This window comes from Hemicordylus capensis, chromosome 6 (assembly GCF_027244095.1).
Source record: "Hemicordylus capensis ecotype Gifberg chromosome 6, rHemCap1.1.pri, whole genome shotgun sequence".
NCBI lineage: Eukaryota > Metazoa > Chordata > Lepidosauria > Squamata > Cordylidae > Hemicordylus > Hemicordylus capensis.
In genome coordinates, this window is record NC_069662.1 from 102,642,341 (window position 1) to 102,756,154 (window position 113,814).

Genomic DNA, 113,814 nt, shown 5'->3' on the forward strand with positions numbered 1-113,814 from the left:
TGGGTGATCTCTGTAGGTCAGCAGCCTGTCAGTCAAGACAAGGGTTCACTTCCAGTTAACTCTTTAGAAGGAGGGGAGCCTGTTCACTACAGTCTCCAAAGGGCTCGCGATCTAAAAATAGTTTCCTGTTGTTTCTGTTTAGTCCTCTTTAAAAGGTTAAATAATTAAAATAGTTTTTGTCTTTTGTTGTAACTTTTTGTTTTGGTTTAATGTGTTTGAATTGCATGCTTTATTCAATGGCTTTATTTTACTTTATGAGCCACCCAGAGAAGAATTGTTTTGGGGTGGCCAATAATTGTTAAGGTGGACACCAGCAACAGCCACTGGGGAGATGTTGTGCTGGAGCTGGCCAGTTGCTCTCCCCCCTGCTAAATATAAGAGAATCATCACTTTACCTCTTCATTCAGTTAGAATCCATCCCATTAGCCCTTCAAAGAAAAAAACTGCACAATCCACACCCCAGTGTACCCTGAGTACTGTTGTGTCTCATTGCATTTTACAGCAACATGAAGCATTCTTCCTTTATGTCAGAATGCTTCGTGCTAGCAATCCTGAGATCAAGCAGTATTATTAAAGTTCTGCAGCACTTTTGATTCAGTTCAGGACTGGCATTAGGTGCTGACATCACTGGGCAGCTGCCCAGGAACCTGAGAAGGACCCATTGCTGATTTCTGTGGCTGTCTCTGTGCCCATAGCTATAGTCAGTGGTAGTGGAGCAGCTCTCTTACAACCCACTTACTGTAGGTAGGAAGGAGCTTGTGGAAGGCATTTTGCCAAAGCCGATTGTGGCGTTTATCTCAAGGTCACTGGAAGAGTGAGGCCTAAAGGACAAGCTGAGATAAGGTGTGTATTTATTTTGGTTTGGTGAATTGCACCAGTCTACATTTTGCTTGGGAATTTCCAGGCAGTATAAGCCGTCAATAGTTGCTAGTTCAGCCCTGGAGTGGCTCGGTTTGTTTCTGCTGTTTTCATGACACAGAGTAGGACTGTGAGGTGTTTTATGGGTTTGAACTTCTAGAGGACAAAAAAAGTTGGCAAACACTTGCCCATTAGACAGCACATTCCTTTGTCCAGTGTTCCATGAATTTTGGATCTGGCTATTTGTCATCTGAGAGAAGCAGATGCTGTAAAGCACTCTAGCAAAGGAGGGAGGGGTGTCCTGGGAGGACTTTTGGGCAAGCCGTGCTAAGGATGCCTTCCTTTTTCTAGCACTGCTGTTGCAACTCAGTCTAGGTATGTGTAGCAGTACTACAGTCTTGCCCTTGCACATACTGAATTGGACTATCATTGAATTCAGATGTCTCAAGAAACTGGAGGTCCCTTCACCTCCGGTTTCCTAACCCGCACATCCAAATTCGGGGGAATGGAGTTTGTGAGGGGTAGTGACCTGCTGTTTCTCCTCCCTGAACTCCATTCGGAACCTTTGGTTCAGAGTGGAGTTTGGGTGCCACACACTCCATTTCTGTGGTGCCAGCATTGCATCTCAATGCTGGTGCCACAGTTTTGACCCCATGGAGCCAGAGTTGAGGAAGGAAGCTCCTCCCTCACTCCCACCCGATTGGCTGTGCTGGCTGTCCTTCTGTCAAGAAGGAAGCCTGCACAGCCAGCTCCTGGGCCTCTCTGGATTCTCACTGACTGCAGAGAGGCAACTCTCCCCAATGTCCAAACACAGGTGGGGAGAATGGAACCATGGGTCCATTGGACCTGTGGTTCCACATTACGTCTGAATGGGGCCTATCTCTTAAAGATGCACGTCACTGGTTTCCATTGCCATTTTTGCACAGAAGAATGTCCTATTGGAGCTCTCACCAGAAAGGAGATGCATCTTCAAAAGGTGTCAGCTGAGGAAAACAGCTCCAGGTGTCTTAAGTGTTTACAAAGGGAGAAATGGTTCATTACAGTCACCTCAGGGCATGTTTATATATGCAAAGTGGCTGCATGTGAGATGTACAGTCTCCTCATTGGATTCCCCTGTGGCATGTCCACCTAGTGAATCTCAGATTGCAAACATGCCACGCCTGGGGAATCTACATACCTAGGAGCAATCTTCAGTGTGTGGTGTGACTGATACCAGTTCTTTCGTTTAAGGAGATTTAGCACTGCTTGCCATCATTCTCTGCTGTTGCCCAGTTGGGAGTGGCAGATGGAGAATCTGCAGGCTCTGTACCTTTGCTTTCAGTGACCAAGAGACCAATTTGCTCCTAATCCTTAGGCCATCTCCTACATCTCTGCTGTCTTTTGTGCATTGTGCTGTTTTTTAACTTCTGACTCAGCAATCAGGTGATGCATGCTGGCTAGCCAAGTAACTTCATCAAAATAGCCATTAGGAGCTCTTTGTTAAGATACAGGGAAACGGCAACTCTCATTGGGCAAAGTGTGTAAGTGTGAAGGATCAGCAAACAAGCCACTGTGTCCTGATAAGCTGCCACAGTATGTAATTAAGCAACTTCTCCCTTGCAAATAGACTTCTGGAGGGTGTGATGTAGCATCAGGAGGACACAAGGGGAAAGGATTATATAGCCCTTCCAGCTGCTTTTGCTTGAAACTCCCCCTCTCCTCCCCCCACTTCCTTTATCCTTGTAGGGTTCCAGACCCATCTGTTAAGTAAAGATTATTATTATTAATAATAATATTAATTAATTAATTAATTGATTAATTAATTAATTTGATTTCTATACTGCCCTTCCAAAAATGGCTCAAGGCGGTTTACACAGAGAAATAATATATAAATAAGATGTAATACCAGTAGAGGGTAAAAAATCTGCTGTCGGGAGAGTTTTGGAGGGAAGGGTGATGATTGGTAAGAAAGGATTAAGTGTTCTCTTTCCTCTGATATAAATTGCCCCTTCTTGAGAGTGCAATGCAAGAGGGAAGGATCATTAGTTCAGGGTTTCTTAACCTTGGGCCCCCAGATATTGTTGGACTACAACTCCCATCATCCCCAGACATGGACTTTGTGGCCAAGGATGATGGGAGTTGTAGTCCAACGTCATCTGGGGCCCCAAGGTTAAGAAACTCTGCATTAGTTGATTTTGTTAGTGGTGTAACCTGTAGTTTATTAATCCTGAGTTGCACAGTTTCCAGCAAACGCACTGGCTGACATCCAGATTAAGGCTGAACTAGTGCAGCCAGGGTGTTTCTTGGAAAGCACTAGCTGGTGCCACTAATTTGGGTGTTTACATGCCAGATGTCGTATTGGTGCAACAGGGTGTGCTTGTACCAACTGTTGCAAGCATCCTGCTGTGAAACCTCTTTCTCAGTCCACATATGTTGTCGGGAATTGTGCAAAGTGATCTGTTCTCCTTGTTGCAAATGGGGGCCAGGCTAGGGTTGCCAACTGTATCTCATTACACAGGATGTCCCTCATTTCAGGGATGAAATGTTGGTCCCTAGAGGAACAGCATTTGCCCCTCATTTATTCAATAGCATATAATTCAGTTACATATATGTCAATGATACTCAGGCTCCTGATTACCACTGCATACACCTCCCAGCCCCCCCCCCAGCCAGCCCCCACAAACTTGTGTCCCTCATTCTGGCAATGAAATGTTGGCAACCCTAGGGCTGGCGCTGCAAGAAACTGTCGAACTTGGAGCACTCGCTCAGCTGTGCAGCTGCCTTGCGTGTGTGCATCTTTGTGGGTTACACTTCTGTCATGTTAGTCTGGATGCACTCAATGGGAGTCACTGTTTTCGAACGAGAAAGTGGCTCCACATTCCAGGGTTGGATTTATTGAGTGTGTGGGAGACCACAGTCAAGTTTAGATGCTAACTGATCATGAAAAATGGCGTCACCAATTTCCTTCCTTATGGATCAGTTGCCTGATAAACAGGGCTGTGTTTTTCTCTTAGCCATTTTCTAAATTATGATTTAGCCATATACTTTTGGTGAGTAGACAGTATTTGCATCTGGTTATTATTATTACTACATTTATATCCCGCTCTTCCTCCAAGGAGCCCAGAGTGGTGTACTACATAAGTTTCTCCTCACAACAACCCTGTGAAGTAGGTGAGGCTGAGAGAGAAGTGACTGGCCCAGAGTCACCCAGCTAGTTTCATGGCTGAATGGGGATTTGAACTCAGGTCTCCCCAGTCCTAGTCCAGCACTCTAACCACTACACCACACTGGCTCTGCCAGGTTCTGCCAGTACCACTCAGAAATGGCTGTGCTCCAGCCCCAAGGTCCACTTGTGTACCCAAACCTTTATTTAAAGAGTTAGCAACTCTTGTATGAAACACTGAACAAGAGTGGACCCCCCCCCCGCTCTCTGCAGTAGTTGAGCCAACACAAGGTTTGAGCCTGCCTGCCACTGTGAGTGTGTGTGTGTGTGTGTGCGCCTGCGCACACACACTCTCTACACAAGTAAAAATTATTTGCACAAAGAAAGTTTTCTAAGGAATGCCATCATCTTTAGCAGTACCTCTACCAGGAGAGTTTATTACATCAGGGGAAAAAATCACCTGTATGTCCACCTATTTCATTTATATCACAGAATACAAATGTCTAGATTGCCACATGCAATATGTAGGCAAAACATCCACAGACCCGAAGACACGTTTCAGGAACTACAAACCTGCCAAAGAAACAAATAACCTGTGGCCAGACATTTCAACTCGGGTAACGATACATGAGATGCTGGCCATTGAGAAGCTTTTGGGATATATAAACTCGAGATCCTCACACTCCATGGATTGAACTTGAAGAATAATACATCATCTGCAATATCTGTCCACCATTCTTGTCAGCTGCCCTGGAGCTCTGCGAACACAGCATTCTGCTACCTTGTGAACCGTTTGTGCTCACACAACCTTAAAAAAACACACCATCTGTTGCCAATGAAGGTGTAAGCCAAAACATTCAACTAAAATTTCATCGTGTGTATGCTGGTTGCACATGCACAGACACACACAAATGACATTGACAAGCTAGAGATGCAAGGCAGGGGACCCAGATATTTCAACCCAGATCACCCAGCAGCCATCATAGTGGGCTTTCCTTTCCAGAAAAGAGCTCAAACCTCTGAAGGTTTCTGTAGACATTCCCATTTTTGTCCAGTGTCCCACAAATAGCTGATCTGGCTACTAGTCAGTCAACAGCAGGAGACACTTTAAGAGCAGCAGTAATACAGTGGTGGTTTCCTGGTAGACCTTGAAGAAACATGATGCAAATGTTCTGGTGGTGGTTGGAGTCTGTACATGTGGTTGACACAGAAGGCATCTACTCACTCTTCATAGAACTGTGAGCAATAGTACCTAGAAATGTGGCTAGTTACTGCTAATTACAGTTGCATGCATGCTGCCCTGTTTACACTAAAGAGACAAGCAGTCTGTTCCAGGTAACTGTGAGTGTGGTCAGCCTATGTTTTTGTAGAGAGAGTGAGTCTCCCATGCACACCCTTCTTTGCACTGGGTTGTATACCTTAAGGTTTATATTTTTTGGTTTTTAATTGCCATGTTTGTGGTAGCACACCATAGTTTCACTTCAGGCTTCTCTCTGATCTTCCCTTTCGTCCGGCAATGGTGGAGCTGTAATTTCCTAGAATATGAGTATGTTGTCATTTGAATTGGCCCAGGTGTTGGAAATACACCAAACTAAGTGAAGCGTTCTATGTAAAAAGGCAAGCCCTTGTCTAATGATGTTTGGGGTGAGTGAATGTGCAGGGAAGGGAGCTCTACATGCATTCACTTGAATGTCTGCATGGAATCCACACATGTATAAATGTATGTGCAAGTTGGAGCCCTATTTTTCCATGGTTTATTTTAAAAATTTGTATGCTGCCTTTCCGCCTCAAAGTGGTTTACAACAGCCATCAAGTAACACAAATATATTACAACCAGGGGTCCCCATTTGTGGAGAGAGCCCTAATGGGATATGGTTGTACACATATGGATTCCATGTAGGGTTACCAACAGTCCCTTATTGGGAACACTAACAAAAACATTAACATAAACAGCCATCAACGACTGGTTAACTTCACATTGTCCAGATACCAGGATTGTGAAAACCATGCAAGTGGTAACTACTAGGCAGTGCTCATGTGTGAAAATTTACTGGCTAACAACGCTTGTCTTTCTAAAAAACAAGATCACATCACACCCAGTTTGGCTACCATGGTTCTATCAATAAGCAGAGGAGAAGCAATCTATGTTGTAACTTATACCATAGTTTAAGCTGGAAGTGGTAAACACACAGACAGCACTCAGGCTCCCAATGACTTACAAGGAACATAGGAAGCTGCCATATACTGAATCAGACCATTGGCCTCTCTAGCTCAGTATGGTCTTCACAGACTGGCAGCAGCTTCTCCAAGGTTGCAGGCAGGAGTCTTTCTCAGCCCTATCTTGAAGAAGCCAGAGAGGGAACTTGGAACCTAGATGCTCTTCCCAGAGCGGCTCCATCCCTTTAGGGGAATATATGACTGCGCTCACACATCAAGTCTCCCATTCAGATACAACCAGGGCAGACCCTGCTTAGCTAAGGGGACAAGTCTTGCTTGCTACCACAAGACCAGCTCGCCTTCTGCATACTCCCCCACCTCGTGTCCCTTATTCTGGTGGTGGAATGTTGGTAACCCTATTCTGTACCGATGTTCAAGTGAGTGCATATAGATTAGAGGGTGGCACCTGCTCCCCCTCCTCTACATGTGTTTTTCCTTGTCTCTAAATCACATGTGGACAGAGCTGGCTTGGACATCATCATCCAATTATGAGAACAGGGCTCTAGTTACCCTCTGTTTCCTCTCCCGTAAACTTTTAAAACTTGGCTAGATGCGAACATCTCATGTGTTTGGTTTGTTGGAGTCCTGAAAGTACAGTAGATAAAGTGAACTTTCCTGGTTCCTCATTTCTTAGTTCTTCGTTCCATGAGCGCCTGTAAAACTTTGCTTTGGGCAACGCAAATGAGGTCCTTGTGCTGGCATAAATTCTCCCCGAGGAAGTCTCGCGTTTTTGCCAGCAGTGCTATGCAGCTTTGACAAAGTGGCCCAAGAGCATTTTGTGTGCGTTTACTGGCACTTCAGTCCACAGCTGGCATTTTCTGGAGGGCTACAGGTTTCCTTGATGAAAGGCAACAGCTTTCAACAACAGTGAGTTGTTTGAATTATGCTGGCTAACACAGGTCTGATTTGATACCCTCGCTGGTACTGCAATGAACCTAAGCAAATCAGTCACTTTAATAAAGGTCTTTCAGATGGGACTTATTAACAGAGGGGTGGACAAAAGCCTCAAGGAAAGCACTCTGCCTCTGTGGAAAGTGTTCTTAGCAAGCTACTGGACTCTGCAATGTACTGATCTGTTTTAACTTGGAACTTCAACCTATTTTTAATTCCAGGGACCTCAATTCTGGTGAACAAGGCCCCATTGTAGGCTGCCAAGCTTAGTTCACTGGAAAGAGCCTGTTCCTCAATGTTGTTTTGCCAAGATGCCAGGCAGTTCAGAATTATTCAAGAGGGCCAGTCGTATTTTCCAAGAAGCAGAGACAGAGTTGCTGAAGCAACCTGGGTTTTCTAAATAGATCATTCTAGCTGCACTTGCCATCACAATGACTCTCTGGCTTAGGGATTCCAAGTGGTGGTCTCTATACAAATAAAAATTATATAACTCCTCATGGAATGTATGTATGTCTGTAATATAACAGGCCCATAATCGGCATCACTTGCCACATAGAACATGCTGGCATATAAAGCTAGACCTGTGAGTGGGAGAAAAAGTGAGATCAAGTCACGTGATTGGAACAGACAAAAACCTCTCTCTCTCTCATATCCCCTGCAATGTTCTCCACACTAACACAAGTACAGAGGACAGAGCTGAGTAGGAATAAGCTGCAGGGAGAGCTGGAGTTTCAGGCAGCAGTCTTTCCCAGCCCTACCTGGAGATGCCAGAGATTGAACCTGGGACCCTCTACATGCCAAGCAGATGCTCTACCACTGAGCTGTGGCCCCAGTAGAAGCTCAGGAGCAGGAGAAGCTCCATTTGTCCGGCTTCTCCTGCTAGAAGGCTGCAATACCTCCAGAGGCGTATCTAGGGAAAACAGCGCTGAAATTGCGCCCCCTGTCCAAACATCTGACACCCATCTTTCAGATAACTTTACCATAATATCAGCTCAAAAATACAAGTCAAGCTCGTTAATCTTTTAATATTTCAAAAACTATTTAGCAGTTGACATAGGCAGACCCAAAAATGCTGGAAAACTACAAATTTCAGGATGCTGGGGCTCATTAAATACCCAAATACTATGTGGAGGTGTACTTGGAAAACTAAAGAGAAGTGACTGTCTAATTCTCTACTATGCATTGTAGCATCACTATTACATAAGTTTTAAAAATAAATGGAGAATTTGACTTTTCCCAGATACTCTGAAAATAATTGCTTGGAATATATTCTAGTCTTTCAGAAAGACAGTTAAAATGAGCAAAAGAGAGCAAGAAACTCCCAGTGGGCCTTAATACTAAGGATTTCACACTGATTCAAAGACAAACTCACCATTAATAGCCATATTATTAAGATTTCACATTTAACTCGCTTATCACAAGAAGCAAAGAAAGAGCAAATGAATACAATCCTAGCTCATAAGCTTCAGCTCAGTATTCACAAGCCCTGATACTCTGTACATAGTGCCAAACTGAATAAGTGTACAGTGACTTATATTAATTTTTAAAAAAAAAAATCACCTGAAGCCTCTTTGGGGAGCTTCCTAAAGGCCATGGGGGGTCTGCAAATGTTCCCCTCCCCCCGCTGGCTTCTAGGGCTTTGCAGGGACAATTTGAGCATGCACAGTGGCCATTTTGTTTTTGGCTGCCATTTTTTCAAAATATTTAATTTTTTAAAATGGTGCCCCACTTCAAGCGGTGCCTGGGGCACATGCCCTGCCTGCCCCACCCTAGATACACCCCTGAATACCTAAGGTGATGGTCCTTGTGTCTGACCTGTGGGCACTGAGGGGGCATTCATCATGAAATGTGCACCCTGCCTTTTTCTGCAAAGCAGGTAGGTACAAGGAGAAGCTGGATGGCTCATCTGCCACAGGGTGGCAAAACCACAGAGGAGAGCTGGTCTGGTGGTAGCAAGCATGACTTGTCCCCTTAGCTAAGCAGGATCTGCCATGGTTGCATATGAATGGGAGACGAAGTGTGAGCACTGTAAGATATTTCTCTCAGGGGATGGCGCTGCTCTGGGAAGAGTAGAAGATTCCAAGTTCCCTCCCTGGCATCTCCAAGATAGGGCTGAGAGAGATTCCTGCCTGCAACCTTGGAGAAGCTGCTGCCAGTCTGTTTAGACAATACTGAGCTAGCTGGACCTATGGTCTGACTCGGTACATGGCAGCTTCCTATGAACCAGACTTGTGGGATTTCTTCCTCTTGCCATAGAACACAGAGACTTATTCTGGGAAAGAGCCAACCATTCCTGGCACAGCAGCAATACTATTATTGTCAATGGAGGCTCTAATTGCCTCGTAAGGCTCTACTCAGAGCAACCTTCCTCTTGCATTTTATTCATTTTGGTTTTGTTCTTCATTGGCACAGAACAAAACTGTCTTTCTTGCCCACCTGTGTGTTCCCAGAGTTGTAGCCTGAGGGCTTTTTGCTCAATAAACGCTCTCATAAATGTGAACAAATAGTTGGGAGGCATCGAGTAAGGGAAGGAAAATGGCCCTGAAGAGAAACAGCATGACATTCATACTCAAGTGTGTTCACTGCTATTGGATTTCTGTATGCCCGCTTCCTGAAATGGAGCACAATGACATAATTTGGGATGCAAAACTTCCTTATGTTGTAATAAACCAAGGAATCCCAGTCCCTGTGCAAAACAGAGAGCCCTAATTTTCCGTTTCCAACTGAATGTGACACTTAGATGGTCACCAGTACCAGGCATATGGAACTTTCCCATAGAGCAGGGCTGAGCAAATTCCTCAGCAACAATTTATTGTGGCTGAGGGAGATGGGAGTTGTAGTTCAACAACAGCTGGAGGGCCACGTTTGCCCACCCCTGGCATAGAGAGGTGGGGGTAGAGTGACTCCCCAGTCTGGGGGGTAGAGTGACTCCCCAGTCTGTGGCATAGAAGTGCTGTGTTACTTCTGTCTTCCCTACCACCCCACTCTACCCCCACCTATCCTTTAGACTTTCCCCCTGCTGCAAATATTGGCCACAAATCACACAAAAACCTATCCCTATCTCTCAGTGAAAGTCAAGAGAGACCATCATTGCTGATGGCAAGAACAAAAAGTACTGAAAACCGTGTGCTCTGGATGAATGATATTCAAATGCTTAATTGGCAGCTAGTATTGCTATTAGCTGTAGAGTTCCCACATACAACTGAAACCTCATACGTTTATAAATAAGTTATGAGAGACTTATTTACACCTATGTACATAAGCTGAGATACACACAAAGAACTGTGTGCAGGGAGAGGGGTGATTTGCTACATTTCCCTCCCTCTTCAGCTACACGTGCCACCTAAAAATAATAATAATGCCCTAAGGATTTCCCCACCCTCAAGGAGATATTTTTAGGAGGCACAGGTTGCTGCAGAATGGAGGGAGGATTACCCAGAATAATTCCTCCTGTGTGCAAGCACTACCAACAAGCAGTTCTTAGTCTGAGTGTTGGTCATAATGAACAAAAGAACATAGAGATGGTGTGTTGCTTGATGCAAGTTTGCCCCACTTTAGCGTACAGTACAATTACTAAGGCAACGTCTGAGTCTTCTTCCATTCAAGCCTCTGCCACAAGATGTAGCAGCAGCAGCAGCAGCAGCAGCTGCAGCAGCAAGGGGCTCTTCAAATATACCCTGGTGTTGCGTGTAAGAGTTGGACTTCAGAAGTTCTGGCTTCAGCCATGCTGTAAGAGCCTCGGCGCGCTGACTGCTGTCCAAAGTGGAAAGAAATTTCTCAAAAGCAAATGATCCTCTTTTCATTTTCAAAGGCTTTTGCTTCCTCTTGGCTTATTCGGTTTCCGTTCAAACTGTTGGAGGTGGAAAGAGGGGGGAAAGACATTAAAATGAAGCTAGCTGTTTCTGCAGAGTGGTGTGGTGTGTTTTTTTAGTACTTCCTGTTGTCTTTTTTTTTTTGGTGGGGTGGGGAGGAAAGCACAAAGTGCAGTTGCTCTGTGAAAACTGTACCTAAAGAAAACAAAGGACTGTTCCCATATGGGAATGTTTATCCCAAACCTGGCCAGCACTACTAAAAACATTGACATTGATTTACATTATGCAGTGCATTTAAGGCAGATTAAGGCTTAATCAGGGTGTCCTTTGTGCTGCAATAAAGAGAGCCAGCGTGGTGTAGTGGTTAGAGTGCTGGACTAGGACCGGGGAGACCCGAGTTCAAATCCCCATTCAGCCATGAAACTAGCTGGGTGACTCTGGGCCAGTCACTTCTCTCTCAGCCCAACCTACTTCACAGGGTGGTTGTGAAAGAGAAACTCAAGTATGTAGTACACCGCTCTGGGCTCCTTGGAGGGAGAGCGGGATATAAATGTAAAATAATAATAAATAATTTTGTTGCTATGTGCTGGGTGCAATACAACGGGTTTCTTTCTTTCAGTACAATGGGTTTGAAATCCAATCTCTCTTTCTTTCATGACTGAGGGTATAATCCACTTCACTGGACAGACTAAACTGAAATGAGTGGCACAAGAGGTCTTTCACATGAGTTCATAAACGGAGAGGCAAATTCATCAACATTGACCCCGATCTAGTTAAAGTTAATTGGGACTGTCCTATAGCAAGCAATGGGGCTTAGGGTCAAGCTGTACGTTATGCTGATAGGCTTTGCCCCACTGCAGTCCTGAGATGGGGCTGTACCTCAGGGGTAGATCACCTGCTCTGTATGCCGAAGGCCCCAAGTTCAATCCTTGGAATCTCCAGGGAGAGCTGGGAGAGATTCCTGCTTGAAACCTGGGAGAGCCACTGTTGCCAGTCAGCACAGGGAAGACTGAGCTAGATGGATCAAAGGTCTCACTTGGTAGAAGGCAGCTGCCTATGTCCTATTTTGCCCTACTGCGGCGCCTATTTCCTCTGGGAGGGAAGTGTCTCTGCTGCCAATGGCCTCTTCGCTCCTGTGGCAAACAGCAGCCACAGAAGGCCTGATCTGAATCAGGATCATGGCGAAGGTGAAGGGTTGAAGCTGCCTCACCCTACGCCACAGTCTCAACTGCATCCCCCATGGCTGCTGTTTACTGATTACAAACATACATGTTACAGCCAAACACACTGTTAACGTAACACGGAGTTTTGCCCTTAAATTGGAAGCCATCCTCAGGTTTGTCTGGCTTGAGCTGAGGGACAGCCAGGAGGGGAATCATAGCTGCATGTGGCCATGATCCTGATTTGTTTTTCTGGGCCCCACACGGATCACCGGTGCATTGCCTGGCAGGCACCCCTCCCATTTCCTAAAGGACTATGGCATTCTGAATTCAGCTTAAATTAAATTTAAAGCTTTGAGAGCCCTGTGGAGGCCTCAAAAGCAGGCTGCACCTGTTCAAAATAGAGAAACCTCAAAAAACAAAGCAGCCCGCACACTCCTCATTTGACTAGGGAAGGCATCACAGGGCCCAGAGGTGTGGGCCATGGCTCCCTGTCAGTGTATGTGAAAGTCTGCCACTATATAAGGTGTGAAACAGCCTAAGAATGCCCACAAGCAGGTTTTAATGTACACATTTGAGGGGAAGGATTTAACTTGGTGAAACGCTCTCTGCCGGGAAGCAGCTGAAAGCTCAACGGGCATTCAGAATGTGACTTGCACACTTTGGGAAACCGCAGAGCTGTCCTTACCAGATTTCTTTAATAGCTGTATTGTCCTGGAGAGCGTCAGCTAGGCACTGGGCTCCTCTGGCAGTGATCTGATTCTGGATAAGCCTTTAAAAAAAAGAGAAAGCAAGCACTCTGCATTGGACAAACTCTTATGTTTGCGCCTGGTTCACAGCATCCTGTCTGTCACGCACTTGGCTTGGATACGGTGTGTCTGAGGCAGAAAATCAACACTCCTTTTGCTGAACAAGGCTGGTGGTTTGCCAGCAACTGGTGGTTTCTGATTTCCATCTGCATGGCTGGCCTGTTTGGCACCAGACAATCCCCCCATAGAAGCGCAGCCAAGAGGCTCCAAGCCTCTTCAGTCTAAAGTGCATGGGCGTCTTTCAGGGTTACTGAGCTTAATTGTACAATTGACCACACAGCTGCTCTCTGATCAGAGAAGAGCAGCTGTCTGGGGATTATTCATGCTGCATCCAACTACAGCTGTAGAAGGCAATTGACGGGCCTCTCTAGACAGGCATGTAGAAGACGCACGGCTGTAGAAAGCAATTCACGGGCCTCTCTAGACAGGCAGGCCACCCTTCGAGAGAAGACGTGAAGAGACCTAGTTGTGGTGGGGCCAACCAATGCAAAGAGAAAGTCAGTCACCTCCAAGTTTTATCTCTCACACCTTTCATCTCCTTAAATCTAAATAATTTTGTATATATTTGAGGGAGAACTGTGATTCTCCTAAACAGAGAACTCATGCAGATTATTGTTTTCCCACACATTTCACTACCCATATACTGGTTTTTCAGAAGTACATGGCCCACTTCTGTCCTAAAAGCTGTGATATTTGCATCTCCTTAGTCTATACAGTGATGTTCTTGCCCCCTGGTAAGAGGTACAGCTGGAGGTGTGTGGTGTATGTGTGTGTGTGGGGGGGGCACGGCAGTGGTCCCCCTTGGATTGAGCCAATATTGCCACACTACTACTTTATTTCTATTTACGTATGTTGTACGTGTACATTCCCGCCCAGAAAAAACCCTGTGGATACCCATGTCCCTGGGATAATCTGATCATCTGAGTCTACCCTCAAAAGACGCCCTTTGTACATTATAATGTATAGTATGTAATGTATGTATAGTAATGTATAGACTTGGGACTGTAGTATCTGTTCGACTGCATTTGCCCATATGAACCTGCCAGGGCTCTCTGTTCAGCAGCCTAGGCCCTGGCTCATCTGCCACTAACAGAGATATGACTGGCGGGGTCTAGAGACAGAGCCTTTTCAGTTGCAGCCCCTCGACTTTGGAATGCCCTCCCACAAGAGTTCCGCCATGCTCCTTCCCTTAGTGCCTAAGAAATTGTTGAAGACTCATCTTTTTAGAGGCATTTTCACATTTTAGCTGTAACTATATCTGGGGGGGGGGTTTAAAAAATCTTTTCACCTCTTTCTTTAAACATTTTTAAATAAAACAAAAAGTAAAATAAAATAGTACCTGTATGTTTCCCCCTATGGAGCTAATAACAGCTTGGGATGGGAGATTTATATCAGAGAAGCCGTGTAGGAGGAACTCCTCTTGTTCCAGCTCCCCAATTTTCAGAGCAGCTGTGTGGAACTGCTGGCTAGCTCTAAAGGAGGGTCAGGGGGTTCTGATAATGGATCTCCCATGATACCTGCTAGAAATTCAGAGCAACATCTGTGCCCAAATTTACATAGCAATGATATGTGCCACAAGAAAAATTTATTGCATTTCTATACTGCCTAGAAAATGCAAAATAAAATTATTCTGAACAGATCCGCCAAGGAAGAAAGATCCTTGAGTTTAACCAAACCAGATGATGAACTCGTGTAAGCAAATGTATCCTCTAGTTATGAGAATTACAAAAGTTTACATCACTGTTGAAAACAGGCCCAATCTGCTTATCAGTGTGATGTGTAAATGTATGTTCTCCCTTCAGTTAATCTTGTTTTATTTCTGTACGCTCTTTTATTTGGGGGACAAGGAAATATATCTGCAATAGGGCTTATGGTTTGCTGGACATGGCTCCACCTCTGAATGAGAGCCTGGCAAATACAAATTATGCACAAACTAACCAGTGCAGGTTCAAGTGCTGGCTGGCAGGGTTCCCCTCAGAGACAGAGAGATAGGAGAAGCAACACTGAGGGGTTTCAGGAGAGCAGAAGGTTTGTGGGTGCTTTGTGGGCCTTTTAATAGTGTATTTTCTTACCAAGAGTAGTAGATCCCTAACTTGATCCTGGATACCCCCGACACTTGATTGATTGTGAATCCCCTTGTCTGCTTCACTCCACAAAATGAAGCCCTGCCTCAAATTCCCATCTGAGGTCAGACAGATAAGGACAAGGAACAGGCTTTTCTCAGTGGAAGAGGCCTCCTTAGGAAACTCTCTCCTCCCACCCACCAGGTCATTTAGAAGGCTGGTTAAAATCTTTACACTTCATATGGCATTGGAACTGAATGGCTAAATTGCACCTAGCTATACCAGCAAGATCTCCCCCCCTATTTGATGCAACTCTTTCATGATGCAACCATTAATGCAACTCCAAGTTATCATTTTGAGTCAATGCAGATAGGAACATAGGAAGCTGCCATTTACTGAGTCAGACCATAGGTCCATCTAGCTTAGTATTGTCGACACAGACAAGTCTCTCTCAGTCCCATCTTGGAGATGCTGCCAGGGAGGGTACATACCTTCTGCTCTTCCCAGAGTGGCTCCATCCCCTGAGGGGAATATCTTACAGTGCTCACACATCAAGTCTCCCATTCAGATGCAACCAGGGTGGACCCTGCTTAGCTAAGAGGACAAGTCATTCTTGCTACCACAAGACCAGCTCTCCTCTCCAGATGAAGAGGCACAATGACATATACAGGTAAGAACAGTGGCTGACATGATGTGCTGCTTTCCATCTCCCTAATGCTCTTCCCCAGGATTGCAATGGAGCCCTAAGGCAACGTGAGACTGCACTGAATGAGAGGCTGCACTAGCAGCACGCTTGCAGCAAATGAGGAAAATAGCAGAAGCACTGCTACCAGGGGCGTAACTATAATAGGGCAAGGGGAGACAGTTGTCTGGGGGCCCGCTGCCTTGGGGGGGGGCCAGAGGCAAGTCACGTGACTGACTCCCCCAGCTGCGCACCCGCCCGGGCTTCCTTCAGTTGTATTCATCCTCTGAAATTTATGTGAGTGTTAAGACCTGGAGCTACCAGAACAGCATGTCTTTCAGAGGCCCATTTTAAAATCTTGGCTCTGGGCCCACTCCAATCTTGCTACGCCCCTGACTGCTACTGTAACCGCTTGTTCTCAGCAGCCCTGACACTGCCTTAGGACTCCACAGCTGCCCCAAGGCCGAGCATTAGGGAGACAGAAGACTGTGCATCACGTCAGCCACTAACTTCAAAAGGGATTTCCGGTGGTCATGTGATCATCTGGCTACAAATCCAGATATAGACAACAGAACTAATTCATCTCTGGCTCCTCCTGCTGTGATGTGTCAAGCCCACTTGCATGAGTGGTCACCACGTCAGCTGCCTTGCCAAATTCTTATGGGGACTGACTGAAAACAATGAGGTGCTCAGATGTTGTGTCAATGCGACTCTGATGCCTCAGTGCAAGTTGAAGGTTTCAGAAAGTCTTTTGTATGTCCGTGATAATGGCCAAATGTCTGGCTTTGTGGCCTTGATAAGAAAATTTACAGTGACGGAAATACAATGTAGTCTAAGGCAATGACTAAGAGCTCCTTCCCCGGCCAATGTTGCTCACCACAGATGGCCCAGTCTCTTGTTGACCTTTACCATTTCGGCAAAGCACTCAGCTGCTTCGTCATCCAAGTCGTTCTTTGTTAGCCTGGTTAGAGAAGGAAGAATGAATTTTCCTTTGTGAGAATGCATGACAATTCTGTGTCTCAAAAACTGTTGACACTCATCTTTTGCATAACTTAATTTTTGATTTGCCAACAATGTGCAACTCTTGTCAAAAATCCTAGCTAACTAGAAATGAAATGAAATCTCTTCAGCTAGATTCATCTCAGGCCTCCCAATTGCTTGTGCTTGGTGCAGTTTTCTATTGTATATAATAGCTTGGCAGTACGGTTTTTTAGGAGTCCAGCCTTTGTAAGCATTGCAGTAAAAAGAAACATTGGGCTTACCGTGAAGGGTTCTTTCTCCTCTGAAGTAGGAGGTCACAGCTTACAATGGGTAGTCTTCCGCTCCTTGCTCCAGATAGACAGGAAGTCTCCGGTGTTTTGAATAGGTAGGATCCGTCCCCCTTCTCCCAGCATGCCCAGGTGTAGCTCCCCAATTCCGACTGTCATCCCTCGTGGTTGGACTGGCCCCGTCCCGTCCACGGTACCATTATATGGCTTTGCTGCTCTCTTAAGAACGTTGAGGAGTCATATATTAGCATGCAAGGGGTGAAGACTAGACAACAGAATTCCTGAGACTTTAGGGAAGTTAGCAAAAGAGATTGAAATACGTTAGAACTGTGTTTTATCGAGGGCTAATGCCCCAGATCCAATCCCCCAGATCCACGGGTGGGCCGCGTGACCTCCTACTTCAGAGGAGAAAGAACCCTTCACGGTAAGTCCAATGCTTCTTTCTCCCTCGAAGTAGGAGGTCACAGCTTACAATGGGACCTACCAAAGCAGTACAGGTACCCAGGGAGAGAAAGTGGATCCCTCTCAGTTATGCGCCACCTGTTGCAATACGGTCCTCCCGAAGGCCGCCTGCTCAGAGACCAGGGAGTCAATTTTGTAATGTTTAAGGAATGGAGATGTGGATGACCATGTGGCCGTGCGACAGATCTCTGCCAAAGATGCCTGCGCTGTAAATGCTGCCGAGGCAGCTGCACTTCGGGTAGAGCGTGCTGTGATGCCTCGAGGTACTTGGATCGACAGAGCCTGATAGGCCGTGGCGATGCATGCCCTCAGCCAGCGAGCCAAGGTCATCTTAGAGGCCTTGGCCCCCAGGGACCTGGCATGGAACGACACGAAGAGGGCCTCAGATCTTTGGTCCTCCTGATGTATGAGCGCAGCGGCCTGCGAACATCCAGGGTGTGCCACTTCTGTTCTAGTGGGTGCTTGGGACTGGGACAGAAGGACGGTAGGACCAGGGCTTGGGAGCGATGGAACACTGAATCAATTTTTGGAATGAATGTAGGGTCCGTCTTAAGGACCACTGCATCGGGTTGGGAGGTGCAGATTTCCTTACGGGCTGATAGCGCCCCCAGCTCTGACACCCTGCGCACCGAGGTGATCGCTGTTAGAAAGAGAGCCTTGTATGATAGGTACTTAAGAGGCACAGATGAAAGAGGTTCAAAGGGTGCACGCGTGAGCACGTTGAGGACCTTATTGAGGTTCCATGAGGGAAAGCGATGAACTGGTGGTGGGGAGATATTGGTAGCTCCCCGTAGAAAACATGACAGGTGGGGGTGAAGAGTCGTACCCCCAGCCCTCTTCAGCTTGAGGACCGTGGCCAGGGCAGAAGCTTGCCGTTTCAAGGTATTGGGCTTCAAGCCCTGATCCAGTCCCGCCTGGAGGAAGGCCAGGACTTGTGGGACCCTGGCTGAACCTGGGTCGATGCCCTTGCGCCTAGCCCATCTGAGGAAGGCCACCCAGGTTGTTTGATAAATTCTATTAGTGCTCTGGCACCTGACGGCCAGAACAGTATCTTGCACCGACCTGGAATATCCCTTTTTGGCTAGCTGTGCGCGCTCAAACTCCAAGCGTGTAGCTGGAGCCACGCTGGGTCTGGGTGCAGTAACGGCCCCTGTGACAAGTCCCGCCGTGCTGGAAGTGGCCAAGGATCTGCAGTCGAGAGGAGCACCAGATCGGCGAACCATGGATGCCTTGGCCACAGGGGGGCCACTAGAATGATCTGTGCCCCCCTCTGACGGAGCTTTGCCACCACCCGGAGAATGAGGCCTATTGGGGGAAAGGCATACATGAGACCTGATGGCCAAGGTGCGTACAGGGCGTCGGTGTTTTCCGCAAGGTGGTGGTGGAACCTTGTGAAGAAGCGGGGAAGTTTCGTGTTCTCCGGTGATGCAAACAGATCCACCTGGGGATTCCCCAGTCTGTTCTGGATCTGCCTGAACACCTCGGGATGGAGGGCCCACTCCGACTGGTCCACTGTCTGGCAACTGAGCCAGTCTGCCTGAACATTGGAGATGCCGCTCAGGTGTTCCGCCCTGATCGACTGCACATGGGTCTCTGCCCACTGAAAAAGAGCCTTGGATTCCTCCATCAGTGATCTGGATCTGGTTCCACCCTGCCTGTTCACATGGGCCTTGGCTGTCGTATTGTCGGTCCGGACCAATACGTGCCAATCCCGGAGGGTCCCTGCGAGGTGGCATAGAGCCAGCCTGATGGCTCTGAGCTCTAGCCAGTTGATACTGTGTTGGGCCTCCTCCGAGGTCCAGATGCCCTGTGCCATCTGCCCTTCGCAATGCGCCCTCCACCCCGAGAGGCTGGCATCGGTAGGGACCGACAGTCTCTCGGGTTCCCTCAAGGGGTTCCCCTTCTACAGGTTTGGGGAGAGCCACCAGAGAAGGGACCGTCACACCTGCTGTGAAAGAGGTTACAACAGCCTGGTGCGGTTGGAGATCTCGTCCTGGAAGAGAAGCAAAGCCCACTGTAAAGGCCGTGCGTGCCACCTTGCCCATGGTAGGCATTCTATGCACACAATCATGGACCCCAGGAGCTGCGCTAATGTCATGACCTCCACCCGTGAACGGTGAAGGAGTGGTTGTATCTGGTCGCGTATCTTCTCCCTCCTGTCTACAGGAAGGGAGATGGTTGCTGCCTTGGTGACGAACCAGGCCCCCAGATGCTGAAGGGCCTGAGATGGTTGGAGCTGGCTCTTGGCCTTGTTCACCAGGAACCCGTGGGCTAGTAGTAGCTGGTGAATCCTCTGGACATTCACGCATGCCCGCTGTTGTGACTGCGCTCGAATTAAAATATCGTCGAGATACGCATGGACCCTGAGACCCTCCAACCTCATGTGGGCCACCAGGGCGGCCAGCACCTTGGTGAAGACACGTGGGGCCGAGGATAGACCGAAGGGAAGGGCCTTGTACTGAAAGTGTTTTTGGTTGTAGCAGAACCTTAGAAACTTCCTGTGGGAAGGGGAAATGGGTATGTGAAGATACACCTCTTTCAGATCTATGGAGGCCAGGAAGTCGCCAGGGGCAATCGCCTCCCTGATAGAGTGAAGGGACTCCATCCGGAAGCGCCGCTTCTGAATGTAGCGGTTCAAATGCCTGAGGTTCAGGACCACCCGCCAGGAGCCATCTCTCTTGGGTACCAAGAACAAAATGGAGTAAGCGCCACGACGTATCTCGGTCGGTGGCACTGGCTCTATAGCCTGAATCCCTAGCAGGTGGTCTATAGCCTGCCTCATCCGAAGGTGTTTGCCCTTGTTCCTGGACCTTGGGGAGACTATGAACTGTTCCCTCGGCTGAGAGGTGATCTCCAGGCAGTAGCCCAGCTCCACTATGTTCAACACCCACATGTCCTGTGTGGATGTTGCCCATCTGGTGGTGAAGAGCTGCAGCCTGCCCCCAACCTGAAGATAGTCAATTCTGTTTTCGGTTCTGCTGGCCTCCTGTCTGAGGGGTGGAGAAACGCTGTTGACGTAGCCCCGATCGGCCCTTCTGGTTCCAGTGATTGTTGGTTCCCCACTGTGGTTGGGCCTGGGACCGAAATGGTCGATGGTCCCGGGTGCTAGAACTCTGCTTGTAGGAACGAAAGGAGTGTCTGTTATTGCGAAAGGACCTACGTGTATCCCTGCGCCTCGTGGGGATGGCTTTCTTTTTGTCCTGTGTCTCCACCAAAACCTCGTCTAGGGACTCCCCAAAGAGGTTGCCCCCTTTGAAGGGGGTGGAAGCCAGATTGGACTTTGATCTGGCGTCCACCTGCCAGTTCTTGAGCCAGAGCAATCTGCGTAGCACTACGTTAGCTGCTATTGCCCGGGAAGATGCCTGAATCGAGTCCAGGCTTGCGTCTGCCATGAAGGCAGCTGCTTTAGCGAGCTTATTGAGGCCCTGCCTGAGCACCGTCTGACCAGGCTCAAGCTTGTTAAGGAGATCCTTAACCCACAATACCGAGGCTTGGGCCATGATGGAAGTGGACGCTGAAGCTCGAATGGAGTTGGCCGATGCCTCGTGCGCCTTGCGCAGAAGGGCGTCCGCTTTTCTATCCTCTGGGCCATTAAGTTGTTCATCCCCTTCCCTATTCAATATTGCCCCTAACACCAGGGCCACTACCGGTGGATCTATTTTGGGCACCGCGATCTCCGCCATAGCCTCATCAGGGAGGATATAGTAGCTCTTGGGAAAGGAGCTCGTGTGCCTGATGGCCGCTGGGTTAGCCCATTCGGCCCGCATTGTGTTTCGGAAGAGAGCCGGAAAGGGAACCATAGGAGACTGGTGTCTGGGTATGGGGAAAACGTCCTGTGCAAGCTGACTCAAGGTGTCCTGTGCTTCTGGCTGCAGAACTGCCGCATTTATGGCTCTTTTGGCCTTGGACAGCATCACCCCATAGGTATCCTGGGAGCACAACCTCAGGATGGGGCTCGGGTTCTGTGGGGCCTCCTCCCCTGAGAGCTCCCTATCTTCCTTGTCTGAGGCTTCGCCCTCACTGTGATTGCCCGTGCCAGTCTCCCCGGGCACAGCTGGGGAGGGAGGTGCAGCTGGGGGTGGAGGTGTCACCCTTCTGCTAGGGCCAGGCTGATCCCTGCTGGACCTATGTCCGCTGATGGAGGTGCCCCTCGAAGTGTGCCTGCGCCTTACCGTGTGGGTGCGGGGCCATGCCCTCTCTGGACTGTCCTCAGAGGATGATGAATGGGACCTGGTCCCTGACCTCCCGGGCGTGGATTGGGGCGAGTAGCCCTGGGGAAGCCTCGTGGCTCTCCTCATCTCCCTGGCCACCGCCTCCTTCACTGAGAGTGAGAGTGCTTTGGTATTCACCCTCATTTCTCTGGCCATCATGTCCCGGACCCATTGAGCTCTCTCCTGCAGTTGCTCTGAATCCCCAAATGCAACACTCACCTGTTGCCGCGTGGGGAGCAAAGTAGCCGCATACCTGGGCTCGTGGTGGCCCACCTGGTGTTGTGGGCTGAGCTGTGGGTAGGGCGCCCTTGGTGGCCCGTCATCATCCTGGTATGGGCTCCGTGTCCTGGCACATGAGGCATGGGTGAGTGGTCTATGGACTTCGCCCAGCGTCCAGTCATCGTTTAGGGCATGGGTGAGTGGTCTATGGACTTCGCCCAGCCATCCACTTTCACCGGTTGCGAGGTGAACGGTCTATGGACTTCGCCCCTATCCCTGATATCCCTGACTGGGAAAGATACTGCCAGACCCCTCGTGTACTCCTGCCTCGGTTGGGCCTCCAGGGAGTGTCCACAGGGTGCCCCCTGGTTCAAGTCAGGCAGGTCCGCTGGTTGGAGGCTGGGTGGGTTGCCCTGGTGCTGCAGCGCCAAATAGTTAAAAGGTATGGGGCCTACATCACCACTTTCTATGGCTGTGGTATACGGCAGGCCAGTAGGTGGTGCTGCTGCGTTAGCCATTGCTCGTATAGAGCCAGCAGCCACAACGGAGTTCCCTTCTGAGGGAAGCACGGAGGGAGCAGCCTGGAGGACCCCTATGGGGCTGGGTCCGGCCGGAGAGAGGAGGGCAGTTGCAGCCGGCATGGCGGTGGCCCGCTGCGCAGTAACGGGTCCAACCCTGGTCACAGTGAGCCCAGCAGAGGTTGGGGACCAGCCCTGGGACGAACCCCGCGGCAGCGTCTTGGCGGGCTGTGATCTCCGCTGGGCAATGCCCGTTGGGAGAGCGCACTGGGGGAGGCTGTAACGGCAGCGGCCCCTGCAGGGCCAAGGACTATGGTGGTTGTGCTGGGGGCGGCCGTAATGGCGGCGGCCTCTGTGGTGGTGTCCTTCTCTGCGGTGGGGGGGCGCAATGGTGGCGGCGGCCGTAATGGCAGCAGCCTCTGCGGGGGCGAGGGCTATGCCGATTGCGCTGGGTGGCGATCGGCATAGCAATGGCAGCGGCTTCTGTGGGGGCGGGGATCATGTCGGTCGTGCTAGGGGCGGCTGTGATGTCGGCGCTCGGGTTTGTCCCGCCCACCCACGGGGAGCCTGGTAATGGTAGTCCTGGATGGGAGGGGAGGTCCGCTTCCCCCCGGCTGCCCGCTGGTCACGTGCATCCTTAGGTCTCCCGGCTGCTGCAGCGACTCGCTGCAGGCAGCCTGAATCAAGATTCTCTCGCTCTGCCTCGAAGCTGGCAGAGCCGAGTGCAGCTTCCCCCCAATTTTTTTCACGTGGGAATGTTTTTTCTTCTTTCCCTGACCACATGGTTCAGGAGAAGAGGAAAGGTGCCGCTTTTTGTGGGTCTTTTTCTTGTAAACCCTCTGTTCCTCCCCCCCCCCACCGGTGCTCTCTGAGAGGGATCCCAGAAGGGAATCCCCTGCCTGAGCTAGATCCATGCGGTCAGTAAGGGAAGGGAAGGGAAGGCTCACCAAAGTTGAGAAAGGTGGAAATTTGGTTTGGGCAGGAGCCTGCCCAGAAGCGTCTAATCCAGAGCGAAGACAGGAAGGAACTGGGGAGCTACACCTGGGCATGCTGGGAGAAGGGGGACGGATCCTACCTATTCAAAACACCTGAGACTTCCTGTCTATCTGGAGCAAGGAACGGAAGACTACCCATTGTAAGCTGTGACCTCCTACTTCGAGGGAGAATTGGGGGGGGATCATCTTAAATCCAGAGCGCTCCAAAGCCTCTTTTCTCGGTTTTTTCCAGAGAGCTAGGAATCATGGCTACTTCTAGATCTCTAAGTAACACTAAGCTCCACAATATTTTTCCTTGTGGCCTTGACAATTCTGAACTCCAGGTGCTCTTGGAACAACCCCACTTTCCACCCTCCTAGTTTTCTTTTGTGTATAATTACTACAGTATGTTTAGTATTTGTCCCTTATCTGTTCAACAGTAGAGAGTGCTGATGTACTTAAAGGGCAACGCAGCCTGGAACAAATACATGCTGGCACTGTTTGTTCTCTTCAGTTCCTTATTGTTCAAGTCATAGGTGGCAGCACTGTGGTCACTGTTTCCAAGCATCTTGCACCAGGTGCTGGGCACCACCTGGGATTAAATCAAATGTCACCTCCCCTTCTGTCACTCCCAGGACTGCTTGTTCCAGAGCCCAATAATTTATTTCATCTGAGAAATGTTGTCACGAACAGCCATGTGTCATTAGAACTGGGATGAAATAAAAGATGGGAGGGTTTGGCTTTACAGTATGTCAGATGGATTGTTTCATGTTCTCACTTCCAAACAGATTCACAGGCCCAAAAGGTAGGCTCTCCATAGCAAAAATAAGTAGCAAATGATTTCTGACAAGATCCATGGGATCTCTTACAGCACCATAACAAAGATGGTGAGAGAACATAGGTGGCTGCTTCTGGAAACATCCTCAGCAAAACTCCGCAAGCCTTTGGTTTACACATTAACTCGATGGAGGGGGGGGGGAACCAATCTGTTTGGAAATCTGCATTGCTTAGTATGGGCTTGTGTGTGCTTTGCTACTTTTGCGCAACTGGAGGAGAACAGCAAACCCCCTCTGGTGCAACTAAGACATCTCATATCATCTGCTTAGATCTAAGATGGGGCGGTTGCTTCTGTTTGGCTTCAGCTTCTTGGGCTGGGAGGAGAATAAGCAAGAAATTTCCTTTGTTCCCCCACTGAAAGCTTGCAAGCTACTTCTCTTCCTTGCCTATATGCTTGTCTCAACAAGACTGGGTAGCAACCACTTCTTTTCCAACTGCTAGCCTCGCCTGCTTTTCTGAGGTAGGGCAGGGTCTCTGTTTCCCACTGAAGTGTGGAAACAGAAAATTTCTCTTTCAATTTAAATGTCTCTTTCAATCAGCGATTGAAGGCACACTTGAGCTCTCCCACAACAGACCCAGGGGTGCAGGCAGAAGGAAAACATGAGGAGGGGCTCCTCACATAAATCTGGTGGTGGGGAGGGAGGGGATAAAAATACATTTGTGGGGAGTTCAGTAAAATGAGCAGGGAACTCTTAAAACCTTAGTGGGAGTGACCTGCACCCCTGTGTAGACATCCCAGCTGACAAGCATTAGCATGGATTCTGCAGTCTACATGGGTAACTTGCCATACTCACTGAAGAGTGTCCCAAGGAAGAAGATACATGCCTTCCACGAGGACATTTCTTGTGGTTATGTTTGTGAGCTACAAAGCCAAACCCAAAGCATGGGAAGACAACTCTGGATGAAGAGCTCTAAAAGGTAAAGCCCACAGGGATCTCCTGCTGCAGTTTGGAACTGTAAATGTTTTTTCCCCTTTCTCTGTCTACCTCCTTAAGAAGTACAAATATACATTCTAAATTTTAAGTCTCAGGAACTCACAAATTAATACGTGATATTTTCAGGAAGTCTCCTGAAGCCTCAATGGGAGTTGCCCCACCTGATGCCTTCTAGGCCTCATGTAATCTTTTTATCTTCTCTATAGACTGCCAAAGCCATGCTGTCTGCACAAAACTAATACATCATCCATCTTTCCAGTCTAGGTCCACTTGGCTCACACGCCTTCCGGGTTGCTCTAGAATCTGCTTTGTCAGACATGCACCAGCCACATGCTTTCCTCCCAGTGCTGGACAGCTGACCTGCTTCAGTAGGTATCTTCCCAGTCTTCTGCTAGTCAAGCAGAAGCAACCCTGAATCTAGCAGGGCTGCACCTCCCCACCCTGAACTGCAGAAAAGGTGTATGGAAATTGGTTTCTTACCAAAATATATTCACAGTGTTGTTGTGTTTCATAGCTTCTGCAATATATTTCCCCCCTTCTGTAGTGATGTCATTAAATGCAAGACTGAAGCAAATAGATAGGGAAAATGTTTAGTTAAAACAAACAAACAAAAAACCCCAACAGCAATAAACGTTTTCCCTTTATAACTAGTAATACTACTTTGTATTTGGACAAGACTTTACATTATCAGACATTATATAAACATTTACTAACACAGTGTATCATAAGTACTGTGCTGCTGACAGGAAGCCTCTCCCTTCAGCTCCACAGATCACTTTGCTTTGATTTTTAGAACCGTAGCCGAGAGCAAAACTGTTGTTTCGGCATTCTGACATCTGAAACACACCTAATAACTCAAAGGCATGGGATCTGTTTCTTTGTGGCTCGTCCACACTGCTCCACGAAGGTGTGTATACCAGAATCACACAGACAGCTCAAATTATGCAGTTCCTTCCCACATGAGAAGATACATTTACATGGGAAAGAATTCCACCAACTATCCTGACCATGTGGTTCCAACACACCACCCATGTTTAGGACTGACGGGACATGAAGTCACAGACAAGCAGTACCCTTACAGTTGAGGTAAAATATAAGACAGAAGTGACAGCCAGGTTTTGAACCAATATGCTTAAAAGATAAATACATATGTTTTTGTCCAGTCTTGTGTCTGTCTGGAAACAGCTCATTAACAGTTATCCTTTTACACCACACTTTTTAATGAGGATTACAATTTTATCTAGAGATGATCAACCACCTCCCCAAAGGCAAGATCCATCCTCATCTGGCAGATCCCCCCAGATCAACTATGGAATGTAGGCTGCAATGCCTGCAAAGATCAAGTGCATCGCTAGAAACATAACAAAGTTCATGCACTAATAAAATAATATTTCAGTGGAAAAACTTGCATACACAAATAGGCCATACAAATTCAACCTGTTAACTGCCCTGGAAAGGAACCCTGGAAAGCTTCTCCAATTTCCTATGCCACATCCACTGGAAATATTCCCCCCCCCCCATATATAAATAGCAGTTGGCAGTGAAGACAGGAAGTGAGGAAAGAAATCCTTGATTCCACAATGCCTACTTGACCTTTCGTCTTATTTCCACGGCACAAACACTCAAACTATTTAGATGCTGAGATGCAGGAGTGCAGGCCAAGAATTGGCATTGAAGCAAAAGGCTGAGCTGTTCAGAAACAAAGAATGGGAAGTATTGCTTCCATGGCATAAACCAGTCTCATCCAAAGCCCACAGCAATCCATGTGAGCCTTTCTGTTAGTTTCTATGCATTTTGATTTGGGTTCACAATAGACGGGCCTGCTTCCAGGGCTGCTCAACTTCGGCCCTCCTGCAGATGTTGGCCAACAGTCCCCATAATCCCTGGCTATAGACTGCTCTGTCTGGGGATGATGGGAGTTGTAGTCCAAAAACAGCTGGAGGCCTGAAGTTGAGCAGCCCTGCCTCAGAGGCAGCAATGACCAATTCATTTGCTCTTCTCTAAGAAAACATCATTTCAAGGCTCTTTGCAAAAGCCTTGGTCAATGGGCTTATCTACATTATCTCTTAAGCTTGGTGTGGAATGATATGACTGATTACAGCAGCAGGTCATATGCTACTGCCACAAGGTGCAGAGTTGCACAACTGACTAGAAACACTGGGTCTTCCTCTCAACAATCAATGCAGTCAGAAGCTGGGCTAAAGAGCTGATGTGGTGGTGGTGGTGATGATTTATTAATTTATTCAGTTTCTATACTGCCCTTCCAAAAATGGCTCAGGGTGGTTTACACAGAGAAATAATAAATAAAAAATAAGATGGATCCCTGTCCCCAAAGGGCTCACAATCCAAAAAGAAACATAAGATAGACACCAGCAACAGTCACTGGAGGTACTGTGCTGGGGGTGGATAGGGCCAGTTACTCTCCCCCTGCTAAGTAAAGAGAAACACCATGTTAAAAGGTGCCTCTTTGCCAAGTTAGCAGGAGACTCCCTACTAGCCACTATCAAGCCAACATGCATTTGGAAGGCTTACATTTTAGTTATCACAATACTGTTGCCCTTAAGACATACAACGAAGCCCAACTGAACATTTACAAAACAAAACAAAACAAAAAACCACCAACCTCCCAGAAAGATGCAATATTAGAACTATCTAATGGTGTTGCCTCTGATCCAAAGCCCTCTCTACACGAGCAAGGCACCCATTGACACCCATGACAGATGAAGCTCTGCAAGTCCTTAGAGCTCTTTCCACTGCCACTGACAATATTGTGAGCATCTCACTTGCCCATGTGGGGCTGAATCACAGCCATTACAATGAAAGATGCTAAGCATCCCCACTGACAGTCGTTATTGTCTGGGGAATTGGTAAGCATTCAAACTGTTCTAATGAAATTCATCTCCAAATTTTCTGTATAATCAATTTTATTGCTACTTTAAACCACGCTAGAGCCTTGCAGAAACTTCCCATTGCTTTCTAGTGGCTGGTTTTTATTTGCAAGAAGAAAGAAAGAGAATAAACCAGAAGATTAGCAATGAGGCAAACACAGAGATGGCTGGAAAAAGTTCAAAGTGTATCTACATTTTACATTGCCTAGATATCTACTCAAAAGATCTCCTTTTTCGTACTTTGAATGAAGTACATTTGAGCAAATGTTCCAGGCAAGGAGAACCAGGCCTAGTAATTGGTCTGCAAGTTCTTCAGGTAAAATATGAATTGCTTAGATTAACATCCCAAGGTAGCCATGGGTAGCTTTTATAACTAATCCATTTACAAAAGTCTATTCTTATGGCTGGGAGCCAATGAACTGAAACTTTAAAGACAGCTTTTGAATCTTGGGCTTCCCAAACAGCGCTGCCTCATGCCGCATTTTTGAAACTGACCAAATATATCACTCCTATCTCAAGTGTGTGTGAATTTATTTATTTACTAGTTATTTTAGGCCCGTTAAATTAACGGGCGCTAGGAGAGTTGTGCGCTCCGGGCCCCCCGCCACCATTCCCCCTCCCGCCGCCGCCAGCCTCCATGCCGCGGCCGGTCTCCCCGGCCGGGCAAGGGCCTCCCGCCACCGCCGGCCTCTCCTTTCCGGCTTCCCCCGCCGCCTCCTCACCCGTGCGGCGGCCGCGGCTCTGCTGCCGCCTTGCCTGGCTTCTTCCTCTGCCTCTGCGGAGGTTTCGGGTGGGGGGGTCCTCTTCCCCCCCACCCGGCTTCGGTGGCGCAGCCAGGCCTCGGCTCCGCCGCAGCCTCGGCTGGCTTCCTCCACCGGCTTCCTCCACCACCTCTTCCCCCCGCCCGGCTTCGCGACGGCCACTTCTCCTCGGCCGCCGCTTCTCCTCCTCCCGCCCATCATGGCCGCCTGGTGCCTGCGGCCGTATCTCCCTCGGACGTTCTGGGCATGCGCTCTGCGCATGCCCAGAACAGCCGAGGGAGACATGGGCGCACACCCAGGGCTTTTATTATAGAGGATTTATAAACAGATTTTTGAGCCTTACTTGCAGGGGGTATCAAGATTGTTAAGACACCTCCACAACAGGCAAAAAGCTGAAACATGGTATGTATGTAACCTGGTTATTTCATAGAATGCTTTTCTCTTTCTCACACAATGTTAACAATGTGGAAGCTATCTTATAACAACAGCCACCACGCAACAGAGAATAAACCAATCCACACATGCAGTCACAAGTAAGGAAGTCAGTGTTCTTTCTTCACCTACTTGAGCCTGGAAGGAAGGAAGCTGAAGATGTCGCAGTGGCAATAAGACCACTGCAATAAGTCTGAAAACAGGACCAGCCCCCGCATGCCACAGAACAGTGGTCTAATGGAGGTCTCTGGGGGTTCTCCCTTCAAAGTCTGTAGAAATCCTCACATTGGGAGAGGGGAATTTCCAGGGGAAGCCAAGAATTCTCTGTGCTTGCTGAATTTATGCTGTATCTGACAGTGAGATTTGTAACCTTTTCCCACTTCAAACAGGAAACCCCACCCAAGTGACCCCATGTCACATATCAAACTGTTTTTGAAGCTACTCGGTTTCAAAAGTGGCCTACTACATGGCATGAGCATAGCTTTTGTCTCCCCTTCAAATCCATGGTGTGCCCCAAATTGCTCTAACACAGCAGTTTCTGTCTGGGATAACAGAAAGGCAGATGGAGAAAGGTAAATAAGCCCCAGGTATCAGTATTCCCTCTAATTTTTTCCCCATATCTGGGTAGAATGAGTTTTGTTCTGGGTGGCAGAATCAAGGCACTGTGTATGCACATGCAGTCAGAATGGGACCTTCCTCATTCAACCTGAGCGGGATCTAAAATTAACTGAGCGGACATCAGAAAACCTGTGAGCACGTGCACATGGCTTAGAGGGAACAGTTAGTCAGTTGAGATTGGTGCTTAATTATAGTGGCTCTTAATCCACAAAGTTCAAAGAAACATTTTAGTCGTACAGTAACACTGTGAAGAAGGAAAACCTTGGTAGCTTTTCCTCCTACCTTGCTTCCACACAATCACTTCTACACAGGTTTTCCTCTCACCTTGCTTCCACACAACCGAAAATTGGGAGCGCACACAGCTACCAAACCTGGGCAGAACATAGTGTTTGATTGTGTGAATGACCTCTATATCTCTTTCTTTCTCAGCCATTTTACAGATTACACAGAGGTAGACTTCCATTTGCCATCGCATGTACACTCAAAAGGAGCTACAACCAGCCAATCACAGCTCCCTCGTGACTCTCTTTTGCAGATATTTTGTCTTATTTTTCAGTGTGCGTTTAAAATATCTTAACTATACAACTTTTCAAAAATGGTTTTCTTCCTACAGTCTGACAAGCTTAAACAGAAGGTAATAGTTTCATTTGAAGGGGGGAGAAATCCAGTATCGTGCGCCATCTTGTGGGGGAACTAAGAAAGGCTATTTGTTTTCCTTAAATTAGGAAACTGGCAGTGTTCAGGGTTTGATTTTGAGATGAAAGAAAAGTGATTGACAAGCTTGAAAACAAACTGTATCTTTAAAGTATCTCTCCATTTTGAGCAGCTGCCAGTGCCAATTTTATTTTTTAGTGCTTTTTACAGCTAAATATGGACTGACCATGTAGTTTTCTCACTGTAGTGCCACATTTTAAAACATCAATCATGTTCAATTTTTAAAAGGTCTTTGCTCTATATTAGGCACTGAGCTTCTCTGCCAACTGGTGGATTAGAGTTGACTGAAGCAAAATCACATAGTCCTTGTCAACAGCAGCTTGTAGTCTTTGGCTGATGTGATGAGGAAAATTGCTCAAAGTTAGGTGCTGCCTAATTTGTCTTTTTAATTTCCATGGGTCTGCTCTGAGTAATTTAAAGAACAACCTCCTCCATTCTGCTATACCAAGGCCCATTTAACAGTCCTAACATGGTCTTGGGATACCATGGTTCTGAAGTCTTCCAACAAGGACCATCCTAGAAAAACTTACAGAGAAGTTCTTACCTGACATTTGTTATCGTGGGATGGTCCCACAGTGCTTCTGCAAAGGCCTTGGCCCCTTCATCCCCAACTTTATTACCCCACATTCTGTCAAGGAGAAAAAGACAAGGCATACAAATGAATATCGGCATCACCTTTCTGCCCACATTATTATATGCTACAAAGGACAAATTCTGAAGTAAAGTTTAATACTTGTGGAATGACTTTTTGAAAGGACCTTGTGAGCACATCCATGTGGAAACAGCTATATCAAAACGAGTTGTCTAGGTAAATTTATAAATAGAACTGGCCAGAAATTCCAGTCCTCTCTTTCAGGAACTAGTGAGAAATATTTTCACTTTGGCCAAGAAGGAAACTGCATCAAGAGACTAGAAATTGCAATTACAATTGAAACTAGCTGACCGGATGCATAGCGTCTGCGCCCCTAGTTTGACTCTCCCCTCCCCCTTCAGCCCCTTCTCCCTGTATTCCAGTGGGCGTCTCTGACGCCCACCCAGCCTGCTTCTCCCCACCACCTGCTTGCGGTTTCTTCTGCCTCCTGCCACTGCCTCCTGACCCCGGTGGGTGCTCAATGACCTCCTGCCATGCGTGAGCTCCCGCTGCCTCAGCCTATCTGGCACCTCCGCTGCCCAGCCAATCAGCTGGGCACCGGGACACACATTCAAAAGGCGCACCCAGGAGAATTATATATACAGATACTGTGGTAAATATTGAATGTATGCGATTATTATAAATCTAGTGAGAATTAGAAATTGTAGAATGAAAAGTAGCAAATATGGATCAAAATTAGGGATGTGCATGAAATGGATTTTGTGTTTTGTTTTGAGCTTGAAACAGAACACAGCTGACTAAAACGTTTCATCGAAACAACAGCTGACCCGGTTATTTCAGTGAAACAAATCCAAAATGTTTTGAGTGTTTCAGCCATAGGGAACAATGGGAAAACTCAAAACATCCCAATGTTCCCCATGGGTAGCTCCTAGAGACACCAAAGCGGGTTGAGTGATAGGGCATGATGAGTACTACCTACACCCAACCCTCAAAGGAAATGGGCAAGTGGACAATTTTAAACAATTTTTTAACCTTTCCCCATAAACCCCATAGGATCCTATAGACCAATCCTATGAGGTGGGCTGATGTGCTAAGTCTGGAATGGAGGGCCAGTCTACCCGCTGACAGGGGAGAGCTGGTCTACCAATTGGGATCGGCGGGTAGACCAGCCCTCCTCTACGGACCTGATGCATCTGCCCACTTTGGAGGACTGGTCTACCTGGGTAGACCAGTCCTCCAAGGCAGGCTGATGTGCTAATTTCGGAGCGGAGGGCTAATCTACCCGTCGATCCTAATTGTTAGAACAGTTCTCCGCGGAAAAACAGGCCTCAAAATGGCGGTCAAGTCACTAAAATCAATTTGAGTGATTCGAGGTTGGTTTGCTGAGGCAGCCAACCAAGCTGGCTGTTTTGACTACTCAATTCGAGTTTTTGCTATTCGATTTGAGCAGAATCGAATCACAAATTTATTTGTGCACACCCCTAGTGCTGAGCTCGAAACACTCAAAAACAGTCCTTTTTGAGTCAAAACGTTTCAATGTCAAAATGTTCTGAACATCTCTAATCTAAATTGTTATGGTGCGTGTTTTAATAGAAATGTTGATGTATGGACTTGCCCATGGATCAAACAAGTTAAATGTGTATAAGAATGCAACTTTTATGTTGTTGCTATATTTGAGGCGTAAGATCATTAGCAGCCTTTAAAAGACCCCAAAGACACATTTTTAACTTGACCTCAGAGATTCTCCAATGGTTTTAAATTGTTACTACAATGGGTTATTTATTTTGGTTTTATTCATGTGCACCACCTAGAACCATTTGGGTTAGGTGGTATAAAAATTTAATAAGTAAACAAACAAACAAACAAACAATTGGCAGCAGAAACCCTTGCTGATCTATTGAAAATCACTCAGCGAGCTATTAGTAGATCCCGATCTATCTTCTGCCCATTTTCACAAAACTTCAAATCAATCTTGTTTACCTCCACTGTGATTTGTAAAAAAATGAAGCACTATTTTGTGCTCCTGAGAGGATTGTCAACATTGTAGATTATTTACATTCTTTTTGAGCCTGTGGGTCCAGTAAATTTAATCAAATTTAAAAGGCTACTGTTTCCAATTAAAAACCTCCAACAACATGTAGTGTTACGATAAAGGCGAGTTATTAAAGGTCTCCACAGGAATTCAGCTTGTTATAATAACAGAAAAGGCTTCTCTCCATTGCTTTGAAGATTCACTTTGAAATTATCCATGGTGTGGATAGAGTGGATAAAGAGAAGTTTCTCTCCATCTCTTTACTACATTAGAACCATTGGTCATCCAATGAAACTAATTGGCAGGAAATATAGGACAAAAGGAAATTCTTCTTCACACAGTTCATAGTCTATGGAAGTGGCTTTAAAAGCTGGGGAGAGGTTAGGCAAATTCACAGTCTATCAATGACTACAAGACTTGATAGCTATATGCTACGTTTAGGTTCAGAGACAGCAACAGATGAAGATGAACACTTTTTCAATGAGCTGTAAGGGTACCAACAAATTTGTCCACGTGTGTATATGATACTATGGCTGCCTATCTCCCATTTGAGTTGTTGGTATTCGGTGAGACCTTCTGTTAGGACACAATATTAATTGCAGTTTGTCTGGATGTGGTTGTTTCAACTTATATTTGTTTCTTATGCTCTTTTGGGAACTACTTTTCATATCTAAGGTTTCACCAAAAGACTGTTATTTAAATTAGAATATTTTTGTTTTAGTAAAATTTTCACGGTTTTGATCCAGCACTTGTGTCTCTGTCTGTATTCACCAACTCACACTTAGGTGACTCACCTCTTAAGTCTGGAGAAAGAGGTCTGAAGGGCTGTTTGGTAGAAACAGCCAGTAAAATAAAGAAATCTACCTGGCGGCAGCGGTAAAGTTTGTTAGATCACGAGGCTGGTTGAGAACAGACTGTGACACAGCAGTACATATTTTGAGTCAAGTCCAATTTGGACCAAGCAGGAAGTAGTTGCTAGACAGCTAGACCTGGGAGGCAGAGTTCAAATCCTAGAGTAATTATAGGGCAGAGGGCTTGGGGGCGGGGGGGGGGGCACAATAAATGCAAATGGGGAAAGGAAACTGCTGAGGGATCAGCATCCTGGCAGGACAAGAAAGGGAGCAACCCCAAGGACGAAATTGGAAAGTAAGGAAGTGAGTTCAAGACCCTCACAAAAAAGGAGGGGAAGTCAATGGTGGGATCAAGAGAAAGGCTTAACACAAATGTTGTCCAAGATGATATTAAACTCCCATGATTCGCAGCCACAGTGGCCAAAAGCCATTGTGACTAGGGATGATGGGCATTGTAGTTCAACATAAACTGGGGACTCAAGGTTGAGAACTCCTGGGCTAGAGTTATCAGGCATCATGAATGAGCAGAATTAAAAAGGCGACCATTTACTGCTGTCTAAACATTTCCTCACTTACCCAATCTCGTACATTGTTGTACTCCTCTTGATGGCATATGCAAGGCTTTTTCCTCCCTCGGTTGTTATTTTGTTTGCTCCTATTCTGCACAGAAACGCATTTTGCCAGAAAACAAGTCAACAAAACTTTCAATGCCATTTGTTACAGCAGGCCCATTCTAGACACTGCTGGAGTAGATGGCTGAATAAAATCTTGCATATGGTTCAAATGCACATGAAGTACAAGGCACACAGTAGGCAACATCCAGACTCAGTTAGCCATGACTAAGCACCACAGAAATCAATGGGACAAGTTATCATGAGTAACATACGCCCCATTAATTTCAAAGGGACTTAGTTATGACTTAGTCTGGATGCCATCCACTTTTACTTCAAGAAAGCAAATAAAGATGCTAAAAGTCATTTACTCGCACAAAGGCCCAGTTTAGATGGTCAGGAAATGCTTCCTCTTCTCCCCAACCCTTCTTTCCTTGCACACCTGACTGAATGGAAATCTTCCTGGTTTGTAAAACCACAGCTTCTCATGTCATTCAAACCAGGAAATTGTGGTTTGAGTGATGGTCTATAAACCAGGTATCAATGAATAATAATATTGCAGAAGAACAATTAAGGGAGTGATACTTTACAACCAAAACAATAAAACCCTTTCCCCATCTCTGAATAGTCTGCAGGAATTCTGAATCTGAACCCTTTTTATTGCTTTGAAATTCAAATGTAGATTAATTAATAAATGCTAGGAAAGGAAATTATTTTGATTTTGCCTGTCTCAAATGCCTCTAAAATATTTTAAATATTTTAAAATATGGCTTTAAAAAGTATGCAATACATTTTAAGAAAACCCCTTCAGAATGGAACCTGATGTATATGTTTGGGAATTGGGAAAGCTCTTGGATTCATTCATCAGTGTTGATAACTTCCACACTCAATGGATGATAGTACAAATTATACAAAGGAATAGTTGTGCACTGCTTTGTAAAGCCACATAGTAAGTGACGTTGTCTAATCACCTGTCTTTTAACTGATTACATTTAAATAAGGATGTATATTATAAAAACCCTAACGTAGCTAGCTCTTTTAGATATTTGAAGGAACTGTAAGATAATTTACTAAGGCTTGGTTCAGACAATCATCTAAACCATGATTTATAGTATTATACTTTACAGTATCATGAAGTAGTCATTATAAGCCTCAAGCTTGTGTGTTTCTTCTCCCCTCTTCCTTCACATGTGAAGAGGGAAATTAAAAGCTTCCACTTTTGGTTTCAAATAAACCAGTTTCCTGTTGCATCAAACTACAGTTCACATTTTCACATGAGCATATCAGGCCATGCTCATGGCCCCGCCACTAACAGAGATCCAGTTGGCGGGAAATAGGGACAGGGCCTTTTCAGTAGTGACCCCTGAGCTTTGGAACACCCTCCCAAGAAGAGGGAGGGTGTTGCTCCCTCCCTCCCTCAGTGTTTTAAAAAAACAATTAAAGACGTATCTTTTATAAAGGCTTTTAAATGTCTTGTCTGCTGCAGCGTGGTGTAGTGGTTAGAGTGCTGGACTAGGACCGGGGAGACCTGGTTCAAATCCCCATTCAGCCATGAAACTAGCTGAGTGACTCTGGGCCAGTCACTTCTCTCTCAGCCTAACCTACTTCACAGGGTTGTTGTGAAAGAGAAACTCAAGTATGTAGTACACCGCTCTGGGCTCCTTGGAGGAAGAGCGGGATATAAATGTAAAAATAACAACAACAATAAATCTGGTAGGGGTTTTTTTTGCTTTTTAGTTTTTAGCATATTACTAAAATGTGCTTTTAAAAACTGTAATTTATAAAAATAAAACTTTTAAAAATTGTAATTTAAAATGTGGTTTTAGCTTGGGTTTTTTTTTAAAAAACTTATTTAATTTTTATTGCTCTTCTATTTTATATTGTATCTAGTTTATTTATAGTGTGAGCCACCCCGAGCACTAGTGTCCTGGAGGAGCAGGATATATTTATTTTAAATAATAAAAATAATAATTTATGGATTAACCAAGGAAATAATGATCATTTCCCATATTTTTCAAGCTTCTGTTGCTGCTGCACCAAGAAACATAATAATGAGGGAGGGGAAAAAAATACATACTTAACATATATGAGGCTTGGACATTCTTCAATGAGTCTTGCAACATATTTGGCTCCAACATCAGTAATTTGGTTGTTATACAAGCTTTTTGGGAGGGAAAAACCACAGGGGACACATTTATATTTGCCACTTTTTGAACAAATAAAACTGATCAGGCTACTATCAAATATACAGGATCTAATAGATTCTATACTGCTTGGAACAAAGTCAGTTCATCTTTTTTTTTTTTTTTTAAGCTAGTAAGCATACTTTTAAGGTGCTATATAAGTAGATCTGCTCAACTATTTTCAGAACACATCTGCCCCAATCCAGCTAAGAATTTCTACACACATAAGCAGTTTTTCTGAGTGCTAATTACCTTCTGGATTGGAAATCTCAGCATAAACTGAATGTGCATTCACATGTGCATCCAGATGAAGATGCAGTCTGTCTGAATTGCATTACTGGGAATGAGATTCAAATGCTAAGGCATGTGCCAAAACACAACTCCACTCATATTGTTGTGCAACTAGTTGCATATTTATGTTTATGTGTAATGCCACCTAAGGGTGCAGCGAGGAAATGACTTGACTAGCAAGCCAGAGGTTGCCGGTTTGAATCCCCACTGGTATGTTTCCCAGCCTATGGGAACCACCTATATTGGGCAGCAGCAATATAGGAAGATGCTGAAAGGCTTCATCTCATACTGTGCAGGAGATGGCAATGGTAAACACCTCCTGTATTCTACCAAAGACAACCACAGGGCTCTGTGGTCGCCAGGAGTCGACACCGATTTGACGGCACAACTTTACCTTACAGCTAGATCAGGGCGAGTGTGTGATAGGATAAAAACCAATCATAATAAAGTTGTGAAGCTGGTTGGAGACCAAAATGATGATAAAGAATAAAGTAACTCTTTTTTGAAGACAAAAATAATAATAATGGAGGGGAACCATTATTCCATTGCTGAAGGGGCACAAATGGTGAGAAAAAGCTTCAGTGGCAGTTGCAACCTGAGGAGTGTTTTTTGTGAGACATTGTAACTAGGTACCAATAAAAGCGTATAATACAGATGAGCACTGTGTCAAGTACGAAGGGGTGTGTGTGTCTGTGTGACCGTGTGTGTGCATGTGTTGTGTTTCCCCCTTCAGAATACTTGCAAATGGGCCCAGTCATTTCTTTGCTGCTGCTCAAGAGTATTTATATGTATTCATTTTGTAATTTTTAAGTCTCCCTTCAGCACAAGACTCATAGGGCAGTATACATTTCAAAACCGTAAAAGCCAGCTACAGTAAAACTCAATATAACACCGATGCAAAGTGGCAGAAGCAGCAGCCACAAACAAAACAACAAAATCTAGCAGAAACTGTAAACCAAACTAAAACAAAATGTGCTAGAATGCCTGGGCAAATAAAAAGTTCTTTGCCTGATCCTGAAAGTGCAGCTATGTGGGTGTCAGAAAACCTTCTCTGAGGAGAGCATTCAATGTATGAGGTGTCATGACCAAAAAAGCCATTTGCCCAGTCACATAACTTTAGGGGGAGGAACTTCAGAAGATATTACTGAAGAACATACAGTTTGGGTAGGTCCATATGATAGAAGATTGTTCTTCAGGTCTTCCAAAGTTTATAGGGCTTTATAGGTAATCATCAGCATATTTTGAAGGGTAAAGCTGGGATTTCTACTATATCTTACCTGCATTAAGTATCATGTACAAAATCACTTGGAGCAGTTACTGGGAATGTAGATAATAAATTGTATACATAAAAATATTTATGTACATTTATTTTACACACACACACACACACTTCTGAACTACATTATGAATAATCACAGACTCTGAATAATCACAGACAGAAATTGCAAATTGCCTCTCAAACGCTTTTTGGTGACTTCAGCTTGCTGAAGGTGTCACAGGACTGCTTTTCCACATACCAAAGTCTACACCCAAACCCCATTCACAATATTGCCTTTGGTCATGAGAATTAGCCCTTCATACAATGGCTATTGTCAACTATTGATACATACCCCAAGTAAGTCACAATTTTGTACTTGGACAGCTCTTCATAAAGCACTCTTACAGCTTGGTCTGTGATCTGGTTCACGCTTACCCTAAAATAAAACAAAGACATGGGTAAAAACAGATGGCTTGCTAACACATATCTGAAAGAGCCCAATCATTCTTATCTTCCTGAGCTTTATATCCCACCAGCATGGCTTGCGAAGGCAGGAAGGCTCTGTGCCTACAAGGCGAGTACTTTCTCTCCAGCTGCTACTCCCATTGGGAATAAAGGGGGTAGCAGCACGAGTATGAGGACATACTCCTCAGGAAGCACAGATCCCCCCCTCCGCCTTCACAAGCCGCAATGGCAGAGTTTAAAGTGCTGCGGAAGGAGCAAGCACACCTGTCACCTAGGTGGCTCACTGCTAGGGATGTGCACGAAATGGCAGACGGCTGGTTCGGTGATGGTGGGTAACCTTTAAGGAGCAGGGAGGGTGCTTGTACCTCCCCCCCCCGCCATGTTTCCCTGCCGGCGCTGTGCTCAAAATCACTGGTGCAGTGAGGCAGCGTACCCTCTTGCCGCCCTGGTCAGTGTCAGACCGGAAGTGGCCGGTGCACGTGCAAAAAGGACCTCTAAACCAGTTCGTGCACATCCCTATTCAGTGAATGGTATGGGAGCCATTTTCTTTAGATTTCCTTGCAGCATCATTGCTTAGGGTTCTTCCAAAGAGCTGCTTTTGTTTTCTTCTTTTTCAAAGCCTTTCCGAAGATAATCCACACAATCTACATAATTAAATCTAGGATAACTCAAAAGTTCACAATTCCACAAGCACACTAACATCCTCACCTTCCAACAATTTTTCTGAATGAACACACCCGGATCCCAAAACAAAAATCCTGTGTGGGCATGCCCTTGGAAAGCTTCTGAAAAAGCAGCCCTCATGTATTCTGTGATTCTATGCTAGCACCACGCAAGTATGAAATTTGGCTCTGGATTCAGAATTCAGCAGCTGCATGGGAACTTCAGTTTTGATTATTTTTTAAAAGGCAATTTTCTAGTGATTAAGATTGCTAGGAGAAGCTTAAACATGTGGAATTGCCTGGTGAACTCTCAAAAGTTACAGAGGGCTCAGAAAGATTGTCAAATGATCAGAGGGTAGGCCTTTAGTGACCTGCCTAACTCACCCTCTCTAAAATAAGTAAAGGAATAAATGGTGCAAAAGAAAAGATCTATAGCTGCAAATCCCAGCTTTTCTTGGCACAGAACTTCAGGTTATCTTGGTGTAGGTTGGTTTTTTTATTTTTAAAGTGTAATCTTGTTTAGAAGCCTGATACTTACTCTATGCAATGATGGTTAGAGAAACAGGTACCTAGGTACTAGAGTTCTAGAAACCCAGGTACTAGAGCCAGTTCTAGAGCCCCAGGTACTAGAGTTCTAGAAACAGGTACTAGAGTTCTAATACCCAAAACTCACCTGAGTACAGCCAGCTTGCTAAAACAAGGTAACAGTTGTTTTATTCCGTAATCATTGATATTGTTGTTGTCCAGGTCAAGAGCCAGGCGCTTCTGGAAGTGATGCATGACAAAGGAAATAGCACTGCAGTCAGCAGAATAGGCATTGCAATAGGTCAGTTTGATATAGTTTGCCCGCATGCCCTTGGCAACTCCCTTGCCTACTTTCTCACTCTGTGTCTCGTAGATGCACCGCAGCATCCAAACAAAATTGGGCATGACCTGAATCTGCTTGTATTCCTTAAGCCTTGCCCGACTGAGGCCCTTTAGGTGGGACTTCATGCTTTCAAAGAAATAGGTAAGGAGCACCTTCCTTTTCTTCTTAATGGATGCTGGCGACACCAAATGCCTCAGAAGTTTCTGCCTTGCCTTGGAAAGCAAGCCGCAAAGGAAGAGGTTGGTGAAATGAAAGTGCTCATTATTCCGGAAAGGATCGTCTCCTGTCGGATGGTGATTTTTCAACCAGGTGATTGGTAAGCAACTAGACAGAGTGGTGTCTGGGGTAGAACATTCAGCAAAAAACTTTAGCAACTCCTTTGCTCCCACTTTCTCTTCAGTAACCAGGAAAAAAGCTGTGAAAAAAGATTGCAAGGTCATGTGCAGAAATTCGTAGGAAGACTGGTCTCCACAGCCTCCATAGTTAGGAACTGCCCTGAGGAAACCTAAGAGCAAATCCTGCTCAGAGAGGCTGGCAGTGATTTCATCTTGCTCAAAGACAAAGAGAGACTTCTCCATCCCCATATGTGCTATTTTACTCAGTGCAAACAAAGTCTCCTTTTTGGACCTGTATGTCTCCACTTGACTCCTGTTGTTCTTCTTCAGCAAGTTTGTCTTTTGAGTTCGGTTCAAGTGGACCTCAGTCATGAGCAAGAAAATATCTGTTAAGGTAACAGTGTAGTCTGGGAACTCATGGCTGTCAAGTGCAGTGTGAAAATGGTCATAGCATTTGAAGATAATCCAGCAAAATAAAGGCACTGAGCATAAACTGGACAGATTTGGGTTGGCTTCCAGCTGGTTTAGAACCAAGGTTCGACACACAGTATCTTTGAAGAACATTTTGGTATACTCTTGCAGGTTAGTACTGGAAAAGCCACGGAGATAAACCTTCTTTCTGACAATGTTTCTATGGACTTCTGTCCCTGTCCTTGCCGTCAGGACTTTCCGAGATCCCTTCAGAAGTTTCCCGCTGAGAAGGCCTACTAGTAGAGCAAGTGGATGCATGGATTCATTGGGCAAGCAGATCTCTGGAACACTGTTGAGATCAAAGTCAGAGTGTATCTCATCAAAGCCATCAAATGTAAATAGGACAGTGTGAGGGAACTTCAGGATGAAATCAAAGATCTCCTCTGGGTCCTGGTCTGGGAAACAGTTGTATTTGAACAGGAGGTCTTTCAAACATATGGTATCATTCTGGTTAAAACAACTGAACATTCGGCATCGGAAATGGAAAAAAAATTTGGCCCCTACATTGAATTCATCCTTGGACCACAGATTTTGCATCTTTTGCAACAACATGGATTTTCCAATTCCTGCATCACCGACAACGTAGACTGTCTCTCCATCTTCATTAATTAGACCAACATTGTCATCAAAGAGGTCTTCCAAGCCATTCACGTTACCGAGTTTCTCATTGGTGTGATTAATCAACTCCATTATGTTGGCAGAATAAGTTTCTTCAAGCAACATGTCCTCCTTTTGGGCATATGACATGATGAACTTTGTATCTCGGCCCAATTCATCTTTAAGCTTCTGATGATATCTACTAACTGAAGATGAAATTGGGTATTATTACGATAAATTCTTAATACATAATACCTCTCACGTACATCTCATTCATACAATTCAAACATGAATTCTTAATTCAAACATATCAAGACAATAATCTTTTGGACTCTATGATAGCCAATCATGAATTTTGAGATAGTGGTGGGTGCTTTCAATTTGATCATATCTTATTATTTTCATGTGTATATCATATATTTGGTGAGTTTTTATCATTTAATAGAATTACACTTTGGGTTTGCAAATTATCTTTTCCATACTTCAGCTCTCGAAACCTTTCTTTCTTTTTTATTTATTAGTGAACCTGTTTTGGATAATTACTGGGTGTTATTTTTCATCCACTATTCTTCCTTTCAGTTTTGTTTAATTGGGACTTCACACACTGGGAATTTGCAAATAGGCTTCATAACACTTTTTTTTCCTCTTGATGAACATCACTATAGTACAAGTACTCACACAAGACAGGACGGAGTAAATTTTCCATGTGAATATATATAGGAGCGTGCAAAGTTGGGTCGGGGAGGTCGGACCTAGTCCAACTTGGATCGGACAGGTCGGAGGGAGCTGGGGATACTCCGGCCCCAACCTAGGGAAACCTTGTTCAGATAGGAATTCTCTGACCACGTTTGGATAACTTTGGAACTTTCTAGAGCTTCAAATGGCAGCGGGAGAACTGCTATTTATTTAATGTGATTACGGCGGGGGGGAGGGGGGGAGATGATCTGCTCTCTATCTCCCCGCCTGCCTTTTTATTACTGTTTTCTGCAAAGTTTTAAAGCCTGTTTTTAAACCTGATTTCCGGGTTTCCCCTGCGATTCTTGGATGTTATATCACTTTTCTTCTGGGTTTCACAATGAGTACACTTTCCAGTTACTTAAAAATAATAATCTAAAAACAACAGATGGTCAGATTCACTTTTAATTAAATACACAGAGTTCGACCATCCTTAGCTATTTGTGTGCCAGCTTTCAGAGCTCCTGGGCAAGTCCTTTTTTTTTTTTTTTTTTGGCCATTCCAAAAAATCCAATTTCTTTCCCTATAGACTTCTATGGGGACTTTCGACTGACCCTGACCTTCTAAAGGATCCAAAAGGACCTGAACCAAAATCTAGGGATCTGGATCCAACCTGATCTGATCCTTGTAGTCATGCACACCCCTAAATACTTATGTGGCCTGACTACTAGCCACTACACTGGCGGAGTTTCCAGAATATTAAGTATGTCGCTCATACACATACACACGTAACAGCTTCTGCAAACAGACACAGAATGCTGCCTTATACCAAATCAGACATTGGTCCATCTAGTTCTGTATTGTCTACACTGACAGGAAGTGGCTCTCCAAGGTTTCAGGCAGGAGTCTTCCCCAGTCCAACCTGCAGATGCCAGGGATTGAACCTGGGACCTTCTGCATGCAAAACAGATGCTCTCCTACAGGATTACAGTCACATCCCCATCCATGCATACACACAGTAGAAGTTTCCTATTCCTTTGTCATAGTAAAAACAAACTTCAAAATGACCTCTTGACTGCATAAAATATATTAAAATAATTTACAGATTCTACACAAAACATGTAAGCAAAAACAAAATCAAACGTTTTGGTATAATACACCACCCTCGGTGCTCCATTTAGCATGCCAGCTGAAGGCACTTACACTGAGGGAAATAAGTATTTGATCCCCTGCTGATTTTGTCCGTTTGCCCTCTGACACAGAAATGACCAGGCTATAATTGGAATGGTAGGTTTATTGTAGCTGTGAGAGACAGAACAACAACAAACAAACCCTCAAAAGCCCAGTGCCCAAAGGTCAGCGATGGATTTGCATTGTAGTGAGGGAAATAAGTATTCGATCCCCTATCAACCAGCAAGATTTCAGGCTCCCAGGTGTCTTTTCACTATATGCAGGTAACGAGCTGAGATGAGGAACACCCTCTGTAAGGGAGTGCTTCTAATCCCAGCTTGTTACAGTACCTGTATAAAAGACACCTGTCCATAGAAGCAAGCAATCACTCAGCTTCCAAACTCACCACCATGCCCAAGACCAAAGAGCTGTCGAAGGATGTCAGGGACAAGGTTGTAGACCTGCACAAGGCTGGACTGGGCTACAAGACTATCGCCAAGCAGCTTGGTGAGAAGGTGACTACAGTTGGCACGATAACTCGCAAATGGAAGAAACACAAAATAACTGTCAATCTCCCTCGGTCTGGGGCTCCATGCAAGCTCTCACCTCGTGGAGTTGCAATGATCATGAGAACGGTGACAAAGCAGCCCAGAACTACACGGGGGGAACTTGTCAATGATCTCAGGGCAGCTGGAACCATAGTCACCAAGAAAACAATTGGTAACACACTATGCCGTGAAGGACTGAAATCTTGCAGTGCCCGCAAGGTCCCCCTGCTCAAGGCAGCACATGTACAGGCCCGTCTGCAGTTTGCCAATGCACATCTGAATGATCCAGAGGAGAACTGGGCGAAAGTGTTGTGGTCAGATGAGACCAAAATCGAGCTCTTTGGCATCAACTCAACTCGCCGTGTGTGGAGGAGGAGGAATGCTGCCTATGAGCCCAAGAACACCATCCCCACCGTCAAACATGGAGGTGGACACATTATGCTTTGGGGGTGTTTTTCTGCTAAGGGGACAGGACACCTTCACCGCATCGAAGGGACGATGGACGGGACCATGTACCGTCAGATCTTGGGTGAGCACCTCCTTCCCTCAGCCAGGGCATTGAGAATGGGTCGTGGATGGGTATTCCAGCATGACAATGACCCAAAACACACAGCCAAGGCAACAAAGGAGTGGCTCAAGAAGAAGCACATGAAGGTCCTGGAGTGGCCCAGCCAGTCTCCAGACCTTAATCCCATAGAAAATCTGTGGAGGGAGCTGAAGGTTCGGGTTGCCAAACATCAGCCTCGAAACCTTTCTGACTTGGAGAGGATCTGCAAAGAGGAGTGGGACAACATCCCTCCTGGGTTGTGTGCAAACCTGGTGGTCAACTACAAGAAACGTCTGACCTCTGTGATTGCCAACAAGGGTTTTGCCACCAAGTACTAAGACATCTTTTGTGAAGGGATCGAATACTTATTTCCCTCACTACAATGCAAATCCATCGCTGACTTTTGGGCACTGGGCTTTTGAGGGTTTGTTTGTTGTTATTCTGTCTCTCACAGCTACAATAAACCTACCATTCCAATTATAGCCTGGTCATTTCTGTGTCAGAGGGCAAACGGACAAAATCAGCAGGGGATCAAATACTTATTTCCCTCACTGTAAATACAGAAAGTGAAAATCGAAAGCAGCAGGTAGATAGCCTGTCCCTTCCGATTCAACTCACAGTTCAGCGAGTTGTATCGTAAAGCGTGTACTTCTAATATCTTTTACGCATTAAAGAGGTCATTTTGAAGTTTGTCTTTGAAGCAGTGCAATGCGTATTTCATTGCTGGTATGTCATTTTATCATAGTAGCTAATGGCTGCATCAAAGTCCCCATATTTGCTGTCCAAAACAGCAAACAAACCAAAATCCACTATATACACAACATAAATGAGCAAGAAGAAAGAAATGTGGATGCAGGACGTCTGATCCAGCTTGCTTACAGGTACACTTTTGGCAATTCTCCTAGGAAATGTCTTTCACTAACCCTAAAGCAACAAACAATGATCTTGTATTCAATAAACATTTCCCACAGAAAATAAACAGACTTTCAAAACAGGACTTCCTACCTGGGTCGGTATTTTCCACAGGTTTATTGCAAATGTCCTCTGAAGGGTGAAACCCAATCTCTTCCAGCCACGGGTGCAGCTCATAATAAGCATCAGCGACTTGCTGCAGGACATAAATGCAGTACTCTGCAACTTCTTCTCCTTTGCTCTGGACTAGATCCAAAATTTTACGGACCTGTGAAGATATCACACAAAATGTCACAGAAATATTGAGGTCGTATAAAAGCTAAATCCCTATTACACTCTCAAATTTTACTCTCAGATCACTGCTGTAGAGCAGGGGTTCCCAACTGGTGATACTCCAGTTGTTGCTGAACTACAATCCCCATCTTCCCCAGCCACAATAAATTGTAGCTGGGGATGACGGGAGACATAGTTTAGCAACATCAGGGCGTTTTCCAGATTGACTCAAGACACTGAGCTCTTCAGTGGTAAAATGCTTTGGCTTAGCAGGATTGTATTGAAAACTTAAATAAAGAGTGGCAGCCATTTGTAGCACAAAGCCACCGGCAGGGGAAGCAATCTTTTCTAGCTTGCATGAACTTCCTAAACCCTCCTACAACAGGAACATAGGAAGCTGCCATATATGGAGTCAGACCATTGGTCTATCTAGCTCAGTATTGTCTTCACAGACTGGCAGCGGCTTCTCTCAACCCTATCTTGGAGAAGCCAGGGAGGGAACTTGAATACTTCTGCTCTTCCCAGAGCAGCTCCATCCCCTGAGGGGAATATATTACAGTGCTCACACTTCTAGTCTCCCATTCATATGCAACCAGGTAAGCTAAGCTTAGCTAAGGGGACAAGTCATGCTTGCTACCACAAGACCAGCTCTCCTCTCCTAGACCAGCTCTCCAGCTATTTTCCTGCAATGTGTATGCAACATTGTAGCACTGAAACATAAAGATAAAACCTGAAAGGAGGCATAGGAAATGTGAATGGCAGCTTGCTGAAAGTGCAGGGACTGTGATGCAGAAGCACAGGCATTATGGGAGAACACTTAGCGGACACATAGTGACACTGTTGTAGCGTGCAATCTGGAAAACACCCTGGAATACCACCTGTTGGGGACCTCTGCTGTCGAGCAATGACAGCAATTTCCCCCTTGGTGCTACCATAGCACTAATCCTACTAGTCTCGATCCCGTTGTATGACACCATGTGTGTGCCTCTCAATCTCTCTCTCGCACGCTCTCTTGCTCTGTATCCAGGGCCTCCTGCAACCAGACCTAAGTCATTGACTCCCTGTGCCATGAGGGCACATCTCAGACAGAGGGAGTTATTGCTTTTATCTTTGTTGTGCTGCAGCAACACTCAGACGATGGCAAGAGAATTTTGATCAATTAAATCAAGCCATGTGATTTGGAGAGCCATAAGGGGCCTGGCTGACCCTATATAAATGCTGCTTCAGGCTTGATTCCTTAGTCTGAGTAGTAGTCCTTTGATTTAAGGATACACAAGCCTGCCTTTCTCTTTCCACCCCCACCCCCCGCAACTCCTGTATACCACAGAAACATAGAACTAAGGAACAGCACCAATCATGGCATGCTGCAGTGTGTTTTCATGGCATATATAATATTTAAGCATTACTTTAGAGTCAGAGGTGCAGTTAGGTCATTTTGGACCTAATGAGCTTATGGGGCTCCCCTGCAAAATAAGCATTATCTCTGTATATATACATTTCACCACAAACCCACAGGTCTGGGCAAGAGTGCATTTGAAGGGGGGTGGGGAAGGACTACACAATCCCCAAAGGATTCATACATCTTCTTGATCATTCACCACAAACCCACAGATATGGGCCAGAGTTCATTTGCCAAAAAGAAGAAGAGAGCAGAGCTAGGTCTAGCTTGAGGGTATTGCTGGACCCGTCTCTGCTTTTGGAAGCTCAGGTGGAGACAGTGGCTAGGGGTCCCTTTACGCGGCTTCGACTAGTGCACCAGCTGCATGCATCCCTTTCTCGAGAAGGCAGATTTGGCCACAATTACCCATGCCTTAGTCATGTAATGGCTGGATTACTGTAACACACTCTACGTGGGGCTGCCATTGAAGAATATTCGGAAACTCTAACTAGTGCAGAATGGAGCAGCTAGGATTTTATCTGGAGCTGCCTGCTGGGATCACATCACAACCATTTTGAAAGAGCTGCACTGGCTGCCAATTTGTTTCAGAGTCAAATTCAAGGTGCTTGTTTTGACCTTTAAAGCCCTTAACGGTTTGGGCCCTGGATACCCGAGGGACTGCCTGCTCCCAAGGGTTGCTGCCCGCTTGATGAGGTCATCCGGGAGGGCTCTGCTCTGGGTGCCAACAATGAGGGAGGCTAAATTGTCATGCACGTGGGACAGGGCCTTCTCTGTTGTTGCCCCCAGACTCTGGAATGCTCTCCCAGTGGCCATTTGCTCCTCAGTCTCCATCACACTTTTTAGAAAGCGTGTAAAATCTTGGCTTTTTACCCAGGTTTTTAGATGACTGTCTCTACTGCTGCTGCTTTGTATTTTTTATGGTTATATTGTGCTTGGGTTTTTTAAAACTTTTAAACCAGATCTGTAGTTTTATATTCTAGCTTAATATTTTAATTGTGTAATCTTTATAGTCTTGTTTTAACTTTTGTGTGAACCGCCTTGAGATTGTTTTAATGAAAAACGGTATAGAAATTTAACAGTTTAAAAAGAAGACGACGACTACGACTGCACAAGCCCCAATGGATTCACATAGCTTCTTGACCATTCACAAACCAACTGAGACATAACACGTGTCCCTTACTCCACAGTTCAAACACAAAACCAGTTTGGACATATAGGAGTAAAAAATTAAGGTGGGGGGAATTAAAACCACAACACATGTCCCTTGCTTCATAATTCTCATGCAGACCTTTTCGATCACAAACCAACTTGAGCATAGTGCATGTGTAATTAATTAATTAATTAATTAATATAACTGTTTGTTCATTCAGATGTATCATTTAGTTCAACTTTCATTAGATGTGAAACAGTGTTCTCTCTAATTTTTTCATCTGTGTGCAGAATGAATTTTGTTCTGGCAGCAGTATCTAGGCAATGTGTGTGCACCTGCATTCAGAGTGGGGTCTTCCTGATTCAACCTGAGCGGGATCTAAAATTAACTGAGCTGACATCAAAAAACAGGTGAGCGCATGTGCTCACACACACCTTAGATGAAACACTGATGTGAAGTACTCTATGGATCAAGATAAATATTTTGTACAGCTTTACTACAATAGGGGGGAAATGCATTAAAAACCATAGGATTGACTAATTTATTTGAAATACAAATACACAGAGTCCTGCCATCTTACATGTGTGCCCAGTCTCAGAACTCTAAGCCCAGCCATTCTGGAAATGTAAAGGGTTGGGCGTGTTGTACTTTTTAATGAAGGCAAAAGGTCAGATTCCTTCACATGAGGGTGGAATGATGGTCCAAGTGGGCAGCAGGGCTTCAGTTCCATAGGTTTTTGTAATTTTCTGCCATGAAAGAAGCCTTATAGGACTTTTTTGAAGTTTTTTTAAAAAAACAATCATTAAAAATCAACAGATTGACCGATCCACTTCAAAAATCACTGCTCTGAATCTTGCTTAAAGTAAAGTGTGCTGTCAAGTTGATTTTGACTCCTGGCGCGCACAGAGCCCTGTGGTTTTTCTTTGGTAGAATACAAGAGGGGTTTACTTGCCTCCTCCCACATAGTATGATATGATGCCTTTCAGCATCTTCCTATATCACTGTTGCCCAATATAGTTCCAGCAGGGATTCAAACCGGCAACTTTCTGCTTGTTAGTCAAGCATTTCCCCACTGCACCACTTAAGGTGACTGCTTACTTGTCTAATATCTGAACCCAACTTCAGAACTCTAGGCCAAGCCATTCCAGAAATATAAATGGTGGTGAAAGGGGGTGGCGGGTAGTGTTTACCCTTTTTTTAATGAAGGCAATGGGCCAATTCCTCCACATGAGGATGGAATGATGGTCCAAGGAGGGGCTTCAGTTACAGAAGATTCTGTAATTTTCTGCCATGAAACAAACCACTTATAGGACTTATTTTGAAGTTTTTTTAAATTCAAAAAATCATTAAAAGCCAACAGTTTGACTGATCTGCTTCAGCACAGAATCCTCATAACCTGTCCTACTCTCTTCCAAATTTCAGAAGTCTAGACCAAGCCATTCCAAAAATATAAAAGGGACCTTCTCTTCCCTTGGGGAAAACCAAGGGGCCGCTCTAGCAGAGTGGGCACATAGACTTGGGCCCCGAGGTCTGGCCTAAGAGCACCCTTAGTTACAGTTTTAGGGGGTATACAATTTGATTCTAGTAACATTGGAAATGGCCCTCAGGATATCTTGGCACATATTGCAACCACTTTCCACACCTACAATGTAAGCAAAGGCAGAAAATGCCGATACAGTACCCCGTAATGAGGTTAAACTAATAGCGCACCAAAAATTCAGAGTTTCAGTGAAGTCATCTTTAAATGACTGACCACTGTTCTGCTTGCAGCTATCTAAAAAGAGTATAAATACATATCCAAAACACAACAGGAGTTATTAGGAGCCAAGAGAATCTGAACCATGAAAAATTCCTGAGTACACAAACATATTGATTGACAACAACAGAGTATTGAAATGTCAAATGCTGCATAACTGGTTCATCCAGTATATCAGTCAGAGACTGCAGAAAGTAATAATTATTAACTGTAGAAACAGTTGAAGAGGGACATTTCAGTCTGTGAAAGAATCAGCTCCTGAGGCTGGAGGAAGACATCCTGGGGCCAGTTGTGCCCAAACATAAAGGTTCTCTTCCTCAATTTTGGAAAATGATACAAAACATCTACCTTTCCAAGTATCTGGATGTTGGCAAAAGGAAACAAGTTGGGTAATGCTGTTGGGTAATGAACACCCACTCCTGCTTTCTGCCTCTGTGTGAATTAATGCATGCTAAGTAATATCAGTAACACATGTCTCAGGCTGTGTCCGCGTCAACAAAGATGAATACAACGAATTGCTTCTGTTGGGGTTATTCAAACGGGAATGTTTTACCAATGTACTGGTTTCAGTGTCTCTCTCTCTCTCTCTCTCTCTCTCTCTCTCTCTCACACACACACACACACACTCTCTCTCTCTCTCTCTCTCTCTCTCTCTCCATGAATGAATTCCTTTTCCTTCACAAGAAAAAGCTCCCATTCAATGAAGTTATGTGAGGATATTTCAGAGCTATCTTCTGCTCTGTTTAGCAGAGAGGGTCAGAAGCCCCCTGAGAAATGGTGGAGCCAGTCTAATTCTAGTGCATACACAAAGAACAAAAGTATTGGGGTATTCTATGCCTTCACTTCCTCCCTCCTGCTTTTAAGGTGCTTCCGGAGCACCTTAGGCTCAGGGAGCACCTAAGCTTCAGAGAGTTAAAAGGCGGGCAACAGTAATAGCAGCAAGGGGCAAATACAACGGAGTGGCCATTATATTATTTGTACCTTAAAAAACAGCTAACTGGTCAGAAATGCAAAGGAATGATAGGAACACGAATAATACTTTATGTAGCATTTGAGAGTTTCATAGCATTTCACACACATTAGCACTGGAATCTGAAAAACAACCCTGAAAATAGGTCAGCATTACCCCCCAAACTATATAGTGTAAGAATCAAGATAGAATAGCATCTTGCCTAAGGTCAACCAGTACATTCATTGCTGAAGCAAGATATGAACCAGGTACTACCGCTGGTGCACACCTCAGCCTCTAAACCATGACCCTGCCCTATCTCTCATCAGTAGTAGTAACAGGAGGAGGTTACCAACTATGGGTGTAAATCTGAAGGTAGAAACAGAAGCCAATACCTTGTCTGCTTGTGTAGGATACTGCGCAGCAATCTCTGCATCTTCTGTCGAGAAATACTCATTCTTAATCAAGTTGTCAATCAAACACTGGGTGTTACGGATGCTGCAGACCAGCAATTCTCGGTGTACTTTCAGGAGGTTAACAAAGGATGGTGGACTGGCTCTTGAAGAGGCTTGTTGTATAATCTCTGCATTAGCGGCTGGCTGACCTTCCATTGTGACAACAGCAAGAAACTGTTCCTTCCAAATTCATCTTTGGGAAGCTGCAGAGGTGTAGCATAAGGTCGCATTGAGTGCTGATGGGAGGAGAAGCATGATTATACTCCTCCACCTCACTGTGAAGACAACAGCATTGTATGTAACATCCATTAAACTGCAGAGTCAGGCTTAAAGAAAACAGTCTGAAGAATCACAAGAGCATTCTTGCTAATCTGGCTTGTAAAAACGTTTGTGACTTCATTCTTCCAAAGTCCACACTGACTCATGTAGACTCATGGAAGAAGTATTTTGGCTCTATCTTCATCAGCACAGATTTCTTTGCCATCTAAAATTTGTTCAGATACTGACCACTGTCCTGGCTGTAGTAACCTAAAGATAAAACACACTGGGCAACATCCAGACAAAATTGAAAATGCCCTGGCACTACTGGAGAAAAATCACCAGTGATCAAGATTATGTTTTGTTTTCCCCCCATTTCCTCCCACCTCAGTTTCATTCTTTTCTGCATTACAGCTTGTGCAGAGGTCTACACTGAGACACAAAACTCATCATGATTAAAGTTCTCAAAATTCAAGTAAAAGCAACATGATCAGACAACAGAGTTTTCTTTGATGCGTGCAGTGGCACAAATGCAACTTCTTGGATATGAAAAACAGGAGGAACCTGAACTTGCTCAGGTTTTCCTGGATGTTATAGAGGTGTGGGTGTGGGAAGATAACCCCAGGCAAGTGGCTCCTCTTGCACTCCTTGCCTCTTCAGAGCGGGACTCCACAGCAGCTGATCAGCTTCCTGCCTTAAGTATGGGCAAAAGGCTTCACAGTCCTACCTGTGTGATACAACAGTTCACCCACCCACTCTTAGCAGTGGCTCCTGCTCCTGGAAAGTAGTATCACCACCATCCCTGCTGCTTCTCCTCCCATTCCTTGGGGAGAAAAGGAAGGGAGATGAAAGAGCGTGCACTGTCTGGCTTTGTTTTTAAACTGAAGAGCTGTACATTCAAGTGCTGAAAAGAGGGAAAGCACTCAATACTTTGGTGATGACATAGGGAACATAGGAAGCTGCCATATACTGAGTCAGACCATTGGTCTATCTAGCTCAGTATTGTCTTCACAGACTGGCAGCGGCTTCTCCAAGGTTGCAGGCAGGAGTCTCTCTCAGCCCTATCTTGGAGATGCCAGAGAGGGAACTTGGGATCTCAGATGCTTTTCCCAGAGCGGCCCCATCCCCTAAGGGGAATATCTTACAGTGCTCACACAGTCTCCCATTCAAATGCAATCAGGACAGACCCTGCTTAGCTAAAGGGACAAGTCATGCTTGCTACCACCATAACATGTGAGCACTGTTTGCTGTAAGATATTCCCTTTGGGGGATGGGGTTGTAGCTCAGTAGTAGAGCACCTGATGGCATGCAGAAGGCCCCAGGATCAAGCCCTGCCATCTCCAGGCAGGGCTGGCAAAGCTCCTGCCTGATACCCTGGGGAGCTGCTTCCAGTGAGAGTAGACAGTACTGAGCTAGAGGGACCAATGGTCTGACTTGGTATAAGGCAGCTTCCTATGTGCCACCCAAAGGGTGGGAAAGAATTCCTAAAAAGCTGTGTCAGTATGTGGGCAAAACATACCATGGGCCCTTTCCCATGATCAGGGAGAAGGGTGGGAGGGTGCGCAGGGAGGAAGGGAAAAGAAGTTTACCTCCCCCGCAGGCGACTGGTACTCCGTGGCTGCTGATCCGCTGCTGACGAGGCAGCACGGAGCGCTGGGGGCTGTCTCGGCCCCCGGAAATCTCACAGTGGTGCTCAGTGTATTTGGGGGATCCCCCAGCACTGGCTGGGAGCCTGCTTCTGTGCACACAAGCAGTTAGCCCAGGTTCAGGGCACGAGTGTGCCCTTATCCTCAGCTAACTGGCAGGCTTCTTTGGCAGGTCTGCCGCCAAAGCACCACCGGGATCTGCTTCTATCCCAGCAGTCCTTGCATGCAACTTAACCTGGGCTGGGTATCCCTAGCCCGGATTAGGCTTCGTGTGAGAACAGCCTCAATATGTGTTCTGCCCACAGGCAAAAGGTGAAGGCATACCTTGTTGCTCCACGGCAACTGATATTTAGGGGCATCTTTCCTCGGAGGCTGGAGGTTGCCTATAGCCACCAGACTAGTAGCCTGTCCTCCATGAATTTGTCCAAGCCCCTTTAAAAGCCATCCAAGCTAGTGGCCATCACCATATCCCATGACAGAGAATTCCATAAATTAATTATGCGCTGTGTGAAAAAAATCCATTGGTCCTAAATTTCCTGCCTTCAGTTTCATGGGATGACTCTTGGTTCGAGTGTTATGAGAGGGAGAAAAATTTATCTCTGTCCACTCTCTCTGCTCCATGCACAATTTTATACACTTGTGTCATGTCTCCCCGTAGTCACCCATTTTCCAGGGTGAAAAGAGATGTTGATACTCACCGTGAAGGTGTCCGGAGATCATCCTACACAAAGGGTCAATATCCACCACATGCTTCGAAAGACAGGATTGGCTTAAACCTTTAGACGGGCTAGTATTCGGTAACTAGGTCCCCAGTTCCAAAACCCCAGTTCTGGGACTGCTGCACTGAGGAGTAAAGAGCTAAGACAGAAGAGCTAGAAGAACTAGTTGACGTGTCAACATATATACAAGGAACAGCTTAGAAAAAACATTGACTGAATGCCCTGGGAGTTGACCACCACCCAAACTGGCTACCAGAAAGGAGGATATACATCTGCAGGTGGGCCAGATGATCAGGGCTGTCCTTAGAGAGCCCTGGCAGGGTGTGGGGCCTGAGGCAAATCAGCCCGTGCAGGGGCCCCTTCCAGTTAATTCTAATGGGGGTTAAAAGAGTGGGGCCAGGGGCGGTCGCCCTGCTTACCATGCCCTAAGGTAGGGATGCGCCTGGAACCGTTCTGGAGGTGGCGGGGGTGTTCCCTTAAGGGGGGGAGGGTGCATTTACCCCTCCCACTGCATTTCCCCCACTGGCGCTCCGTTGGATCAAAGCCCCTTGGGGCAGCAGCGTACCTCCCTGCCGACCCGTTGCCCTCATTGGCCGGAAGGGTAAGTGCACCCTTCCCCGCCCTTAAAGGAACACCCCTGCCGCCCCCGTAACACCGAAACGGCCCCAGTAGCCAAAATGTTTCAGAGGCCTCTATAATGGAGTTGTAGGCACAGCAGGAGAAGCAGGCTGATATAGGTCGAGTATAGCATTTGGCACCTACCCATTATTGGGTGCAGGAGGTGTTGCAGCATTTGGATCTGACTGACTGGGCTTCACGGGGGCGTGCAGCACTACTGATTCCCCCTCCCCCAGGTTGGTAGATGGCAGAATGGGCTCTCCTGGGTCCTCGGTGCCAATAGGTAAAGTGGTGAGGTGGCCTGTACCCTGGCCCAAGGCCTGTTCTGGTGGCAAGCAGCAGGGAGGCTGCTGTTGGCAAACCACCTGAATGTGCATGTGCTCACTGAGTCTCACGTCAGGGGGCTTAGGCTTCTTTCTCTTTGCTTTTTTGGCCAGAGGCTGTAGCACATGTTTTGTTTTCTTCCCTGCCTTTCCATGCTGCTTCTGTGCCTGAGAGGAGGAAGTCCGATAGAGAGGGAGGGAAGCAGGAACCGTTCGCTGCAGAGGTGTGGAGTGCTGGCCCTTCGACACCAAGGGGAACTATTTTTTAAGGAGTCTTCCACTGCTCTTCGATTGGGGATCCTTGGAGTGGGAACCCCACAGTATGTCCCATGCATGGGCAACCTCCATGTAGGAGAAAGGCGTGGAGATGTGCTGGCCCCGGAAACAAAACTAAAATGGTTGAATTAGGAACAGAAAACACATATGGAATTTTGCCAGAACAGTGGAAAAACAACTCCCTTCCCACCCTGACACAGGAAAGTAGGAAGGCAGAAAAGGACAGAAAATATATAGCCTGATAAATGCTGAAAATACCCAAAAAAGCAGGATCTCTGGAAATGTGATGGCTCTCAAAGCAAACAGGACCAGAAGTGGGGTCTTGGTGCCATCTAGCTACTGGATACCAGCCTCTCTAAAAGTTTAAGCCAATCCCGTCTTTTGTGTAGGATAATCTCTCCGGCACCATGGAAAAAGCCCCAGGTGCTGTAGCCTTGCCTCATAAGGAAGATGCTCCAGGTCCCTGATCATCTTGGTTGCCCAATTCTGCACAGTTCTTTTCCAGTTCTACAATGTCAAAATACGGTGACCAGAACTGTACACAGTACTCCAAATGTGGCCACACCACAGATTTGTATAAGGGCATTATAATATTAGCATTTTTATTTTCAGTCTTCTTCCTAATGATCCCTAGCATGCAATTTGCCTTTTTCACAGCTGCCACGCACTAAGTCACACTTTCAACGAGCAGTCCACCATGACCCCAAGATTTCTCTCCTGGTCTATCACTGACAGCTCAGATCCCACCAGTGTATATGTGAAGTTGGGGTTTTTTGCCCCAATATGCATCACTTTATACATGCTTACATTGAACCGCATTTGCCATTTTGTCACCCACTCCCCCAGTTTGGAGATATCCTTTTGGAGATCCTCACAATCTGTTTTGGATTTCAATACCCTAAATAGTTTTTAGTGTTATCTGCAAATTTGGCCACTTCGCAGCTTATGCCAACTTCTAGGTCCTCAACTAACCTAGGTCTTGCCCTCTCCATGTAAGACTGAGAAAGATCCTTGTTTGAAACCCTGAAGAGCCATTGCTAGTCAGTGTAGATATTACCGACCTAGATGGATCAATGGTCTGACTTAGAGCTTCAACTGTTTATAATACAGAATTCTGAAATTCAGGAATAGTTTGTCCTGCAGGCAACGGAGAAAGGAAAAACTGATTCCAGACTCTGATAAATCCTCAACTATTCAACATGATGCAACATCGTTAGTGCTGACACTGCAGCAATTTACAACCTTAAGATCTCCTCCAAACTTTTATGAGCTATAGATACAAAACAAACAAGTTGAAGATGCTTTCCCAAATGCAGCTTTTAAGGTTATTATAACAGTAACTTGTCACAGGTTTTGCTTCCGCTTTCTTCCTACCAAAACAACTTTTAACCTTGCCCTAAACTATCAGGCGATATTTGTTAAATTTGAATCATTCACATATTGCCTCACCAGCTGCTGCAGGAAGCCACTCTCTTTCTGAGCAAAGCAGGAAGAAAAAAAGAGGAAGATGTAAGGGAAGGCTCAGTTCATTTACTGACAGTAAAGAAAATGAAGATATACTGGAGTTCATTAAATAAAGCTTTCTTAGTTCTTCTCAGCTGACATCCCCCAGGAACAGTAACATAGACTAAACACTATTTGTGCATATGAAAAGTGGTTAATAACCCACACAGGGCTGTTTCGGATTGACACGACCCCCTGCATGCAAAAAAAAAAGTGGGGAGGACATAGCAAGAACGCACCTGCCCCAGTGCATTCTCAGACCATTCTTTAATAGGGTGTTGGGCATGTTCATTGAAATCACCTCTCTACACACGCTACAAATCTCATGGTCTGCAGTGCATGTAGAAGGCAGACAAACACCCCTCACATGTGATTAAAAGATGTGCCAAGAATGTGTGGGCACATATTTGAGCGACGTCAGAATGGGCACATTGGTTCTTGGCACATGCTCACCTTCATTGTTTGTAGGGGGCCACATTAATTTGAACCAACCCAAACATCTATATCTTCTCTACATATAATTCTCTAAGGCGTACCCGTGGCTAATCCCATGCGTGGCAGCTCTTGAGAAAGTTTGCGAGCAGAAGCACCTGATTGGGCAGTGGGGATTCCATATGCAGACAGGAAGGAGGAGCCTGTGATGGTTAAGGTCAGCTGGAATATAACTGTTACTGATCAAAAGATGTTCTTGGTTGTAGAGGAGAGAAGAATAGATAGATACAGTAGATAGATAGATAGATAGATAGATAGATAGATAGATAGATAGATAGAGGGCAGGGGTCTGCAAAGAGAGAGGTCACTGAGGGAGGAAAGAGCCCCTTCAGGAGAAAGAGGCTGCTGTTGTGTGAATTAGATGAGGAAACAAGATGAACAAGGTCTATTATCTCAGGAAGGGAAAGAGAGAGATACTTCAATACTCATACGATTGTACAGTGCACATAAGTACAGATCTGTACACAGGTACAATTATTCACACGTTATGTTGAATGAAGATACAGCAGTTAGTACACTTCCTATCTGTATCATACATTTGAGGGTCCTGTAGCCAGGTTCATTGTTAAAATGAATGCAAGTACAGTCACACAAAAACATATACAAGTGTATAGACATCTGTACATTGGTACAACATAATGTCTGAGCAGGACTCGTATTTCCCAAAGCACCTCATCCCCTGCACTACAAGGCTCTTTTTTAGGGTGTATTTTGCTTAAGTTCTTATCTAAGCAAAATGTACTCTAAGAGAGAGTTTTGAAGGGTCCTTGTATAGGAGGCAGAATTAAGTGAACTCTCAGTATTAATTTTTTAAAAGGAAGTTTCTGGACCTCATGACTTGGGGGGAAATAAACATATCACTGATTTTTTAAAACTTATATATTCTATTCTTCTCATTTAACAAAACTAGACTGGGAGTTTCCTCTTTGCACACTTTTAACAATCCTTCAGTTGGGGAAGGGACGGTTTCCAGTGACAGAAAGGATGGTAACTATGCTTGCAAAACCATACTGTATTTAGCAGCATACTGTTTACTTAAACCCTTCAGAAGCTCTTTACACAGAAGTCAGTTCTTTCTAAGCATTGGCTTTGTCAAAGAAACTTGAAAATTTCTATGATCCAAACCTTTACATCACATTAGTGGTGAGTGTGAAATCCTTCTTTAGCCAGACAAGACTAAAACTGCAGATTTCTCCCACTTGCCAGAAGTCAAAATTAACTGATGAAATCCTCCCACAAAATCATCTGACTGCCGCTTGGGTTTTTGGCTGCAATCTGGCTCATATGTCTGAGTGGCAAAAATTACCTAATATAAATGTGTCACAGATTCCTGAGAAGAGGGAGTGCCTCTTCTTCCAGTTCCTAGAAACACTAGGACTGCAAATCAGGAGCACACCTTGAATCCAAACTTACAAGTTATAAAGACTACTGCAAAAAAGAAAGGAGGAGGAGGAGGAGGGGGGAAAGGGGGGGGCAGGAGCCACTTCCTATCCGTGCAACACCTACCACTATTAACAATTCTGAATACATTGTCCAGAAATTCAGTTTTTGAATATAAAACACTACTGAATGAAATATAAACTTAGATGCAACAGGGCTGGAGGGCTGGGGGGAAAGCACCAGGGGCTACAAATTGCTAACAGAGCCCCCAAATGGGAAGGTTCCAATGGTCAGCTAAACCTGTGGTTCCCAAAGTTTGGAGGCAGTGTTCCCCTTCTGAGACTTCAGATAACTGCAAATAATCAACTAAAGCAAAACTATTGCTGCAATAACATTTGTTCGTTTTATTTGCTTTTCACATGGAACAGAGAGAGGCTGTCCTACACTGGACTGCAAGGTATCCCCAGGAAAGCCTTCAAGCAGGGCTTGAAACATCCAAAGTGCCAGAAAGCCAAGGTACCTAGATTAGGACATTCAGAAGTAGAGTTATTTAATAAAATCTGGATTGGTCTCAGGTGCAGAATCCAAAGGAAAGAGTTGTGGTATGCAAGGACAAGGCAGTGGAGTGGAATCAGGAATATAAACAGTTTAATGAAATAGATTTTATCTACAGAGAGGCAAGAGCAGACTGCTTTTTGGTGCTCTTGCTGCTGGCTGTTGTTTAGCTCTGCCTCTACTCCAGGACTGGAATACAAGTCACTAAAGCCCCATTCAAAAGCTGGCCTGGATCAAGGAATGGATTAACCAAAAACACCACACCAGGCAGCCCTATTTCTGGTCTAAATACATTACTTGTAAAGGGAATAAAGAGAAGCCCATTTACCCTCCTATTCCACAATACCCATCACTAAGTCTGGTAATTCTGTCAAGTGTCTACTGTCTGGCTCCTAAATTTGTGTGCTGGCTCTTAGATCCAAAGAAAGTTTTACAAGGCCTGTCTTCAAGTACCACCAGGAGTACACAAATCAGTCTCAACAATGGTTTCATTTGTTGTAATCCAGGTTGTGCTCATGTGCTCCCTCTTCCCCTCTCCTCTGTGCAGGAGGGGAGGATATTTAAAGCTTCCACATTTGCTTTTGAATAAACCTCAGTTTCCCGTGACATCTGAACTTGCAACAGTTTGGTCTATTCTAAATGTCACTAGTTCAAACCAAACCATGCTTTCAGTTGCTGGTTAGTTAACTAACCACAGCTAAAATAAACCACAGTTTCCCAAGTTCAGACATAATGGGAAACTGTGGTTTATTCAACAAGAGGGGGGGGGATGCAAAAATCTCCTCCCTCACATGGAAAGCAGGAAGAGAGGAAAAGGGGATTGCATGAGTCCAAGCTTGCCACAGCTCATTCCCAAACACCTGAATCATGCTTCTCTCAGCTATGACTCCCCCAAATAGGATGCTGGCTCCCTGGAATTCTAGATGTTTTCCCAGTCTTTATGAAAGCCTTCTTTTCAAAGCTACTTACATCCATACTTCCATAGATGATACTGCATATAGTCTATGAGCCAGGGCCACACATTTTTGCCATCAGTACCATCTCAGGGGTAAAGGTAAAGAGTGCTGTCAAGTCGGTATCGACTCCTGGCGATCACAGAGCCCTGGGGTTGTCTTTGGTAGAATACAGGAGGGGTTTACCATTGCCACCTAATGACGCAGCGGGGAAAATACTTGACTAGCAAGCCAGAGGTTGCTAGTCAACCTCATCTCATACTGTGCGGGAGGAGGCAGTGGTAACCTCCCCCAGTATTCTACCAAAGACAACCACAGGGCTCTGTGGTCGCCAGGAGTCGACACCGACTCGATGGCACAACTTTACTTTACCTTTACCATCTCCCGTGCAGTATGAGAAGATGCCTTTAAGCATCTTCCTATGTTGCTGCTGCCCAATATAGGTGTTTCCCATAGTCTAGGAAACATACCAGTGGGGATTCGAACCAGCAACCTCTGGCTTGTTAATCAAGTCATTTCCCCGCTGTGCCATTAGGTGACATTTTCCTTCAGTTTGAAAAATCAACATAAACAGCTGCTTAAATGTGAGACATATCTTTCAAGTGGGGGGGGGGGAGTAAATAAGATTTGTCCTACTTGCAACCAACATTTATACCCATTAACAGTGCCAGTATTGTGACATTTTCACACTAAGCAAAAAAATAACTATAAACGTGAAACATCCACTTCCCTTCCTTGTGACTGTAACACTCTCTTTCTCTTCTGGAAGACAGGGGCGGGGTGTGTGTGTGTGTGTTTGTGTGTGCGTGGCAGTGGAATAGAGGCAGACAAGTGGAATCAACCACCAAGAGCAATTGTTTCCGATTTGGTTGGTCAGGCTGGCCCTACCTACCAGCGTTTCCTCTAACAGGGATTCTCATATGTTGTTGACAACAACCCCCATAATCTCTAAGCAAAAGCCAATGCAGCTGGGGATTCTGGGAGTTGTAGTCAACAACATCTGGGAATCCCTGCTAGAGGAAATACTGCTACCCACCATTAAATCCCCAACCCTTATTACTCACTTCTACCTAAAGCAGGGGTGGGGAACCTTGGCCCTCCAGCTGTTGTTGAACTACAACTCCCATCACTGTGGCTGGGGATGGTGGGAGTTGTAGTTCAAAAACAGCTAGAGGGCCAAGGTTCCCCACCCCTGATCTAAAGGATTGCCTGCCTCCATGACACTCCCATTTCGTGGTACTGTTCTTTCAAGTCAGGCCCAACCACCAATACTCTTCTTTTTCAGCCATACTGTCCACTAAGCACAGCCTGTGAATTGTACAAACCCACCCACACCCCGCCTGCAAAGCAAAACACACCCTTCCTCCAGCCGACTTCCACAAATTATCATCCACTTCCAGAATTCAAGTTTTCCGGCCGAGTAGGCTGTCTCTCTTTTTAAAGAAGCCAGAAGGCACAGAACAGCAGGCATACAGTCCTATCACTTTTCTTTTTAAAAGCTTGAGGGAGGGGGGCTACACAAACACCTCTCCAAATCTGTTTCAGTGAAAAATCTGATCCACAAAATGATCAGGAGGAAGTTGTTCTCCAAAGCGGCTGGGCTAGAGGTGAGGGTCACAAGAGATTCTGATCGGACATGAAACTTGAGCATTGCTTCATCCATTTCCACGCCTGATCTGAGTGCTTACAGGTGTCTGTGCACATGCACATGTCTTTGTGTAAATGACTGCACATGTGTTCCTTTTAAAAGTGGATTTCGGTACAGACCACCTCTAATCCAGGGTACAGATAGGAAGTGTCCCAGAGGTGCACTTTGGGAGTTTTGGAGCCTGGACCTACAAGCCTCTGGAGGCCCCCCTTCCATTGCCAGTTAAGCATCATCCCCGCCCCCCACATACACAGTGACACTACACACAGTATTTTAAACATGTGGGGTATACTTATGCAAATATGAAGTAGCTGAAACATTTCAACACACAACTTCACATATTCCCATCCCACATTTTTCTTTCCCCACTCCCCACTCTGTCTCTACAGCACCTGGCACAGATCCAAGGGTGTAGCTATAACTGAGCGGATGGGTTCAAAGAACCCGCCCCCCCATCTTCACCCCTCCCTATTTCCTTTATTATCTCCCTCACTCCGAGAGGGGCGAACATGGTCCGCCCCCTCCCCTAGCTACACCCCTGCACAGGTCATAATCGCACTCAGCCGCCCAGTGCGGATTGGGGGGCCCCCAGGGGGTGTGAAGGCCCTGGACCTGGGCCGAAGTCCAAGGCGAAGAGCGCCACTCCCACTCCACGTGCGTGCGTGTGTGTGAACGAGGCTCTGGTCATGGCCAGTTTATTACCAGATGCTCAGCAATGCCCTCCCTCCGGGTTCCCGGCAGGAAGAATTTCTTCTCGTTGCTTTCCGGCAGGGAATCTTGCCGGGCTGCCTTTCACGCGGAGCACAACTTTCTCCCAGTTCTTCAGCACTGGTTGCTGCCTCTCCCTCCCCGTCCCAGGAAATTATGGCTTCGGCGAATTTAAGCTACGCCTCTCTACCATTCGACAGGCCGCCCTGCTCTGCTTTAAGCCCCCCCCCCCCCCCGCCGCCGCACAAACACACCCAGAACTTACCGCGCAGTTGGATGAACAGAAATGGGGCGGGGCGGGGGATGAAGGGGGAGGAGTGGGCTGCCGCCTGCCACCAGGCTTCCTGCGGGGCGCGACGCTCCGACTGCTAAATTCCAGGAGGAGAGAAAACTCTGACGGTGCCCGCGTGCTGCTGCTGCTGCTGCTGCTCCACGCCCTGCCTGGGGACGTCCCTCGAAGCCCCCGCCCCCGAGGTCTGTCTGGAAGACAGCGGCACACTAGGCGGGAGCTGTCTCCCTTCCAGGGGGACTTGGGCGAGTTCCGCAGTGCCCTCTGGAGGATGCTCTCCAGAAGTCTCAAGTGGAGCCACCCAGGAGGAAGAGCCGCCTGCGGAGCTAAGCAAAGCGATCGTGCAGTTGCACCCCCTAAGCATGCGAGCCCCACTGATTGCAATACGCCTCCGTCCCATGTAAGCATACAAAGGACTGCAGCATTCGTTGATGAATCACGCGAATTCTAAATCACTCGTGAGCAAAACTTTAAAAGCATGTTTTGGCATGTGAATAAAAACACTGGTTCCGAAGCTTAAAAAGGTGTTTGTGTTTAGGCGAGTATACAGACGTGTGTAACCGTTGACAATGCAGCATCTTCGAAGAGGCATTCTTTTGTGTGGAAGAAGAAGGGATACTTCTTCAAATGGTGCTTGCCCTTAAAGGTGGAGTCTTAAGTACCTTAAAGTACTTCTACATAAAAAAGAAAAATCTGCTGCCCAATTGACCTGGCCAGGACATCTTTTTAGTTAATCAAAAGTTTTCAGTTGATTAAGCAAATACAGCCTTTTTCTCAACATTGTAGGTCCGTTAATTTGCATAATGATATCTATATATCCCTATCAATAGCTCTGATGTGATGTTTCAGAGATCACCATGGGATCATGAAGTTGCTGAAATTGTACAAGAGTAGACACAACTGTCACCATCCACATCAAAATAGTAAAAGGGATTCATTTTCAAAACAGTTGTGAAGGCAGGGTGGATTTTTGTAAAAATATCTTTTAAAAACGGGGGGGGGGGAGGAAGAAATGCAATATTCAAGGCCAAGGGAAAAGATAATGGCCACGATGAAGGAATCAAAAGCCTACCAGACCCCACAATAAGAAATGGACTGCCCCAGCTTCATGTGCTATTTGTGTGCAATATCTAACTGAAGTGGGGTAGATATGTTCATCAATTAAAACAAAATGCATGAACAATTACAGCTCTAGCTTTGTGGTGTAGAAACAAAAAGGGATGTTCAAGACATAGAGACCGAAGCTTTTCTAAAATAGTATTTTATTTTTCTCAGATGCTTTGAGAGCAGCTTCAACTTCTTCAAAAATAGGCACCGCTCCTGTATAGTTATTCGTTTCTATAGAGTCTAATTTCTTCTGGTAGTCACTTGGCAAACCATTCTGCTTTGCTCCCATACAGATGACCTACAAGAACAAAAATTAGATTGCCATCAAAATCGCAATGTCCTCATAGTCCACAAACCATTATTCAGATAAATACGTGAAATAGAGATGAAAAGAATATGGGCCTGGTTCATACATACAGATTTGTCTGTATTTGGTGAATGGCAGCTGAATGTGTGAACTATATCTTTGAGGTGACATAGAAGTTCTTTATGAAGTCAGGCACGTGATAATCCATTCACACATATAAACCACTACTCAGTGTTGCCACTGAATGATAAGCATGCTAAAGGCTGCTTCACACATCAAGGATGGATTCCCATAAACCCTGTCCAAGGACCAGCCAAATTGCCAAAGCTCCTATCTCCAAGAAGTTTGCCCCATAATTGTTTCTCTATTTATCATAGGTTACAACCAAAGAGAAAAATAATTGCTCTGAGGAACATATCATCATATGAATGGAGCAGCAATGGGCCATCTGAATTCACTCTCAGATGAGTCATCCACTACAAAGGTTTCCCATTAAATCAGATGAATAAAAAGAGTTTGTACCAGCTCATATTTTATGTATACTCACTGTCAGAGATAGATGGTGTTTTTAATAGTTACTTTATATGGATGATCCCCCCCCCCCGGAAATTCCATGTTCACTGTGTGCCTCTATGTTCCTAGCTATTTTCACCACTGCAGACACTCCAGCATTTGACAGAAAAATTGAAGCATTGGATTGAACTCAACAGCATAGAAAATGAACACTTCCATAGGGCCTGTAGGTGAGCCCCATTCCCCTGACAAATGTTGAAACAGTAGTGACATGCTGTTCAACAATTTACCAAGCACCATCCATAATTTAGATTTTTCAAAAAGTTGTTTTGTGGTACTTTTTAAAGAGTTTCTTCCCCATCAAATTTTGGTACATACTAGTAAAGCTACTAGATGCAACACAGCACCCCGTTTTGGTATTTGGCCATTTCCAAGTTTGTAGTTAAACACAGTTGGAGTTCTGAGAAAAGCTAAAAAGCAGAACTGATTATACTACTACTAAATTTACTACAATTAAAAAATGATACCCTGATACCCTTGGCAAGGCAAGGCAAAGAATACACAAAAGAAAAAGCATGTAGGTACTGACCACTAAGCAAAGCTAACACCTTTTATTCGCTTTAAAATATAAATACAAATGTTGAGTATGTTTGTTCAGGGTTACAAATCTAATAACGGCAAGCAAGAGAAAGTTTCAGTTGGCCCAAGGACAGGTGAAGTGCAACTGAGAAAAGGGAAATGAAAGACTTAAGCGTGACATTCATGCACATTTCTGAATACAACCATGAGGCAGGCATTGCTGAGCAGCAGCCAAGGGCCCAAGACCTCGGAATGGCCTCTGCCGTTCCCCAAGACCATCTCAATACTCATCGCCCTTGTGCGGTGGTGGAGGAGCAACTCTTGGGGCCCCACCCCAACAGGAAATGGCCCATGGAGAGCAGTTTGCTGCAGGCACATTGAAACCTAGAGTCTGACCTACTTTTCTGTGACTTTAACCTATGCTATTTGGAGGATTCAAATGCAAGAATCAGAACACACATCCATTTTTATTCCAGCAGCAGTCCTGGCTTCGCACAGTAGCTGCACATTGCTACTATACTGTAGGGCTGTAAATGCAATTAAGCGTCTGCTGCCAAACCATTCCAGACATGCACAAACATTGTCAAAGTTTGGAGCCTGAACAGATTTTGCAAGTTATGCAGGTTCAGCTTGTTCATGCTTCAAATGTATGTAAAGAGCATGTTAATATCATTGGTGGATTATCTCCACTAGAACAGGGACATCACCTCTATTCCCTTGGGCAGGAAAAGAAAGGAGAGATTGCTACCCCTCCTAGCATTTCATTGGAAGAGTCCACATTCCATGGACCATTGCCAGTAGTGATATAGCAATAAGCAAGGAGGAGCTGAGAAATAAATCTGGACCTCCCAACCATTCTAGAGTCTCTCTCAAGCCAGAGGACAAGACAACCTCCCAACAAGCCCTACATCAGCCATCTTTTGTGTCAGAACTGCTTATTACTACTACTTATAAAGTGCTCATAATCAGTTAGGTGCTATATCAAGCCAGTAGACCCGCAGGCCTACTATCTAAACTTTGCCCCCACCGCCTGTTCCCCACTCATCCCTGCTGGTGCTGCCCAGGCCAGGGCCAGTCTGTCCCACTGCCTCCCACCTCCCCCCAGCCCAGGCTGCGGCCATGCCGGTCGTGGCCGCAGCCGGGCTAGGCCTGCTGCTGCCGCCGCTACCTCACAGCCGCAGGGCCAACCAGCGCCCAGCCAATCAGGTGCCTCCGCCGGCCAACCGGAGCTCAGCCAATCAGGTGCCTCCTTCACCAGCAGGCATAGCCTTGCCACATCCCCTAAGAGAATCAATTATAAAGAAGATACTCTTTCAGCGTATTACTCTAACACAACAAAATACCCATAATTTCTAGACAGAGAACTGAAAAAAGAAACTATTTCAACAACGAAAGAACATGGGAAAACATTGTTAATAATGGAAGAGATTTAGCTATAGTTCAGTTCTGCTTATCATTCCCATCAACCCAAACACACTTCCATTCATCCTTACGTTTATTCAAAAGGATTTCCCCACTACTCCCTTGCTCTGGGCAATTCTGTTGACGTCTGGTATTTTGCATATAGCATTCTTGCAGCAATTACCATATGGAACATCACCACTTCACCCCTTATATGCATCAGGAAAGCACAGCTCTGGTTCCAGGGTCATATCAATCTCTCGGATTTTACTGATCATATAAAAAAGAACATGCTTCCAAAAATTCTCTCCTTTAGAGCAGGATTCCCAACAATGGGCAAACATCTCTTTCCTCATTACATTTCCAGCAAAATCTTGATATCTCTCTCTTGTCTGCATTCATGTCACTATGGTTATACTGGAGAGAGGTGGCTATTGCCAAGCAACAGCCAGACATGAAGCAAGCCACTGGTCTGATGCAGCAGGCCTAACCTAAGCTCTAATGTGCTTGTCACCAGAAAGACAGTTGACTGTAGGTCTAACCAGAGCGGCATGCGAAGTTGCAGCCCTCAAAATTTACCCATGCAAGCACACAATCAAATGCACCCTCAAAGATAGTTACACTGTTCTCCTCTGTGGAGCCTAGAGAGGGTAAGCAGCTTCGGCCCACACAAGAGGACCAGTAATAAACATGATGAAGGTTTTCATGAATTACTTTGAGTGCATACATCCTAGTTTAGCAAAAGCTAAACCAGAGGAGCACCACAGTACTTCTGAAGGATATGGCAAGGCACAATCTTTACCACTTGAAATTATGGTTAAAAGTATCTCATGTAGATGCCCTTATTAAGTTCATAAATCAAGTTCTCTGTGACTAGTTAGTTATGTTGGTATTTTTGCAAAAACTTAGTCATACATGCACATGGGTTGAGATGCACATAAACTTCATGTGCAAACAGCCAAGTTCTGCTTTGGTATTGTTTCATTCAACCGATACTAAACAACAATTCTATTAGAAATGAGGACCTCATCAGCTCATAGCTTCCTTAGAACTGCATCAGATACTTACTTTTTTATACTGTGGGGAAGGAAGATTACAGACATAGTCATTCATTTGGTAACTTCGACACTTAAGTAGTTTCCCTTCTTGAGTATGAACATTAACGTCTATTGGAACATAAACACCATCTTCAACTCCTTCTTGTCTGGAATAGAACAAACACCTTTTAGTTTGTGGGCCCTTTTGGGACAGGGAGCCATGTCATTGTTTTTGGCTAGGTAAACTGCTTCAAAAACTTATTTTTGTTGAAAAGTGGTATGAAAGTTTTTCTTTTTTTTAATAATATGAAATCATTTACATGAAAGAAATGTTATCTACCTTTGAGGGGGGCATTATTTATCATGCATCAGGCAATACCCCCTCCCCCCACAAATCTTCTTTGTTCAACTAAAACTATATGCAGAGAGCAGCTTTTAAAGCTGCCAATTGCAAGCTTCAGCACCAATCCTGAAATACAGATACAGAATTATGCAGCATTTTACAGAGCATCCCTAAAGAAGGGCTCATTAGGCTGTGTCACTTATGAGGACTTAATAGTTCCAGAGTCTCCTGTTTGAATGAGGTGGGGATCAGCACTGTGTCTGTGTGCTTCATGAGGATCTGGAAACAGGAGCACTATATGACATGCCACAGACACAGTTACAAAGAAAATACCCTGTACAGCTAAGTTTATTAACATTGGCCAGTCTTTTCAAGAGCTGTGCTACAAGAGAGCAGTCATTACCACCTTTACCAAAATGAAGAATTGTCTTACAAACAATCTACTTCCTTTCCTGTTTACAGCCTAGCCTAATTCATCCCAAGTTATCTGCTAACTTGGGATGTATTCAAAATCTGTGATTATGTATACACACACACTAGATTACTTCTCACAATACATGAGTGCTAGGATCAAATCTGCAAGTACAGTCACAGGGATTAGTTTATAAGAGTCCAGGCATGCACTATAATATAAAACCATAACAGAGCCCCACAAAGAAGGGACAATGAAGTAGTCTGACTTCTGCCACACAGAATAGCCGTAGTGACACAAGAATGCAGGGGACAATACCTCCAAATCCTTGCAACAGGAAGTTTCCCTTTTACAAGATACTTCTCATTACTGCTGCCAAGCCAAGAGGCCTATAGACTTTTCCAGTGCATACCTATGCACACTTAGCTAGAAGTAAATCCCACTGAATAAAGTAGGGCTTACCTCAAAGTATAACTGCCAAGGATGAGGCTACAAGATCAGTGCTTAAGCTGGTCTTGTTGGAGCAAGCATGAATTGTCCCCTTTGCTAAGCAGCATCTGCCCTGGTTTGAATTTGAATGGGATACTATATGTCTCCCTTAGGGAATGAAGCCACTCTGGGAAAAGCATCTGCATACTTTCATGCAGAAGGTTCCAAGTTCCTTCCCTGGCAACACCAAGATAGGGCTGAGATTCCTGCCTGCAACCTTGGAGAAGCCGCTGCAAGACTCTGTGGACAATACTCAGCTAGATGAACCAATGGTCTGACTCGGTATATGGAAGCTTTCTATGTATTTAATATAAAAGGCAAAATTCCTTATATTTCCCTTTGTCTCTGGCTCTGTTCTGCTGCTAGAATCTAAGTTGAAACTTAGTTCTGAATATTAAATCAAGCTTTGCAACAGAAGCAGAGTTCCAAATTATTGCTCCTATTGTACGAAAACTGAAGTTTAATAACTCACATTTGTAGCAAGTTCTTTTAAGATCATCTCTTATAATTTCTATTTGATATATTTAAAAAAAAACCTTTTAAAGTTATAATTTCACATTTGTGACACTTCTTCCTATACAGTTTTGATTTTCGCTTTCAGTTTGACAGTAGCTTTGGCAAAGAACAGGCTTCTAACAACACAATATCCAGAACAAGAGCTTAATGGTGTATGGATGACTTAGTAAATTGTAAAGAGGCTGTGGAATTATAAGTCACCTACATATCCAGGGAATGCATGTCATTAATGTTCAGATTCCATACTATCCCCCACACTTCATCACCCGGGCTAGGAACAATGGTTGCTGTACTTCCATGCCAGTGAGTACTCGGTTTGCCTTGATGAGAGCCAAACGCAAGTGTATAATCCTGTGAATTTGACCAGGAAAGTTATCAGTGTCCACTTGCTTATTTCTGAGTTAAGCAGCATGCAATTAATTGAAACAAAGCTTACAAAGAATAAATAGAACAGGCGAAAGGAGAGTTTCTTCTCTAAGCATGTGACTAATTGAAAGTTTTCCTAAGTGACTTTAAATCAAAAAAGTTTTGGTAAGAACCAATCTGCCTGCTTTCCTTTCACTATAATCTTAACTGATAATTAACATCTTCACAAGTTAGCCCATTTGTGCCTCAAATGTTCATGCGTCCGCCATCTTGAATCAGGGTGGATGACATAATCACAAACTACACCATTGTGGTGTCCCTGCAACTGTACCAAATTTGTTTCAAATTGGTCCAGGCATTGCAAAGTTGATAGCGGGGTGGATGGACAGACAGCTGGGTGATTTCATAGGCTTACTTTCCTTAAGGATGGGTTAAGAGCAAAAATGAAAGAATCCTATACTGCTTTAGCCAACATAAGCCTAGTGGTGGGTCAAGATGAGGCGATGCCCATGGGACGAGGGCCGCACCTTACTGCCCCATAGTGCAGCCACTGCCCGATGCCATTGCCTCACTTCACCTCCTTGGAGAGTTGTCCTTGCATGACCCACATTCTAAAATCTAAACACTTACCTAGAGTCAAGCTTCCACATTTTCACTGGCCCTCCCTTGCAAGGGAGTGGATTGCTGCTTTTTGGCAAGTGTGACAAGTGAACTCTGCCTCCCTCCCAACTCTGGAGTATCAGAAGTAGTGGAAGAGTGGGGCCGTCTTGCAAGCTGTTTTGCAATCCCCTCCTCGGCTCAGGTTTGGGAGGGTGGTTTGAACACATTGCTGAGCCAATCAGGGCTGAGCCAGCAAGCGCTCAGCACTCTTTCCAGTGCCAGAGTCATCAAGGGTGCTGAAGGCTTTGGCTGCTGCACTGCTGAAGCATCCAACTCAGCCAGCAAACCCCCAACACGTTTTGAGCCCTAGAGTTGGAAAGGCACTGGGAGGCTTCCACTGTTCAGCTGAGATGCTCCAAGCACTGCAGCTGAACAGCAAGTGAGTTGTGTGCTCCCATTCCCATGGGAGATGGAGCTTTTCTGGCCCCTGCTTGACTGAGATGCCTGGAGTGGCTTGATAGAGCAGTGGCCAGATGGGCAAACTGCACACCTTCCTTCCCTAAAGGGAGTCAGGGCTTCCTTGGCCCTGGTTGGTGGAGATGCATGGAGGCAGCAGATGACCACAATTTTTTGCTTGGTGACCAACAAACTGTGGACCCCACCCAGAGCACACATTCTGTATGCTTCCAACATCAAAGCAAGCCACTCAGTTGTCTTGTCCTCTTGGAGCCCAAATACTTCATTGATTACTTTCACCACTTTAAACAAATGCAAGAACCTCAAAAGAAGCAAAAGGTGATCTTCTAAGACATCTCCTAAGTGTGGTAGTCACAACTAAGGTAGGCCACAAGTTTCTTTGGCATATGAAAGAGACAAATGCAATACCAACCAGTAAATTTGCTAGGGCAAAAAAAGCCACAGATGGATTTCTTAACATTATCCTCTCCCGCAACAAGTTGCTCCCATAAGCAAAATAGAGGAAATGTTCATCCCAGCAGCTTTGGTCTCCCAAACTTCCACTTGATCCAGTACAGTTGCAGCTCTTGAAGGTTTCCATCTACTGGAAAAGAGCCTGTTAAAAGGACATAGCAGTGAGACTTTTTCATTCAAAAGGGGTTTAGGCAGTGAAAACAGCACTTTGTTCTTGAGTGCCAGAGCACTTACCCTTACTCATCGCTTCAATGAATATACTTTCCCCCATTCTTTTGCTGCTCTTCTGTAGACCATTTCAGAGGGTTGCATGATGTTACTGCCAAAACTGCAACTGGTAGGAGCATGAAAGCCAGCATAGTAAAGCAGTCACAGTGTTGGGCTAGGACTAAGGATGTGCAAACTGGTTCTATGTTGAGCTGGCTCAACATTGAACCAGTTTGGATGGACAGTTCGGGGGTCGAACCGAACCACCCCCTGTTCGGTCTGACCCCAGACCGAACCACCCCCCCTCCAGCTGTTCGGGGGGTTCACGAGCATTTTGTAAAAAAATTATATGTAGTACTTACTGCCTCCAGAGGGCTTCTCTGAAGCCACGGGGGTGGGGGTTTGCAGAGGTTCCCCATCCCCCTGCCAGCCTTCCTCATGCCAAAAGTTGCCCAGTTTGGTAGTCCTTCTGCCTTTTCTGGGCCTTTCCCCCATCACGGTGGCCATTTTGGAGGTTGCCACGCATGCACAATGGACCTCTGTGTGGCGGGAACTTTTTTAAAAAAACTTAAAGTGTTTGCAAAACACACACACCCGAACCGAACTGGAGGGTGGGGGGGGCAGGTTTCTAACTGGCCCGGTCTGGTTCTGGTCCAGTTCAGACTCGAACCAAACCAGGCCAGCTGGTTTTGTGCACACCCCTAGATGGGACTGGGGAGACCCAAGTTCAAATCTCCATTCAGCCATGAAACTCACTGGATGACTTGGGCCTGTCACTCATCTCTCAGCCGAACCTACCTCACAGTGTTGTTGTGAATATAAACATAGTCATGTCCTCTGGGCTCCTTGGAGGAAGAGCAGGATATAAATACAAAAATTAAATTAATGTAGTAGTAGAGGCTCCTGATCCAAGCTTCCTAGGATTCAGTCCGACTCCTCATGGAAACAGACATACAGGTGGAGTTCACACATAACGTGGCACCTTGAGTTTACATAAGGTGCTGCAGCCCTGGAAACATGTGCCACCCTACACTTCTTTCTGGTGTAGGTTGCAATATGCCGAGATTGGTGGTTCAGCCAGTCTTGGCATATGCTGCCCTACTTGCTACAGGGAACCCAACATCTGCAACAGATTTCAAGTTACAGATGTTGGGTTCCCTGCAGCAAGCAGGGTATGATATGCCAAAATTGATGGGTTTGGATGACATGACTAATCTCAGTATATCAGAACCCATGCCAGAAGTAGGGACGGTGTGCACTCCCAGGATTGCGCTATCTCGCACAAATGGGAGGTGCCGCAGTGTGTTTGAACCCGGCCACAGGGACAGAAACAAGCAGAGACAAGGAGACCACAAACCGAGCTGGTCTTCCGATAGCAAGCATGAGTTGTCCCCTTTGCTAAGTAGGGTCCACTCTGGTTGCATTTGAATGGGAGACAACATGCATGAGCACTGTAAGATATTCCCTGTAGGGGATGGGGCCGCTCTGGAAAGAGCACCTGCATATTTGCATGCAGAAGTTCCAAGTTCCCTCCCTAGCATCTCCAAGATAGGGCTGAAAGAGATTCCTGCCTGCAACCTGAGAGAAGCTGCTGCCAGTCTGTGTACACAATACTGAGCTAGATGGACCAATAGTCTGACTCAGTATATGACAGCTGCCTATGTTGCTATGTTCCTAAGTCTGTAAGCAACAGAGTGCTTATTATAAAGTCAACATTTCATAAGAAAGAACCAAGAGGTACAAGTTATTGTGGGTGTCATAAGCCTGTGATGTACAGATACCGTTCCAAATTTATATCCTGGGAGGAAGCAACTGCTCTGTACAGCCCATGTCAAAGCATGTGTCTGAGGAATCCATCCATTAGATATAGAAACTGAGGTTGAAAATATTCACATAGTAGTGGTTTTGGCTTTAAACTCAAGAATGCACATTAGGAACATACGAAGATGCCATATACAGAGTCAGACCAATGGTCCATCTAGCTTAGTATTATCTACACAGACTGGCAGTGGCTTCTCCAAGGTTGCAGGCAGGAATCTCTCTCAGCCCTATCTTGGATATGTCAGGGAGGGAATTTGGAACCTTCTGCTCTTCCCAGAGCGGCTCCATCCCTTAAAGGGAATATCTTACAGTGCTCATACACTTAGTCTCCCATTCATATACAACCAGGGCACACCCTGCTTAGCAAAGGAGACAAGTCATGCTTGCTACCACAAGACCATATCCAAGATATGGAAGCATATAAATATGCAAGTTTTGTTTACATAGTTTGAGGTATTAGGCTAATGGATAGAAGCAAAAATTGACCCAAACCTAGAATAAATTCCCACAAAGCAGATTCAGGACATTTCAAAATATGGAAACCCACTTATATACACACAGATGCAAAAACAAATGACAAGGCTTTTACTGTGAAACTCTTGTGAGAGTACAAGAGCACTGCATGAAACATAAATCTACACATTTTAACCAGTGGTGGCTGGTTAAGAACGTAAATGTTTGAACAACTTGTTAAGTACATGGTATCATTCACCCTCATTTCCATCCTTATTTTTGTGTTCTGCAGTGCCTGCATTGATACAATCCTTCCCGCAGCAGTTTTTGCCAGCAGCCGTCAAGCACAGCACCCCCACACTGCCTGAATTTGCAACTTCTAATGCATGGCTCAGCAACAGATATTTGGCGGGTGCAATGGATCAGGTCCAGGAATGTGTTGGGGGCTGAACCAAGGTCAGTCGTTACAGGATCATGATTAACTGAAGTGTTTGCCTAGGACCCCTGCTAACTGAGCAGAGACACCTTGTAAAGTGGCGATTCGCTTATATTTAGCAGGGGAGAACAACTGGCCCAATCCAGCCCCAGCACAGCATCCCTCCAGTGGCTGTAGCTAGTATCTGCCTTATGATTCTTTTTAGAATGTGAGCCCTTTGCGGACAGGGGACCATCTTATCTACAGGTGAAATTCGGAAAATTAGAATATCGTGCAGAAGTCCATTAATTTCAGTAATGCAAATTAAAAGGTGAAACTGATATATGAGACAGACACATTACATGCAAAGCGAGATAAGTCAAGCCTTAATTTGTTATAATCATGATGATCATGGCGTACAGCTCATGAAAACCCCAAATCCACAATCCCAGAAAATTAGAATATTACATGGAACCAATAAGACAAGGATTGTAGAAAAGAACAATATCGGACCTCTGAAAAGTATAAGCATGCATATGTATTCAGTACTTGGTTTGGGCCCCTTTTGCAGCAATTACTGCCTCAATGCGGTGTGGCATGAATGTTATCAGCCTGTGGCACTGATGAGGTGTTATGGAAGACCAGGATGCTTCATTAGCGGCCTTCAGCTCTTCTGCATTGTTTGGTCTCATGTCTCTCATCCTTCTCTTGGCAATGCCCCATAGATTCTCTATGGGGTCAGGTCAGGCGAGTTTGCTGGCCAATCAAGCACAGTACACTGTATACTTTTCAGAGGTCCAATATTGTTCTATTCTACAATCCTTGTCTTCCAAGTGTTGCATGGATTGACTACAAGAAGGCCTTCGACTCATTGCCTCACACATGGATACTAAAATGTTTAGAAACAACTGGTGTCAGCAAAAACATTCAGATATTTATATAAAAAAAGCAATGAGCATGTGGAGTACACAGTTAACAATCAATGGCGAGACACTCGGACAGGTTAAATAACAGGGAAAACAACAAAAACAGAAGGAATAGAACTGTCCAATGGAAGCAACATCAAGAACCTGGAAGAGAAAGAACATTACAAATACTTGGGCATTCTCCAGGCTGATAATATTGCACACACTGAAGTTAAAAGAAAAATTGGAAGTGAATACATCAGGAGAGTTAGAAAAATCCTCAAGTCCAAACTCAATGGCGGGAACACCATACAAGCCATAAACACCTGGGCTATACCTGTTATCAGATACACTGCAGGAATAATAGACTCGACCCAGGCAGAGCTAGAGACGCTAGATCGTAAGACCAGGAAAATCATGACCATCAATCATGCTCTCCACCCCTGCAGTGATGTAGATAGGCTCTACCTCCCTCGCAGCTCAGGTGGAAGAGGAATGCTGCAAGCCCATCAAACAGTAGAGGAGAAGAAAAGAGAACTTGAAGAATATATAAAGGACAGTGAAGAAGATGCTCTTAAAATGGTCAGTAATGAGCAACTATTCAATACCAATGAAACAAAGCAGGCCTACAAGAAAGAACAAGTCAAGAACCGAGCAGAAAAATGGAAAAATAAGCCCCTGCATGGTCAATATTTGCAGAATATAAGTGGAAAATCAAACACCACCAAGACCTGGCAATGGCTTAAGAATGGCAACTTGAAGAAAGAAACAGAGGGTCTAATATTGGCTGCACAAGAACAGGCACTAAGAACAAATGCAATAAGAGCAAAAGTTGAAAAACCAACAACAAACAGCAAGTGCTGCCCGTGGACCAACTAATCAGCTGTTGTAAAAAGATCACACAGACTGACTACAAACACAGGCATGACAAGGTAGTAGGGATGATACACTTGAACATCTGCAAAAAATACAAGCTACCTGTAGCCAAAAATTGGTGGGACCATAAAATTGAAAAAGTTGTAGAAAACGAGGATGCAAAAATATTATGAGACTTCCGACTACAAACAGACAAACATCTGCCACACAATACACCAGATATAACTGTAGTCGAGAAGAAAGAAAAACAAGTTAAAATAATCGACATAGCAATACCAGGGGATAGCAGAATAGAAGAAAAAGAAATAGAAAAAACAACAAAATACAAAGATCTACAAATTGAAATTGAAAGGCTGTGGCAGAAAAAGACCAAAATAATCCCAGTGGTAATAGGTGCCCTAGGTGCAATTCCAAGACAACTTGAAGAGCACCTCAACACCATAGGGGCCACAGAAATCACCATCAGCCAATTACAAAAAGCAACTTTACTCGGAACAGCCTATATTCTGTGACGATATAACAGCAACAACATTGACAATAAAATTTAGCCATCCTAGGTCCTTGGGAAGGACTCGATGTCTGGATAAAACAAACCAATCAATAACACCTGTCTGACTGTGTAAACAAACAAACAACAACAACGCAGTTCTGGACAACACAGTTTCAGAACAAGTATTTCCTCTGCAGCAAAGCATTCCCCAACAAAGACATACAGCATTTCTCAATTATCCCTGGCCAAGAATTTCCACGACCATTCAGAGAGACTGCACCGTAGATTTTCAATTGCTGATTTGGAGAGTGGGGTGTCCAGAGGAACAAAAATGTCTGCCTTTTCTAGGAACTATTCCAGTTACTGCTGAGGGGAACAAAGCAGTTATCCAAGACAGGCTCCAAAGGGTTGCTTCCTGATCATATGTAAACTAGTTTAACCAAGGAGGCAAGGGTGAATGTCTATAGCCATTTTTCAAACCTGACAGCTAAAGAAGTGGGCATCTTAAGGTATCTCTTTCTTCAAAAGAAAATACAGTACAGTATGCAAATAAAACAGCTGAGATGTTTTTCACCCATGGCAGAATGGTAACCCCAAGTGCATAACTACGCTTTACATGTAAATCAGTTCCATACTAGTTTAAGCATCACAATGCTTAATCTAGCCATTTCAGAACTGTACTATCCCCTGCTAACTGCGCAAAGAGGTGCCTTTTAAAAGTGGTGGTTCTCTTTATTTAGCAGGGGGAGAGCAACTGGTTATCTAGTTATCCATCTCCAGCAAAGCATTCCTCCAGTGGCTGTTGCTGGTGTCTATCTTATGTTTCTTTTTTAGGTTGTGAGCCCTTTGGGGACAGGGAGCCATTTTATTTATTTAATTAATTAATTACTACAATGACATCTGTAAAGACCTTGAAGATGGAAATAGACACGAAAAAACAAGGCAAGTTTTCCAAAAGAGCTCTGAACTGAGAGGGATATTCCAACCTCGAATTGGTACATTAAGGGATGCCAAAGGACAGATAGTAACTGATTCAGAGAAGATCAAACAGAGATGGAAGGAGAATACTGAAAATCTGTACAGCAGGGACATCAACATCCAAGATACTCTAGAAGATATTCCCTACTTGCAAGAACCTCTAGTAGGGGAAGATGAAGTTAGATCAGCACTCCGGTCATTACCAAGTCGGAAGGCTACAGAAATTGATGGAATAGATACAGAAATATGGCAGGCAACAGAAGAAGAATCAGTCAAGGCTCTAACCAAACTATGCTAGCAAATCTGGAGAACAACACAGTGGCCAACAGATTGGAAGAGGTCAGTCTACATACTCATACCAAAGGAGACTTAACAGATTGAGCAAACCACAGCACAATATCCTTAATTTAACATGCTAGCAAAATAATGCTCAGGACAATCCAATGCAGATTAGAGCCCTATGTGGAAAGGGAAATGCCGGATGTTCAAGCTCGTTTCAGAAAAGGCCAAGGAAAAAGAGACATAATTGCTGATGCATGCTGGATAATTGAGAAAGCCAAAGAATACAAAAAAGAAGTCAATATGTGCTATATTGACTATTTGATTGCATCAACCATGTCAAGTTGTAGAATATCCTTAGGAAAATGGGTGTTCCAGAACATCTCATTGTCCTCATGAGAAACCTATACACAGGACAGGAAGCCACAGTCCAGACAGAACTTGGTGAAACAGACTGGTTCCAGATTGGCAAAGGAGTAAGACAAGGCTGTATACTTTCTCCTTTTTTATTCGACTTATATGCTGAACATATAGTGAGAGAAGCTACATTGGAAGAAGATGAGCGTGGTTTTAAAATTGGAGTAAGAAACATAAATAACCTTCGATATGTTGATGACACCACTCTGATAGGTGAGAATGTGGATGATCTGCAAGCTCTAGTAATGAAAGTCAAGGAGCACAGTTTAAAAATGGGGCTATGACTAAATGTCAAGAAGACTAAACTAATGACAATGGGTACAGCAACCAGCCTCAGAACTGAAAATGAAGACATTGAAGTGGTGGATAGCTTCTGATTTTTAGAATCGACCATCAGCAGTAAAGGATCCAGCAGTCAAGAAATACGCCACAGACTAGCACTTGGTAGTGTTGCAATGAAGGCCTTGGAAAGGATATTTAGATGCCGTGATGTGTCTACACCTACAAAGATTAGAATCATTTGGACAATGGTTTTTCCCGTGACACTCTATGGCTACAAAAGCTGGACTCTGAAGAAGCAAGAAGCAAAAGCATTGATGCTTTTGAACTTTGGTGCTGGAGAAGACTTTTGAGGATACCATGGACAGCCAGGAAAACAAACAAATGGATCATGGAACAAATCAATCCAGAATTTTCACTCGAGGCACAAATGACCTCAAACTATCATACTTCGCATAATACACACTATGCGAAGACCCAGCTCCCTCGAGAAGTCCATAATGCTGGGAAAAGTTGAAGGAAAGGAAAGAAGAGGACGACCAGCAGTAAGGTGGATGGACTCGATTACGAAAGCAATGAATGCAGCACTGAGACACCCTAAAGGCCAAGTTGAAGACAAATAATCTTGGAGAGAATCTATCTGTATGGTCGCTAAGAGTCGACACCAACTTGACGGCACTCAATCTATCTAAACCGCTTTGGGAACTTTTGTTGAAAAGTGGTAAATAAGTATCCATATACTTTTGTGCTAGGAATACTCAGTAGAGAATATCTAGCACCCACTTGCCACCCTACATTCCCCGGGTCCCTTTTAAGAAGAAGCCCATGGAGAGATTCTGATTATAATCCCTAATTCAATTCCAGTTCCATCAGTTCCAAATATCTAGTTTAGATGTGCCCTGGATGCATCTAGCCTTCCCTTATAAGCATATGAAGCTGCCTTTTACCGAGTCATACCCTTAGTCCATCTTGCTGGGCATTGTCTACTCTGGCGGGCAACAGCTCTCCAGGGTTTCAGATGGGAGTCCTTAGACGCTAGAAACCTCCTTCCACATACAAAGCATGTACCCTCCCACTGAGTTACAGCCCTTCCCCAAACACAGTGGTCTAAAAGAGAAGGAAAGGGAGAGAGGGCAGGTTGGTCAACATCCCCATATAGTCTACCACAGATGCTTTAATATGAAGGGCTACTTTATGTTTCAGGGATACCCCCATACTGCTTATTAAGTTATTGTTTATTATGCAGATTCTATAGAAGTGCTGCCCTTTGATGCAGGGGAAACACAGACACTTCGCCACCATCCTTCATTTTAAGGGCTACGACGCTCCATGTAAGACACTCTCTTTCTAGGGTTCTACTACACACGCCCTTAATTCTGAGGCTTTCCCACGCTCCAAGACCTCCCTAGCTCTACTACCCGCACCCATTCCAGGAGGAACAGATGATCAAGCAAACGCCTTCGGCAAGCCACGGAAATCCTCCCCCACCACCCGGCTCTCCTTTTCTTCTGGGACTTCCATCCACTTACCGAACCTCGACTTGCCTTCACTCTGACCTATACCCGTCTGTCTGCCTGTCTATCTTTCTTTCTCGCTCTTGCTTCAGCAGTCACAGCCGACCTTTCTGAACGCAGCACCGCCAGAACGCAAGCGGCCACCGGCAGCATTCGTGACGACGTTGATGATTGGTTGAGCTTGCGGCTACGGCTGGCGCTGACGCTTCTGATTGGCTAGAAAGACATGGGCGGTCCCTTCCCAAGTTCCCCTTGTTTGGATGAAGGATCAGATGGGATTCAAGTGCTTTGAAGCTCGCTTTGGTCACTGGTTCCTAAGCTACGCCTCTTTCGTTCTCATTGCGCAGGTGCGCGTTTTTCTGTTTCCGGGCTCGATTTTAATAATACAACGCTTACTATTTGCATACAGCTTTAGGGTGTTCAAAGGGATTTTCATAATCCTGTAATCCTTGCAACAATTCTGCAAGGAAGGTAGGTCAGTATTGTTATTGCACAGGGGGCTCGCTTTTGCCTAAGCGTGCCTGCCTGGGTTTGTGTTCAGAACCAGTTTGGTGTGGTTAGTTGAGAGTGTAGGAATAGGACTGGAGGACACCTGAATCCAGACCCCCGTTCAGTCATTAAACTTACATACTGGGTGACTCTGGGTCAGTCACTTATTTCTCAGCCTAACCTACCTCACAGGGTTGCTGAGAAGATAAACGTTCACCTTTCTGAGCTCCCTGGACGAACAGAAGTATTGAATATGAATGTAAAAAATAAATAAATACATATATTTAAATGGTAGAGGATTGGAATCAGGCAGCGAATTTCTGATTCAGAGTTTAGACACTTAGTTTCCAGGCTGCAGTAGCTTTCAACGTATGTGACAAGGTAGTAGACAGAGCCTCTAAATGTATATAGATACATTTTCCCCCAAACCTATTCGCACACACCTTGAGCGTGTGGGAATAAGACAATAGGATATAGCTTCCAGGCAGGTTTGAAACCCAGCAACTCACTCTTTAGAACAGTGATCTTCACTATTTTTTAAGCAAGAGCCACTTTGGCAAAAAATCTTCAATGTGAGAGCCATTTTTCACTGTGCTGACTTCCGGACCACATAATACTGCACTTTTTTCAGTTCTGGGAGGGCCGTTTAAGAAAGAGCCCTCTTAAAAGCTCTAGGAAGAAAGCACTGGGAAGGGTTACACTTCCCAGCACCAGTGCTCTGTCTAATTTTTTTCATCTGTGTATGGATTGAGTTTTGTTCTGGGTGGCACATGCATTCAGCATGAGGCCTTCCTAATTCCACCTGAGCGGGATCTAAAATTAACTGAGTGGATGTCAAAAAATGTGTGAGTGAGTGCACATGCGCACCTCAGAGGGAACACTGTCCATGGCTTGAGCATCTTCCATGGCTCCAGAAAGCTCAGTTTCACTTAAAAGATACCTCCCTATGCCCAGTGCTGGGCAAAGTGCAGGACTACACAGTGAGAATGGTCTCCTCTGCATGGTGCCAAGGAACTGTGCAGGGTGTTCAGCATTGGCTGAAGCTTCTCACAGGCCCAGTAAACAATTACTTGGGGAGTAATTGGGGAGCTTGTTTTTGAAAGTGAAATGTAGAATGGAATTGTGTCAGGACATATGCGTCTCAGCTTTCATTTCAACATCTTGATCTCTGACATATATTACCATATATTTTGCTTTTTTCCTCTGAAAATGAGTGTGGGATTAAAGCTGTTACTCTAAGAACTTTTAGTTGAAGCTGAAACACAGTACACCAGCTTGATTAATATCCATTCCAAAGCAATTGGAAGTGTTTTGGTTAAATAATCACTTTGACCCTTTTCAGACTTATAGTATACTGTACAAATGTGTACATTTTTGTGTCAATGGATTGTACACGTGTTCACTTCAGAAGTGAATCTCCGTACAGGCCCCCTCAAATGCACAGTACAGATAGGACATTCTCTAACTACTGTACACAATTATGAAACTGTAGGCTACCAAAAGCTTTTACCAAAGTACAGCTTTTGTACCACTTTGAAACATGAAGTTAGCATCTACTGGCTATCATCAAAGTGTTGTTTCAACATTGCGGTACATCAGGGGACTTTTGGGCAAGAAGGATTGATTTCACATAGGAATAACACATGTAAGGTTATCTGAGGCCTGCACAACAATGTTCACTGTTCCAGGCCTGAGCTGTAAAATAGATAATACCACCAAAAGTGTGAAGGCCATTTGCTAGATAAATAAGACTAGTCTCTTTGTCCGAGAATGAAACAAAAAAGAAACTCGCCCCTGCTTCCTTAGTGAAGTATTTTCTGGTTAGGATAGCATAAATGTTTTAGCTAATTGCTGACAGGGAACCAAACACAGAGAAATGGGTTCAGGGTGGTCCCTATTGTGCTCATATCCCATTTGCTGTTTAATTTGCCACCTTCTAGGGCGCATTCAGCTTTGTGGAGAGCACTTTGGGGCCACAGGTGTTCAAGCACAGTTATGTCATAAACTCACAAACCCTGTTTCACTGCAATCCCTCAGATATGGAGGCTATTCTGACGATCACCAGAAAGCAGGTTAAGGGAGTCTAGCCCGCTTTCTGGTGCTCGTTGGAACCACCAGGTGAGCCCAGTGATTCCAAGGTAGCTAGTCCGCCGAAATCCCCCTCCCCTTCAACAAGGTTAACGGAGTAAGCGCTCCCTTAACCTTGTTTATTTGTTCACGTGCCGCCACTGCACACAGTGACACATGAGTAGGCCCCCGGCAGCCTCCCATTTCTGGGGGGGCTCCAGAATGCCCCGCGCACTTGCATGGGACATTCTGGCACTTTCAGGAGCTGAGCAGCCCCCAATACCCGCAGTCCCCACTGGCTCCATGATGGAGCTGGTAATCGTGTAGGTGGCCAATCTGGCCTCCCAGGGCTACATGCTTGATCATCTGTGGGGAGAGCAGGCTAAGCCCGCTCTCTCCACAAACCACCGTAAGGTGCTTCACACCGCTCGTATGAAGCGCCTCATTGTTTTGTGGTGCAGTTTACATATTTCCTGACCCAACCCCACCCCGCAAACTGGTATGAAGGTGGGCTTTTGAACTTGAAACATAGAATGGTGTCCTGATTGTGCACACCAACCTTCATTTCAATATGTCTGTCATAAAGGGACGTATTACACTGCAAGGTTTGTTAAAACTTCCCTGGTCCCCTTGAAAATGGGTTCATGGGTTGAACTGAGGTTCAGACTTGAAACACAGACCCTTATCCTCAGAGGTGCTCTTCCCCTGGACTTCCAGGAGGAAGTCCAGGTCCTAAATTAGATATGAGGGTGCATAGATTGAACTTCCTAGCAGCTGCCATATATTGTCTTAGGTTCATCTAGTCCAGTAGTTCTGATTCTTAAGGCAATAGCTCTTTAGGGTTTCAGGGAGAAATATTTCCAAGCTTTGGTACCTGAGATGGTTTGATTGGAGATTCTGGGATTGATCCTAGAATCTTCTGTCTATACAATATGCACTTTAATGCTGACTTGGACTTTATGACCCCTCCCTAAGTTGTATAACTTCATTTGAATATCTCAGACTTCAAGGGACACATTGAACTGCAGGAGGGTTTTTGTGTGTGTCCCTGCCCCATCTTTCCTGCCCCTTCCTCTTGAAAATGGATGCTGGGGTTTGCAACTAAAATGCAGAATGGTATCCTGAACATTTTCTCCAACTATTAATCTGAAATCTTAAAGCAGATATTGCATTGCAATATATTTTGCATTTTCCTTCTTTCTGCTCCCCTTTGAAAATTCTCATTTCAGTTCATTCTGAAACTTCAGTGTTCAACTGAGCTGTCAAGTTACAAACGAACATACAAACACACAGAATTATGAATGATAAAGCCAAAAGTGCCACTTCACCACATCTGTCACTGAATAATTGGAGGAAGACTGGTGGTCCACTATGCTGGGCACTCTGCTAGGTGCTAGGACTTGCCACCTCTTTTTGGCAGAGTTCCTGTGCCTTTGACAACTGCACGATATCAGGAATGGTGTGACATACTGAGGCTATTCTCACAAGCAGCAGGAACTGGACTAAGGGAGCCCAGCCTGGTTCCTGCTGCTCGTGAGAATAGCCTCAGTATATCACAGCATTTCTGCTATCATGCAGTTGTCAAAAGCACAGGAACTCTGCCAAAAAGATGCTCTGCCAAAAAGATGCTCCTAGCATTGGGTAATAGGATCCCAATCTGAGCACTAGTACAGCTGCAACTGTAGCTTACTTTGTTTTATGGATTTATGTTCTATGGATTAGCCTGTATAGGGATTAATAGCGAAGAAGAGTCCACTGCATTTGCCAAGAGCAGGATGCTACCTTAGCACAGTGGCACAATCCATTTTTTGTATACAATTCCGGTGAAATCAGACCCTTAAAACTCTTCCAGTCAAGGCTTCCTGTGGCCAAGCTGAGGCTTGATGAGCCTGTCAGCACTCTCTGAAGAAACGTCCTTGGACTGCCATAAGTATATGTCTTAATGCTGACATTTTCTGTTTGTTGCACTTAATTCAGTGTAAAAGCACAGATTCAGCAATGTTTGCTCTAGACTGATTCACAGGCTCTGCCCTCTGCTGACATTCACACACACCCTTAGGTACTGATATAACATTAGCCTTTAAGGCACCACACAAACCGTGTGCTGAAGGAGACTAATAGGCAGGCAATGAATATAGGGCTATCACGTAGTCATTCATGGCTAATGCCATATTAGTACCTAAGGGTGTGTGTGAATGCCAGCTCAGAGAGCAGGACTTGTGAATCAGTCCAGAGCAAACACTGCTGAATCTGTGCTTTTGGTGTTTTGTTTTGTTTTGTTTTTTAAAGAAACAAATAGGGATGTGTGAATTGATTTGGGTACAAATCGATTTGTACCCGAATCTAGCTGGTATGGGTGATTTGGAGACAGAACAAATCACCCCTTGTCATGGCCCAGACCTCTGAGTCAGAAAGTCAGAGCAGGAGTGGGAGGACTTGGTTGGGAGTGCAGGCTCAGAAGCATAGCAGGAGGACCTGGCTGTGAGAACAGACTCTAGAGCTGAGGTGGCAGCAGACAGGGGAATCTGAACAGCTGGCAGAGATGAGGGCTGAGGAGAGTGATCAGGAGGAAGCTGGAATTTCACCTGTGTTAAGAAGAGTCTCAAGAGAAAGGCTCAGTGGGAGACATGCAGGCGCAAGATCTCACAGGAGAGGAAATAGAAATGCTGAGTCAGGAAAGCCTGATTGGCTGCCGGTTATCTCGAGCCCTATATCAAGCAGACGCTGTTCCTGAGATGGTACTGTCAGCAACATTGCCTTCCGCAGACAGTGTTCCTCGTACTTAGACTTGTTCACCCTTTCTGGTTTCAGCCTGTCCTTGTTCTGTTCCTTCCTTGCTCCTTTGTTTCGGTTATTGCTCAGATATCGTAGAGGGGGGTATCTAGTTGAGTTTCAAGGAACTTTATTTTGACAGTCATTCTTCACTTTTGTCTGTGCAGCTAAGCTGCTACTCTTATCTACAGAATTTCGATCTTGACTCACAGAAGTGGAGCTGGAGGGATTGTAAATCCTCTTAGGTCAGCCGTGCCAACAGATTTACAACACCCCTATGGTCCATTGGCTAGATTAGGGTCAAATCAAATCATTCCAGATTCTATTCAAATTGATTCGAGATTTGGATTTCAACTATTAATTCCCCCAGATTCCCAGCTTTCATTTAAGAAAAAAAGCTAAGCTCTAGCCCTTGTAGAAGTGGAGTTATGGAGCAAAATGTGTGGTCACTATTTTTCAAGTGTTTGGATTCTTTGGTGTATAATAACTTTTCCTCAATGAATCCCTATGAGAATTCATTACACACCTTCATTTCTTCTATTCATTTTTACTGTCTTTGGACAGTGCCAGCTGTCAACTGCCATGTGCCTACACCCCCTTCCACCCGCAAGGCAGTGGGGTTCTACTCAGTTTATGTTCTAGGAATTTTTTAAAGAGTTTAGACTGTTTGGTGTCTAATAACCTTTCATCACAATGAATCCCTATGAAGATTCATTACATACCAAAGAATCTAAACACCACAAAAATTCCTAAAATATAAACTGAGTATCCAGTGGCTTGTGGGTTGGGGGGGTAGTTGGCACATGGGATGCCACTAATTCCCCACCCCAACCCGCAAAAGCTGTGGGGTCAAAATAAACAGAAGAAATGAAGGTGTGTAATGAAGACACCAAAGAATCTAAACACTTCAAAAATTCTTAAAAAATAAACTGAGTACCCCAGTATGTGTGTGTTGAGGTGTGTGTAGTTGACACATCCTCATAGGGATTCATTATGAGGAAAAGTTATTAGACACAAAATAATCTACAATATTCCTAAAAAAATAAACTGAGTATCCCTCTGCCTTGCAGGTAGGGTGGTGGTGTAGTTGGCACATGGCAGTTGACAGTTGGCACTGTCCAATGACAATCAAAATGATCAGAAGAAATAAAGCAGTGCAATGAATCCTTATAGGGATACATTATGAGGAAAAGTTACTATACACCAAAGAATCCAAACACTTGAAAAATAGTGATCGCACAATTTGCTCCAGAACTCCATTTCAACAAGGGCTAGAGCTTAGCTTTTTAAAAATTAAAGCTGGGGGTCCATGTTAGGTTTAGGATAGGGCAACTTCGAATCCCCATTATTTTATATGATGGAAATATACAAAAACAGTAAAAAAAAATAAAAATCAACCAAGTGCCCCACTGCCTTGAAATTTGAATGGTAGGTGGCACCCATGGGGAGCTACCCACCACCCAAATTTGGTGCCCCAGGACCTTTATAAATGGTCCAAATCAATCTGGATAGAATCAAATCCAAATCGAATCTGGGGTGATTCAGAGGGACAGATTCTGACACAAAACAAATTGGGCACAAATTGGGCACAATTTGAATTTGGGCACAAATTGGGCACAAATTGAATTGAAAAATATCTATTCATGCACATCCCTAGAAACAAGTAAGGCCTGATTCACACAATCGTTCAAATCTATGTTTAATGTGGGTTACTGATGTCTGCACCATTGTGTTAATCCACACCAAGGCAGTGGGAAACTGTAAGCCACCTTGGCATGGGTTCTCCATGGACTGTAAGCCACCTTGGCATAGGTTCACACAATCATGCTAATGTTGGTTATCCACATTAGGCTTACACATTATGATTGTGTGAACCCATGCCAATGGGAGTTGAATGAGTGGAATGATTGTGTGAACCAGGCCTAAAAGATGTTGATGAGGGACATTTAGCGGACAACTGACAACTTCTCTGAATTCAGTATAGGTAAAGTGTGCCGTCAAGTCAATTTCAACTCCTGGAATCCACAGAGCCCTGTGGTTTTCTTTTGGTAGAATATAGGAGGGGTTTACCAGCAACCTTCTGCTTGTTAGTCAAGCATTTTCCCACTATAATTGCACTACAATGTAGCCCTTTGGTCTGTTCGAGGACTTTCACCGTTGACAATTAACTTACCTTACTGCTAAATGAAGCTTGCTTTTAGGTGCAAATCACTTCTGTCTGTTTCAGACTATCTCCAAAACAGCTGACAATGCTGTAGCCATTTAAGTTGTTTGAAGTCTCAAACAATCAGTCATCATTTGTATGCTCTTTCATGTGAACACAGAACATTCTATGAATAAACAAACAGCTATCCCTATACTTAGTATGTCAGCTAAAATCTTACTGGGTGGCAAAATGCAGCACAACAAGCTCTAGATGTGCACATGTGTGTAGTAGGGGAATAGCCAGCAGAGAAAGTAAATAAGTAAAAGTAAATAAGCAGAGAAAGTAAATAAGACATTTATATGAGCATATTTAAAATTTATTTTAGTCACTGCTTATTGTTGATATTTATAGTGTTGTGCAAGCCTATGTTTATTTTTAAAGAATCAGACTGAACCTATAATTTCTAGGTTGCTTTGAACCTAAACCAAACCCTAAATACAAAATGTGGTAACCAGTTCAAAATATTAAAGTGTCCAACTTTTAACTGAACACCTAAAAAAAACCCCTAGTTTTTTCATCCTGTTTGCATTTTACTTGTAAAAACCTTTTAAATATTCAAATTCAAACAGATTCAAAAGTAATACAAATACTACTTCTTCTTCTTCTTCTTCTTCTTCTTCTTCTTCTTCTTCTTCTTCTTCTTCTTCTTCTTCTTCTTCTTCTTCTTCAATATCATGTTATAGAATTATAGTGCAAACAGAAAAGTCTGGTTTTATTCTGCATGAAATCTATCAAAACCGATTACTGAACCACTTTAAAAAATTGAATTCTAATGGAACTGGAAAAAATGTATGTAGTGCTGCAACTGCAGGTGCACTGTTGTAAGAAATTGTGAAATTGCTCTCATGCAACACTGCTGGGGCTACCTGCGAGATGCACGGCCGTGCTGCCATTGCATTGCCCATCATATGGGCTGCTGAGTGCAGTTTACAAGAAAAAATAGTCACCTGTCCAAGATTGTGCAGTGGCCTGAATTTGCATATAATTGGAATAAGTGCAGAATGGGACATCCAAAAATGATGATTCTGTGACTGACTGACTGACTGACTTTGACCATTTCAGACACTATCATATTTGGTTTTTGTTTGTTTTTTAAATAGCTTTATAGTAGGAAATATTCTTTTGCCTGTAGGTATATACAACGTCAACGTAAAAATTTGCTTATGGCTACAGTCGCTGAAAAAGTAGTAATATGGATGATTCCATTACCCTTGGAATTGCCCAATAGTCAATTTTGATTCAGCAAATGGCCACTGAATATTTAAAAGTACTCCTTTGAACATGTGCATGTGTACATTTTTTGCCTACTTTCCAGTAGGCTTATGAGATCACCCAGCATTTCGTGTGTCCTTGTGTGTGCCCCCCGCCATCAACTTCACAACGCCTGGACCAATATGAACCAAATTGGGTAAAGTTGTAGGGACACATAGGGACACCTCAACGGCATAGTTTGTGATGATGTCATCCACCCCAGTTCAAGATAGTGGACACGTAAACTTTTGAGCCGCAAGTGGGCTAGCTAACCTGTGAACTGCCTAACTGATTTGAGCCAAATTTGCTACAGCTGTAGGAACACATAGGGGTGCCCCAATGCTGTAGTTTGTGATGATGTAATTCACCCTGGTGTCACGCCCTCAATCTCCGACAGCGAGGAGGAAGGGAAAGCTGTCAACTTTCCAGCCGATTCAGGAGTGTCTGAGGGGCAGAGCCCGGCTGTCAGTGTTCATGAAATGTCTGTGGTAGATCCAGCTAATGATTCAGAGCAGGCACAACAACCTGAGACAGCAGAAATCATGAAGGACCAATCCGAAGAGGAGCTATGTAATCAAACCCCACTGACTCCACAACAGCGGCGGCTTTCGAGACGCAGGACTCAATTAGAGACTATTAGGAGGAGCAAACGCCTCTTGCTGAGGGCTGATAAGCCTTGAATTCCTGCCAGCTGGGAGCTCTCGGCTTGCACTATAAATCACGTCACCAGCCTTCTACTCACTGCTGAAAAGCAACATTCATCAACCTCTGTGTCAACAGCATGCAGCCAAGTCTGGTCAAGATGAACTTTCCGAGCCGTAACCTGTTGCAGCAGCTCTGTTTTGTCCCGTGATCTTCCCTGGCAGTTGGCCAGACCCTGACACCTGGTTCAAGATGGCAGACACGTGAATGTTTGAGGCACAAGTGGGGTAACTTGTGGAACATCTAACCGATGTGAACCAAATTTGGTACAGTTGTAGTGAGTGACACACAGAGACACTTCAATAGCGTAGTTTTGTTGATGTCATCCACCCCGATTCAGGATGGCAGACGTGTAAACTTTTGAGGCACAAGTGGTCTAACTTATGAACTGACTAACCAATTTGAACCAAATTTGATACAGCTGTAGGGACACATAGGGACACCTCAATGGTGTAGTTTGCAATCATGCCACACACTCCAGTTCAAGATGTTGGTCACATAAAGATTTGAGACGCAAGTGGGCTAACTTGTGGAGTGTCTAACTGATTTGAACCAAATTAGGTACAGTTGTAGTGAGTGACAGATGGGGACACTTCAATGGCATAGTTTGATGATGTCATCCACCCCATTCAAGATGGTGGATGCATACAATTTTGAGGTGCAAGTGGGCTAGCTAACCTGTGAACCACCTAATCGATTTGAAGCAAATTTTCTGCCGCTATAGGGACACATATGGATGCCCCAATGGTGTAATTTGTGATGATGTCATCCACCCCAATCCAGGATGGTGGACGCATGAACATTTGAGGTGCAAGTGTGCTAACTTGTGGATTGTCTCACCTATTTGAACCAAATTTGGTACAGTTGTAGTGAGTGACACAGGGACACCTTAATGGTGTAGTTTGTGATGATGTTATCCTCCTTGATCCAAGATGGCGGACACATAAACATTTGAGGCACAAGTGGGCTAACCTGTGGACCTCAATTTGAACCAAATTTAGTCTAGTTGTAGAGATAGTGAAAGGAAAGTAGGCAGATTAGTTCTTACTAGAAGAACTTGTTTTAATAGTTCCATAGTTTTATTGCTTATAACCAAAGTCATCACAATACATGGCATGTGTACATTTAAAGTTGTCAGAGATGGCTACTTTTGAACATGCTATTCTTCATTATATTAATCTTGCATACAATGATTTATGCTGGTGCAAATAATAATATGTTCACTTTATGGTATTATATCATTGTAAACAGGATTAGAATTTGGCACCAGCACCATTATTTTTTACACTGGCATTTTGTCTTCTTTCTGTAAAAATCTTTACTTACAGGATTACATTTTTCAAGCTGAGTTAAAATTAATGAAGAGAGTTTTTGTCAACATCTTATCCCATGTGTCAGAAATGAATGGTGGACAATTGTCAAAGTACACAGCTGGCACAAACCTGTTGCTTTACTATGTCAACATTAAGTGTGCAAGTACATTAGTTTAGCATAATTTATATCAGAAATGTAGGAGATTAATGTGTCCCATGTAGAATTCATTTGTGCATGCTTGATTATTACAGTGTTTTTATCTTTGATATTTCTGCTACTTCATGGAGGTAAATCTAACTGATATAAGCATATACTAGCTGAACCGGGCGCAGAGCATCTGCGCCTCTAGTTTTCTTCTTGGCTTTCCTCTCGCCCTCCCTGCCCGATGGCCGCCACTTGGCCATTCTCCTGGCCAGCAGTTTCTTTTCCCCCACCCATCTGTCCCTGCTGCTATCTGACAGCTGCTTGTGAACTCTTGCAAGAGTTGCCACCCATGGGATTAACGACGGGTACGTCTAAGAGAAATATATACATATATAGATAGATTCTTCTGTGTTTAGCTCTGCCTCCATCTCTCTCACCCCCATTTGCCCTGTTGTCTTTCCTGTGCTTAATTGTGGTTCAGTTCAACTTTATTACTTAGCCTTTTCAAGGCTGATTGTAGATTGTAAACCCCGTCAAGGCAAGGAGCTATCCTCTTGTTCTTTATTATTTATTTATTTATTTTATTTAACATTTTTTAATACTGCCCAAAACTTATGTCTTTGGGTGGTTTACAGCTTTATAAAGTGCTGTGCACCTGGATGCCATAGAAATAGTTAGTAATAATAAATGCCATTTGCCATTTAGTATCATATCTTCTTAGTCCATGGTAGGATCAGTTATGACAAATTGACAGATTAAGCGTCTGTCACTTTCCTCCTCTGAGGATGTTACCATTTCTGTTAATTATATTTTTGACATTTCCCCCTTCCATGATAGACAGATTTTTTCCTCCCCTCCATCTTATTAGACATCTGATGTTTTGTGGGTGCCGTATTACAGCCCTACGGCCATCCCAAACAAAATGTGCAGGCTGGTAATGAAGCTTCATCACCATTAGGTGCCACTCTGGTTATACAGAAACAGTCCTGCAAAGAATGACTGAAGCTTGCTGCTCCCAATTAAATGTTACAGAGGACATTTTGTATCTGAGAAGAAAATGATTTTTTATTCCTTTAATTTCCTTTACTTTTATATTGCATTGATTACTAGACCAGTGTTCCCTCTAAGGCGTGCGCACATGTACATGCTCACAAGTTTTTTTGATGTCTGCTCAGTTAATTTTAGATCCTGCTCAGGTTGAATCAGGAAGGCCCCACTCTGCACATGCACACGCACATTGCCTTGATACTGCCACCCAGAACAAAACTCATTCCGCACACAGATGGGGGAAAAAAAATAGAGAGAACACTGTACTAGACCATTTGAATATTTTCAGAACTGTGATACAACAGGTACCTTTTCATTCCCTCCCCCCTTTGGTACTATCTGCTTCCTAACTTCCAAAACTGACTTCTCATTTTCACTCCACTGACTTCCAATTTTTCTTATTGTATTCCTGGATGAAAAAACAATGGGAAATTACTCTTCTGTTAAAGGGATGGGATCGGGGGAAAGAAATGTGGAGGGTTGTACTTGCTATGGTCTTCAAAGGAGTCTCCAAAACATTCTCAGTTTCAGTAAGGCTGTTCATATGAGCAGCCCTATCCAGGCTTGCTCTGCCCTACCAGGGTAGGGCTGCTCATGTGAAGCACCTGGATTGAAGCCGATCACGGCACTGCCTCCACCTGGTAGCCCGGGGTGTCCCCCATGCTTTTACTCAGGTAAAAGGGCACAAGTGCACCCTTCTCCCTGGGTTTCCAGTCATGTCTACTCAGGATACAGGCAGCCCAAGCAGACACAAAGCTGGGTGCCTGAGTGCCTGGCTTGCGGGGGAATTCCCCAATGCATCACGCTTTCCTTGTGCAGTGCATTGAGGGATATCTGGAGGCCAGGTTGCATTCACCTGTTCTCCAGAATGCTGCACTGCCCACAGCAGCACAGCTTGTGTGGGTGTGTGGCCTGCGTGTTCCACAAAAGGAGGAAGATTGTCGGGGGGGGGGGGAAGAGAGGTTCAACCCTGCTTTTCCCCCTCGCCCTCTGCAATTAAAGATCATGTGTACGGCCTTCATCTCTTTTAGCTAAGAGTAACTGCATCCTCTATGTCAGTGATAATTGTAAATGTCTTTGTATTGTGGATTCAGATGCCTACAGAACACAGTCCAAAAAGTATTTCCATAAAATAGGCAAAGCCTGATTATCTGTCACTTTAATCAATCTATTGTTTATCTTTCCCCCAGATCATCATAATAAGCACTTCTGTTGGCTTGTTTATCCAGAGCAAATCCAGATAGTAATTTCAAGGAACCATTACTTTATGTGATTATGTTTCACTTATGAGATTGAACAGGCGAGCTGTAAACGCCCAAGGTTTGACTTTCAGTAAACCTTAAAATTAAAATTAACCCTATAGCACTTCCAAAGTCATGATTTAAAAGGCAGATTCCTCCATTACTTTTTCTAACATGAGAATTAATATACCTTATTAGAAAAAATGTATGCATACTGATGAAAAGAGGGACCCTGTTGGTTACAAATTCCCAAATGCAGGTGAGCTCCCAGCATGCACTAGTGAAGGCAATGGGGCGCACAGCCATCTTTGTTGGTGAGCACTCTACTCCACTTATTTGGATTACTGGCCAAACATGACATTTACATGAGTTTATTGAGGCTGGGGAAGATAGGAATTGTAGTTCATCAACAGCTGGAGGGCCAGGTTTGCCCACCCCAGTTCTAGAGACTCAATGTTTTCTTGAAAAAGCAAAACAGGGACAAAACAGGGGTGGTGGTTTACCAGGGACAGGGAAAACAGGGATTTCTCTGACTTCTCCAGTGGGAGCCTCAGGGAGAGCAAGCAACTCTTCCTCATTGCTTGTGCCCCAGCAACTGATGTTCACCTGTTCTCTCTGAGCAGAGCCCTGCTGTTCTTTCTGAGCAGAGCTCATCTAGTCTAGCCTTCTGATTTCACTAGTAGCCAATCAGATGTCTAGAAGTCGTACTCATTCTTCCTTGCAGGATATGAACCAGGGCTCATAAAACAGGACAGCCATTGCAGACAGTTCCTCTGTGACTTCCAGTGGGATGTGATGGGATAAATGACTAATGAATAATGCCCTAATGATCATATTATCTTCCCAAGCAGGTGAATCCGAAACCTAGACTATAGCCTAGGGACCTACTGCTAGAACTGAGGAGTGTCTAGGTGACCTTTTCTTGACCATTCAGTCTATGAACAGCCAGTCACAGGTGCTGTCTGCTCCAGCTGCTGCTCTTTACTCATCACATTACCCATGTTTCTCCACAGGCAACCAGACAGCCATCCAGCACTCATAGAGGAAATGATATTTCTCACCCCATGCTGTGCAGACCATCAGCTAGACCTACAGACCTACCTACCTACCTACACCATCATGGTGTAGTGGTTAGAGTGCTGGACTAGGACCGAAGAGGCCCCGAGTTCAAATCTCCATTCAGCCATGAAACTAGCTGGGTGACTCTGGGCCAGTCACTTCTTTCTCAGCCTAACCTACTTCACAGGGTTGTTGTGAAAGAGAAACTCAAGTATGTAGTACTTTGGATTCCTTGGAGGAAGAGCGGGATATAAATGTAAAAATAATAATAATAATAATAATACAGCAGCAATGACAAATTAGCTGTTCCTCTGAAGAGTTGCCATTTCTTTCCTCTCAGGGTCCGTGTGCTTTTCTAGAATGCATGACAGATAGAAATGTAAGGAGTGTAGCAGTACACAGCATAAGTACTGAGGTGGAAACCTGTCCCTGTGCTGTCTGCCATACAGCTGTTATAGTTACATAGGCCCAGAAATAACTGAAATGTTGATGGCCCCGTTCCTCTCTGTTGGTTGCAAAATTTATTCCACCATTGACCTTGTTTAATAAACCCTTTGACTGATTCAGCTTTGTCTCTGTTCTTCTCATTGTTAGCAGACAGGGTCCTCCACCTCTTCAGCTGTTTTCCCAATGGGACATCTGCACAGAAGGGTGAGGCACTAGGTTTACAACCATGCCCCATCAGGACTGAGAATCTGCATCTTAACCAGGGCCTTGCCACTTAAAGCAAAAGCAAGGATGATGGGGAAGGTCCCAACAACTTCGGACTCCAATTCCCCCGCCCTCAGCCGCTGCTTATGTGATAATAAACCAATGGGTGTTGCCACCATAATGTGGAGAGTGGGGAGTCACACTCTCCAGAGCACACTGTGTGGCGGGGGGGATAGCCAGGATGGGTAATCCACCAAAACAGGTTCAGCAGAATGAGATGAAATGAAAGACATTGTGAGGCATGATTAGATCAGTCAGTTATCTGAATGAGGCTGTTGGCTATTGAGGCTTTGCCCTGTTTCCTCTGATTGCTATAACATTGCATTGCTTCAGGTGAATGGGGTGGAACTTCCAGTGTTAGTCATTGTGCCACTCCCTCTGATTGGTTGTACCAGTCAAGGCCATCCCTAGTGTTGGGGTTTTTTAATTTTACCCCCAGTAGAACACAAACAGCAGAGCACAAAGGAAGAGAGCACACACTCCAGTTACAGAGTAGGTAGCAGAGGATGGTTGCGTTGTAGCAGTTATTTAGAGAAAATACATGGAGAGTCTTGTAGAATTAAATACTAAGTATTTATTGGTTAAGTATACTTGGATCGGAAAGTGCTAATCCTAATCTAAAGGACTACATAATGAATAGGTAAGGGGGGGGAGAGAGAGAGAGAGAGAGAGGAGAAAGAGAGAGAGATGTTTCAATTTGCTCTCTAGGAGGAAAGGAAGGATTGTGACTAGGATAAGGAAGAGTCAGATCAGGGGTCATAGAGTAGGGACAGATAGGGAGACCCTGACTCACTGTCTCTACTCCCAATGCCCCTAGTGGTCATTGGAATAGTTGATGCAAAAGGTTGATGCACTGGAACTCCATATCCAACTAGGGATGTGCACGAAGATCGTCGTTGCCGACGGGGGGTAGCGCTTTAAGGGTGGGGGAGGGTGTACTCACCCCTCCCGCCGCATTTCCCCTGCCGGAGCGCTGTCATTTGGAAGCCCCTCGGGGCGGCAGCGTTCCTCCCTGCCGCCCCGTTTGCCCCGTCGGTCAGAAGTGGCCGGAAGTTGCACGCACACGCACAATGGGTGCACGTGCGCTCGCGACTTCCAGCCACTTCCGGCTGACGGGGCAAACGGGGCAGCAGGGAGGAACGCTGCCGCCCCAAGGGGCTTCCAAATGACAGTGCGCCGGCGGGGGAAATGCAGTGGGAGAGGTGAGTACACCCTCCCCTGCCCTTAAAGTGCTACCCCCCGTCGGCAACGAAACGCCCCCAGTGCCGAAACGTTTCGGAGGCCTTCATAATGGCCTCTGAAACGTTTCAGGCACATCCCTATCTCCAACATCTAGGAGGCTGCAGAGCTGGGGGCAAGCAGCACCCACCCCCACCCCTTGTGCACTGCTTCAGGTGTGTGTGGAGCCCCTTTCTATTTTCCTATGGAGCAGGGAGCGCAATCCAAAGTTTAGGAACTGCTACAGAGAAAGCCCAATCCAGAGTTACCACCAGACAAGCAAGCGGAAAGTGCAAGCAGACCTCTTTAGAGGATTCAGCCGTCACCATGCATTGACTGATGCCTTCCCTTTATGTCAAATGCAGGAACATTGTTGGCAAGCAACCTCGTGATTGGTGGGCGATGGCAGGGTTACCTGGGAAGCTGTGGGTGTCTGTTGGTGTTGTTCGTCTTCGGCACTCCTGTTGTTAGACCTTGGCCTTTGCTTCTGCAGCTACTATGCTTTTGACATTGCTTCCAATTGAGCATAGGGCTGAAACTATGTTATACCAGCATTAGCCCTGGTGCAGTGGCTGCTGGACACCAGCATTACAGGACCATAGGATTTTCCTGTTAACATTAGAGATCCCATTGCTTAATGCATCATTAAATTGCCCTTAAACTCTTGTTCCAGCTCATTGTATATTTTGAACATGTAAATACTTTTGTGACAACGCTTGTGATAATTGCCATTCGCTTTCCTTAAGCTAAATAAATCTGCTGAAATGTAACCTAGCAAAACTTATGGCCCATAAAAGGGCATCTGTGTCAGTATGCATAGTAGATCGTATGGAAAATTATTGGGCCTACTTGCACTCTCTCTGTTCCTGACAGATTAAAATAGGTATTACTGCGCTGCAGTTAAGAAGTGAAGAATCCATATTTTATTAGCTAAAGTAGTGAAATGAATGAACTGCCTATAAAGAAGTCAGTATTGGAATGTTTCTCCTCCAAGAGCATAGAAAAATATCAGTTTCTTGGCAACCAGAATACCCACTCTGAGCCATGCACTGAGGAAATTCATGCCAATCAGCATAGATACATTATGCCAATCAGAATACATTCAGTTACCAATTAAGTGCTCAGTTGGGGCCACTTCATACCTTACAGGAGAGTTCCCTTTGTCTACTGTGTCCCTGGCGACCACCATACTGTTTATTTGGACACATGGTAAACATACTCCTGAAAATCTTGGCCAGCAATGCATAGGATGAGATTGTTAGTCACAGTAGGCAACCTAATCCACAAACCAGTCAAACCAGAGTACATGAACTGAGGTTCTTTAGTCCAATGGAAGGCCTGATTTCTGCAGTGACACCAGTTTAATGATCACAGATTTTGTGTTCTGGATTTTCTGGGCGGTGCTGGAACTTTGATGAGTGCACGGGGCTCTCTGCAGTGGCATCTATTCTGTTCATCTCAAAGGAAAGGTTTGCATGTGGAGGGATGTGTGCATGGAACTGCCCCTGGTGGCGCAGTGGTAAAACTGCCGCCCTGTAACCAGCAGGTTACAAGTTTGATCCTGACCAGGGGCTCAAGGTTGACTCAGCCTTCCATCCTTCCGAGGTCGGTAAAACGAGTACCCAGAATGTTGGGGGCAATATGCTAAATCATTGTAAACCGCTTAGAGAGCTTCGGCTATAGAGCGGTATATAAATGTAAGTGCTATTGCTATTGCTATTCCACTAATATGAATGGGGAACATTATTTGTGCAGACAGTGTCTGACTGCATATACATGATGCCCTGTGTCAGGGGCTGGATTCAGTGGGGATAAGGCAGATTAAGATATCTAAGTTGTGTTATCCCTGGCATAAAACTTCTACAAAGCATATATCATGTCACTTTTCTAAAGGAGGGAAGTAACTTACTGCTCTGCTTTTAACTTTTCTTTTAAAGGAAAAAGAAAAGTGTCTGGCAAAATATTTCCTCCATCTGCAGTATTTTAAGAACCTGACAGCAAGTGTAACTAAATTTCAGAAAGGTCATTAGAACCACATTTGGTATCAATTTCTTCTCACTGTAGAAGCATTTTTTGTTAGAACCCAGCACTTACTCTGTCTGTAAGGCTTTCAGATAAGGACCCAAGATCCATTATAGCATCTAAATGAGTCAGGTAGACATTCAGATCAAAGATAATGTGGAAGTCAGTGCCCATATTGATTCTCTTTTTAAGCTTTTCATGGAGATGCATACTTGTCAATTCTATTATAATTGAACTGTTGCTGGGAGAGAGGAATTTTACAGTGTGTACAGGCTATTTTTATCAGAACCGTAAACAAAAATTAAGATGCATTCTGCCCAAAGAGGTAAAGTTTTAGTCCAAAGTGAAATCAATAAGAAAATGTCCATTAACTGCAGAGTAGCCAAGATTTCAATTCAAACAGTTCAATGCTTTAATTGTTTTATGCTGTAGTCCTATACATACTAATACACCATTACAAAGACTTCTAGCACCAGGTTTTCATTAACTGCCGAATGTAACTTATAACTTCTACTGTGAAGAGGCCTGCTCTTGGGTCTGTGAAGTGTTCAGATTGGTTGAACGGGCACAGCTGATGACATAACAGGTTCTTTTCTGATACTATCTGCATCTGAGGCATGAGTTATCAAAGGTTAGCTCGAAGAACTAGCTATATCTTCTAACAGAGAAGTGCTGGCTCAGGAATAGCGAACATGACTGGATGCTTCTAGCTGGAACAGTTTTACCTGTATTCTCTGATGACTTTGCATTGCTATGTAGTTGTTTTTGCAAACCAGAAATTGATATTCAGTCAGCAAACTAGTTTCCCAGTAGAATGTCCGAGTCATCAAGATCTGATGCCTTCCATGGGATGAGAAGAGCCCATGAAGACATTGTTTTTCTGAGTATATTCTTCTAAAAGACCAAATCATCGTTGGATCCTCTACACTCCCTTTTTCATTCTTCTTCTCCATGGTCACAGACAAAATAATTTTCAGTTATATAGTGGTGTTTCACACAATGGGGAGCCTGTATAAGAGACATTCCCTTAATAAGTCCTGGCAAGATGAATCCTGTGACATTTTTATGTAGCGCGTGCATATACACACACACACACACACCCCTTGATATCTGTGCAGACACATATATGGGCTCTGTATGCAGAGCAATGTTCAGACGTGTCTAGAGTAAAGCCCACCAACTTTGGGAGCATGGAGGCTACCTCTTCAGGGGAAAGTGCTACAATTTTTTTAACTGATCGGGGTGGGGAGATTAATATGACTACCCTTTTGCATCATTGACTAGTATTAAATTAATTATTAGACTAGCATGGGAAGTTTGTATGGCGGCTTCTCCTACCAATTTAATGAGACTAGGGACAGGTCATTTGTCGCTAAGTTCAATCAATCAGTTGCTCCCAATTTTCCTTTTTGTTGGTCTCATTTAGATTGTAGTTCATTGGTCCTAGAGCTCTGTGAGCCAGTTACAGAACTGAACCATGTCCAAAAACAACATTATTGTACTGGGCAGAAATGGGAAACCAGATGTCTGTTATCTCCTCCTTGTCATATCTGACTGAAGTTCTCAGTCATCTATGACCTGGGCAAACATCTATGACCTGGTCAGTACCCCACATTCTTCATTTCTTGAAATGGGTCAAGCTCTTCTTTGTGTAGTTATCACACACATTCTAGAACTAATGACTTCAGATTAGAAGGTTATCATAGCATTTGTGCCTTCCTTCTTATTCAGCCTTGTCTGAGAATTTTGGACATAAGCTTGCAACTCCTCCTTGGCTCTCCTCCATCTACATAATCAGACTCCCTTGGTCTCCCCTCTTCCATCTTAGTGTCATCTGAATTTCACAAGATCAATTCCCCACTACATCCATTGTAGCTCCATTGCTACTACACCCTACTGAAAGGCCTTCTGGTTACCCATTCTGCTGTTTCCTATGTCTCAGTCCCCTTTCCCTATCCCCTGAAGACTAGAAATAGTGCTCAAATGTCCAGGAGGTCAAGCCAAGGCCGGCCCTAGGACAAACAGTGCCCCGGGCAAGAAGTGCCTTCAGCACCCCCACATGGTATTTGATGGAAACTCATTTTTCTAGTTTGTCCCCAAACAACCTATTGGTAAACAACTTTGACTAAAAAGTTAAAGACGCACCCTAGCTCACAACAGACAGTAGTACATACAACAAATGATGAGCCACCAAGCTGAGCTTGGTGTTCCCTTGAAGTAGGTGCCTTAGGTGTCTTCCTGGCTTGCCCACCCCTAAGGCTGGCCATGGGTCAGCCTTTTCCCCAGCCCCATTTAGCCATAAGAAAAGCCCTGCTGGGTCAAGTCAAAGGCCCATCCAGGTCAGCATACTGCCTCATGCGGTGGCCAACCACATGTTTCTGGGAAACCTGCAAGTGGGAGAAAGGCAGCAACCACCCCCTCCCATGGGTGTTTCCTAGCACCTGGTGTTCAGGGGCATGTCCTCAATACAATAGCTAGCAGCCATGGATAGCTCTATTCTTCATGAATCTCTCAAATCCTCTTTTAGAACCATCTAGATTGGTTTGATCTCAGGCCCAAACAAGACATGATGGTAGCATTCCCAGTCACAGTGGCCAATAGCCAGGAATGATGGGGGCTGTAGGCCAATAACACCTGGAGGGCTGCAGTTTGACACCCTCTGATATTAATAGCAGAACCCTGACCACTTTGGTCATGTAACTCCTGCTACCCACTTCTGCAAGCTCTTTTCTCCTACAAGTTTTCCTGCAGCTTTGGAGCTTGACTGAGGAGAAAAGTGTCTCAGGGAACTGACTCAGAACATAAATGGATTTGGCACCTCCTGTGACTGTCCTGACCACACGCTTCTTTTATTATTCCTTGTTCTATGTTAGTGGAGCAGATCTGGGTTTAAACACATGGATATTTCGTTTGGACCTTACCTTGCCAGCTTTTTGATTCCTTCATGTTTCCATTCCTTTAAACATAACACGTTCACAGTTGGCATGAGGTCAGCAGAGGCCCTTGGGAGCTTGTGAGAAAGCTTTCTTAAGATGATTTCCTTCCTAAATATGGTATGATGTGAACAAGAGGTCGCTGTGTAGATATGATCACAAAAACCTGTGATGTGCGGAACAAGCTGTAAAAAGAACAAATCTAAAGCACCAGACTGTCCCTTTCACTGCAGCTGTCTCCTCCTGGCTGGAGACTCGAGGGCTTCTTTTACTATTATTATGTAAGGGGAAATGTGTGCACTTTCAGTGCCTATGCATGCAAGTACTGCAAAAAGACAAGTACATGCTATTTATTTTCTCCATTTATATTTCCACCTTTATTTTCCAGTGAGGACTAAAGGCAAATAATATAGAGATAATAGAATGGTAGAAAAGCAATGGGTTGCAACCCAAGTTACTCTTCCAAGAACAGAAAGCACTTCCATTTGCATGGGCGAAGGGTGGGCAATTTTTGCAGATCCCTCCTGCCTCTGCAGCTCCTTGTGGCCCTCCCAAATGAGCCCCTGTGGGTTGGGGAACCCTCTGGAGCAAAATGGCATGTGGCAGAGGGAGCTGCAGCAGGAAGGGAGGGTTGGGAAAAATCACCTGCCCCTTGCATTACATGAGCAGAACAACAACTTAGGATGCAAGCCTATGTCAGATGTAAGAATTTGTTATTACCTTTGAAACATTCACTGTGCTGTACTGGGGCTTGGCCATTGTCCTCAGCAGCAGGGCAGTGAACTGATCGCTATATTTCCCAGAACTACATGTCTTATGTTGACCCACAGGAAAACGCCTAGACACAAATATTCAATTAACAATATAGAAGTAGTACTTCATTACACTTACCACTGGTCAAGATGAATGCAATCAGGAAGTAAGGGCTACATTGTGGGAGCAGGGGTATAAGAATACTTGGGCAAAAGGTGTTGCCAGTTCTGCAGAGGAATCTCTGCGCTGACTCTCCAAGTCTGGTCACCCAGCTAGCTGAAACAACTGCATCTATCTTGATCTGTGGTAAGCATAATAAAGTACTTCTGTATTGTTAACTTAATATTTGGGTCTAGATGTTTTTCTGTGGGTCAAGAAGACAAGACGTTCTGAGGAGACTAGCTATCAATTCACTGACCTGCTGCGAAGGCCAATGACCCCAGCAGAGCATAGTGAATGTTACAAAGATAACATTCCCCTGCTAACTTGGCAAAGAGGCACCTTTTAAGATGGTGATTCTCTTTATTAAGCAGGGGGAGAGTAACTGGCCCTATCCACCCCCAGCACAGTACCTCCAGTGAGTAGCTTATATATATTTTTAGATTGTGAGCCCTTTGTGGTCAGGGATCCATCTTATTTATTTATTATTTCGCTGTGTAAACTGCCCTGAGCCATTTTTGGAAGGGCGGTATAGAAATAGAATGAATGAATGAATAAATAAATAAATAAATATAATAAATATAATAAATAATAATAATAATAAAAATAATAAAGATTTCTTACACAGGGCAAATCATATTAAAATAAATCCAGCACAAATGAACTCAGATCAGATCAAAGCAGATGCCTCTTTATATAGAAAGGTTTCAGTTTGCCCAATTTAGAAGGCTTGGCACTGTTGGACCCTGCTAGGAAGCGGCAGGAGTGTAGCAAGGTTGGAGTGGGCCCAGAGACAAGATTTTAAAATGCCCCCCCCTCACTGAAGCTCAGCTTATGAAGAAAAGAAATCTTAAATTAGGCTGAATAGTGGTAACAAAAAGCACAGTAAAAAGATAGATAGAGAGAGAGAGAGAGAGAGAGAGAAAGAAAGAAAGAAAGAAAGAAAGAAAGAAAGAAAGAAAGAAAGAAAGAAAGAAAGAAAGAACCTACATGCCACAATAAGGTTTTGTAAACTGTGGACGATGCAAGTCATTTAATGGTACTAGAGAAAGACATGCTGTTCTGGTAGCTCCAGGTCTTAACACTCACATCAGTTTCGGAGGATGAATACAACTGAAGGAAGCCTGGGCGGGGGCGCGGCTGGGGGAGTCAGTCATGTGACTTGCCTCTGGGGGGCACCCCAAGGCAGTGGGACCCCAGACAACTGTCTTGCCCTATTATAGTTATGCCCCTGGGAAGTGAGTTCCACATCCAGCATACCACAATGGAAAATCCAACAGTAAAAAAACCTACTGGCCTAGGATCAGAGTTGAAGTTATAGTATCTCAGTCTGGCTCAAGGTCCACAAAGCTAGGAAGTGGGAACCTAAGGCTAATGCTTTAACAGACATGCCGCGTGATCAGTAATGATGTGCAGTGTCACAAATTGTGCTTGCATTCAACTTGCCTTCCATGCCCCCACACCTTTCCTTGGTCTTTGAGGCCAAGTGCCTGGCACCAGCGAAGATGCCCCATGTTGTCCTGCACAGCACCTGCACAGAGCATGAGAGAACTCCCAGCCTCACCTAGCTCTCTGCTGCTTTCACTTTCCTTGGTGCTGTATTATAATATTAGAGACTGATTTAATAATTATGCTTGGGGGCATATGATTGCATTTAATTATCAAAGGGGGGACTGTGTGAACCCAGTGCCCAGCTCTTTTAAGTACCTAGCCAATGCCCCTGCACAATGCCATGATTTACAACATCACACTGACCTACCTGATGAGGGAAATTTCTCAAAGTAGTCTCATTGAAATTAAAAGGACAAGTTAGGCATTGCCTAAGTTGTCATTATAATTTCAGTGGGACTACATTGAGTAATTTCTCACCATGTCAGCCACTGATCTCCCCCCGTCCCCATTCATAATATAAAGTGTTGTTCCTTTAATTAAAAAAAGTTTGGATAAACAGTGGTAGATGGGTGAGAACACATTTCCTTCCATTATATTTTCTTTTAAAAAATGAATATCACCATCAAATTCTTGCTACCTATCTCCTGGGATGGTGTGTGTGGCGGGGTGTCGCTTTAAGGGACCGGGAAGGTACTTCCTACCTGCCCATCCCTGCCGGTGCTCTCCTAAACAGCATGGGCGGGGGTTGCAGCATTCCTACTTGCAGCCCCGTTCAGTATCACCACGCCCATGGCAGATGCATGTGCATATGCGTAGCATGCATGTCGGCCATGGGTGTGGCCACACTGAACAGGGCTGCAAGCAAGAATGCTGCAGCCCCGTGCCCACTCTGTTTAGGATAGCGCCGGTGGGGGGGAAGTGGCAGGGCAGGGGTGGGCAGGTAGGAAGCACCTTCCCTGTCCCTTAAAGTGCCCCCTAGTCTCTGAGCTGGCTCAAACACCGGACCTTCGAACTGGTTTGGCACTCCAGAAAAGTAGTGCCGAACCGGTTCTGTACACACCCCTAGTATACAAATATGCTAAAAAAAAAAAAAAATTAAAATCCTCTTTTCCAAGGGAAGCCAATCCCAGGTAGTGTGCCCCCTGAAACTTCTCACAGTATGTGGCTGTTTTCTTCAAAGCAAGCACAACTGGAACATAGGAAGCTGCCTTCTACTGAGTCAGACCATTGTTCCATCTAGCTCAGTATTATGTACAGACTGGCAGCAGCTTCTCCAAGGATACAGGGTCTCCCCCAGACCTATCTTGGAGATACGGGAGGGAACCTGGAACCTTCTGCATGCAGATGCTCTTCCCAGAGCGGGCCCATCCCCTAAGGGGACTATGTCACAGTGCTCACATGTAGTCTCCCATCAAAATGCAAAGCAGGGCAGATCCTGCTTAATGAAGTGGACCTGTCATGCTTGCCACCACAAGACCAGCTCTTCTCCTTCTGTCCTGCCTCACTATATAATTTTGTGGACAAGTTGGACCACTTCCAGGTAGAAAGTCAAACAAGTGCAAGGGGGTGTGCATATTAAGAATCAGAAGTAATTTCATCTCACAGTGGTTTACAAATGATCCCTCTGGCTCTTAAATCTTAGTAACGTTAAGTGGCTAAACGTAAGCTGTTCTCTTAAGTCATCAGACTCTGGCATTCTTGGCAACTTTACCCGAGTGTCTCTCCCCCCCGCCCCCCCACACTCTCACACAAACAACTTTTGAAGAACAATTACATCAGTGTGTCAGGCTCAAAGTGGCATTACTTTCCCACAAGGCATGCAGTACTACATCTCCCACATATTTGTTTCTTCAGCAAATATATGTATCGTGACAGCCTGAGAAAACAACCATCAGCTTTAATTATGGCATTTGCTTAAGCACACTCTTGCCATTCTGTTCTCCAAAGCAAGAATATTTATTGTTTTTAAGGTTGTCTATGTTCCAGGCTCGATTGATCAGGAAGTTCTCCTGCTCAGACTATAGAAATGAGCCATCCAACTTTAGAACGTGAAGTGCTGCTGAACATGGTCCCTTTTGCATCCCCTGTAATTATACTTTTAATTCAGGGTGATTTAGAGTAACTGTTGTGTTTCAACAGCAGCAACAGCTGAAACCCATTTGCTATACACAAATCAGTACAGTACATCATCCTGTCCTTTAGAAGCATGCCAATGGTATTATTACCTCAATGATCTGTACTGTGTAGACTATCAGATCTCCTATAAATCCACCGGCAAGGCCTACTTTTATGACTGATAGTGTGAAGCGGCATGTGCAGAATGACAGTTGATCTGCAAATGCAAAAATAAAGGTGTTGAGACCAGCCACTTCGAAAGTGAGCCCTAGGAAGATAGACAACACTCATGGATTGAATTAATTCATTCACTTATTCATTCATTTCATATCACCTCCTTGTCTGCATTCAGGGCGGCTCACAGTACACACAAGGATAGTTAAACCAAATACATTAATCAGAATACACTAACCAGCAACAGCATTAACATTGCAATCAATAGAACGGTGACAGCTCAGAATGAAATAGCAGCAGCATTTTTTAATTATTATCTATATATTTAATTTTCTAAGGCATACCCGTGGCTAATCCTGTGTGTGGCAGCTCTCGTGAGAGTTCGCGAGCAGAAGCACCTGATTGGGCAGTGGGGATTCCATATGCAGATAAAGAGAAGGATCCTGTGAGAGCAAAAGCAGCATGGTGATTGGGCAGTAGGGATGCCATATGCAGATAGGGAGGAGGGGCTTGTGGCACCATAGTGATTGGGCAGTGGGGATTTCATATGCAGATAAAGAGGAGGAGCCTGTGATGGTTAAGGTCAGTTGGAATGCAACTGTTACTGGTTGGAAGGTGTAGAGGAGAGGAATAATAAAAGTATAGTGGGCAGGGGTCTGCAAAGAGAGGGGTCATGAGGGAGGAAAGAGCCCCTTCAGGAGAAGGAAGGTGTCATTGTGTGAATTAAGATGAACAAGATCTGTTAACTCAGGGAGGGAGGGAGAGAGAGAGAACATGAAGTGGGGGAAGAGTGTGGAAGAGCGAGTGGAGGAGAGAGAAAGAGAGAAAAAGAAGGCAGGGGAAGAGAGACAAGGGTGAGGGACAGGGCCTAGTCTGTCAGCAGCCTGAAGGGAGTGGACAGCCATGGTGGTACCGGCAGCAAGGAAGGGACCAGTTAACTGCTGCTGCTGTTTGAGGCTACCAAGGCCATTGAGGAAGGGAGGGAGGGAGGGAGGCAAGCAGGCAAGTGATGGGCCTGGGCCTGTCAGTGGCCTGAGGGGAACAAACGGTCATGGCGGTGGTGGCAGCAAGGAAGGGCTCCTGTGGGGAGGAGCGGAGCGGGGCTCGGGTGAGGAGGTCTCTGGGGATAGGAGGCTGCAGTTTGGCCAATAGGCACCACAGCAACACTGCAGCCGCGACCAAGAGAGGTGAGGGGGATGGGAGCAATGGGATGGAGGAGGAGGAGCAGGAGTGCAGCTCAGGTGAGGGTGGAGAGATCTCTGAGGTGAGGGGGCTGTGGCGGGGGTGAGGGGAACAATCAAGTACTAGCGCGCAGAAGCTCTGCGCAGGTTAAGCTATTATTATTTTTACATTTATATCCCACTTTTCCTCCAAGGAGCTCAGAGAGGTGTACATGGTTATGCTTATCCTCACAACAACCCTGTGAGGTAGGTTAGGCTGAAAGATACATGACTGGCCCAGAGTCACCCAGTGAGTTTCATGGTTGAATGGGGATTCAAACTTGGGTCTTCCTGGTCCTAGTCCAACACTTTAACCACTACACGATGCTGGCATTAGCCAGCAGAAAACAAATAGAGCCAAAGGCTCTCTGTCACTCCTCAGGTCAAGACAGGAGTATCTTCATCTGGCACCTAAAAGCAAATAAGGGAGAACTGGATGGACCTCCAAAGCTTAGGTGCCAGTGCTAAATGGCTCTCTCTTGTGAACCTTCCCACCATTCCTCAGGTGGTGACAGTGGAACACAATGCAGAGCCTCGCCTAAGCATCTCAGTATGTGGCTAGGTTTATTCAGTTAACTATTCAGATCCCAAACTATTTAGGGATCTGAAGCTCAAGACCTGCACTGTGAATTGAGCTTAATTCTTAATTTAATGTAATTAATTCTTAATTAAATGGGACTAGGCAAGATATAGCTAGGCAAAGAAGATGGGCTAGGCTACCCATCTAAATGCTAGGCAACAATAAATATGTTGAACAGAGCGGGCGGGAACCAAGCTAGCATTGTGGGGGGAAAGCATCCTGGGAATGATAAATTGTGCTCTAAATCAGGGAAATCAACAAGTCTCTTGTGGACACAGTTGCCCTATACAAGCCAAGAGCTTCTTGCGCAAGAACATTGACTAAACCAAATAATTTCAAAAATGTTCCAACATAGGAGTTTTACACAGCCAAAAATCTTACTTCCCTGATTGATTGTGGAAATGTGTCAATTAAAGGATAACTGAGGACCTTCTTGCACTATCAAGGAAAGCCAGATTCTAGTTCAGATGGGGCCTCTCCACTCCTTTGGGAGTCCATAAAATACACTTCAGCTCTACCAGCATTCACATTTATTCTCTCTCCCCCCCCCCCTCTCTCTCACACACACACACACACTCAATTCATACAACTGACCCATAACTTTTCTTATGTGTGGAGGTCACCGGGTCACCGTCATGAACTTTTTTTGGATCTCACATATTCATATGGACTTGTTATACATGTGATTCTTTATTCTTCATATGGATTTGTTGTATCTGTGCTTTTATTGCCTTTAATCACTTATGTGTGTGTCAGCTATTGTGTTAATTGCTTGTACCTCATTCATGGTACATTAAAGGTGATATGTGTTCACAGTAGAGGGTGTTTTGTTTTTTGTGTGGTTTGTAATTCTTTAGTGGAGATCTCTGTACGCATTGTGTTTGTTGATTATAATAACCACCATGACATCTCGAGGATCTCCTTAGGTCATCTGCATGGTCTTGCTTGTAATCTGCAGACTTTAACATCAGACACGCAAACACCAGCTCTTTCCTTCTGTTCAACTGTTTATTTCAAGTTCCGCTCAACAACATGCTATCTTAATCCTCTGGTAATTTCAGCAGAGAGATGTTGGGGAGAGAAAGCTAATATCAACTTGTGTTATTTTTGGATGAGCAGCTAGACAAATCAGAGGCATTGTGTATCTTTCAATAGTGGCCTATTTATTCTTCTATAAACAGGAACACTTTGGGAAATAATGGCAAAAGCACTGAAACTGTCAATGAAGGAATTTCACAGTTTGATAGAAATCTATGTAATTAGCCGGAAAGGCAGGAAAAGTGTTTTAAAAATGAGAGGGCCATCTGCTTGCAGAACCTGCCAAAAACTGAATTATGGTAATTTTGTCGATTATCATGATGGAATACAAGCAGTGTTTCTTTATGCCTGAAATACCTTCTTTCGTGCTTCTCAAATAGTGTTGTTTCCTACTAGCTGCTTTTTATTCCCCTTCTTTTTAAACATCTCAGGTAAAATTCTGCCTCAAGAAAAAGCAGTGGGCACTGGACAATATCAGTGAATTTAGCTCAGTTAAGATCAATGTGAGCTACACTGCTTCCTTCTAGAGGAGGTGGATTGCACCCAAACAGAAGCTGTGCCATTTTGTGGTAGGCGGAATTCCACCTCCAGTGTTTCAGTACCAATTTGTCTGAAGCCTAAAGCATATGTTGCTTTAGTGACAGGGAAGGAAGCACAGAGGACACATTCTTCCCGGTCCTCTCTGCCCCTGGCTGAGGAGTGGAAAGCCTTAAAGGGACAGCCCTGGCATTACGGTGATCAGGGGCCATGGCTTCTCCTTGTCTTCCTATTTACCATCAGTCGCAAAATAAATGATTAAAATGATTAAAATAAAATGATTTAAATGATTTAAAACAAATGATTAAAAATAAGCAAATATATGCAAATGTGATTAGTTTGAATAATTCATACAGGTTACAGAAGTCTGTTTTTCTCAGTGCCGTATTTGTGTTGCTGGAACAGAATTTAGATGTTATTTTCTTTCTTTCTTTTAAAGCACAAGTATACACAGCCTTGAATATAAGGTCACCTTAAGTGGCGCAGCGGGGAAAATGCTTGACTAACAAGCAGAAGTTTGCCAGTTTGAATCCCCGCTGCTACTATATCGGGCAGCAGCGATATAGGAAGATGCTGAAAGGCATCATCTCATATTGCGTGGGAGGAGGCAATGGTAAACCCCTCCTGTATTCTACCAAAAGAAAACCACAGGGCTCTGTTGATGCCAGGAGTCGAAATGAACTTGACAGCCCACTTTACCTTTAAGACATCAAGCTCATAATCCTACATACACTTACCTGGGAGTAAGCTCCACTTAACACAATAACACTTACTTTTGAGTAAACATGCATAAGCTCACATTGCATGTTCTCAAGAGAGCAGATCTTTATCACTCTCTTCCTACACACAGAGGCATAACTATAGGGGGGCAGGGGGGGCACGTGCCCCGGGCGCCATCTTTTCTGGTCACGTGGGGGGCGCCGCCATGACAAAAATATATATTTTTAATTTTTTGTTATTTTTTTGTTAATACAAATATTTCTTGCTCAGTGCAGCAGTGCTGCAGCAGTCAAGGGAGAACGCTGGCGCCCCCTCCCCCATGAGCGGTCCCTTCCGCGCCGCCCGCACCCCCCCATTGCTTTGCTGACGCCTGGCGGCCAGTCAGTGGCCTGGCTTGGCGGCGGCGGGCGCTTGTGAGGAAAAACCTACGTATAATGTAGTATGTTGGGGGCGCGGGGGGGGGCAATTCATTGCTTGCCCCGGGCGCTGTTTTCCCTAGTTACGCCTCTGCCTACACATGATGATAATATTCTTGTTCCCTATACAAGCAAGTCACATCTGTAACCAAGCTGATGTTGCATTTGTCCCCCACCCTTTGCTGGAACCAAATATTAGTTCCAGCAATTTGTCTGCACATTTCAAGCTGCTGGCACAATATGGCTTGTTTTTTTATAGAAATGATAATGTGAATGAAATGCAACTAAAACAGGTATTTCCTCCCCCCCCCCCCTTAGGAAGTGAAGTGAAGTAAAGTAAAGTAAAGTAAAGTAAAGTAAAGTGTGCCATCAAGTCGATTTCAACTCCTGGAGCACACAGAGCCCTGTGGTTTTCTTTTGGTAGAATACAGGAGGGTTCACCATTGCCTCCTCCCACACAGTGTGAGCTGATGCCTTTCAGCATCTTCCTATATCGCTGCTGTCCGAGACAGGTGTTTCCCATAGTCTGGGAAACATACCAGTGGGGATTCAAACCAGCCACCTTCTGCTTATTAGTCAAGCATTTCCCTGCTGCACCATTAAGTGGCAGGGGAGTAACAGCAGGAGAGAAAGCATGCCCTCAACTCCTGCCTGTGGCTTCCAGCAGCATCTGGTGGGCCTCTGTGCAAAACAGGATGCTGGACTAGATGGGCCTTGGGCCTGATCCAGCAGGACTGTTCTTATGTTCTTATGTTTTCATCCTTAGGCAGTACAATCCCAATTTATGGACAACTGGACCTTAAAAAACAAAAAAACCCAAACGATGACATCACACTAGTTAAAATAAAATAAATATCGTCAAGGTGAATGACAGCATGTCGCTAAAGGCAACTGGAGGAGAAGAATGGTGGGTGTGCTGGAATGGCAGGTGGAAAACAGGAGTGGAGAGTGTGTAGGACGGAGCGGCATTCAGGAAATGGGTAATTGAGGGCTTGTTTACGTCAGGAATTTATTCTGTGGCAGATAAGAACTGCTGAGCATTCACGGGGGCATACCTGGCACACCTATGCCAGGCTCCCAAGATGATTCTTCCATTGAAAGAACAGGGAATTTTTTCTCTGACAGCAGAGAGCAACGTGATTGGCCAGCACCAATATGTGGATGGAAAGCAGGGGTGCCTTTGTACTGAAGTGAGCAAAAGGAAGAAAGGAGGGGCGGTGCAACAATAATGTGTTGGAAAGAAGTCTTCCATCTTTACTTGTGTACATTTCCCTGCAAGAAGACAGTCTTACCACATAATGCGCGGGGACCTTTTCCTAGCAATAAATTATTGTGTCACCATCCCTTCTTGCTTATTCTGCACCAATATGGGAGCAGTAGACCCAGTCCTCGGCCTGTGCTCCCCCTGATGTAATCCTTGCCGCTGGTCTTGTGGTAGCAAGCATGACTTGTCCCCTTAGCTAAGCAGGGTCTGCCCTGGTTGCATATGAAAGGGAGACTTGATGTATGAGCACTGCAAGATATTCCCCTCAGGGGATGGAGCTGCTCTGGGAAGAGCAGAAGGTTTCAAGTTCCCTCCCCGGCATCTCCAAGATAGGGCTGAGAGAGATTCGCTGCCAGTCTTTGAAGACAATACTGAACTATATAGACCAATGGTCTGACTCAGTATATGTTCCTACGTTCTTATGAATCTCTCCCCCCCACAAACACACTTGCATTTATACAGTGCACCGAAGTTCCATGCACTGTATAAACACAAGTATGTGGGGGGATGGAAGGGACTTCTTCTCTCTTACCTTCCCCTAACAAATACAGCAAAAGGGCGGGGGGAGTGGAGGGGACATCACTGCTTAACCACCAGGCTGCACTCGCCTACGGTCTGTGGATAATCCAGAGATGATAGGAAAGCTTGCCAGGGTGGACTGGTTTTAATGATACATCTGACCAGCCCACCCAAGTGTGTGATGAGAGATGTCCTGCCACTGCTTCTTCATGTGAGGGTGTGTGTGGAATGTCTGAGCAGCTGTGCACAGCACTATTGAAACAATACTTTAAAGTACTATTTAAATCAGATGGTGAGGGGTGGTTCAGACATTCTGCTCCTGATTGTGTGGTGGTGGGACAGTGCGCCAAGCGTGGAGGAGACATGCATGCTGCTCATGCTCCTCCCTATCCAGTAGCCTCGCCAAGTCACATTTTTCGAAGTGATCTGCTCTGCTACCGCCAATTCTCTCCTCTCTCCTGGAAAAGTGTAAAGATGAGAGGGAAGAAAGGAGGAGTCAGAGAATCGGGGAGACTGGAGAGGGGACCCAGTTGTTGGCTGATCAACAACAAACAGTTGTCTCTAGGTAAATATTAGAATGCAGACCTTCAGTTACTGACCACTGCTGTATATAATATTAGAATGTTACTAATAAAACAGCTTACAGTTTGCAAGCATGCATTCTGTACCACAACTTCCAGACTTTCTGTGTGTAAAAGGACTCAAGAAAAACTGTCAGTTGTTTGGAACGGAACCCTAACCCCCAAGCCCTAATCCCTGTCCTGAAGCTAACCCTGAACCTAAACCTAGCTCCAATCCTAACCTAAAAACCAAAGCCCAAGCTCAACCTCAATGCTCACACTAACCCCATCACTAACCCCAACCCTTACGTTAAACCTCACACTTACACTAACCCTAATCCTTTTACTAGTCCTAACCCTAACCCATGTTTTTCCAATCGGAGAGTTTCCCCACCTTTTCCAGGAACACAAGGGGGCTATTCTCACGATCGAAGAAAATCGGGCTAGCCTCCGCTAGCCCAATTTTCTGCGATCATGAGAACCACCGGACTCGGCTGTGAGCCCGGTGGTTCTAGAGCAGGTAACCCGCTTAAGAACCCCTGTCCTAAAACCAGGTTTGCAGAGAGAGTGCTCCACAAACCTGGTTTTGAAGATTGTGAGTAGCCGCGGCGTGGCTTTGCACCGCACCTATTCACGAGGAGACCCCAGGAGGCGAGGCGAAAAGACACCTCCCGGCTCCGGGGGTCTCGCCAGCATGCCCTGTGCACTCGCTAAGGGCATGCTGGAGCTTGGGGCCAATCGGCCCCCGCTCCCCCCAAACCCCACTGGCTCCGTCACAGAGCCAGCAATTGTGTGGGCGGCTGATCTGGCCACCCAGGGCTCCCTCCCCGCTCATGACCCCAAACCGGGTCTCACTGATCGTGAGACCCGGTCCAATGAATTTTTCCATGGTTTTCCATGGTTTTGGTTGTCTGGGTGAGGCCTGGAACCTACCTGCAAAAATGACAGGTTTCTATCTATTGTGCTTTGATCTGGGAGTTTCACGTCAGTCTGTCAGTGAGGCCCAAGCATTTTTATATTCTAGATAATGCACCATTAGTTTTCAAGCTGTGAATGGCCTAATAACAA

At 44.9% G+C, this 113,814-nt stretch overlaps 2 protein-coding genes across 10 annotated transcripts; both read right to left on the bottom strand.

Moving 5' to 3' along the window:
* Nucleotides 1-10,230: 10,230 nt before the first annotated feature.
* Nucleotides 10,231-63,048, bottom strand: NOD1 (nucleotide binding oligomerization domain containing 1). 6 transcript variants are annotated; one of them, XM_053261991.1, is made up of 12 exons: nt 62,866-63,048; nt 51,462-51,796; nt 45,633-45,807; nt 40,090-41,893; nt 38,642-38,725; nt 36,635-36,718; nt 34,523-34,606; nt 31,016-31,099; nt 25,539-25,622; nt 16,512-16,595; nt 12,769-12,852; nt 10,231-10,958 (listed from the first exon to the last, which is right to left on the bottom strand). In XM_053261991.1, the coding sequence occupies exons 2-12, from the start codon at nt 51,675-51,677 to the stop codon at nt 10,886-10,888; spliced, it is 2,856 nt and encodes a 951-aa protein (XP_053117966.1). In that variant the 5' UTR covers nt 51,678-51,796; nt 62,866-63,048; the 3' UTR covers nt 10,231-10,885. The 6 variants fall into 6 exon arrangements, with proteins under 6 accessions (XP_053117966.1, XP_053117968.1, XP_053117967.1 ...); XM_053261993.1 differs by lacking the exon at nt 62,866-63,048 and adding an exon at nt 62,595-62,800 and having other exon boundaries at nt 51,462-51,724; XM_053261992.1 differs by lacking the exon at nt 62,866-63,048 and adding an exon at nt 62,595-62,800 and having other exon boundaries at nt 51,462-51,757.
* A 1,086-nt stretch (nt 63,049-64,134) lies between these two features.
* GGCT (gamma-glutamylcyclotransferase) lies at nt 64,135-80,306 on the bottom strand. 4 transcript variants are annotated; one of them, XM_053261998.1, is made up of 5 exons: nt 80,154-80,306; nt 71,449-71,631; nt 69,799-69,944; nt 67,865-68,000; nt 64,135-64,294 (listed from the first exon to the last, which is right to left on the bottom strand). In XM_053261998.1, the coding sequence occupies exons 2-5, from the start codon at nt 71,614-71,616 to the stop codon at nt 64,139-64,141; spliced, it is 606 nt and encodes a 201-aa protein (XP_053117973.1). In that variant the 5' UTR covers nt 71,617-71,631; nt 80,154-80,306; the 3' UTR covers nt 64,135-64,138. The 4 variants fall into 4 exon arrangements, with proteins under 4 accessions (XP_053117973.1, XP_053117971.1, XP_053117974.1 ...); XM_053261996.1 differs by having other exon boundaries at nt 80,139-80,299; XM_053261999.1 differs by lacking the exon at nt 80,154-80,306 and adding an exon at nt 80,028-80,115.
* Nucleotides 80,307-113,814: the final 33,508 nt, after the last annotated feature.

Coding starts and splice junctions, on each gene's coding strand:
- NOD1 (XM_053261991.1), bottom strand. CDS start 51,677: ATGGAAGGTCAGCCAGCCGCTAATGCAGAGATTATACAACAAGCCTCT. Junction 36,719..38,641: donor AAAATTGTGACTTACTTGGG/GTATGTATCAAT, acceptor CCTCCCAAAAAG/CTTGTATAACAACCAAATTA. Junction 10,959..12,768: donor ACAGCTATTAAAGAAATCTG/GTAAGGACAGCT, acceptor CACCTCCAACAG/TTTGAACGGAAACCGAATAA.
- GGCT (XM_053261998.1), bottom strand. CDS start 71,616: ATGGAAACCTTCAAGAGCTGCAACTGTACTGGATCAAGTGGAAGTTTG. Junction 69,945..71,448: donor TTGCCCTAGCAAATTTACTG/GTTGGTATTGCA, acceptor TCAAATTCACAG/GATTATACACTTGCGTTTGG. Junction 64,295..67,864: donor CTTCCCCACAGTATAAAAAA/GTAAGTATCTGA, acceptor TTGTTCTTGTAG/GTCATCTGTATGGGAGCAAA.